The sequence below is a fragment of the Python bivittatus genome, unplaced genomic scaffold, assembly GCF_059951505.1.
Source record: "Python bivittatus isolate LINGU-HERP-01145 unplaced genomic scaffold, Pbiv_v1 ctg000310_np1212, whole genome shotgun sequence".
In the NCBI taxonomy this organism is placed as follows: domain Eukaryota; kingdom Metazoa; phylum Chordata; class Lepidosauria; order Squamata; family Pythonidae; genus Python; species Python bivittatus.
This window is the reverse complement of record NW_028277054.1, coordinates 3708286-3822187: the sequence shown is the minus strand read 5'-3', so window position 1 is coordinate 3822187 and position 113902 is coordinate 3708286. Positions and strand designations below refer to the sequence as shown.

General features: G+C 47.3%; 4 protein-coding genes across 12 annotated transcripts; 3 read left to right on the top strand and 1 right to left on the bottom strand.

The window, feature by feature from the left end:
- Positions 1-19817: 19817 nt before the first annotated feature.
- Positions 19818-77102, top strand: NECTIN2 (nectin cell adhesion molecule 2). Of its 3 annotated transcripts, none has more exons than XM_088139876.1 (9): positions 19818-20068; positions 49337-49690; positions 52471-52764; positions 54552-54669; positions 56282-56430; positions 72210-72354; positions 73092-73155; positions 73914-74018; positions 74953-77102. In XM_088139876.1, the coding sequence occupies exons 1-9, from the start codon at positions 20011-20013 to the stop codon at positions 75154-75156; spliced, it is 1491 nt and encodes a 496-aa protein (XP_087996002.1). In that variant the 5' UTR covers positions 19818-20010; the 3' UTR covers positions 75157-77102. The 3 variants fall into 3 exon arrangements, with proteins under 3 accessions (XP_087996002.1, XP_087996000.1, XP_087996001.1); XM_088139875.1 differs by lacking the exon at positions 19818-20068 and adding an exon at positions 42857-42986; XM_088139874.1 differs by lacking the exons at positions 72210-72354; positions 73092-73155; positions 73914-74018; positions 74953-77102 and adding an exon at positions 57082-58584 and having other exon boundaries at positions 19823-20068.
- A 1280-nt stretch (positions 77103-78382) lies between these two features.
- TOMM40 (translocase of outer mitochondrial membrane 40) lies at positions 78383-89252 on the top strand. Of its 2 annotated transcripts, none has more exons than XM_088139870.1 (10): positions 78383-78527; positions 80261-80473; positions 81927-81994; positions 82963-83055; positions 84071-84172; positions 84985-85090; positions 85238-85360; positions 85898-85974; positions 86687-86789; positions 87990-89252. In XM_088139870.1, the coding sequence occupies exons 2-10, from the start codon at positions 80269-80271 to the stop codon at positions 88127-88129; spliced, it is 1017 nt and encodes a 338-aa protein (XP_087995996.1). In that variant the 5' UTR covers positions 78383-78527; positions 80261-80268; the 3' UTR covers positions 88130-89252. The 2 variants fall into 2 exon arrangements, with proteins under 2 accessions (XP_087995996.1, XP_087995997.1); XM_088139871.1 differs by lacking the exon at positions 78383-78527 and adding an exon at positions 78820-79751.
- Positions 89253-89406: 154 nt separating this feature from the next.
- On the top strand, positions 89407-97083 carry LOC148216103 (uncharacterized). Of its 2 annotated transcripts, XM_088139873.1 has the most exons (3): positions 89407-93553; positions 95100-95223; positions 96517-97083. In XM_088139873.1, exons 1-3 carry the CDS (start codon positions 93511-93513, stop codon positions 96923-96925), a joined length of 576 nt encoding a protein of 191 aa, XP_087995999.1. In that variant the 5' UTR covers positions 89407-93510; the 3' UTR covers positions 96926-97083. The 2 variants fall into 2 exon arrangements, with proteins under 2 accessions (XP_087995999.1, XP_087995998.1); XM_088139872.1 differs by lacking the exon at positions 89407-93553 and having other exon boundaries at positions 94447-95223.
- A 2463-nt stretch (positions 97084-99546) lies between these two features.
- On the bottom strand, positions 99547-110556 carry LOC107326326 (uncharacterized). 5 transcript variants are annotated; one of them, XM_025172514.2, is made up of 6 exons: positions 110456-110556; positions 106894-106909; positions 103556-103705; positions 103176-103396; positions 101308-101455; positions 99547-100235 (listed from the first exon to the last, which is right to left on the bottom strand). In XM_025172514.2, exons 4-6 carry the CDS (start codon positions 103210-103212, stop codon positions 99629-99631), a joined length of 792 nt encoding a protein of 263 aa, XP_025028282.2. In that variant the 5' UTR covers positions 103213-103396; positions 103556-103705; positions 106894-106909; positions 110456-110556; the 3' UTR covers positions 99547-99628. The 5 variants fall into 5 exon arrangements, with proteins under 5 accessions (XP_025028282.2, XP_025028293.2, XP_025028277.2 ...); XM_025172525.2 differs by lacking the exon at positions 106894-106909 and having other exon boundaries at positions 99547-100014; positions 100108-100235; XM_025172509.2 differs by lacking the exon at positions 106894-106909.
- Between the last annotated feature and the right edge of the window lie 3346 nt (positions 110557-113902).

The following is a 113902-nucleotide window of genomic DNA, read 5'->3' as shown; positions in this document are numbered from 1 at the left end:
GGCCGCCGCCCCCTGCTTCCGCGGGGCTGCTTCCGAGTCGGCGGGAGGGCTTCTGAGCGGCTGCAGAGCGCTCTGCTCGTCTGTCTCTTGGATCGGCTGCCCCGGTACGCTTCTCCGTCTGGGGTTTTCCCCCTCTTTGCTGGGGAAAACCGCAAGAACAAAGTCGCGCCGCAAGGAAAGGGCGAGACCTCTGGATCGCTCTCCGGATCAGCGGGAACCAGAGCAGCGCGGAAGGAAGGACAAAGGCAGCGGGGAAGGCCCTGCTCAAGCCCCGGGACGCCCCAGGGGTCTGGCCGCCCAAGGGGAGGCTCCTGCCCTCCCTCCTCCTGCCGTGAAAGGCAGCTGATGGGCGAGGGGACGGGACCTCACCCCCTCCGCGGCCCAAGGGCCCGCCCGGAGTCCCCTCTGCAGCCTGGCGACTCCTCTGATCAGCCCCTGCTCCACAGTGAGGCCGTCGGGTCAGGCAAGACACGCGAAAGGGGGACCCCCGAGACCCCCCCCCCGGCTTAAAGGCTTTTAAAAGTGAAGAGCTTCCCCAACTCCTCCCCAAAACAAGGGGAGCTGACTCCTCCCACTTCGGATCATTGCTCCACGCCCTGAAGCCCCACTCAACACCCCCCCCCCCGACACACACACATTGAATGCAGTCCCTGGCCATCAAAAAGTTGCCCACTGGGGTTACGGAGTATCTGGCCACCTCCCGTATTTTGCCAAGAGGGCACTTTTCCAGCTTTCATCGCAGGTGACACTGTGTGGCCCGGCGGCCCAGCCCGCAGAATCAAGGTGCAGAGCCAGGGCTCTGGTGGGCCACAGATGGAGGGTGCGAACAACAGCGGGGGGGGGGGGACATTCTCCCACTGATCAACTATTCTCAAACTTAATGATGATCAAAGTTGTTGCTGTTGTTGTTACAGTATTTAGTGATCTTATAGTGATACTTTGACCTGATCTCGGAAAGAAATTAGCTGCTATCTCTATCACTTCCTTGAGAAAGAGGGAAGGGGGACGGGGGGAGGGAGGGGGGAGGGAGGAAGGAAGGAAGGAAAAAGAGAGGGAAGGAAGGAAAAAGAATGAAAGAGAGGGAGGGAGGAAGGAAGGAAGGGAAGGAGAATGAGAAGGAAGGAAGGAAGGAAGGAAGGAAGGAAGGAAGGAAGGAAGGAAGGAAGGAAGGAAGGAAGGAAGGAAGGAAGATTTCACAAATAAGGAGAGAGGTTTCTTTTGATGTTTTTTTGGCTGTCAACTTTTGCCTGGACCAAAATTCAGAAGTGCTTTGCAAAAGAAGGCTTATATCAGGGTTAGGGTTAGGGTATCTGCCTCCAGATACCATCAAGCTGTGTGCATGTGCCCAGATCCAGGGAAGGGTGCGGTGTCCCACAGACCAAAGCTGTATAATTTCACGCCTCGCCACGGCTGCCCCCCAAATCAAAGCAGGTCCAAGTGGACCCCAGACTCCACGTCCTTTAGTGCAGTGTTTCTCAAACTTGACAACTTTAAGATGGGTGGAGTTCAATTCCCAGAAGCCCCCAGCCAGCCATGCTGGCTGGGGGCTTCTGGGAATTGAAGTCCACCCATCTTAAAGTTGCCAAAGACTGCTTTAGTGGCTGTGCAAGGCCAACCAATCCGGCTGCCTGCCAACCCCAGCTTGGCTTTCCACAGCCCCACCCTCCCTTCTAGCTCCCTAGATTCTCCACTTCTGGCCTGCTTCCCGTCCATCACTGCACAATCGATGGGAATCTTGCATGCAGCCCTGCAAAAGTAACTGTCATGAGAGAGGCGAGAGTTTGGAATCAAAGGTGGACCGGGTGGGCTCCCGTTCTCCCACCTGTGTTGAACTCTGGCTCTTTCCCTGCTACCGCTGGAGGGTTGTTAAACGATGGATGAAATGTTGATCTGCTCTCCTCCCACCCTCAATGGGGCAGAAGATGCTCCCTTGCATAACATGCGCCACCCCCCTCACTGCTCCTATGTGGCCACTCCAGCCTCTGTCCCGGGCACTGCCCGTCGCTTGACTTCCCTCCAAGCTGGTGGGTGATAAAGCCTGCGAGATTGAAATTGCCCTTGGGTGCTGTTGGAAGAAGGAGAACAGAGTCCTTGAACTCACATACAGCTAAGGATGCGTTAAGCTGTCTCACCGCTGGGCTGGCCGGGGACGAGGGGAAAGCAACGTCATGTCGATCCACAAACCAAAGAAAAGGGTGCGGGGGGGGGCGTCCTGCCATGGTTAGGGGCACGTGGGGGAAGGCCTCCGTGAGCACACAACGTCTTCTGGAGCCCCTCCAGCTGTACTTTGTTGACTCAAAGGAAGGGGAAATATATGGAGTAATGTGATTAATTGGAGGTATGTCTGTTTGTTGGGGGAAACAGTTGGAATTAGAGATAAAAGTCTGCCATGTCAGCTTCTCAGCACTAGGAAAACACTGATCTTCCCAAAGGCAAGCCAACTGTATTTTCCTCAACATCTAAGGCAAGGTTTCTCAACCTTGGCCATTTGAAGATGGGTGGACTTCAACTCCCAAAATTCCCCAGCCAGCATGGCTGGCTGGGGAATTCTGGGAATTGAAGTCCACCCATCTTCAAGTTGCCAAGGTTGAGAAACACTGATATAGGGACTTATTCTAATCTCCACAGGATGCAATCAGCCCTCTGCATTTGCTCAGAGGCCCTCTGGGGCATCTCTCCTTTGATTCTGCAGAGCTCAGCTCTAGCTCAACAAAGCTCTCCGCTCTGAGTTCCTTCCAACAGCTTTATCTTTCCCTACCTGTGGGTCTTTTCACCATCAAGCCCGCAGCTGACCTCTTCCCTCTGTCCTTCAACATTATAGCTTTCAGATGCCGAAGCATTAAAACTCCTTCCTGGGAATGAATCAATGGTCCAGATGCCTGAGCATCTATTCCAACAGGAAATTGCTTCTTTTAAAAGGAATTGGGGGGGGGGTATTCTTTAGGCTACAAACTCAGCCCCTATGGTGTGGGCTGCTGCTTCAGAGGGAGATAACTGGGTTCTTTTTTCATAGAATGGATGAAAAGGACTGTGATGAAGCTTGGAACCACCTGGAAAGATCATTGCATCTTATCCTCTAAAGCAGTGTTTCTCAACCTTGGCAACTTTAAGCTGTGTGGACTTCAACTCCCAGAATTCCATGCTGGCTGGGGAATTCTGGGTGTTGAAGTCCACACAGCTTAAAGTTGCTAAGGTTGAGAGACACTGCTCTAAAGAGGAGGGGGGCTGCTGTAGGTTGATTAAGTTCAAAGTCTAAAATGACCGGCCCGCCGCCTGATTGCTAACAGGATGCGAGGAATACTCAGGAGCCCTTTCTTAGGGTGGGTCTTCAACTCATTTTCCCTTTGAAAAGCTGCCTGCAAGTTTTTAACTCTTCCAAAATGCAGCCTGCAAAGCTAAGACACCTGAACGTCAAACTGGGTGTGGTTCTGATCCACCTCTTCTTCACGTGTTATTCTCTGGGGTTTTTTTTTTTTTATCGGCTTCCACATTCTGTGGTGGAGTCAATGCTGTATTTATTTATTGACTAAGCAACAAGGGGTTCCCCCATTTCCCAAGATAGTCAAGTCCCCAGAACATTGGGAATATTCACCTTGGGCATCTCCTTTTGAAAACTGGGGGCCTTAGACTTGGTGGTGCATATCTTGGTCCAAAAGCTGATAAACTGTCAGCTACAAAATGCCCCAGCACATCCGCTGGGAGGACTGCATGTCCGTTATGGGGTATCTAATGAAAATTGTGATCCATTTCTAACATCAACATCAAGTATGTGAAAAGAAGGGAACCATTTCAACTGTAATAGCATATCTGACAGAGCCACTGCTCCCAGCCTGGTGCTCTCTGTGTGGAGTAGTGGGTAAGATGTGTGGACTTCAACTCCCAGAATTCCTGGCTGGCTGGGGGATTCTGGGAGTTGAAGTCCATGCATGCTGGCTGGGGAATTCTGGGAGTAGAAATCGAGGCATCTTAAAGTTGCCAAGGTTGAGAAATACCGGTCTAGTGGATTTAAGCCCCAGCATGTTTTAACCAAAGACAAGGGGCAGAACATTACTGAGAGTGATGGGGGTTGTAATCCAGCTTCCCTGGAGGGCACCAGGTTGAAGAAGGCTGGTCTTCTCCCTTACTTCCCTCTGCTTCTAGAAGAAACCAGGCCCTGGCAAATTCTCTCCCTTTCTGCAAGGCCTTCTTCCCCTGCCCCACCGTCCATTCTCGCCTCGGCATGCCTGCAATCTGTTTGGCTTCCCCACAAGGTCGGGAGCCTTTCGTAATGAAAACCTCTCTTCCTCCTGCAATGAATTCCCCCAGCAAATAGATAGCCCTGTTGTCCCCAACAGACAGAAATGGCTCGAGGTCAACCTGTCAAAACAGAAAGGGTAGGGCAGTGATCGAGATCAGTAAACAGAGCAGGTTGAGAATCTGGCCGTCGCTGGCAAATTCCGTACAGCATCTGCAATTTATTTACTGGCTGCGCAGAGAAGGAATGCAGCAGTTTGGGGGGGAGTTTTACCCCTGGGAAAAGGGACAGAGAAAAGGGTTTTTCATAACAACAACAGCATCGCTTCCAAATTACAACCGTTTTGGTCACAACTGGAGGACCGCTTCAAAGTTGAGAAGAAACGGGCAGGCAATCTGATTATGTCATCGGCTTCCCCCAGTTGAGTCCCAAGTCAGTTGAATTGGAAGCTGGAGATGCGAACTTTTGAGTCAAATGCCAGGCTTCTCACGTTACTCAAGGGGGCAAGGAAGGCCCACGGAGTTTGGCTGTCTTTCCGAAGGGAAGAACAAGCTAGCAACCCTTCCTGTTCCAACAACAGATCTGGCACTTGAATCGATGGTATCGCCCAACCTGGTGCTGCAACAACATCCCCAGATCCCCCCTCAAAGGTAACAGCTTAGTTTAGGAAGTTTGGGACATCATACAGTCCTTTCCTCTAACACAGTGTTTTTCAACCTTGGCAACTTTCAGGTGTGTGGACTTCAACTCCCAGAATTCCCCAGCCAGCATGCTGGGTAGGGAATTCTGGGAGTTGAAGTCCACCCATCTTAAAGTTGTTAAATTTGAGAAACACTTTGCTAATGCTTAGATGGTGGCCAAGGTGGCTAGTTTTATTTTGGGGGGTGTCATTTCTGTTTGGGCCACTCTGATCTGATAGCACTAAATGCTGAGGGTCGGAGTTGACCCACCTGGAGGACATTTAGCACGGAGAAGGCTGATCTAGGCCAAGCCCACCCATTCCTGAATACTTCCACCCTGGCATTTGCAGAGCAATGGGGAATTAGCCTTGGTGCCCACACACAGGGGGGCTTCTGTTTTTTCACAGGGTGAAAAAGGTTCAGAGGGTGGATCAATACTTTTCTTCTGAAGCTTGTGTGAAATTTGGCATCTTCTATCTCAGTGTTTCTCAACCTTAGCAACTTTAAGATATGCGGACTTCAACTCCCAGAATTCCCCAGCCAGCATGCTGGCTGGGGAATTCTGGGAGTTGAAGTCCACACGCCTGAAAGTTGCCAAGGTTGAGAAACCCTGCTCTATAGTAAAATATGTTCTCAGTACCAGTTCAGATGGGCCTATGTTGTCTGCTTCAAGCCAGGAGCATCGCCTCCGGAGAAGGGAAACATGTACAAGCAATCAATCAAATCTTTTCACAAATACTCTGCCATTTTCAGGGGAAGGGCCCCGATAAGAACAGAATTTGATTTGAGCCAAACAAGGTCAGACTTGTATGGGCAGGGGTGTTTGCAGGGTGCAGTCAAAAAAGTCAAGATGTCAGCCACGACAATGCGATCAAAGCTTGCGCTGCATCTAAACCTCTAAAATGGGAGATCCCCAGAAACTCTCAGGGCCCCCAACCAAACTGGGACATTACAGAAACATCCAGGAAGAAGGCAATGGCGGCCAACCACTTCTGTATGGTTGTCACAAAAACCACACACATAGGTCTAAGGAGACACCATGAGTTCAGCTTGATTTTCCTTCATGCACGTGGCTCTCTGTATATTTAATCATTTCCTCCTGTCCCTTTAAGAGGACCATTTGGTGACAACCTCTGGAGGGGTTTTCAGCATTCTTACCTAGGCAGAGGAAATGGGAACGGGTCTTCTGGACGCGGGAATGTCATTTCTTTCTGGATTTCCCACTCCAGAAGCATGGGGAGAATTCCATTTTCTCTGCAGACAACTCAGCCAAGGAGAAGAACTGCCAAAGGTAGAAATGTTGAGAACAGCTTATCTTGATGCAGGAGACAAGAGGCCTTCCTGGGACGCCACCAGCTAAGCCATGACCTCTCCTTGCCGTTTGCAGGTCAGTGCTTGCCCCTTCTCTTCCCAGCCGGCGCCTGCATTTTCCACATTCCAGTGAAGTTCCCTTGGGATAAGCCATGATACCCCCAAACCTGGGGGGAAGGTCATGCTCTCGGCAGAGGAGATGGAGGTCATGAAAAAAGCTTGGAAGGAGCAAGGCTAGTGCTTCAACAGCTGTCCAAAAATCTCCTTGGCCAGGGCATCCATGGCACGCAGGGTGGTGTCTCCAGGGGGGGTCAAAAAAGTTAAGATAGTGGCCATGATGGTGCCATCAAGGCTGCCTTCCTGTCTCTTTTGACCATATCCTGCAGACCCTCCACCATAACATTGAATTGCTTTGCTTATATATGGATGAACTCCTAGCTGAGCAGAGTTGGATCAGATTAGCATTTGGGTGGAAGACCACCAGGAAAGCAGTAGACCAGACTGGGGAGTGAAAGAGCTTTCCAGAAGACGACTGTGGAGAAGCTCTTCCAACTTGTTGCCAAGAAAACTGTGGTACTCATCTGTAGGAGACAAGCTCAACCCCAGTGACAATATAGATTCATTGGTTAACACTGAAGAACAATGATGTCTCTTGGACCATTCATTAGAGCAGTGTTTCTCAGCCTTGACCATTTGAAGATGCGTGGACTTCAACTCCCAGAATTCCCCAGCCAGCATGGCTGGCTGGGGAATTCTGGGAGTTGAAGTCCACGCATCTTCAAGTGGTCAAGGCTAAGAGACACTGCATTAGAACAACCTTTACATACAAAATGCAGGTTCAACCAAGGTTCACCAGGATAGCTGAACAGGCTGGTTCACATCTTGCATTAAGCCAGGACAGAGAAACCAGGATTGCTGAAAATCCCTGGGCTGGTTTTTTGCCATTTCAAGATGGGGAACCCGTGAATGCCGCAAGGTCAACCCTAAAGTAGGGATCAAAACAGTTTAGGAGGGAGGGAACAGAAAGGACACCCCAAGTTTCTCCACAAAGTACCCACATTGTTTTATTACCCCTCCCCCTTCCATCCTTAGTATTCCCCCAAAGTGACTTGCCTCGCCCCGAGCCAGAATGTGTTTTCTTTGTGATATCGTGCACTAAGTAAAATCACCCCTTGTGGTTTATAAACCATAATTTATGGCTTGCATTAGGAAAGACCAGAAACCTTATGCAACCAACTGGAATAGTTTAGCCTGATCTGTGAAGCCCACCATGACTAAACTTGCCCAGTCCTTAAGCTAAATCTTTTGCTAACATTTGAGTAACTAGAGACAATCTTCCTGCAATTGAGATTAGGGAGCAAAGCTTTCCGGTCAGAGGGCTGTGATTTGGGGAATATATTTGCTCTGCTACAGCATGCCCGCTTGCAATAAAACAAGCTTTATCTGGGCTAGATCACGGGTCAAAAGGGCCTTGAACTGGAGAAGGTTTCCTTCACAACAACCGTTCCTCCTACATGGGAAGTCGATCACATTCTAGCTTTTATAAAATTCTGCATAATCCCCTTTAGTGTCTCTGCCTAAAAAGTCCTAAATATTTAAAAATCTATGCAAGGAAATCTGGAAGTCTGGAGTTCAGTTCTCGCTGTCCACTATCCTACAGGCTGGCTTCAAGGGATATTGGCACGAGGATAACCGTAATCATGTTTAGTGGAAAGTTTTGAACATGTGAACTGTTCCATAGAAACACTACTGTATCACTGTCTGAGCATGTGTGTGTGAAAAAGAGAAGGATTTTCTCAGTTGGAGGCAAATGCATGTTGAAACACAGCAGAAGGAATCATCTGGTTGAAATTTAGAAGGGCCTGGTCGCAGCTTCTTAACATCCACACAGTATCTATTGTTTCTTCTTTATCTTCCCTTCCTATTACTTTATTAAAATATGTCTTTATTACAGTCATTCATAACCTGCCTTTGTACTTGCCAGAACAGCGCTCCAGGCAACCAACAACATCCCTACAATAATTCTCAGCCATTAAACATTAAAAAAAAAACCCAACCAAAAACATTCATTAATCATTGAAAAGTCAAAGTGGGGTTAAAATACCTTTTATTTGGTCCCTTCCCACCCAGCCCTCTTGGCAGCCTGAAATGTTTGCTTCTGGCGAGGGAAGAGGTAGGGCTTGGGTTGGGAGAGGACTTATTAAATCTTAATTTAGGTGCGATGCAGATAAAAAGCAGGTGGAATTTTGATTGCATTGCTGTTGCCACCCTCTTGACTTTTTTGACCACCCCCTGCAGTCACCCCTGGTATCAAAATAATTATTTCATTCTCCAGACTGGCTTTGAGGATTCAGAAGAAAAGAATTGATTCACATCTGAACTGGGACAAAAACGGAGGTCCCTGTGTGCGTGGGCACCAAGGCTAATACCCCATTGCCCTGCAAATGCCAGGGTGGAAACATTCAGGAATGGCTGGGCTTGGCCTAGATCAGCCTTCTCCATCCTAAATGTCCCACAGATGGGTCAGCTCCAACCCCCAGCATTGAGTGCTATCAGATCTGAGCTGCCCAAACAGAAATAACAGCCCCCCAAAATAAAACAAGCAACCTGTGCCACCATCTAAGCGTTCGCACAGTGTTTCTCAACCTTGGCAACTTTAAGATGGGTGGATGTCAACTCCCAGAATTCCCCAGCCAGCAATTTTGACCGCACGCTGGGGTTGGGTGGGCACGAGGAAGATTCAACAAGGGTCACCCCAAACCACAGGGCATGGGGTGCAACAGGAGAGAAGGTAGGAGGGCAGGGACAGAAGAGAGAGCCTGAAAGAGGACCGGTTCTGAGAAAGTGAAACCTGCAGTCGTGTTTGTGCAATAGGCCAGTTTGTGCAACCTGTAGATTCTACACTGTGTGTATGTGTGTGTGCAGGGCAAAGAAGACAGGATTCACGAAAAATAAAAGGAAGTACTTTCTTGATGCAACTGTCATCAGTTGGCACACAGGGTTCACCTTCTCTGACCCTGCCGCCTTCCTGATCTGTTGTGTGGAGGAGGATGGGAGTTGTAGTCTGATACATTCATAGGGCGCCCGGTCAGAACGGCCTGGGGCTGAGGTGATCGGCTGCTCCTTTGGAAGAAGGACCCAAGTTTGCAAGGTGGAGGCCCCAAAGGGGCTGCTAATCCATCTTCCCAAAAAGGCAAACCGCCGATAGGCTTCCTGGGGAAGGGACTGCAGAGGCCTGGCCTTCTTCCGCGGACCACCTCGCCGGCCCTAGAAAGCCACAGGGTGCGTCACTTGCGGCTTCTAATTGCGAGCCAGCCCTGGGCTTGTGGGTGGGTGACGATGCTTGCTAGCTTCTGATTGCCCTGAAGCCTGGGGAGTCTCGCGCATACCCACACACATTATCTCGCCCTGTCTGTGTGCAGATAACCAAACCTGGCCAGGAGGCGCGCAGGCTCTACGCGTGTGGGTTTTCCTTCCGAGCACAGCCTGATCTGTGCCCCACCCGAGGCGGATCTGCCTGGTATCCTACGTCTCCTCCAAGCCAGGCCTGTCAGCAGCTGCCGGCGTGCTCTGAGCAAGGCCAGGCTCCGGGTGTGATGGATGGAGGTTGGCGGCGCCTGTCAGCTCCTGCCCTTTCTGGCTCCCACCACATTCCACACCTTGAATGCGCCGGGTGCGCTGCAGCATGGGGACGTCAGGTGCTGGAACAAGACCTGCCGGGTTTCCCGTGGCAAGAGCATGGGTGCACGAGAAGGAGAAAGCACGTTTGTGTGTGTGTGTGTGTGTGTGTGTGTAAGAGAGAGAGAAAAATCACACGTGTTTGCGTCAAGTGTGGCTTCCTTCTGAGTCAAAGGAGTCAGAAGGGACTTTTTCTAGGTTTCTTTAGAAAGCTAAGGATAACTTTGTAAATATTTTTTAAAATAACAGCGGCCAACTCCACAGGAAAAAAGAGTGGGGTCGGAGACAGAGGCCCTTGGTTTGCTCATAAAAAGTCCACATTTAAATGCTGGCAGGAGATTCCAAAAATTCTGGGCTAAGGAATAACTTTGGGATGGTTCTTCCTTTGCAACCCTTTGAAAGCTTTCTGCTGAGGGTGTTTGAGTGTTTTTCAATAATAATAATAATAATAATAATAGTAATAGTAATAGTAATAGTAATAGTAATAGTTATTATTAGTAGTAGTAGTAGTAGTATTAGAATTAGTATTAGTATTAGTATTATTTAACACCATCAAACAACATCTGCCTATCCCAGGTCCTTGGGAAGGACTCGATAGGTGGATAAAAATGCTAAATCCAGTCTAAACATCTGGCTGACTGTGCAACGAACCATAATAATCCATTCATATCCCATCAGAGGGAACTCAAGACATCTATGAAAGATTGCAAGGAGACGGGGTGGGTGCCAGAAAAAACAGAACCCTTGCAAAACAGGTAAAACATAAAAAACTTCCCTGAAAACAGAGACAAAAGATCATCGATCCTATTTTGAGACAGACACCAAAACGGCAACAGAGACAATTTGCATTTCATACCCCTAATGGACGGATTTTCGTCAAACGCGGAGCTGCAAAACGGCAGTTATCTGAAACTCGATTCTCCGAAAGAGATTGTTGGGGCTGCATGTCTGTGGCTGACGTGCTCACGTCCAGACTTCTAAATCTGATGCATAATTTGTTTTCTGAGAAAATCTTTTCCTTCCTTCACCCCTCCTTTATGACTTAATTAGCTGTCCATAGGCTTGATCGTAGGAAACCAAGTGCTGTATTTTCTGACCAAGAGAGAAGCAGGGAGGGTTAATCTCCATGTTTCTCAACCTTGGCAACTTTAAGACGGGTGGACTTCAACTCCCAGAATTCCCCAGCCAGCCATGCTGGCTGGGGAATTCTGGGAGTTGAAGTCCACCCGTCTTAAAGTTGCCAAGGTTGAGAAACACTGGTCTATCTGATGTTGCAAAGCAGTTTCCATCTTGGGTTTCCAAAACGACTTGCAGAATCACAGCATGTTCGAAAACATTCTGAGTCCTGAGAAGCAGGACTCAGCTCCTGGATGGGGATGACCCAAAGCATTACAAATGGCAAAGAACATGCTTTCATCGCTTGCTTTTATTCTTCAACAGCATCCCCGATCAGGCAAAAATCATTCCATGGGAGGTTGGTGGCCCAGCTGTTGTCTTAACCTGTTTGCAGCTCAAGCTACAATAGGGTAGAAGCAATGGAGCAATTACATTTGGTCAACCCCAGTTCAGGCTGTTGTTTGAATCCAGTCCAAGGGCTGAAAGCAAAAAGGATCCCCATTTCTTGATGCTCTTAATTTTTTTGCTGTTGTTTTTGAGGTGAGGGAGTTCTTATGTCTTTTAAGATCAGGATGGTCGATGCTCCTAATGTTCTTGAGTTCTCTAGGATTCCTGTCTGGGAACAGTTCCCTGGTGAGTGGGGCAGTCTTCCCAGAACTGTTTGTGATCTGTGTTGATGGAGAAAAAGGTTGGGACTGTTTCTTCAGGGAGAGAAGCAAATCCCACTGGATTCATTTAGGCTTCACTCTCCAAAGTAACTCTCTGGATTCTGGCCACAGATGTTCGTCACATTTACACCTGCTGTTTGGAGGACCTATGCTCAGAAAACGTAGGGTTATAGATGGGAGGAAACTCACTCGCTCCTAAAAGATAACAAGAATTTGGGTTCGGGGTGGTGGAAAGACGGGGCAGGGCTGTGGAGCACCTGAAAGAAGAAGACTAGGCTTTGGAGACACTGTGCATAGTTAGTGGGACAATTCTGGGGAGATCGATCAGCATTGCTCAATCTTGGCCACTTTAAGATGTGTGGACTTCAACTCCCAGAGTTCCCCAGCCAGCATGGCTGGCTGGGGAACTCTGGGAGTTGAAGTCCACGTATTTTACAGTGGGCAAGATTGAGCAATGCGGAGACAGATGATGCCAAATTTCACATGGGGATCCGAAATATCTAGCTGCATATTTGCCATCAAGTCTCTAGTTTAGATTTCAGCCGCAAGGCATTAATGTTGAGTTCTCGCTCCTTTGCACAAGCAGCTGCTCCTTCAGGTGCGTGATAGGAACTGAGAAAGGGTTAGGTGGGTGTGTAGCTGTCTCGCCGATCTTGGGTTTTGCAGAACGGCAGTTTCCCACTAACGTTTGCTGTGGTTGGCAAAGGAAGATCTGAGGGAAAAAGGCAAAGTGGACAAGGTTGCTAAACTTCCTGCGATCAAAGAACTGTTTTCTTTTTTCTTTTCTTTCTCTCTCTCTCTTCCTTTCTTCTTTCTTTCTTTCTTTCTTTCTTTCTTTCTTTCTTTCTTTCTTCCTCTTTCTTTCTTTCTTTCTTCCTTTCTTTTTTTTTCTTTCTTTCTTTCTCTCTTTCTCCCTTTCTCTCTCTGTCTTTCCCTTCCTTCCTTCCTTCCTTCCCTCCCTCCCTCCCTCCCTCTTTTCTTTCTTTCTTTCTTTCTTTCTTTCTTTCTTTCTTTCTTTCTTTCTTTCTTTCTTTCCTCTCTCTCTCTTTCTTTTCCTTCCTTCCTTCCCTCCCCCTCCCTCCCTCCCTCCCTCCCTCTTTCTTTCTTTCTTTCTTTCTTTCTTTCTTTCTTTCTTTCTCTTTCTTTCCTCTCTCTCTCTTTCTTTTCCTTCCTTCCTTCCTTCCTTCCCTCCCCCCTCCCTCCCCCCTCCCTTTTTCTTTCTTTCTTTCTTTCTTTCTTTCTTTCTTTCTTTCTTTCTTTCTTTTTTCTTTCTTTCTTTCTCTTTCTTTCCTTTCTCTTCTTCCTTCCTTCCTTCCTTCCTTCCTTCCTTCCTTCCTTCCTTCCTTCCTTCCTTCCTTCCTTCCTTCCTTCCTTTCTTTCTTTCTCTTTCTTTCTTTTTCTTTCTTTCTTTCTTTCTTTCTTTCTTTCTTTCTTTCTTTCTTTCTTTTTCTTTCTTTCTTTCTTTCTTTCTTTCTTTCTTTCTTTCTTTCTTTCTTTCTTTCTCTTCCCCATCTCTCTTTCTTGAGATCTGATAGCTCATATTGGTATCCTATGTCCTTAACTCAGTATGGAAATAAACATTGGGCTCTTTTCAGGTTAAAGGACAGCAAATGTATAGCTTTTCTTGGGCCAAGGGATGCACAATAGATTTCTCGCACAGAGCTCTTCATCAGTGGGTGTGAACACAGTGTGTGTACCTTTGTTGACACATCTTACTCCACAGTGGTTTGTGAAGGAAGCCATGATTGGCAGGATTCCCACAATCTGTTAAACGCAAGCCTAGCAAAGCCCATGACAATTGTCATGTGTGAATCCAGGCTATTGATTAGGTTTGGGCATTGCCCAGAATTCTTCGGCAAGAGTGGAATATATTCGTTTAATTAATTCAATGCATACCTCACCCAACTCCCCATGACTCTGGGCAGTTCACAGGAAAAAAATTCTTTATTTATTATCAAATTTCTAAGGCTGCCCAGCTCCATAACTCTGGGTGACATGCTGTCTTAAAAACAGTTGAAAACTATATAATGGGTAGAAAAGAACAATAGACACCCAGGGAGAGAAAGCCATAAATCATAACCTTCAACACCAGATCTTCCCACAAGGGGCCTGGCACACTCCCTAACCCAGGGCCTGGGGAAGAGCCAGGTTTTCAAGGTTTCCCTAAACAAGGTCAGTTTGAATCTCAGAATGCTGGGACCGTGTCAGAGAGAAGGCCATAAACATTGAGCAAGCGATTGCACAGAATGGTGGAGGCGAGCATCAGAGCATTGCAATGTTCTTTTCAGGGTCCAAAGACTTAGCAAAGGAGGGGTGCTTGGAGGCAGTCAGGGCTGATCTACAGAGTGTCTCATTCAGCCTATCCCAGTGTTTCTCAACCTTAGCAACTTTAAGATATGTGGACTTCGACTCCCAGAATTCCCCAGCCAGCCATGCTGGCTGGGGAATTCTGGGAGTCGAAGTCCACATATCTTAAAGTTGCCAAGGTTGAGAAACACCAGCCTACCCTGTCTCACTGGGTTGCTGTGATTCCCACAGAGAACCGAGAAGACGGTCCCTTGAGAGCAGTTGTCTTTCTTAATTGGAAAATTATTTTTAAGTCACTCCCTGTAATCTAGCAAATATTAAGCACAACCCCTTCTAGGACTTTTTTTTTAGCAGCATTATATCAGCAGTGAAAAGGAGTCAATACATTCTTCTATGTCAGTTTGCTTTCCAGCGAGTGGGAAATTCATGTGAGATGGATGAGAGAATCCCAGACCAGGGTGTGTGTGTGTGTGGGGGTGTGTGTGCCAAAATTCCAAGGGGGGCATACAGATGTGAAATTGGTAGAAAGGTTATCGACACACACACAGTATTTTTCAAATGAAGATGTAATGAAGTGAGAAGAGGGACGTAAGTGGGCAAGCTAATGGGAAGATGGGCGTGGGGTGCCCGCAGGGTGTGGCAAAAACGTCAAAGTGGTGGCCTCGATAGTGCAATCAGAGCAGCCATCTTGACTTTTTTGACAGACACCTCTGGATAGGCACGAGGAAGATGTAGGGGCTGGAACTCCAGCGTGGCCTTCTGCCATGCACAAAATGGCCGGCACTCAGGTGAGAAAGCATGAGGATTTCCAAAATGTGGGCATTCTAGTGAGTGACACAATTGTGTGAACCCCTGACATTTGATAAAAGTCAACAATGAGGCGCTTGTTCAGAAATTTGTTCTAACTTGCATAGGTGTGCGTATATGTTGTGGAATCGCTATTAAATACAGGTAACAGCTTTATCTAACACATTTGATAAGTGCTACTTTATATATATATATACACTTTTATTTACTTATTACAGGACTAAAAGAAAAACAGTGCGAAAACAATTTCAACATTTATATATAGAACAACTGTGCCCTCGTGTGGCCAGAATATCTCCTTTTATTTACTTATTACAGTACTAAGGAGAAAAACAGTGCAAAACTGATCTCAGCATTTATATATAGAACAACCGTGCCCTCGTGTGGCCAGAGGGCAACCTGTCATGTCAATGAGCAATTCTGGAACTTCTATGTTCACCCAAGGTCTCTATTCCACCCTTTCCTGGAAAGATCTTCACAGCAGCTTCATACATGTCGAATGAAGTCATCCAGGGCCAATAATCAATGAGAAGCTGCGCCAGGTGAGCAAGGCCTTTACATGGCAAATTGCACAGATGATCGTTACCGTTTTCCTGGATCCAAACGACTTCCTGTGCAATACTGAATCCTTACCATTTGCAAATTAGGTTAGCTTCTTCCCCAATTTTGCAGAACGGATGTCTGAACCCTAAAACTACCTGGGAAGTTCAAGTGGGGGGGGGGATTTAATTTAGAAGTCAAGTCTCTTTAGTCCCTATTTTACCTTTGCTGCTTAGATGGAGAAATTCTTACATACATACAGGTTGCCATTCCTGTAATTCAGACTTTCTCAACCACGGCCACTTTAAGATGGGTGGATTTCAACTCGCAGAATTCCCCAGCAAGTTACATCACTGCTCCCTCTAATAGCAAACTCAGCTGATGGTGGCTACCAACTTGGTTGGCTTCCAAAAAGGCTTGGATGAATTCATGGGATCAGGGGCTCTTAGCCTTGATGGCAGTGGGAACTGAAGGCCATCTGCTGGGAGACCACTGGACTTCCTTGTGCAGTCAGTTGGCCACTGGGAGAGCAGGCAGCGGGACTAGATGGGCCCGGGGTCCAATTCAGCAGGACATGCCTGATGTTCTTCTGTTTTTATCTTCATTCTCTTGCCCCTCTAGCTCAGTGTTTCTCAACCTCAGCAACTTTAAGATATGTGGACTGCAACTCCCAGAATGCCCCAGCCAGCCATGCTGGTTGGGGCATTCTGGGAGTTGAAGTCCACACATCTTAAAGTTGCTGAGGTTGAGAAACACCACTTTAAAGAGACTGAATTAGCATTCTATATACTCATTTCCACAAGGTTATTGATGTGCTTCTTACAGAAAAGCTTTTTGATCCCCTTCTTCCAAGATATTCAAGTCGTGGGAATATACTTCGATACGTGAAATGACTTTGGACCTTAAATCTGACGTAGAATCTAATTCAAAGTGGAAACCATTCCTGGACTTTCACTCAAGATATGGATTTGTACCTCATCCAAAATGTGGGGTTGTTTTACGTTTTATGTATACAATCCACTTCTAAATTTTATGGCCTATTTAAAGCCGGAGATTCAATTCTCTCCAAAGCTAGGTTGGCTACACATATTCAAGGGCCAGAATAAGGCATTGTAAAGTAAATAACTCATTAAGTGGTTACTTCTAGCAGCCAAGTTAGTCATCTGGATGATATTTCAATGGCTCTTTCAGTGGATAGATGGAATGATAGGATCTGGTTTATAGCTATATTTGGGAAAGTCTCTGATAATATCCACTGTATGGTCAGGGACAGTAGAGAACCATTGTTTTTCAAAAAATAGGGGAATGTCCTTGTTTATGAAAGACATACTTTCTGGAAACAGCGGGTATCAAACATTATGGACATGCAAAAACATACCAGCGCTATGCAAATTGTTTGATATTCCAATTAAAAAGTTAATTTAAACCAACGATTCTCAGTTTTGATTCAATCTACCCTCGCTTATCCTTTTATGTGGGGACTATACTTTGTTGACCCTGTTTCTAGACATTTATCCTTGCTGAAAGCTTAATGAGAATTTTAGTCACTTAAAGCAACAGGTTGCATTCAATCATTCATAATCTACAAATGATATGCCAGAAAACCTCTTTGACATTTTCAGAACCCTTGTTTACTCATTCGTGCTTTATTCTTTTTATGTTTTCCAATTTCTGTTTGGCTCTGTTAATACACTTTATCTAAAGAGTTAAATTCAGGAAAAAAAAGTAAAAATACAAGTGGATATCTTTCTTTAACCTATAGCCCTGTTCTCCCCTGTAATTTTAGGGGTGTTTTTGGAGGGGGGGACACATGTTAAAGGACAAAATGGGTGATTTAAGCCTCATCGCTCCAAAAGGGGAAAAAAATGAGCCCATTTCAAGGAAGGGTTTGAATTGCACCTTTAATAGTGTCTGGAATAGAGACTTGTGCACAAAATGTGGAAGCAGAGTTTCCTCCTACATCAGTGTTGTCCAAACTTGGCCACTTTAAGATGAGTGGACGTCAACTCCCAGAATTCCCCAGCCAGCCATGCTGGCTGGGGAATTCTGGGAGTTGATGTCCACACATCTTAAAGTGGCCAAGGTTGACGAACACTGATGCAGGATGTAATTGTGTGTGTGTGTGTGTGTAGACAACAGCCACTAGGGGGCATGTGATGCTTGTAAAACCAGCAAGACGAGTCTCCCAGGAGTGATCAAAAAGAGGTGGAGTTGGAAAGTGAAAGATTTTATTCAGATTCAGGGGGGAAAAAATGAATAAGAATACATCTTTGCTCTGAGAAAATGACCTACAGGCCACTCCAGAGCACAGCTGGCCCCCACTAGCACTTCTGAATACTGCCCTGAGTTGAAAGTAACTCCTACGTGTAGAAATCTAGCTTATGAGGGAAAACCCTATCGTTCAGCCCGCTTCCCACTGTATTCATTTTCTACATGTGGGAAATTAAAACAGCAACTTGGGAACATTAGAAAATGCTACTCTCCATAACAGAACTAGTGAAACTCAGTTTATCACAGAGGAACATAGTCAGGTGACGCTGGCGAGTCTGTGAATCTTGGGAAATGTCCCTTGGTGCATTTTCCATGACCAGCAAGTTCTGCAATGGGTGCCTTCTGACCGTCACAACAGACACATCTGCAACATTGGGAACTTTTGAAAGAATCAGGGGGATCCATGGCTCTCCTGAGAATGACCAAATCTGGCCATTCCCATGGCTGTCACCCGAAATCTTCCCTTGGTGAAGCCACCCCATGAAATGGGGGAGTAAGAGAAGCTAAAAGTTCTGCACTCAGGCGGGCTTTCTTGCTTTCCCCCAAATCCCAGACGTGGGATGCAATCACGGAGCAGCAACCCCTCAAAAGACGTGTTCCCTGAGAATTGCCTACAAGTGAAAGTGAATCTCAGAGGGCTCCCCAAATAAACGTCTCACATGATATGCCAGGTGTGGAAAAGAAGAAATGGCTTTTTAAGGAGGGAAAAGCCCCATGGGAGTCAATCATTCTGGCCAGGCAGAGAGTTCACCTGCAAAGTTGTCCTGGTTCTGCACACCAGCGAAAAGGCCAGCAGTTGGTGTTTTAGGGAGGAATGCCTCTTCCAGACTAGCTAGCGTTGTAATAAATAGAAGAGAATGCCTCTTATTTCAGAACTATTTGTATTGAAGTGAACATTTAACCAGAGGTTCAGTCTACAATATATTAAAGTTAATTAGCCAGGTTGGGGTGGGGTGGGGTGGGGTGGGGTCGGGTCTCAACCAACCTAAGTCAGCATGCGAACATAAGGTGTGGAGGAGTGTGTTGTGTTTCAGGCAAAGAGCATCTGTTGTGAGCATTTTGTGGTGAAGGTGTTGGACTGGCATCGGGCAGAGACGGTTTCAAATCCTCTTCCAGCCATGGATGCTTCCTGAATGACTTTAACCACCAGTCTTTCTCAACCCAACAGCTGTCAAATGAGTCTGCAGAGACTATTCTACTCCATCCTCAGCTACAAAAACTCGCTTGGTTAACTGGCCTGCCTCACCCGGTTGCTGCGGTGGGAAAAATTAAGAGGAAGGCACCCTCTGTATACTGCCTTACGCTCCTGAACAAACAAGATGTAAATAAACATTGTGCTAAACAAGAGATTAGCTTTGGTGTATGGAATGGATGAGACTTGGATTGCATTCACAAAACCTCCTGCACTGGATTTACACAACAGCAAAGCCACACAATGGTGTTCACCAAACCTGAACAACCAGGACGCTACCAAACCTTGCAGCATTAACTCTTAAGGGTGGCTTAGAGTGTTGTGTCGGTTAGTTTCTGATTCAAGGTATTGCGTGAGCCCAGGCAATGTATTAAAATAGTACCCATGTTATGCATGTCGTGTGAATGCAGCCATGAGGGGATAAATCCCTTGCCTTAAGCCATAATGTGCTTTCGTTAATGATAGCTTAGTGCATTGTATGAACACAGCCCCTTGGCTTGTAAACCATGATTTATTGTGGATTGGCATGCAAACCCAGCCAGTTGTACTTTATTCAACAAACTATGGTTTAGTGCAACGGGAAGAACCCAGTCTGTGGTTCAGCCTGTGGTGTGAGCCAAACCCGTGTACGTGAGAAGGAGGGAAAGAAATCATGTCGGCCACTTCAACCAAGCTTGTGCGAGGACACCCCGAATGGCGGCCAGTTAGGGAAGCCTCGGGGGGGAAAGGACATTTAATCCGGGAGGCGCCCTCCTCTCCGCGGGCAGGTGATTTTACACGCGCACACACACCCGGGGAGGAAGGAGGGTCTGACAATGGAGCGTGCAACGGCCTCAGTTTCCCGCAACCTCGTCTACCTGCCCCGGATAAAGGCACGGTCGATCGCCGCGACTCACGAATGAACGAGCGACTGCCGCTCCCACGCGGGGAAGGGGGACTCGCGCTCTCCCGAGAGCGGGGAGAGGGTATATATACGCGGGGGGGCGGGTGGCACCGAATGGGCGTGGCCGCCCCTGCCCCGCCTCTCGCGGCGGTGCCAAAGGCGCCCTGGGCGGCCGAGTAGCTACTCGCCACGGGAGTAGCGCTGCAGCCCAGCTGGGAAGAGGCGACTCCGCAGGCTCCGAGGCAGAGTCGCGGCGCAGCCGAGCGTCGGGCACCAGCGCCAGCGGAGGACCCGCCACCGGTGCTCGCCCTCTCCACCGCCCCATGGGCGCGCCGTGGCGGCCGTGCGCTTGGGCTAGCCTCCTCTGGGGCTGTCTCTCTGGTAAGTCGGCGGGCGAGGGGCGGCCGCCCAGCCGGACTCTGCCAGGCCGGCCCGCCCCCTCCCTCAGCCCGCTCCGGCCGCGCTCGGGCTCCCGCTCCCCAGCTGCCCGCGGAGGCTCCCCGCTGGCCCCTCGCCGCCCGGCCCGGCGGTCGCCGCCTGCCCCTGCCCTGCCTCGCCCGCCCGGCTTCTCCCGCTGCCCGAAATGGCCGAGCGAAGTTTCCTCCCCCCCGCCAAGATGGCCGAGGGCCCAAGAACCTGTTTCCCTGGCTGGCCGCCCCGGGCTGGGCGAGGCGCGGCGGCGGGCGGAAGGCGGGCGGCCGGGCAGGCAGGCAGGCAGGCAGCGCCGGCCAGGAGACGCCCTTCGCGCGCTCTCACCTGGCCTGGCCGCGCTCCGCACCCGCCGGACCCCGGCAGGAATGTGGGGAATTTCAGTCGCAGCGGAGGGAGCGGAGCGGAGGGGCCGCCGGTGCCCGCCTCTCCCGGCTCACCGCGGGGCGCCCCCGCGCTCGCACGCCCAAGTTCTCGCTGGGGAGCAAACCCGGCTGAAAGCGCCGCAGGATTCTGGCTCTTGCTTGCCGATCTCTCCCGAGGGAGCTGAGAAAGTTCGGTCCCTCCCGGTCCCTGCCTTGCCAAGCGGCGCAGGAGGAGGAGAATCTGGCTTAATCATGGATAGCACCCTTAAACACGGATCCGTGGGACGCACAAGCCATGATCTCCGGATTGAGCGACTAAAAGCCATGCATTTCTAAGCCCCCCCCCCGTGAAGAGTTTGTCCTATATTTTTTCTCCCTCCCCAACTGAAAGTCTTAGGAGCTCCTATCTAGCATAGCTTCATTCCTCCCAAGCGGCATTTATTCCATGCCCGCGCATGCACCTCTCGTTCTGCTGGGTGGCATACGATTGCTCCGATGCTTGCTTGCGCACTCCTGCCATTCGGGGCTGGTGATGAAAAGACAGCCCAGGTTCCCTGTGGGCGCTTCCCAGCCCCTGGACTAAGTAGTTGCTAAGCGCCTGGCTCTTGCCGGCTGCCATCCTCCACCCGCCCAAGGATAGAAGATGCCATTGCAGAACCTGGGGATGGAAGACTTGCGGCTGGAGTGCTGCTGTGGCTCCAGCTTCTGAATGCAGACCTCCTGGGTCAAAACAGCCCTTGTGGCTCACCACCTGGGTCCCATCACATCACCTGCTAACCTCAGCTGAGGTGGGCTTGCGTAGATTGTGTATCAGCATTGTGGGGAATCGGGCATCCCATTCCACGTTAATGAACTCAGCAGTTGTCTTCTGTTAATCCAGGTTTCGCCGATGGTGCCAATGTAGCCATTGCCAGTTTTCTAAAACCAGGGTCCTTGGAAAGAGGCAGGAATTAGGAGGAATCTGGTTGCACCTTTTCAGACTAAGACATTTTATTAAAAGGCAGAAGCTTTTCTGAGCTGCAGCCTCCTTCTTCAGTGTATCTGATGCCCGATGAAAGCTGATGCTAAAATACCTTAGTTTGAAAAAGTGTTGTCAGACTCCTGGTTTTTGACAGCCATAGATTAACATGCCCCTCATCCTAGAGTGTTGAAAGAGACACTAGCTCTTGCAGAAAGTTTAGAGTTATGCCCCCATAATATCTTGGGGTTTGAAACAGATAGTGAAGATTGATGACGAGAAAGCTCTTTTCTCCACCTGATAACCTGTAGAGATTAAAGTGATGGGATATCTATAGGAGATCTATAGGAGATCCCATCACATGAATCTACCACATGACTGTACTGAGCTCCTCAGTTGGGCCTCATTAAGTCAAAGATGGCTAAGTGCACTGAGGCTTAGCAGCATGTGTGAATCCAGTTGGCTGGGTTCCCACGTTACACTGAACTACGTAGTGAGTTTCTTTGGGCTTAGCATGCTGTGTGAACCCAGCCAGTTTGTGGTTTGTTTAATATCTCATGATTGATTAATCCATGACTCAGGGCAGTGTGTAAACTATAGTGTACTCTCAACTTCTGATCTTCCTTCCTTCCTTCCTTCCTTCCTTCCTTCCTTCCTTCCTTCCTTCCTTCCTTCCTTCCTTCCTTCCTTCCTTCCTTCCTTCCTTCCTTCCTTCCTTCCTTCCTTCCTTCCTTCCTTCCTTCCCTGTATTCTGAAATAGTGGGTTGGACCAGATGATCTCAAGACCCCTTCCAGTGCTCTCATTCTTTGATCTAATACAGGTAGTCCTCAGTTTAAGAACGAGTTCCGTTCCCAAGGTCTGTCCTTAAGTCGAATTTGTATGTCAGCCAGAACAGTATTATTGTATAATACTGTGTAAGTAGCATTGTGTGCTGAACTATTGTGCATTTAACTCGAATCATTGTGTATTAAACTTGAATTTTGCTACAGTAGGCTCTGTTCTTAACTTTGGGTGGTACTGTCTTGTTTTCTGCAGCATCCTTGCACATCTCCCACAACACCCTAGCAGAGAATTCTGGGGTGTTTTCTCAGGAGTTGAAATGCAGTGCATCTGGAAGGTGCCAGGTTGGGATAGATATCTTCTTCACGGGGAAGTGGGATCATGGAAGCCAAATTACATCCCATAGGTGACCCTTGTGACAGAGGATGAGATTTAGTAGAATGGTATTTTCTCCAGGGCTGGGACAAAATGTCTAGGAACTCGTCTAAGAGGTCAATTTCTTAGGTTCTTGCTTAGTGTGGACCCTGAGAAGGGTTTGTTTATCTTCATTCATGGTTGAAGCGGGCTGCTGTTGTTTCTCAGGTCACATCCTTGCAGCATCTCCAAGGGGGTTAATCCTGGGAACGTGTTCTTCTCATATTGTTGCAAATTTACATAGTTTTGCTGCTGGTTTTTCTTAAAACCTGGCATTTGACAACAATTCTGTGTTAGGTATGGAATTTTCTTTTCTGGAAAGAAACTTATTTTGGCCTCATTCACACATCATGCTGAGTCCTATGTGTGTGGCTTCTCCTTAGCAAGAGCCCAAGTGTAGTGATCGATAAACCATGGTTTATGGTTTAGCATTCTGTGCCAACTGTGCCAGTTGGGGTGCAAAGTGTCGCTTCGCACTTTCTTTTGTGATTTCTGCTGTGGTCCGGTTGTATCAGTATGTTTTGCTAGAAGCGCCTTAGGCTGGTTGGAATTAATTCACTAAGGAAACTTGAAATTGCTAATTAAAACAAATGGTCATGCTAATCTGTTTGTTTTGCATTCCAACCCGTTGTAGTTCAGAAGCTGGATATATATTTAGGCGTGCGTGCTGCTTTATCAAAATCAGACTTAGAATTTTTAAACGCTATCTTCCTAAATAACGTTGGTCAATCTACTACCAAGTAAATTACACTGAATTGGAATCTCTGCTTTGTCAGGTAGTTAGATTTTCCGTGCTCTCCATTTTGGTTTATCTCTGCCCCCCCCTCAAAAAAAGTCACCTCCAGAAATTCAAACAGGTGACTTCAGAGTGTTTAGAGCAGTTCCTCCCAGAAGCAGCCTCTTCTTTTCCTAATGGCCACGCAAAGTGCCCACAGCAGCTGTGCAGATGGTTAACAACCTATGATTAGGCAATTCCCAACTTTTGGAAGCATGTGGGAGTTTTAGGCAGAGCAGATGCGATATGTTCCCTCAAGGTTAAGCCAAGGAATTCTCCCTTGCTTCACATCTGATAGCCAGTAACTTGAGTTGGCAGTGCCTTCTGTAAAATTTACCAGGCTTTTGAATTCTCCATCAAGACCTTGCAAACAGGAAGGAGGAGAGGCCATTTGAAATGCTCTTTTCTGGAAAGAAATAAATTGGGAGGGAATGCAGGTGAGATATACCTGTTTGGCATTTGGGCAGCGGTGTTATTATGGAAGATCCTGGGCATGTATCCATCTACGCCTTTCCTTTTTGCAGAGATAATTGTGGGGTTCTAGTCTGGCTCTCCAGAGAGAAAGGTGCTTTGTTTGGTCCACTCATCCGGTTTGAGGATTCCTGCAGGCACTTTCCTGTGTCAAGAAGGTTGCAGGATGCCCACAAACCCTGAAGGGCTGCCCACTTTTTTTCTTTCTCCTTTTTTTACCCGCTTAGTTATTTTGGAAATTTGGTAAGCTGCGGTTTATTTCCTGTTGCTCAGAAGTAATGATGATTATTCTTTCACTGGTCCAGCCCTTTGGGAGAACATTTACTTTGGCTGCATCTTGGTGTAAGTCATCATTGATGGATATTTGTATCTACTAATCCAAAACCTTCAGTGCCAGATTGCAATTCGGATCCTGGGCAGGACGTTTTGGAAGTGAACATTTTCGTACGCGGGTGTGCCATTTCTGCTTGGTCCACTTTTATTTCCTTCTTTTTTGTACTTTTACATATACCAAAGTCTATCTTGGGCTTTTCAGAGGATGGGCAATAGGGTGAAAATAAGTAGGAAAAGTCAAAACTAACTAACTAACTAACAGAGCAAAAACTAACGTTGATATTGGTTTAATTACATGAAATGCTGTTAAAATGATTCCACTGCCCAGAGTCACTGGGTGTCAGGTGGCATATACATTTAATAAATTATGCCTTCCCCTTCTGTCACATTTAAAATTTCTGATGTGTCGTCAGAATCTTCAGGGGGCACCCTCAAAGCCTGGGGGCTACCTGGGATCTTAGGGTGTGCAACTGGGGAAATACACAAATATTTCCCATTAATTGCACACTTGGTTGTGACAGAGCCAGCTCACCAATCCACTTTCTTGCCTTCTAAGTCCTGCAAGAAAGGAACTGATGGGTTTTTCTCTAAAAAGAAAATGGCTGTTAAAAAAATGATAGGCATTTTGAATTTGTTTTAAATCAATTGGAACACAAACGCTAAGCAGCTTTTAAAATCTTTTTTCTCTCCCTCCCTCCCCCCCCCCAAATAACTTTGGAGCAATCTTTGATATTCTCAAGATATGCAAGCGTTTAAGTTAAGCAGGCTGACTTTTCTTTTGGGAGAATATCACAACAGCATTTTTAGAACTTCCTTACAGCTTGTCCAAGGGGGGGGGGAGGGTTGGAAGTCATGTAAAACCCCGTAGGGGCATGACATAACATCTGTATCTCTCTGGTCTGAGAGATTAAAAGAAAGTAGGCTGCATAGACTAGTGTTTCTCAACCTTGGCAACTTTAAGATGTGTGGACTTCAACCCTAATCCCAAAGGAGGTGATCTTGATAACTAGTCTAGGTGCAAATAAGCAATTGGGTATCGGCAAAGGTGACAAGCAAGTACTGGAGCATCTAAAACCAGATATATGGGTGAAGGGCAAAATCACAAAATTCTGCCTTATTTCAGCCATGTCATGCAATCAAAATCACTGGAAAAGGCAGTTATGTTCAGAATGGTCAGCGGCAAAAGGAAACGAGGCCGCCAGAAAACATGGTGGCTGGACACCATCAAAGCCAACACCAACTAGACCATAAAACAACTAAAATAAGTTGTACAGGATGGGAAAATGTGGAGAGAGCTGGTCCATAGAACCACCAAGAATCGGACACGATTGAACCAATAGCAACATCATCCTTGTCGCCTTTACTCGGAAGGTCTTCTGCTGCTGAGAGCTGGGTCTGGCCGGTCATACTTCAGGCCTTTCCTTTCCAGTTTAAAATGCTTTTCAGGGTTAATTGTGTGGGTGTGGAGGCTTGCTGTGTCGTGCATTTTGTTCTTCTGAACTGGCAGGGAAGTATCCAAATTCAGGGCAGATAGTTTGTGAACTTCTCAAGGCTGTGCTGACAAGAATCTTTATTCTCCCTTCCATGAATAGCACTTTTGTAGAATAAAACACAAAGATAGCTTGGCGTTCCATGAGTAAACAACCTCTCGATTTGCTGTTGGTGAGTGCTCTTATTTGGATGAACTCAAATGCCACAAAAGTGTCTCTTGGGACTCATCGGCCGACTGGCTGAGATGGGGAGGAGAAGTGGGAAGCCCCAAACACCTGGAAGAAGGCCTTCCTGCTTCTTTTCTCCAGCCCTCGCACGCTGTCTGCCAGTTGTTCTCTTGCTCACTATCACAGTCCTCATCGAAAGACTGCCCAGACTCTACATTTCAGACTTGCTTTAAGGGTATCTCCGGAGCAGAACGCTTCTAGCCCCAGTAGATTAATCAGCAATAAGACAAACTGTTAAAACAGAAAGTTGAATTAATGAGAGTCACTGGCTGACAGCTGGCTCCTTTTGTACATTGTGAGGACGATTGTATTGTGTGTGCTTACTGCATAACTTGAGAAGGTCGCCAAGGTGCATAGATTATGTGCAAAGAAAACTCGGTGCTGGCTGTCTAGTAAGTTTTATAAGCTATTCACAGGGTTCTCCATTCCCAAGTCATAAAAGAAGTTTGTTAATAGCTTTTTTTTTTTTAAATCAGTTTCCCTGTAAATCCATTGTCCCTGGTGGCTTTTCAGCATCAGCTAACTTGAAACTCCACAGAACAAGTTGGTGACGGTTCTTGTTTGGGAATAGCATTCTTTCTCGAAGGAAAACCCTTACTTTCCAGCCAAACATCTTGAAAAGGATTCTGAACTGCAGACGTCATGACCAAAATAGCTTAGGACATCCTAGATGTTTGTGCTTCTTCCCCAGACCCTGCCATTTGCAATATCTCTCCAGGGGTATATACTGGTGCCTTCGCCAGCCAAGAGGACCCTAAATTTAAAACCAGTCTATACCCTCCCCCTGCAAAAACGAACATCAGACAGGACAGCCCCCTCCTAAACCTTCATTAACCATATTCTCAACATATTTAAGAAGACCCTCCCATTTTAAAAGTAAACTATTTGGGGGGGAGCTTAAATCTTCCTTTGAGGATAAATATAAACTTGTCTGGATTCCAGACTCAGACCTAATCTATTAATGGCGCATGCCTGCGCAGGGATGGAGAAGCAGCCTATATATACTTGGGTAGGACTGATAAATCCTCCTTGGCCCCTTCTCTTCCTGCATAGTCTTTCTCCCCCTCCTAGCAAATGTGTGGGTTATATTGCTTATTCCCCAAGCGGTCTGAATGCATCTCCCCCACCCCTCCCGCCCCTCTCTAGGAGCCAAGATTCATCATTAGCATGAGAAAAGCTGTCTGCAAGCCACAGTCAGGGTAGAGTTAACCCTCTCTGCCCCTGTTGCCCTGCGGCTGGTTAACCATCCTGGGCAAAGCTTTGGGAGTGGAGGTCTGTTGGGGGTTAGAATCGAAAAATACTCAGAAATTGTAGGTATGTATATATTTTTGCAGGCAGCCCCTCCAGACTTTCCCACCCTTGGTGTCTCTTCATTTTAGTTTTTTTTTAAAGAAACACTTTTTTTTTTCTTTCCTGGAACCACGGTATCCCAGTAAGGTTTTCTTTATCTTTAGACCCTGCTACGCCTTGGATGAATTCATACCACCTGCTGGAAAAAACTCAGGTTGATGGGGCAAAATGGCTAGGTTTGCTTTGTTGGGCTTCTGTGCCCAGAGGGGTCCACGGGGGGAGGGGTGGGCTTCAGGGGATGCTAAGAGGGGCTGGGTTCCTAGGAGATGGTGGACCACAAAGCCCTTGTTTGGCCTGCGGTGTTGCCTACTCACCAGCCACCCCCAAGCTGGCATCCTCTGGATGTGGGATGACCACTCCTATGATTTATGTGTTTAATCAGCTGGGGATTCAGTCTGCAGGATAACAACTAAATGTCATGCTAAACTATAGCTTGTTTATCACGATGGCTAGTTGTTTCATATATACTTGGTTGGGATTGCACAGCCATAGACTGGGTTAAGTCACCACAGTGGCTAGGTTTACAGATCACGCTGAAAACTAAGCAGGTGACATCATGGCTAAAGAGCGATGAGCGATTCCATCGGAAAGAGGAAATCTTGCTCATCCTTTTGGCCAACCCGGAGTTGTGTTCTGACAAGTGAGTTGCATCAATTTGTCCTGGGAACCAGGCCTGCTGCTTCCGGCTCTCCATTGCTATGGCAACCGGGAACCTCTTCTAGGCCTTTTCCTTCTCCACGTCTCTGTCATGTAGCTCTTTTTCTAGCGATTATGAGCTTTCTTGTGCATCCCACCAGGTGTGCAACTGTCTTGGTATTTTAAGGAATTCATGGAGGCGGGAAAAAAAAATACTCCAGAAACTCTCGATGTGGACATGGAAGTGTTCAGTTGTCTTTCATCTGTGTTAGGCTAATTAATCAGGCAACTGGAGACCATCCTGGCATCTCAAGATGTAATGGACACCAGCAGTGTTTCTCAACCGTGGCAGCTTTCAGACGTGTGGACTTCAACTCCCAGAATTCCCCAGTCCCCAGGGAATTCTGGGAGTTGAAGTCCACCCATCTGAAGGTTGTCAAGGTTGAGAAACACTGGACACCTGCATTCTGGACACTGTATTTCAATGCATCTAGAAGATGCAGAAGGGTGTGGAAGCCAGTTGGTGGCTGATGGACTCATTTGGCAGTCACATCAGTTGTGAGTGCCTTGGGTGCTCAGTCACACAGTGGATAACTAGACAGAAAGCAAAATCTTGGCCTACCTTCCAAAATCCAGGGTGGATATGTCTTAGGAGTGCTCAGAACTCCCCAGTCCTTTCATCATCGAACCCAAGAGAACATCGTTGATCTTGCATGTCATGACTTCACTGCACAAGTAATGTGGATTGTGATGATGACATAACGCGCACAACCTCAACATGCATTCCACCACGTGCCTGTGTTTGCAATCCTGGCTTCTAAAGGCTGGGAGTGTGTGTGTGTGTGGGGGGGGTTAGTACAGCACAGCCAAAGGGCACATAGTTGGAAAGGCTGCGCGATGTGACTTTCTCGCAGATGGATTTTCTTGTTTGCTTAACAGCTTCATTGGCATCTGGCAAGTGGAGCACTTTGGACTGTGGGGTTGGAGGGTGGGGTTTTTTTACATGGTGCATTCCGCAGGAGCCAAGAATGTACAGATTTTAGACTTCTAAGATCTACATTTTTAGTAGAATCCTGAGATCCATAAAGCCAGATCCTGTGTCGAAAATATGTATTTAGAGCAGTGTTTCTCAACCTTAGCCACTTTAAGATATGTGGACTTCAATTCCCAGAGTTCCCCAGCCAGCATGGCTGGCTGGGGAATTCTGAGAATTGAAGTCCACATATTTTATAGTGGCTAAGGTTGAGAAACATGGATTTAGAGTGAACAAATTTGTTTTGCATATTAGAGAACTGGATGGAGCTGATAGACTTTTGAGGACATACTCCAGAAAGTGGAAAGGGCGGGAGGTTTGATTTAATTCAATTGCTTCTGTCTGTTAACAGGGTTATGGTGTAGGGTATTTAAGAATTAAAAGTATAGTTGAGGGGCCTCTTCTGGAGGGGCCACACTGAAGTTTACTGATGACCACAGAAGGTCCTGGAACTTCTTTAGTCTTTCCCTAGAAAAACTGAACCTTGGTTACTGTAAACTCCCCCACCCCACCCCACCTCACCTCACCCCCATTGAATGGGAAGAAGAAGGGCTGTATCAGAGAGGCAATATTGGTATAACTCCATAAAGGAGATGCTAGATCTGGAATCACTTTATCTTCTCTTGTATGCCCGTGCACAAATATTGCCTCACTAATACTTAGTTGCCCCCGTGCAAGATGTCTTCCAAGTGCAATGTATTAAAGGTGGGAGTGAACTTAAAAGTAATATCCTTTTCCCCTCTGCAGCAGTTGCAATTGACCATCCTCCCTGCTCCCGTGAAGCTCAGCAGCCCCAGGAATGCAGCTGAACGATAATTTAAAACCGGCTTGTCCAGCTGGGCTGCCTGTTGTAAAAAGCTTGGGCTGACTATAAGCTCCCATAGCGTGTTCTCCCGAGGGATAGGTGGGAGCGTGTTTCCTACCCCCATGCCCTTCATATGTGCAGGGGGAGGGACAATTACACCACACTGTTTGCCTGGTGCACGAATGCAGATTAAGGTTTTCTTGAGCCATGGCGTTGAGTGTGTGTCTGCGATGGGAATGTGGGTGTGCTTTTGCTGTTCTTCGATTGTAGCAAACCCAAAAGGGCATCTCCTGTTCTGATTTTTGTCCGGTCTTTGAGGAAAATTTCTGGGAGGGAGTGGGCCTGGATCTGCCTCTCCCCTCTACGCCTCCCGTTCACCCCTCTTTGCTTTCCCACCAGCTAAACTTAATCTTCACCACTTTGTCTCCTTTGCAGATAACATTCCTCAGGGGGGGGGAATCCACCCACTCTTCCCCCTCTCCTCTTTTTCATTCTTCCTGATGAGTAAGGGGCCTGGCACTCGCCTTCCTGGGGGGGAGGAGGAGACTGGGTATGGGGATTCTGGTTGCATGTGAGCTGTGACTTTGGAGAGAGTCAAAAGCAGGCGGAGATGGGTTATGTCCGGAGAAACAGCTCTTGTTTGGGAAGCAGCGGAGACTTTGGGGTCTGACAGCAAGCACAGTCTGCAGGGGCGAGCCCCCCTCCCCATAGGGGTACAAAGGAGAAAGGTGGAGGTCTCTGGTTTAAGCTAAGAGCAGAGGGCATCATAAAAATCAAGTGTCTGCATCCTGAATGGAGGGAAGAAATTGTTTTGCAACTAATCTTCACAGGCTGACAGCCAAGAATTTGGTACGAGGGCAAAGGCCAGCAAAGGACGGGAAAAAGGTGCTTCTCTGTGGCAAACAGCAGCAGAGGCTCCCTCAGAATTTTCCCCCTCATGCAGCTATGCGCAAACAACGCATGTAGGGAAGTCTTTGGGGCTGGGCGTCAGAAGAGGGGCTGAGAAGAGTCTGGTGGCCTGCTGGACTGGGAGGGTGTAGGAGAAGTCAGAAGAAGGCTGGTGGAATTATGAATAGGGAGATAACCTGGAGATGTCCTTTAAGTAGCTTGACTTCCTAGGCCACCAGATGTGCACATAATACTGGATGGGTCAGAATCCCAGTCCTTGTGGGGTAAAACAAGGGTGAACAGGGAGAAGTCCTTCTCCATCTCCTGTAATAGTAGAACTAGAGGCTACCCAATGAAGGTGACTAGCAACAGGTTTAGGACTCATAAGAGGAAATACTTATTCACATGGTGTGTAATCAACCTGTAGAATATCCTTCCACAAGAAACTATGGGGCTGCTGGGTTAGATGGCTTGAAAAGAAGTCTAGAAAAGTTCCTGGAGGGCAGGGCGGGCAGCGGCTACCAGCTTTAATGGCTGGGTACTTCCTTCTGGCATGGGAGCAACCTACTCCTAGCTACTGAGAGCAACAAGGGTGGGGGGGCTGCCTTGACCTGGTGGGCCATCATATAAGACTGAATGCAGGCTAGATGGGCTCAGGGTTGACTCAAAAGGGTGGTTCTCATGAACTTCCCTCAGCCTTTTGGCACTTCCCTCCTGCAGGGATTGGGGAACCTGTTGCTTTCCATGTGTTTCTAAAACACGGCTCTCATGAGAGTTTAAATTCTGCAGCATTTGGAGTTGTGGCTTTCTCACTCTTTTGCTACAATAATGGCAATAATCTTTTCCACATGTGTGAAATTCTCATGTGCTGGAGTATATAAACATTTCTGTCAGTAGTTCTCATCCAGGATGCAGATTATCCAGAGGTGCCACAGAAATTTTACTTTAAGTCAGAGATGGGTCTTTTGCAGAAAATGTTGAATCTGTTTTTTTTCCCCAGAAAAGCAAATTAGTATGATTCCAGTTAGCATAGTCATCCTAATATTCATCAATTGCACAAGTATTTGGGTAATGTTACTTGATGTGAAAGAAAATAAATTTAGCCTCTTTTATGAGAGTTGAACAGTATGAAGAAATGAAGTATTTGGATGAGTAGAGGAGAAAGGTATTTGTGTTGGAATGTTGCAAGCAGCGTTGGCCAATTGGAAATAAAATAATATGCAATTGCAGTATATTTTCCTTCGCAGGTTTTTTAACAATCAGCTGAAAAGCCAACATGATAGGGCTTTGAAACTGCCAAACTTGCCTGGAAAATTTTGACCCTGGAAAATTGAGAGACCTGTCTGCTCCATCTGCTTCAAGATGCTGTCCATCTTTGGAAATTCACTGCTTCCCACTCAGATATGCTGTATCCTCAGTTACAGTGTTTGAAATGTTTTAGTTACTCTTGCTATTCTGCAGTTGTAATTATCTTTTTATATTCAGTTGAGTTGCTAATAGGATAATTAAAGGAGCTCCTCTTCCAATTGTTTCAAATAATGTTTGTGCAAAGGGCAGCTCCTCCCTAGATTAACAAAATTGTGATGATACCTAGAGTTGGAATATCTCCATTGTAAATGCAGAATTTCAGTAACAATCTCCCTGCCCTGCAGGTTGCAACTCCAACCCCAATTCTTCTGTTTTCTAAACAGAAGATTGTATTGTCTGTCTTGTCATTTTTTGTGTAACAAGATTTTGTTAATCATTGGTTTCTGGGGTGACTCCAACAGACTGAAGTTTATCACAGTGGTTTCTCACCTTTCATATCTGAAGTTCCACCAGATACTCTATCAAAGAACCTGGATCCCACCATGATAGAAGCAAACGGCCAGTTTTTCCAAGAAGGAAGGAAGTACATGTACACACACACACACACACACACATACACACACACACACACACACACACAGGAATTCTGCTATTACAATTATCATTTACTATATGATTTAAAGGTTTAATGAAGGTCCTGCCCGATCTTGCTGGCCTTTGGAAAGGCTTTAAAACATTGTTTTTCAAACTTGGCATGCTGGCTGGGGAATTCTGGGAGTTGAAGTCCACACATCTTAAACTTGCCAAGTTTAAAAAACACTGCTTTAAAACTAAACTATCCCCCCCCCCCCCCGGCATTGGGGCCGGGTAAAAACCCTTTGGTTTTTTAAAAAGTTTTTAAAAAGTTTTTTAAAGGTAAAAACCCTTTGGGAGGGGCTACAAGTGTGAGCCAGGGCTAGTATTATTAGCATTACTTGCTGTTTTTATCATGGTTTTCTAGAATGGTGGCCAATTTTTGTGCTACTGTGGTGAAAGCCAAAAGTTACAGGATCTTTTTTTTTTTTTTAATCTGTGGCCATACTGTAGATTTTAACCAATTGAAGTTTATTATGGTTTGTGTTCTGTTGTGAGCCATCCAGAGTTGCCTTGTTTGAGCTGGGCAGCCATATACATTTGTTAAACAAGTAAATAAACGCTTCCATGACTTGGCCCGTGTACCACTCATGGAGAACCACTGACCTTTCAACAGGCCAAGGCGTAAAACAGCTGGATGGCTGGGTTCGTGCTCATGTGGAGACATGGTTTACTGGTGGGTGTTTGGCAAACCCCACCTGTGCAGAAATGCTCAAAACACTGCCGTCTATCTTTGATGTGCTGCTCCCACCAGTTTTAGGTCTCCTCTTGATGGCAAGTAGAAGGGAGGAAGGCAAGGAGAACGCAAGAACAAGGCCAGGCAAACACACACTGCTGAATTTGAAGTTGAAAAGATGAACTGTGAAATACTGTCTCTGCTTGTCAAAATCTCCCCGTGGACTCTGCGGTGCCTTGGGCCCGTTGGGGCTAGGAGAAGAGTAATTTCTATGGACGTGGAGGAGCTAAACTTTATTCAGGCTACATAAGACCCTCTCACACTTCTCTCCCCATCAGTTCCCTGCATTGGATCCACATCTGTTCTTTCTGGAGACTCTGCTGGTTTAAGCTGCTGTCAGTGGCATGGATGAAAATCTGCGCTGCCTTGGGGCGGTGGGTGGGGGTGTATAGCACGAGAAGCTTAATTTGGAAGGTGTGGGATGTAGACGCAGCCAAGAAATTATGATGAACGCGTTCCTTAAGTATTCTTAGATGGGATGGGGGAATTCCGTGGGATTCACCTCCATAGGGAAAAGGGAGGAATGAGGTTGAAGAAACAAACCCTCTTCCTTTCCCTCTTCTCTTGCCCCTGCTTGATCAAAAACAAATATGACTGACCTGCTGAAAAGATGGAGGTGAAGATGAAGTCTGTGCTGCTAAGCCAGAAGGAGAAGAATCATAGGAATTGAGAAGTTTCTCACTTCTCAGAAGACCTTTTTGCGCTCAAGATAACTGACCAGCAAAGGGCCTTTCATCTCTCTTTGGCTAGACCACTTTCTCAGCCTCGGCCAGTTTAAGGTGTGTGGACTTCAACTCCCAGAATTCCCTAGACAGCATGTATGGACTTTGGAGGAATTCAGGGAGTTGAAGTCCACACACCTTGAAGGTTTTTGACTCTTGGGTCTCCAGAATAGCTGTGGAGGAGAAAAGACTGACTGGTCAATGCAGAAACCAGAGGTGTGCTGATAGAGGAAAGAAGGTGTTATCCGTTTGCCAGCAGCTTCATTCACCTAGCTTGAGAACCTGATTGCCTGTGGCAACAAGGGAAGTCATGAAATAGAAGATTGCCCTACAGCACTCTGTGTAGTAGACCTGCAAGGTTGTAAGGACTCTATCTGGGTATGTATGGCATCGATCTCCCAGCCTAAGCAGGGCTCTGGAGCAGCAATTCTTTGCTTATAATTTCTTCCTATGGATGGGGGACCAATTAGACCCTCACGGATGTTTCTAACTTTCATTCTGGGAGTTAAAAGTCCAATACAGGTTGTTGAAGGCAGCTCTTAAAATCTTGAGTGCCAACTGGATAGAAAAAATTGCACCTAGAAGTTGGGTGGCAAGGGAGAGATCTAAAGTGGTGTTTCCCAACTTTGCCAACTTTAAGATGTGTGGACTTCAACTCCCAGAACTCCCCAGCCAGCATGCTGGCTGGGGAATTCTGGGCATTGAAGTCCACACATCTTAAAGTGACCAAGGTTGAGAAACACTGCTGTAGAGGAAGGCAGAGATAATGTTGGTGGTGAAATGCAAGCGCCGTCAGCAGATCAGAGAGACAATAAACAACACCTCGGCCCTGGGAAAGGTGGGAGCATGAGAAAAAGAGACTCAAAACAATCCCAACTTGATTCTGTATACTATAAGAGGAGGTTCTGGGAGTTGAAGTCCACACATCTTAAAGTTGGCAAAGTTGGGAAACACTGATCTAGAGAGTTCTAACTCCTTTAAAGCTACAGGATTGTTAGTTCTGGCTGGCATCTTGAACTCCAGGTTGGTGGGCTTGGGTGGGGGTGTGAGTGCTGCAACATTTCCTCTCAAATCCCTCTCAATTTTTTTTCTTTTTTAAAGAGATGCTTTGGTACTTTGTATAGCATGAAAATGGTCCTAAATAAGACATAGCCAGGGTTATTGGGGTAAAAGCGAAGACACCCGTAGTGAAGCACAACCAACCCAAGTTCCTGGAATATAGCGTCAGCAATCACGTCCCATCGAATTGCAGAAAGATTGACTCAGCTCAGCCTCGTGAATCATCTTTTCATTTCCCTCCCCTCAAATCTGTCTGCTTCGTTTTTGAATCCTCCCCAACAAAATGAAGGTGCCCAGGAGGGGGAGTTGAAGCTAATACCGGAGAAATGCACAAAGATTTAGAAGGTCTTTCTAGCCCCTTTTGTCTTGCACCCACCCAGTTCTTTCAGATCTAAGGTGTCTCTTGTTCAGTTGGTTTTCCAACCTTCTTTCTTCCTCTTCTTCTTCCTCCTTGCCTGCAGCCTGAAAGCAGAGCTTTGTAGCTGCAGGGGTGTTTCTACCTCGCTCTCTCTAAATACCCATTTTCTCTGACAGCTTGCTCCATTTAGAGGCATTGTTTTCATTCTCCTGAACATCAGTCCCTTTTGCCCCTCCAGCCTGGGGTTTCGTTAGTTTCTTTCTTCAGCCTGTAAGGATAAGGGTGGTTGGGTGACCTACTTAATTCTCCCAGACAATTTGCATGTATATTAAGGGTGTGTAAAATTTGTCCCCTGCAGGGGTACTTGGATACTGATTAAATTTTATTGATTGTTTCTCAGCCCGGTAGTCTTTGTAACCACCCTCATCTTCCCTGACAAGTGTGCGATGCTGTCACTCACACATACTTCCTTTTGCTTCTGTCCTCCCTGCTCCTGGGTGAAAATCTTCAGTGGTTGGGCCTAAATGCTAGGTGGGTAGATACTAAGGTTTGCAAGTTTTGTTTTGTTTTTTAATTCCCGGGTTTTCAGGCAGGAGAAACATTTTTTAATCCAATGATAGAAGCTGGGAAATTTGGAAGCCAAAGATCTAAGTTGGGGCTGCCAGGAGAAAAACCAGGCCCTGGCTGATTTCAGAGAGGCACAATCAGACTTGGTTAATGCTTGGATAGGAGACCACCGGGGGAACCCAGAGCTGTAAGCTAGATTGGAAAGCTTTAAAAAATATATATCCCAGGGAAAGACAGTGGCCAGCCTCTTTCGTATTTTTGTCAAGCAAAGCTCATCTTGGGGGAATTTTCGTCTTTTAACCTTATGGCCCCAAAGGTTACAGAATTGTCAGGAAAAAGTTTGATACCAGTGTTTTTCTGCGTAGTGCCTCTTCTAATATGTCTCAGATGTATTAGGAGATGTTTCCTCCTTGATTCCTTTGCCCCTTTTTACTAGTTCCCCTTCCTTCCTTCCTTCCTTCCTGCCTTCCTGCCTTCCTGCCTTCCTTCCTTCCTTCCTTCCTTCCTTCCTTCCTTCCTTCCTTCCTTCCTTCCTTCCTTCCTTCTCCCTCCCTCTCTCCCCCCCTCTCCCTCCCTCTCTCCCTCCCTCTCCCTCTTTCTCTCCCTCCCTCTCTCCCTCTCCCTCCCTCTCCCTTTCCCTTCTTCCCTCTCTCCCTCCCTCTCTCCCTCTTTCTCTCTCTCCCTCCCTCTCTCTCTCTCCTGGTGCCAGGTAAGAGTATATTCTTGGTGTTGGGAAATTGTTGGCTCCCTTTTTGAGGTTTTTATGGCACGTCTGCCCGTAACACAGGAGTAGATGCCAGGGGTTTTGGAATTGGAAAGGCATTGTGCCCTGTTCTTGTTGGAAATGCGAATGGATGGCTCTTTTGGACCTGTTGTTACTATTTGAGGAAGCTGGGCATTGCTTTTTTTTTTTTTTTTATCTTATTAAAAAATTTTAGACAGATCATGAGAAATACACTCCAAGAAAAAAAGTAAAGTAAATGTGAGAAAGAGGGGAAGAAAAAGAAAAAAGACAAAGAGAAAAGATGGAAAAATAAAATAAAGGAACAGAAAACATGAATGTACATGTGGGGGAAGGGGTTGGCTTCCAATCTTCCTCTTGGCAGTTATATATATAATTCTAATCAAATCTCTAAGAGAAATCTCCAAGATTTCATCGTAATACCCTTCCTTCTATAACCTATTCTTCCTAATCGTCAAAACCATAAGTCACAAAACACACTGGTAAATGGAAAGAAAAAGGCAGAATTGCTTCATTGTGTGCGTACGTTCTTCTTCGAAACATGAGCAAAGGTTTGTCTGTGGAGTTCTGCCCTTGAAAAGAGGAATAACTTTTCCCAGCATGTCCTCTGGGTTGTTGACAAGATAAAGGAAGGATTAAAAATAGAATGAATCAGGCAATGAAGCTGGGAAATAGATGGGGGGGGGGATGTTGGGTCAAGTGAGAAGAAAATGAGGGATTGCGCGGCTGAGAAGACAGGTGGTTTTCATGCAGGCCAAGAGTGCCTTGGTTTTGCAATGGGGTTTTGGAGGATACAGAAAGGATTGGAGAAGTTTCCCTCAGTGTTTCTCATGGATGGACTTCAACTCCCAGAATTCCCCAGCCAGCATGGCTGGCTGGGGAATTCTGGGAGTTGGAGTCCACCCATCTTAAAGTTGCTGAGAAACACTGTTCTAAACACTGACTGCTTCAACCAAGCTAATATCTGTATTTATATCCATGAGTTATGATTTAGCTGTCATTAAACAGGAGCTCTTCCCCAGCCTGGTTGAGTTCCCAGTATTTTGTCTTTCTGAGGTCTGTCGCAAGTCACCTTTACATCTCCATCCTGGACTTCGTAGGCCGTTTCTCTCCAACCTACTCAAGGGTATGAAGACTTTGACGCCTGTGACTCTACCAAGCCACTCTCCTCCCCCGCCACTGTCCACAGCCCTCATGTGGCAACTGGCCCATGCCAGCTTTGGGCACAGACCCAACAGGGCACAACATATAAGTTGCTGCCTTGCTAAGGCGAGTTGGGTTTCCTCGCTTCTTCACGCCTTCAGTCAGCTCTGATAAGGCTGACCCAGAGAAGGGATCTAGGCAGCAGTGGTGAGGACGGACCTTGCTTTCTTATCTTACACTCCTCAACGTGCCTGGGGATTCTGGAAATACAACCTTGTGCCAGCAGCTTATTAGATGCATTAAAAGAAATGGGGAGAACGTCTCGTGATGTCTCTAACAAGGTTATGGACAAGGAAAGAATGTGCCGGCTGGGGAATTCTGGGAGCTGAAGTCCACAGGTCTTCAAGTGGCCGAGTTTGAGAAACGCTGCTCTGAATTAATCAACCTTGCTGCATTCATTCCTTGTTAAGAAAGGAGAGTTTTCTTTGAGGCATATTCTTCTTTTCTTATGCTGTTCTTGGTTATGGTGACATCACGCTGGGAAATATGTTCACAAGGTGAAAAAGCTGGTCTGCTTTGCTTGCAGGACTCCTCTCTGTCCTCCCCAGCATCATCCAGGAAGAGATTTGAAGCTGGACTTAGGGAGATCCACCATCAGCACATACTGCCTTTCTCAGCTCAGGGCCCTCCAAAGGTGTATTTGGCTGGGGAACTGCAGTCACAACTCCCACTGCTTGGAAGGAGGAGGCTGGAATGGGCGAGCTGTAGTGGAAAACTCTGGGCCGGTTGTCGCCTTCCTTACCACTCTTGAACACTGGGATTTCTAGTCGATCCACCTGTGGATTCTGGGAATCCGTCTTCCTTCGTATGATTCAAGACAAAAGGGGTGGAAGAGGTGAAGGGCGTGATTATGGTTCTTACTCATCCTCTAGATGAGTTAGCCCTTGAATCAAAGTCGGCATGGAAAGCCAAGGGTGGAAGCTAGACAAGGAAGTTGAATTCCCAGACAAAGGTGATAGCTAATTGCTTTGGTATTGTTGCCAGGAAAACTGGATGGACGTGTCCACAAATTCAGCAGAAGTGGAACTTCACCTCTTCCCCAAACGCTCTTAATTTGGTTCATCTGGATTCTATAGCATATGAGGGTCTAGACCAGTGTTTCTCAACCTTGGCCGCTTTAAGATATGTGGACTTCAACTTCCAGAATTCCCCAGCCAGCCATGCTGGCTGGGGAATTCTGGAAGTTGAAGCCCACATATCTTAAAGCGGCCAAGGTTGAGAAACACTAACCCAAACAATAATGTCCCCCAATGTTAGATTCCCAAGTTTCTGTAGTTCATCGTTCCTTCTCTACCCAGTCAGTAGTCTCCAGGGTGGTGCTCAACTTTTAGTCCTTGCAAGACAGCTTTAATTTAGGATGCGGTGGGAGTGGAGAAGAGGTGGGATAGGGAATACCTTGCTTAACTCTGCAATGTTACTACACTTGGGGGTAAATCAGTTGCTAGGTTTGGTTCTGCAGCTTGGAGAAATGTAGGCCCTTTTATTGAAGTGTTTCTGCCACTTCTTGGGGCACACTGCTTATTCTGGTTTGGTTCCTCCAAGGAACAATAAAATGCTGGGAGGAGTACTGAAGCAAGGTCTTGGGTAGCCAAGATGGAGGCAGGTGTTGCATAGCTAACAAATCTCGAGGGCTAGAAACTTGCAAATTCCCTTTTAATTAAAGTCGCATCCTGTGCCCTTCTGTAAACCTGCAGCATACACGCGAGGCTGCTCTCAGGTCCACATTAATGTAACTGTGCCTTAAAATATGGATTTTCTCCCCCAATATCCTGGTGGAAGGAGCGTGCTTGGATACACCAAATCCAAGAAGGTGAGTTGTTCCCACAGCTGCCCTTGTTTTAACTTGTCCCTTTAAAACAAACCCAACTTTCCATATACACATGCGTAAGCTGAATTCTTAATGCTTCCACTTCACACTCGATCTGTTTTCTTATCAAATTAAGCGGGCTTCATTCATGCTGTTCGAATTGCCGTGACTGAAACACAGGACTTAGGACGGGAATGTCACTTCCCATTAGGAACACTTGTGCGTGAGGCTCCCTGGAATAATGGACCTGGGTTGGGATGGGCTGCTTAAAACAAAACGAACCCACACGAACAAAACCCCATTCAGATCATAGAAACTGGCAGCCGGGAGGAGAGCTCAAGGTTTGGGGAGAGGGGGTGGACTTGGTGACTGTTTTTACAAAAAAAAACAACCCAAAGTGCAGCTTGTCTGCTTCCTTAGCAAAATCTTTCCTTCGGAGTGGAATTGTCTGGCAAAGCCTGCCTGAAGCTTTCTTCTGGTTTTCTCCTGGAATGCAGAATAACATAATTATAGTCTATTTTTAAAACTCTCCTTCCAGAAAGGAGATGCGGGAACTGCCGTGCTGGGGCAAAACAGTGAGTCTTTTTTGCTCTTTGGCTGCCAATTATGGTCTATCCTGGTTAAAGGAGGATGGGGGATATTGGTTAGTTGTGAGTCCTGGCTCCTAACTCAGGATTTTAGCAGGATGGGGATTTTATGTGTGAATGTGTCTCTTTCCAGTATTAACCTGCTGCAATGGCTACTTAATTTGCCTTTCAGAAATAATTTAGGCCAGGGTTTCTCAACCTTGGCAACTTTAAGACGCGTGGACTTCCACTCCCAGAATTCCCCAGCCAGCATGGCTGGCTGGGGAATTCTGGGAGTGGAAGTCCACGCGTCTTAAAGTTGCCAAGGTTGAGAAACCCTGATTTAGGCAATACCCTTGCTTAATAGAGGAATTCTTAGGGGCTACCCTGATTGGATTGGGTGGGCCTCAGGAGCCACATGGCTGCTTAAGGCACCTGTTTTGAACCTTAAAGCCCCCCAAAAGGGAACAATTGGCCCTACTTGGTTCAAAACTGCCCCCGCCAAGTCCCAGATGTAAAATATCTGCAACTCTTTGAGCAACGAGAAGCAGCAGCACGCAGTTGCTCCGAGTTTAACGCCTGATGTCCATCAGTCAGGTGCCATGTGGGTGACCTTGTGGCCTCCTTTCCTTTCTCCCTTTTCTCTTTCACAGCTTCCTTCCTTTCTGCTTAGCACACTTGGCTGGCCCAGCGGCTGTGGATGGATGAGAGGCCGAAGCGCAGCGGCCAGCATCCGGGGGAGTAACTCAAACTTAAAATCTCTGAGTTTGAGGTGGTGTTGCTCGAACAAAATGAACCCCCCGATGGCTTACCATTGTTTTATGCCACAGGCTGAAACAGTGGTGGGGTTCTCACAAGGCACTTAACCAAATACCACACAGCCTCAACTTGTCCCCGCTTCGTGTGTTGTGTGAATGCAGCCAAACTATAGCATAAGCCCTGTAATAAACATAATATTTTTTTAAAAAATTACTCCAAATGCCCAACAAAGAGAAAATCCTGCCCCACAACATTACCAGTTTATATTGGCTCCCTCCCAGGGGTAAGAATATGCCCGCAAATTGCCCATCCTGTGCTCCAAGAACTGCCCTCTCTCTAAACAGGTCGGGAAAAAGAACCGTCGTATCTTCAGGACGCTTTGCCTGTGGCTCTGGGTTCAGAAAGATTCGCAATGCCTTCGTTTCCGTCTTCTCCCTTTGCATCCATAGCTTCCATCATTGCACGCCCAGGAACCCGAAGGCATGTTGGAGAGGATCCAGGGTGCAACTCCATCCCCATCTCACTGCCCTCCGGGTCCTCTCATTAGCGCGGCCTTTCTGAACTCAGCAGACTTCACTCCTGTGTGAACGTGCCTGGCCTTCAGTTCTCGGCTCATGATGATGTCACACGAATAAACGGAAGGAAGGATGTTTGGGGGGAATAGGTGCTGCGCTTTCACACCCTTTCCCCTAAAAAGATCATCTCCAGAGCTGAGATGATGACACGGCGGTGACTCGGGGCTAGCCACTTGGGTTCTTTGTCCCCCCCCGAACATGGGGGAGGCTGATGCTACGCCAGATGTTCTGCCCTTGTTGTGTCTTTCGCACACTCTCCCTTAAAAACAAAACTCAGGCATCTATTCCCCCCCCCAATTGTTTCTGCATTGTTCTGTCTTCTTTTTTTTCCCTTTTGAAAAGCATCTTCCAAATCAAACAGGAAACCATCTGCTGGGGAGGGAGGGGGAGGAACAATAGAATCTCAATATGTGTAAAAACTGCTAAACGGGGCAGACTTTCCTAAAGGCTGTGAACACCTCAGCAGTTTAATCTTTGAGCTTCCCTATCCTGTAGCGCACAGGTGTTCTCAGACCCCAAGCTCGGTCTCTTTTTTCGTGCAGAGCGATGGGCTTCCTGTGTCTGTGCTTCGTAGTGCAAGGAAAACCATGTTCACCACTGGGCTTTGTATGCGCTCGGGGATTCTCTGCTGCTGCTATAGCAGTGTTTCTCGACCTTGGCAGCTTTCAGATGGGTGGACTCCAACTCCCAGAATTCCCCAGCCAGCATGTAGGGGAATTAGGCTGGGGAATTCTGGGAGTTGGAGTCCCAGTAGGCTGGGAGAGAAAACTCATAAGGGGCCAATCTTCAGGGGAGAAGGTTTGACCCTAAGAAAGTGATTTCATTCCAAAGCAGTGTTTCTCAACCTTGGGAACTTTAAGATGTGTGGACTTCAACTCCCAGATTTCCCCAGCTGGGAATTCTGAGAGTTGAGGTCCACACATCTTCAAGCTGCCAAGGTTGGGAAACACCAGTCTAGCCGATGGACTGGAGTTGATCTTGTAGAATGCGGAAGTGTGCGTGCACGTTGACCATTCCTGTTGGGAATTATGGAGGCTACAGGGTGGCGCATTATGGTTTTAATTGTATACTATGACTTTAAGGGGCTTGGAAGAATAAGCAGCAGGAAGGAGTAAGTCATCGAATGGGGGAGTGTTGGATTGGAATACATGCGCTATGCCATGAGGTATACACATCCTATTCCATGAGGAAGCTGCTTCTAAGTAAAGTGTTTTACAACCTTTTGTTAACTCTTTGGTGGATACAAGACGTTGGCAGTGAAGGCGTGTTTCTCAAGAAATCCTCCAGCTGCTTTTCTTCAGAGCCCGGGTGAGCACGGGTTGCGTGTTTGATTCGGAAGTTTGAAAACTATTTGCTAACAAGTGGTGCTAGGAATATGACTCTTCCCTGGCTTGGGAGCAGAAGGAGGGTGTTTCGTTCATACCTGGCTTTCCACAGATAACAAATAGGAGTTCAGAGGTTACCATTTAGGCTTAAAGAAGCAATACCAGAGGAATTTAGAGATTGCTGGCAAATAGAAACGGCTAAGTCATCAGAATGGGTTTCGTAGGAGTGACAAGGAAGGAAGGCGGGAGCATTTGTGTTTGTGGAGATTTAAGAGGGAGGTGTTTGATAAACACCTGCCTCTAGATATAGAGAAAGTGACTGCCGAATTAAGGGGGGCAAATATGTTTTCAACCCTTGACTTACATGAAGACAGCAGAAAGCTTAACAGCATTTATTATATGTGGTGGGCTCTTTTGTTTTAAACCTGTCTTCTGCGGCCTTGGATCAGCACCTGTGATTTTCAAAGGACAGTGTCCATTATCCTGAAGACTACAGTGTTCTTTGCAAGATATAATAATGCTTGGGAGAACAGCAGAAGGACATGAAAATAATTTGAGTTCAGAGTTGGATTGTTTTACGGCAGCAGGTTTGGGCAGCAATCAGGAAGCTGCTTGTAGTAAAGAGCTTGTGAATCTTTTACTCCTGTTTTGTAGATACAAGATACAAGATCTTCATGCATCTGGAGGGCACCCTCTTGAAGTTCACTGTCCAAGGTTTAAGATAGTTGCTGCAATATAACCAAAATATTTTTAATCTTCCCCCTTCCAGGATCCCTCTTTCCTTTTTGGTTCATCTGTTGATTCTGGGTGGATGACCAGTCTTCCTCCTAGCCCCATATTTTCTGATCTGTTCCTGACTTTGCAGTTGGTCTAGGAATTGTTCGGGTTTTTTCCTTGCTGCTTTGCAAGAAGCGGATCATTCAGAGGGTTGAAAATGTGGAGTCCGGATGAACAGCCAGTAGGTTTTGTCAACAGGAACTTTGGCCTTGTCCATCACCTGATAGAAGAAAACTGAATATAAGTCTCTTGACTTATTGGAGAATTGACTCTTTGTGGGTGTGTGTTGGAGGGTGAGGTAGGCTCTCATGGAGCCATTCTTGGAATTAAAATGACTTTCTAAATTGCCATGTGCAACATACAAGCAGTGGGGAATTACTAGGAGTTGTCTAAGCATCATCTCCATCTTGTTTCTGCTGGGCTATGAAGTGTGAAAACATTATTAGCCCAAACCTTCTTCACTTACAATCTTTTTCCTTCCTCTGGGCGAACGCCAGTTTTCTTTGTTGCTCCTCCAGCCTTCCTTGATCAGATGCTGGAGGTGTGCAGCTGGCTTTCCCCTGTTACTTGTAGAATCGGTCCCTCAAGATTAGAACTTGGACACGCACGTTCCTTTTAATGAATGGCGCCAATGAGTGTGCTGGTGCCGAGGAGGCTGACGTGCAGATTGCTTTTGACAAAGGGGAGGGCAGGAACAGGCTTGGCTACCTTGAGAGAGAGAAAGTGGGTTATAGTTCTTAAATTATATTTTCTCCCTTTCTCTCTCGGGTGGCAGTATTGGGCTCCCAGGGGGAGAGCATCCATTTTCACCATTTAGTCAGCCAGTGGTGCTAATGAAATGGGCATGGGGGTGTGTGTTAAATGGAGCACAGCTTGATCTGTTCCTGTAATCCAGCGAGCCCAAATAGTAGTGCTAAGAGGTCCTTCATTGTGTGGCTCCTACGTGTTTCATCCATGGCATAGTCCGGAGCAGTGTTTCTCAACCTTAGCAACTTTAAGATGGGTGGACTCCAACTCCCAGAATTCCCCAGCCAGCCATGCTGGCTGGGGAATTCTGGGAGTTGCAGTCCACCCATCTTAAAGTTGCTGAGGTTGAGAAACACTGGTTTGGAGAATGCTTCTCCTTCCTGGGGACAGAGCACACTCATCTTCTGCAAATAGCCGGTGCTTCTCCTTTGACTTGTTCAGAACCCAACTGCTGGAGGTGCAGCTGTGTTCCTCTTCCCTGAAAAGCCACCGCTACGTCCCAAACTCCCTGTCTCATCAGGCTGTTAGGAAAGTTTGCTTTGATTGATTGAGAAGTGGCCTGCTGCAAAGCAACGCCAGCTTCTAGCATCAAGGCAGGGGTGCCTTTAAGACCCACAGATGGGTATCAAGAAAAAATCCCTAGCACCTCAGCAGTGGAGGAAACTACCCTAGGATGTGGTGGGTTCTCTGCTGGAAGTGCTGAAAGAGAGACTGGATGGCCGCCTGTCAGGGATGTGATAGTAGTGGGTTCCTGTATTCCTCAAGGAGTTGGGCTAGATGATCTTCAAGAACCCTTCCAATCTTCCCTTCTGTGATTCTAGGTCTCCCTGGGATGGTGGAAACTGTGTCGCCAACTTGATAGTGGTGGCCATGTTCTCCCCATCATGAATCCCAGAGTAACGTAAACCTTCTTCCCCCATAGGCCCACTAGCTTACATTTCTGCTGCTTATCAGTGTTGGCAAGGCCCCTTTGCTAGCTTTCCACCTTCAGGAAGTTTGGAGAGCAAGCTGTTTTTCCATCACAGCTGAAAAACCCTCCCGCCAGATGTTTACTTTCATTATCCTAAAAACAATCAGATGGGTGTTCTGACTCCGCAGAGGCGGGCGGCATCCTGCCTGGACAATGCGTGGCATCGTTTGAATTGTTGCGCCACGCCACCACTCCTTTCTTGGGAATAGGAGCAGGTCTACTTAGCTGGCTAAGCTGCCTTTCCCTTGGCGATTTCACTCTTAAGAAACGACTGCTAATCTTACTGATTGTAGTGAAGGAAGTGCCTTGGCAGAGTCCAGAACTCTCTGGGAAAGGGGAAGTAGTTGTGAAACCTCTTTTATCCTGGGATCTCTCTCAAAAGCCAGAGCTGCCTGGCTGCTCTCTAATACAGGTAGTCTTCACTTAATGACCATTCGTTTAACAATGGTTCAAAGTTATGACGGCGTCGGGGAAAGTGCTTTACGACCTGTACTTGCACTTGTGACTGTCACAAACCATCACACTACCCCCCGCAGCCATGTGATTGCAATTTGTAACCTTATTACAATGGTTGTTAAGCAAATTCTGGCAAAAGTCCATTGGGGAAGGTAGATTTGCTTAACGACCACGTGATATGGTCGTAAAATGAGGTCCAGTTATGTGGTGACTCGCTTACTGACTGTCCCGTTTAACAACCAATGTTCTGGTCCCTATTGTGGTCGTTAAGCAAGGACTACCTGTACAATGTTTCTCAACCTTGGGTTAGGGTTAGGGTTGCCAAGGTTGAGAAAGACTGATCTAACTGATGAATGAATAGAAGCAGTGACATACCAGGCTGCCCTGTTGCAACACATAAAGAAGCTTGGCATTCATAAAGCGCCTTTGCAGAGAGCATGGCATAGCATCAGTCACGTAATTTCTGCCTGCAGCTGGAGAAACCAGATCTCAGTTTAGGCTGCAGTGCCTGAAGAAGAAGAAGAAGAAGAAAACAAAGAAGGTTCAGTAAAAGAATATGGTAGTAATTAAAGAGTTGGATTGAGAGATTCATATTAAAGTCCCTTCTCATCCATGGAAACTTGCTGAATGGCTTTGGGTCAGCCCAACCTATCTCACAGGGTGGTTATCGCTGAACAGCAGGTTACTTGATTGGCCAGGTGTGCTCTCCTGTGTGCATATTGCCCTGAACGCTTTTTAAATTTATATTTACAAGCAACAGTTGAGTCGCTGGGAGTCGGGCAGCATAACATTTCTAAGGACTCTGGGCATTGTAGGGAAGAATTTCAGCATAAAGCCATCTGCCAATATACATAAACTTTTAACTTTTAACAATACAGCAGTAAAAAAATCAGGTGACCATCTCCTCCTTCCTCAACTAGGGTATCAAAGGCCTGTTTAAAATGGAAAAATTGAGTCATTTCCTAAAACTCAGGAGAAGGGGCTCCATTTCCAAGAAGGCCTGACAGAGATGATTGGTTTAACGTTGCTTTTATACAGGTAGTGTCCAGTTTAAGAGCAAGTTCCATTCCCAAGGTCTGTCCTTAAGTCAAATTTGTATGTAAGCCGGAACAGTATTATTGTATAATACTGTCTAAGTAGGATTGTGTAATGAACTCAAACCATTGTGTATTTCACTCGAATCATTGTGTATTTCACTCAAATTTTGCTCCAGTAGGCTCCGTTCTTAACTATGGGTCATCTGTAAACCAGGTATTCTTAACCCGGGGACTACCTGTGTATGTTTAAATTAATATTGTACTTATTTTCATTGCTATACATAAAACAATATTTATAGCAATAGGAGAAAGAGGAAGAAAAGCTATAACTGAATACAAAATAATATATAAAGAAGCAGAAACCAAAGGTAAAAAGAGAGAGGAAAAGAGGAAATGTCTGTGCATGTTGCAGTAAATATAGAAAAACAATGACAAACGAAACCTTGATCACACAGCACGTATTGCTCCATCCTTTTTTTATGTCAATAAAGGAGTCACTTCAAAGGCAGAGACTGCTCCCATATCTTCAATCCAAGATTTTAGAACCTGTCTTTCCAACAAAATGGAACAATTTTTTAATTGCTCTCTATGCTTAAAATGTTCAGTGTTCTTCCTAATTCATTAGGGTTATTCAACATCACATCATCTCCAAAGCTCCTTTTTCTTCCCAAAAAGATATTAACGACAAGGTGAATATTAAGTGGAGTAATTGTAGAACAAGCCCAAATCATATGTGTCCAAGTAACATGGTTTTAAGGTATAGAGAAGTGTTTCTCAAACTTGGCAACTTTAAGATGTGTGGACTTCAACTCCCAGTATTCACCACTCCTTATTGAGAATAGGGACAGGTCTACTCAACTGGCTAAGCTGCCTTTCCCTTGGCGATTTCACTCTTAAGAAACAATCTTACTCACTGTTTGTAATGAAGGCAGAGTTCAGAACTATCCATGAATGGGGAGGTGGTTGTGAAACCTGTTTTATCCTGGGATCTCTCTCAAAAGCCAGAGCTGCCCAACTGCTTTCACTCTGAACAGACTAGTCCATCTGCTCAACAAAGAGAATTTTTATAAAATGATGTACCATTGGTATATGACTCCAGAAAAATTGCCTAGAATGTATAAAGGTACTTCAAATTTATATTGGAAAAGTGGACAACATGAAAGGTCATTTTATCATGCCTGGTGGACTTGTAAAAAAGCCAGAAGTTTTTGGGTTCAGATCCATATAATGATACACAAAGAATTTTAAAGATCAACATTCAGCTGAAGCCAGAACTTTTCTTGCTGGGCTTAATGGACAATCAATTAGATAAGAGCCATGGAAGGTTATTTTTATATATGATTCCTGCCGCGAGACTACTATATGTGCAAAAATGGAAAGATTCTGAAATACCCACAATGGAGGAATGGTTGGTGAAGATGACAGAACTAGCAGAGATGGCAAAATTAACTTGTTTAATTAGAGAAAGATCAACAACTACGTTTATCAGTGCCTGGAAACCCCTTATGGACTTTTTGCTGGAAAAAAAGAAAAACGAACCTGTGACTTTTGACGTTTGACGAGGGTAGCTTATGGAAAGAAGGATGATGTAACCTTATAGAGAGAGGGTAAAATATGAATGCATTTATAACCACTGACAAAAAGATTGGAAGCCACTTCTTTGTAATTTTTTTCTTTCCTTCTGTCTGTCTATTTCTATTTTCTTATTCACTATTCTTATTTTCTTTTCTAATATTTGCATTGTTTTTATCTTGTTAAAAAATTCACTAAAATTATATTTAAAAAAAAAAGCAATGTGAATTTTGCTACCACCCACTGGAGCGGTGCTTTTACACCTCCCATTCCAGTGTATAGGGTGTGCTTTGAATGCTAAATGCAGAGGGCTTACATGGAGTTTAGACCTTGCTTCAGCCTTATTTTCTTTTAAATATTTTTCTTATTGATAGGATGCCATTTCCCATTTCAATTTTTCAATGGCTTGGTTCATACTAGGCTAAAATGTTCAGGGTTCAGTGTGTTGTGGGAATGCAGCCGCTGTCATAGTCGGTGGTATGAACTGGACCACGACTTTAAGCCATTGTAAGTTTTATTTGTTTGGGCATGACTTGTTAGGTGGACTTAGCAATTGTTTGCTTCAGCCAGTTTTGGGTTTAGCATGCTGTATGAAGCCCATCAATGCCAAGATCTGGCAAGCCCAGTCAAATAATGGCTCATGTAAAAAATGAAGCAAAATTTTGCTGTAAAGCATCTCCTAGGTTGCCTTAAAAAGGGCTTCCTGGTGGCCAGAAAGTGACAAAGTGGAGGATCTGACCGATCACTCAGCTTCTTTGTGTTTTCCTTCTCTAGTTGTACTTGCCCAGCAAGTGACGGTCCGCAATGAGGTCACGGGGTACCTGGGGAAGAAGGTCGTCCTGCCGTGCAACATTGCATTAACCGAACCTGAGATCAAGATCAGCCAGGTGACCTGGGGGAAGGAGGTCGGAGGCAGGAAGCAGAATGTGGCCGTCTACCATCCACTCCATGGGCAGAGCTACCCAATGGAGAAGAACAGCAGGCGAATCCGTTTCCTCACACAGTCCTTGGCAGATGCCACGCTGGTCATCGAACACCTACTCATGACGGATGAGGGCACCTACACGTGCGAGTTTGCTACGTATCCCAACGGCAATGAAGTAGGCACCACCAACCTGGTCGTCCTGGGTAAGAACAAGCACTTGCCTTCAGCCCAAGGGTGAAAGGCCTCCAGCTCACAATTTGCTGGGTTCACACACCAGACTAAGTTACGATTTGCTGAACTGCGGTTTGTGGAAGAACTCGTAAGGCGCAGCTCCACACAAGCTGCAGATTGTAGAATTGCATTGACCCAGTCCGCACCACATGGGAGGGCAAAGCCAAGCAAACTGTGTTATGGCAATGTGTGAACCTGTAGGGGAACCCAGAGACAGCCTTGGAGAAGGTATGTAGCAACCATTAGTGAAACATGAGCTTAGCCCAGGACAACAGGAGAGCATGAGAAAGAAGCTCAAGATTGCCCAGCCTTGATTCTCTTTAGTATAAGAAGGAAGGAAGGAGAAACGCTATCAGGCTTTCAAGATCCCACTATTACAGCCTAGAGCAAGAAGATAGAATTCTAGTATTCCTTGTGGTGTCTGTTTCCTGACCTGGTCTACCTTGAAGGGCCGTCAGAACCTGACTTTTGGGTCCTAAAAAAGGTCAGGCTGAAAGAATTCTGTACTATCTGTTTTAGCCTCATGCTCCCAATAACAGTCATCCTGGGAGTTTTTAACTTTCTAAAGGCAACAGGAAAAAGAATGTGTTAAATTAATTGCTGTTTGCAAATGAATTGTAGAAGCACAGCCAAAGTAACACCCACCCCTCTGAAGATGCTAATCAGCTGCCCTAAAGTTGCTAAGCTATCCCAGCCTTGCCTGGGTCTTCTGATGTGTTGGCCTCCAGCCCCCATCACCCCCAACACGCAAAGCCAAACACGTGTGACGTCTGGTAATGAAGTGTTCCTGACTGTTTGGAATGACTTCCCAGGGGCTGTTCTCTGCTAAGCAGATTTGCTTGGTCATGCGTTCTAGTCCTGCTAGATAGCAGCGTGTTCCCATTCTTTCAATTAATTACGGGCCACTCATCATAGCATGGTGACAGTAGTAATAGGTTCTTTTGCGGAGCAAAATATCAACCCCATAGACTTGGACTTCCTGACAGTACTTCGGACTTAGTTCTCCAATGGTCCAATGAAAAGATATTGGGTAAGGGTACTGTTTCAAATTCCCAGGTCTTAAAAATTGGATCACCGATGGACCACAGGAAAAAAAAGGAGTTAGGGTCTTGTTAGATGCGGAGTTTTTTGGCAGGCCTTTTGCTCAGCGTCTGCCCACCCCATAAGGAAGCAGCTGATTTAAAAAGCAAGGGTTCTGTATTTGTTTCGATTTTGCAGGAGCACAGAATAGGGGACCAGGTGAAGTACTCCGCTTGTAGCGATTATTGGTTTCCTTATTTTAAAAACACCATTGTAATGTAGGGTTGCAGAGAAACCTAGGTGTGTTTCTTCTCAGCAATGCCTGCTGAAAACTCTGAGACCAAATGAGTGGCTTGCAAAATTTCCAGCAGTTCAGGGTTGAATCCCAGTGTCCTTCTTATCTCCCCCCTTGCTGAGGACCTGCAAAAGTAAGGTATCGCCTGAGAATGATTTCGCATAAGTTGTGATTACAAAAATTATGGTAATCGGGGATTTTGCCCTACGCTGAGTGCGTTCTACCCATAACTGGATTCTGCGTCCCCAGAATTTCTAGCCCTTAATGATTATGGAGGAGTCCGTGGGAAACTCTTCCAAATTTCTCTCCCTCCCTCCTTCCCTTTTATCTGGAAATTCCATTCATTTTAGTTCCAAGAATGGCAACACATCAGTCATTGTATGATTACAGAACTTTTTCTCCAAAATAATAAAGGTTGGCTTTGACTGCACCCCTGGGTGGGGAAGCCTGGCAAACAATGAGAAAGTTGTATAAGAGATTCTTGTCTGTTATAGGCCCTTTTTTCCCCAAAATGTCATGTTTACGCTGTGCAAATTAGTTTTAAACAAGGCTCCCCTGACGCTGGCTTTGGAATTAGCATTAGGGGCCCTTCCCCCACGCTCCCTCATGTTAGAAGTGGGGCAGGGCTCTTCAGAGAGGTTTGGTGATGCAAGGAAAAAAATTAGGCTCCAACAATAACCCATAACTCCCCAGGGGGCATTAAGTCCATAATTTAAATAGTCCTCTTTGGAGCTTGAGAAGAAGGCCAGATAGGGCTCCTCCCCAGCCATCTACTTCCCTGTGTGGGAGAGGAACCCCTTGCAAGTGTCAACAAAGGATCCAACCTAGTCTCTTTCCTGAAATGCTAGATCTTTATGATAGGGCTTCATCTGGGGGCACTTTGGGAACCTGTCCAGTCTCAGGAGAATCCCAGCAGACAGAGAATCCTTGCATTTGAAATCAACCGCTTCCAAGCCTTTAGCTGGGTTCACGTGAAATGTTAGGCTATGCTGAGAAGTGGGTGGATGGCTGGCTGGTGTTATGGGAATCTGACTGTCCCATTAAGGCTCTGTCGGATCTGTTTGCTTGGGCAGAGATAGGAGGTGGAGGCTGTAGTGCAATGCTTCTCAACCTTGGCAACTTTAAGAGATGTGGACCTCAGCTCCCAGAATTCCCTAGCCAGCATACGTGGACTTCAACTCCCAGAATTCTCCAGCCAGCATGCATGGACTCCAACTCCCAGAATTCTCCAGCCAACATGCATGGACTCCAACTCCCAGAATTCTCCAGCCAGCATGCATGGACTTCAACTCCCAGAATTCAGTGGAGTTGAAGTCCACAAACCTTAAAGTTGCCGAGGTTGAGAAATACTGCTCTAGTGTGGTGTCAGCCTGGTGTTAGGGTTAAGTGTGTTCTGCAAACGCAGCCTTTTCATCTGCACATCTGTTTCTCTTCCAGCCAAGCCCACGAGCAGCGTTAAGGCCGAGGAGGTGAAAGCCAGCAACACCGAGCAGCCCGTGGCCGTGTGCACTTCCGCGAACGGGAAGCCGCCGGCTCGCATCACCTGGCAGTCGAGGCTGAGCGGCAACTGGAGCACGACGCAGACAAACAACCCCAATGGCACCATCACCGTCACCAGCCGCTACAACATGACACCCACCAAGGAGGCCAACGAGCAACAAATCACCTGCGTTGTCGAACACGTGACCCTGCCCCAACCCGAGTCCTTCCCTGTCCGGCTTTCCATATTATGTGAGTGGAGCGCCGTGGCTTTAGGGACCAGGATGGCTTGGCCCCGGAGCTTATTTCTTGATTAGATCTTCAGGAGCTCAAGTGGGCGTATGTAATACTCCTGCCTTGCGTTTTTGCCCCTCAATGACAATCTGGGGTGGTAGGCTGGGCTGAGAGAGAGGGAGTGGCCCAAAGTCCCCCAGGCAGCTTCCATGGCTGAGAGGGGACTAGAACCTGTGTTTTCCCACTTCTGGCTCAGCACGTGAACCACGGCACCACCCTGGCTCTCTTGTCACCTGAAGTTACAACCCATAAGCCATCGTGTGTTTTGACTTCCAAGTGCCGAGAGAGAGGGACTGGCTCAAAGTCACCCAGCTGGCCTTGGTGTCTAAGGGGGGACTAGAACCTGGGTCTCCCCACTTCTTCACCACTACATCTGTAATGGTATGTGGGAAAGACCTTGGGAAATGGGGCGAAGAGATGCTGCCCAGGGAACGGTCAGATAAGAGGGGGCATAGCCCACAGCTGCATAATGGGAGGAGAAAGAGGGCCAGAAGGGACCCTCCCTAGTTTCTCGGGCTGTAAAGGAGATGGGGGGAGAATTGTACTTTCAGACTTGCAAGATTCAGTCAATGTAGCATTGCAGCAAAGTAGAATTAGTCCATCTGGTCGTGTTTCCTGTCTGGTCTACCTGGGAAGGCTGACAACACCACACTGCCTTTCAAGGAATTTAGCCTTCCTGGCTATGTATATCTAGATTTAGATATATTTAAACCCTGTATTTATGTAGATTTTCCCCATAACAGCAACCCTATATGACAGGCTGGGCAGAGAGGGAGGGACTGCCTCAGTCATCCGGGAAGCTTCCATGGCTAAACTGGGTTTCCCCATTCCTAGTCTAGCATCTTCTCCACTACATCACAGTGGTCCACCAGAGGTGGCTAAACTACAGCTCCCAACATCTCTTGCCATTGCTCAGGCTGGCTGGAATTGTGGGAGATGTAGTTCAGTAATCATTGCAGTGGCCACCAGCAGTCCACACCCCTGTCCTGGGGTGACTGTCTCTCTCATTTCTAATACACCTTGCAGGATTTTCCCAGTACATTAACGAGGTAAAGAATGTGAGCAGGGAATTCTGATGGTTGGGAATGATGGGACTTGATGTGCAACACTTTTGGAGGGCATGAAATTAGGCGGGACTAATTGACTGAGTTGTTTAGGCAAACAGTAAGACGATCCTAAAAAAAGCCCAGTCTTTCCTTAAGTAGCAAAGAACGGTTGAAGAAGATGCAAATTATCCTTTGAAAACCAGCCTTAAAGTAATGAATAAAAGAAAGTCCTAATGCTGGATTTATGTTTGTTCACACCCTGAGCATGACTTAATACTCGGTTAAAGGAGAGCCTCGCATTGCAAGAGGTAAAGGACGCCAATTCTCCAGCATAACGTTGCTAGCTTGGGCAAAGGGAAGTGGTGTCTGATGGTTCAAGGTTGGATCATGGTGGATGAGAAAGGGGAGAGGAGGGGTCTTTTGTTGCCCTTCTGTTAAGCAGTGCCATGGCGGAGGGGAGAGAAGATGGAGAAGAGGGCCAGGGGGAAAAGGAGATTTCTATTCCCAGCTTGGAGAACTGGGGTTAAGGACATGTAGTGTGAAGAAAAGCCAGACATTTGGCAGCAGCTGGACTGTTTGCCATAGCTCATGTTCAAGAAGATTGAGGCACGTAGAAAAGGAGAGTTGTGTGGGTGGGTGTATCTGTGCATGCACATGCCTTCAGCCAAGTGTGAGCTCTTCTGACTGTTCTCCCTGTAGATGCTCCTGAGGTTGCCATAGAGGGCTATGATGACAACTGGTATCTGACCCGCAATGAGGCCACACTCATCTGTACCGCGAAGGGGAATCCCACCCCAATAGACTTCTCTTGGACCACGTGAGTCCTAATCTTGCTATTTTCCTTCATTATCTCCACCCCAACACAACCCAGTTAAACGGACAGAGGACTCACACACTGCTGGCTGGTTAGGTCTTAACCACATCTGCAGCTGTGAGGTCACTTGAGTCCTTAAATTTATCCTTAAATGTGTTTTATTAATTACGTGCAAGGTTTATCGGCTGCTCAGGTCAACCTACTCTGAGGAGCCTTAAATCTTCCCAATTCTAAAAGCAAGAATCCGTACTGTGGCTTTCTTTTCGCTCTCCCGCCCTGCACTGCAAAATCTTTTGCTTGTTGATTTTCCCTCAATCTGGGCAGCTCCAGATTCCCAGAACTCTTAGCAGTGGCCATGCTGGCTGGGGAATTCTGGGAGTTGAAGTCTGCACATCTGGAAGGACATCACAGGCTGGGGAAGGTTGGGCCACAGCTATCCCTAAGGGGGTGGACAGCTTGTGCATGAGTTGTGTGGCCCAGCCCTGGTTATACATCAGCAGAACCAAACAGAGCAGGTTCCAGCATGGAAGAAGCTGTGCTGATGTGGGTGGCTTGTTCGGCTTTTGATAGGTCCACCTTTCCTGCTGGAAAGGATGGTGATCTCCACATGCCTCAGTTCCATTTTCTCAGACAAGGTGTTTTTCCTCAAACCCAAGGAAAACTCCTAGAATGAATACAGAACGAGGCCACAGCAGTTCTGCAGCCTCACCAAAACCACCTTCCTTTTTCTCACTTGATTTTCACTCAGGGCTTCCCATTTCTGCATAGACATTGGGACCCAGAGTCAATGTAGGGAAACATTGTGGGGTGCTTGCAGAATCCAGGCCCTATACTGAAAGGAGGCATCCTTTTATGCATTGTGTCAGTAGAAAGTTGGCATGGAGTAGTCCCATAAAGATCTCCAGGAGCATGAGAAGAACTTTTACTCACAAGCTATTCAGGGCCTAGGATCCACAGGAAGATCCTAACAGAAATCTAGGGGGAAAGGCATTCTGTGTTCAACAAAAAACCCTTGATTTAAACGGACCTCGTTTTAGTGGACTTCACATTTTACAGATAGACCCTGTTGAACCTGGTTTTTGTCTGATTTTTGAGCAATAACAAACTTTAAAGCACACACAAAGTCCGTTGGTGGGGGAATCAGTTCAAGCACTCCTTTCCTCAAAGTGGATATTCAGGATTATCAATAAAGTAAGGATTTTTTTGTACCCCGTTGTGTTGGGGGGCTTGAAATAAATCTGTTCATTCTTTAACTGACACCTCCTTCATTCTGTTAAACTGAAGGTTTAATTCGTAATTGATAAACTGTGTGGTAGTAGGCCTTTTTATCTATGAGACTTCCCCTCTCTTTTCCTCCCTTTTTTCTGTTCTGCACACCATATTTTGGGACTATCCGGGGCACCTCCAAACTGATTCCCACAGTGCCAGTTGTTTATATCTTTATTTCTATATTTTGTATTTTTTTGTGTTGGAAAAAATAGAAACCTCCTGGAGAGTTCACTTTGAATAAGAAGGCAGTGTCCGTCCATCCATCCATCCATCCATCCTTCCCCCCTCCCCCCCCCGGACTCCTAGATTTTCTTTATGGCTTAACTTGTCTTGCTCGATTGCGCAGGTCCAGCGGGTCACTCCCGAAGTCAGTGGAAGTCCAGGGTCAGCGACTAATAGTGAAGAACGTGGATTACTCTGTGAACACCACCTTTATCTGCCAAGCCACTAATCGCGTGGGTCAAGTTACGACACAGCAAGTCGTCCTTGTCCGGGGTAAGAGCTGTGGGCTTGCAACGTTTTCAATGTGTGGGGGCTCATGGAGTGCTGGGAGAGGATGCTCTGAGATCTTGGTGGCTCTTAGCTGCTTTGGGGGGCAGGCGTGTAAAGCAGGATCCAGCTTGGTGTGCGTCTGTTCTGGTTGTGGGAGAGATGAACCGAAGTATCGTACGGTGTGCAGTGGAATAACTGGTGCCCTTTCTTAACCTACTCTTGGGGACCGAAGGTTTGAGTTCTTCCTCTTCTTTCAGCTGTGCTTTGCACAAGAGGGCGGCGAGAAACGTTGTGAGGTTTAACTAGCACAAGGCATGGTGAAAAAGCACTGGGCTTGGATAGGCCAGGAGCCAGATGCATTGTGGGTGGGCAGAGTGGCTGGGGAGAGGGGAGGATAGCTGGGGCGCATTGTGTTTGGGACAAACTCTGCTTTCTGGACCCTCTGACACCCTAGTGTCTCTTTGGACGTTCAGGGGCCCCTTGGCCCCTTGCAAGGGATGGTGATAGCGATGGTGATGGAATGGCAGGGTCCCAAGGACCCCCCGGTCTCCTCTTTCATGGATCCACTTGAGGCTCTGCCCCTTCCCCAGTGCTGGTATGACTAACAACTCGCATTGCTTGGAGTGACTTCCTCGTCTTCCTTTTTTTACTCAGACCAGCCGGTGAAGAGTCAGAGCCGCAACGTTGGAGCCCTGGCCGGGGGTATCGTGGGGGGGATCCTGGCCGTGGCAGTTCTGGGGGCCATAGTCGTCTTCATCCTGCACCGCCGGCACTCCCGAGCTTCCAAAGGCTCCTTTGACCCCAAGACCCGAGTCTTTGGCAACGGGACCGCTCAGCCTCCGACCAGCGAATTCGCTGAACTCAACCAGCCGCTCAAGCCCCCCCAAGGGCGAAAGCAGGAGGAGGAGGAGTACCGGGAGGAGGAGCACGAAGAACGGCGGCACCCTCCCTATGGCTACGCCCCACGGCACCAGGAGGACGAGGAGGAACGCTTCGACCAGCTGGGCCCGATGCTGCGGCTCAGCCCTGACCCGCGCGGCTACGAGTACGATGACATGGAGTCCCAGCACGACGGATCCATCATCTCCAAAACGGCGGTCTACGTGTGAGCCATCTTGACCGGCGAGGGAACCGTGGTCCCTCCCAAAGACCTTCGGATGCTCTTTTGAGGGTTTTTAATGTTCTCTTTAACTTATGGACTCTGCGGAGAGAAAGCCTGCTGGAGAGAGGCGAGGCAGCTGCGCGGGCCGGTGGGAATCCGAGGAAAAACTAGCGGGGTGTTCCGGGGAAAGGGGAATCGAGGAGAAGAAAACGGACGAGGCCTCCGAAACGTCTCTTCTGGAGAACTCTGCAGCATCGCTGCCTCCGCGGGCTTTTTAAACCTTTGTTTTTAACGCTAGAGGAGATGCGAACCTGACGGGAATACAAGGACAATGCAGGAAAGGAATTAAATTTATCCAGCATCCCCATGAAACGGGAATCCACGCTGCCTCCCGCGTCAGGGACTGAGACTTCGGCACCCTCTCCAAAGTGGCACTGTGGGGATCGGTGCCCTCTACTTTGATTGCAAGGGACTCAGCTGCTCTTAAAACGCAGGGCTCCCCATCAGCACCCCTGGCGCCAGGGAACCAGGCCTGAGGTGCCCTGCTCTTGTGTCTGATAGCATCTTCTCCTCTTGGAGGAAGAGCAGGGCCGGGGAAAAGGAGCAGCCCCAAACAGCTGCACAGTGAGCCCCATGGTCTTTTGAAAACTCTTGGGTTGAGGAATTATCCAGGAATTGCCTGAGGTTGTCAGTCTGAGGATGCTGTAGTTTGGCCGTGTACCACTTCCTCCTTCCGTCTCTGGATCGGTCTCGCATGCGAGACAGAAAGGGACGGTTTGCCGTAGCGGGGACAGATAAAACCGTTCCTTTGTCTTCCTTGTTCATACACTTCCTTTATGCTGTGCTTTATATGTCCTCCCTCCATTTTCTGTAAATACCCCAGCTTTAAAAAAAAAGATAGAACCCCCCCCCAGCAAAGGCACAGAGTTATTTTCATACTAGGTTTTGCTGTCTGCCCCCCCCCCCCCCGCTCCCCATCAGCTCTGCCTTTGCTTCGTGTGTAATTAAATGCTGTCTCAAAACCTAAATCTTATCTGTCTGTTTTGGATTTAGCCAGCCAGAGCTGGACTGGTGCCTGGGATGGTGTAAATAAATGCCGGCGTGGCTGGAGGTGAAACGGTCTTGTCGCTGGACCACGTTAGGCTTGGCTGATGTGCTTGCATTTAGAAAGGCCTTACGTGACGCAGGATCGTTTGCAAACGAAATGAGATTAAGAAACGGCATTGTCCCCGTAAGGGAAGGTGATGTTTTGGTGAAAGGAAAACATCTAACATCTGTCCAAGTTCAGGGCAGCTAGGTATGGTTTGCAGACATGATCATGTCATTGATCGCTTTCCACCGATCTGGGAAAGGCATCAAAATGATTGATTTATGTTAATCTGGAAATATTTCTGTTTACAAAGAAGCTGCCGCCGGACTTACTTTCTTGCAGAAGGAAGCAGCATTCTGGGAACTAAATGTCAGGCTCGGGCTACATAAACTAGACTGCCACAGCTCCCAGATGCCTGGAGGACATTATTAAATACATGCAGAAAATGTCTATTCATGTCACATTAAGAATTACAAAATCTGCCGGCAACCTTTGAGAGGTTCAGGGAGCTGCATCCAAGACCTTTGGGAGCGTAAGCAGACCAGGTGGTTGGCGTGCCAAGTAATGAGGCTTAACTACGTGTCAGCAGTGTAATTTTGTTCAGTGAAATTTAAATGCGGGTTAAATCAAAGTTAGGTTTTCTCCTGCCTTGGTTGGCTTCTTTGTACCGGCCTTTCTGATTTGAGCGCAGCCCTAGTTTCTGTTCAAAGGCCCTTGGCCAGAAAAGGACGCATCCTTCTGGATCTGCATAGGCTGGGTGGCCCTGGTTTATCTGAGGCAGTTCTGCGTTTTTTGACTTCCCATCTCGAGTGTGACCTTGTACGTCTACAGCAGTGTTGTCCAAACTTGGCCACTTTAAGATGAGTGGACTTCAACTCCCAGAATTCCCCAGCCAGCCATGCTGGCTGGGGAATTCTGGGAGTTGAAGTCCACTCATCTTAAAGTGGCCAAGTTTGGACAACACTGGTCTACAGCAACTGACAGTTCTTTAGACAATTGTCCTGCTAGAGGGATTTTTCTCCCCTGGTTTCTTCCAAGTCTCTCAACATCCACTTGCTGAAACTGAAATGCAGGTTCCACATATTTATAGGATTCATGTACAGGAATATAAGGGCACCACCTGGTGGGTTTCGCTTCTGAGCAGTCAAAAAGGCACTTTTACTTGCAGTTGGATTTCTTTTTCCTACAGGTTTTAAGCCAGTGTTAGAAACCTCCTGATAATTTCCACAATGTGTATTCATTCAGCCTAGATTCTTTCTTCCCAGCATGATGCCCAGGGGTGCCAGTAAACCAGTATCATCTTCTTTGGCATTTGCCAGTTCTTGTGTCCCATCTGTTTTTCCCCCCTCTGGATTCCTGTAATTTAAACAACAAGAACTCCCCAAAAATGGGGGGACACCAGCATGCTGAGATGCCAGGGGTCAGCCTCTAGCATCATATTTATTTATTTATATTTCAAATTTGTCACTGCCCATCTCGCTGTAGAGCGACTCTGGGCGGTTTACAATAAAAAGGATAAATATGAATGAAAATAGAATAAATATTAATTAGATACATTAAAATACAACAAGATTCCTCTATAAAAATAAATAAATAGCTTCCAAGGAATTGGTTAAGCAGCTGGCCAGTAGTAAGGGATGACCCCTGCAGACACTCTCTGTGTTTATTGCTGCTTTGTCGGGGTGTCCTTCCCTCATTTTAAACTCCCCCCCCCCATTTTGACCTGTGAGATAGATTGGGTTGAGAGTGGCCAAGCCAAGTGAGAATTTGAATTTAATGCTCCCTGATTTAAGTCTGGTATTTTAATTCCTCCACTGACCTGAACACGGCTGCTTTCTTCTCTGTTCTTTGATAAAAGCTTGGTGCTCGGATCTTGGTCTCTCCCGATTTAAAATAACTTGAACATTTATCAGTAATAACTTTGCTTCGTTGGCTTCTGAAGCCCTTGTTACCTTCGTGCTGGGCCATTTTTCTGGATTTCGGGGCAGCGAGCCGCCCTCTAAACCATTACACAACAGCAGCGTCCAAGCAACCTTCAAAATACCTTCTGCTGCGGAGAGCAGGTGCCTGTGGCTTGGAGGCAGTCTGAGTTGTCGACTTTGGCATGTCTCCATGACCACCTGTCTACCCCAGGAAGGCGCTCGCGTTTCTTCAAACGCCATATCAGCAGGTGCAGCCAAGATGCTGTTTTGGAGAAACACTGAGCTGCTAGCTGTGGTGGCACCTCCTCGTGCTTACAGACAATAATAATAAGGATGCCCCTTCTTGGCCCCCTTCTTGCAGGGGGGATCTTATACTCTGCAGGGGGACAGTTGGGCTGGAAAACCTGCAGGGCTCCAGATGTTGAATCCTTACCCCCCGCCGGCCTCTCTCCCCGTGAGTGGTGCTGGCTGAGGTCGGGAGTTACAGGTCAGCAACAGCTGGAGAGACCCAGTTTTCCCAGAGCTGCCTGAAACGCAACAGACTTTTAGGGAATGGGGGTGGGTCGGTGGGGGCTCCAAGTGGAATCCCCAAACTGTCCAGCCAGGGTAGAAAATGGGCAGTAATGAACTGATGGAAGAAGAAACAGACAAGAGCAAGGGAAATACAGAATGGGATAAAGCAGGTGGAAGGGCGTGACTGGCTGAAATTCTGAATAAGGTTATTTGCTAGAGTATTTTGTGACAGCTCTGCCTGGGTGGATGGAAGCTGATGATGGGTGTGTGTGTATACACACACACAGGGAAATAGAGCAGAGAGGAGGCACATTTGACTGCTTCCCATCTCTTTATGAGACACAGTGCCTGTAATGCATCTCTGGTAGAGCGGTTGCATCTTTTCCACCCAGTAAATCTTAGCCAGTGGGCTTTTCAACAGCCTTCTGGTTAAACAAGTTGTTGACTTGCCTCTACTGCTCAGCCTGTTCTGTGACTGTCTGCCAGCTTCTTGGGTATTTTTTTTTCAATTTTGCTCAACTTTCCTGCTCAGCCAGGACCATGACTTCCTCTGCTAGCCTGGGGATCGTGGGAGCTGTCACGCAGTACATCTGGAGCGTGGCGATGACTGGGCTGAAACTGGTGACTGATCTCCTCCCCGTTCAAAAGCAAAAGGACTGTGTCTGTTCTGCATTTGAGAGAAAGAAAGGAAAGGGGTTGTGTTTAAAACGTGCGCGTTCCAATATGCGCCGCTGTTCTTTGACGTTCACGGAGATTGTGTACTTGGACTGAACCAGATAACTGGAGAGAGTAGTAGGGGATGGTTTCGGCGGTAGAGTGTGGGTTTGAGCACTGTGGTTGTGGGATCAGATGGGCAGGCAGAAATGCAACTTGAGTAGGCTGGAGCAGGGAAACCAATGTCCAGAATGTAGCTTTCTAAATCAGTGTTTCTCAACCTTCGCCACTTTAAGATGTCTGGACTTCAACTCCCAGAATTCCCCAGCCAGCCAATTCTGGGAGTTGAAGTCCAGACATCTTAAAGTGGTGAAGGTTGAGAAACACTGTTCTCGAGGTTGAGAAACACTGTTCTCAACACTGTTGGGAAACCCTGGCTCAAATGAAATTTAGTTTTCTTGAGAATTCACATACAAAAGAATACATTCTGGGACTATTAAGTTGAACAGTCCCCATCACGCTGATCTCTCTCTGGGGAAGCAGGGATGTGCTGTGAAATGCAGAAAAGGAGTAAGAAAATGTCCAGGCCAAAGAAGTTAAAAGCACAAGATAAGACAAAGAAAAGGAAGCACATCAGTGTTATTAAGGGTCGGCCACGGTTCTTGGCTGATGTGCTCCACATGTGGACAAGACACTCCCTTCTCGCCCAGCTGTTATAATCTATTTTCACATCAGGTCAGGGTCCCGCTAAGCCCTGCTGTGAATATGGAGTCCCTCCACAGATTTTGGGTTTGTTGTTGAAGCCCATAACCAATTATTTTCATCCTTCGCCCCATCCAGCCTGTGATCTGGGAAGACACGCTTAACAGCTGTTTCTACTTATGAGGCCATTAAAAGGGCTTAGAGTGGTAAATTTTGGAGAGAGGTTGAAACAAGGTCACGTTCCTTTTGGAATAAGGCCCACCCCTGTGGCTGACCCGAGTCTATAACCTTGTAAGACTCAAGTTCAAACATGACATCCATAACGCTCTCCTGAATTGGCTGTTCTGCTGGCCCGCAATCACCATAAACCATAGATCGAGTTTACACAGCAGGCTAGGCCAAAAATTGATTAACTAGTTTGTGGATTCATGTGTTCTGTCAACCAACACATATGGTTAGCGTCTGGTTCATGGTGTTGTGTGAATGCAAACCACTGAGTTGATTAAAGCAAGCCTGATTCAGCCTGGCATGGATAATACAACTCCTCTTGGTTTGCTTAGGTTTGGCTTAACCCAGTCTGTGAGCTCAGCCACTGTGATCTATAAAGCTTGGTGCATAGTTTCACATGTGCAAACCTAACCAATTGTGGTTCGCTCAATAAACCTGATAGACAAACTATAATTCGGTGTAAAGTATAAACCCGGTCAATTTTTCTTAATCTCCGCTATCGATTTTCCAAACACAGCTCTGCTAGGAACCTTGCCTCTTCCTAGTCTGACTTGAAAAACCTACCGATGGGTACGCGGATTACTGACACACATGGCTGAAAGCTGAGATGGTGATTTTGGGGTGGCTGGGTGTGCTCTTAAGATGGGCTGGGGGATGAGTCAGTGAGACAAAATGTGCAATCCTTGGTCATCCACCTTTTCTAGGAGTGTTTCACAATTCCTTTCCGGTTTCAGATTCTTGGTTTTGGGTTCAGGGCAGGGGAGGATAAAGGTGCTAAAGAAAACTGGGTGCCATTGCCAAGGTTCTCAGCCTTCTCTGTATGGGAAGGATCAATTGCTTCCCAGGATCTTGGAGAAGGAGAGAAAAACATTCACCTGTTGGACTTCCGCCTCCTGTGTCTTGCTGCCATCCGAAAGGAGTCTTAAAGGGCTGCATTCCTGTCATGCGCCGGCCCAGCGGCGTTGGCGCCCTGGTGACAAAGCGCATGTACCCAGCCGTTGCGATCTGTAAATTAGGGTTTATAAAAAAGTGTACCGTGCGAACTCAGCTAGGAATGGCTTCCACTAACCATGGCTGGGTGACGAACCAAACCTCACTGCACAGTGGCCTATATGTTATTATAAGGAATTGTCTCTCCTAAATCGTGGCATTTTCATTTAGTTATCCTCTTTGGGATAAGCACGGTGGTTACGTGCAGGGGAATATTTTGGTGGAGATTTGGAAAGGAAAAAACGAGATAGCCCAGAGTTCGTTTTTAATCACGTTCTTTGGAAATGAAGGCTCTGTGGACAGATGATTTGGGAAGGCGGGTTGCAAGGCGAAATGATGGGGATTTTTTAAAAAAATGACGCTAAAATGGAACCTGTTTTGGAGATGGAGCTTCATGGTGGGAACAAGGAAAGGGAAACCACACTGGAAAACTGACTGGAGTTCAGTGTTTGTCAACCTTGGCAGCTTGAAGAGGGGTGGACTTCAACTCCCAGAATTCCCCAGCCAGCCTTGCTGGCTGGGGAATTCTGGGAGTTGAAGTCCACCCCTCTTCAAGCTGCCAAGGTTGACAAACACAGCTGTAGTTTGTACCTAATGCTTAAAGATGCCAATAAAGGTTGGAAGATAATCTTTAAGAAACAGTCGCATTGCCAATTTTCTAAACAAATCAACCTTGGCTCCTGGGCTTTGTGGCCGCTTTGCGCACTGATTTTAACAGAAAGAACGTACTGCTTTTCTTTACGGACATCGGTTTTCTCTGAAAGGCGAAGAATGAGCCAAGCAAGGTATTTTTCCCCCCCGGCCCAAGGACCGTCAACGTATTTTTCTCCATGGACCATTTCCAAAGAGGCCTCCGCTCAGATACAGACCTCTCGACCCCACGGTGAGCTGAGTGCTGATTCCCGACGATTTGTGAACGCTGCATGCAGGTTAAGCAGGCGTGGGAAAAAATGGAAACGGAGCACGCTTCCCCCCCCACACCTTTTTTTAAATTTTTCTGCTTGTGGCTTAAGGTCTTGAAGAGAAAATTCTGCACCCAGTAACACCCCCCCCTTCCCCCAAAAAACGCAGGAAACGATGCAAGGCCCGTAACGTTACAGATCAACGAAAAATGGTCACGTATCCGGGTTGGCAGAATTTCTCATGGGGGGATAGAATAGGACAGGATTTCCCCCTGCAATGGCAAATAAATATACTCACGCACGCACAGACGTACACACACACACACACACAAAATCTGAGGTTGGGGGGAATGGCTTGGTTAAAGCCAGGCCACCCGCCCGCTTTCGATTCACGCTGCCAGGAGTTTGGAGGTTGGGCTGGTCTCCCGAGCGGTGCCAGCAAAGCCGGTGCTCCTGGGGGGGAGTCGCGTTGGCTCGTTTTCGAGGCCGAAAGTACAGCCCGTTTTTCTCTCTCGTCTAGTTTCGTGTAAACACGGGCAAAGGCCTTCCCGAGGGAGGGGCTGAAACTGAAGAAGCGCCTCCTGTTGAAGGAAAGGCAGCGGGGAGCGATTCTGTCTGGCAAACAGGATCTGCCGAAGCAGAGTGGGCTCCGCCAGAGCGGGCACCGCCAGAGCGGGCATCCCCGGGGGCTCCTCTTCTGGTTTCTCTCGCGTTTCCTTTGGGTGCAGCGGCTGAAAGGTCTTCCAAATGTATTGCAGAATGGGAGGGGGGTAGGTGAGGAACGGGGCATTGGGCACTTGGTGCCCCTTCCCTAACCTGCTCCCTTCCCAGTGCTTTAGACTGCAACTCCCATCATCCTCAAACAGCATCCTTGGTCGCGGAGGATGGGCGAGGAGCACTGCAAGACATCGGCGGGGGGGGGGTAGGCAGGCGGGCAGCAAGAAACACAAATGCACATTGCAATTTCAGCCAAGCTTCAATTCCCCTCCCTTCCTCCCCGCTCTCTGGTTAGTGACCAGTCTTTGGCGTGGGAGGGCGGGAGCATAACTTTCTGGCCCACGCATGCTGTCATCTTCGGGGAATTTGAGCCTGCCGCCTCCAGACCTGAACCTTGGACTCCTGTTTTTCTTTCTTTTCCCTCTCTCTGAAACTGCCCCCCCCCCGCTTCCCAGAACAGCGAGGTTTCACTCCCATCGATTCCCCTTCTCCTCCTCCCGACCCGCCCGTCTGACTCACCCATCTGTTGGCTTCTCGGTGCCCCACCTTCCCGCTGGCCCTGACTCCTTCTGGCTCTACCTCCCCAAAGCCTATTTCCTCATAGCCACCTGACAGAGTGGATTATCCCTGCAGATCAAGTGGATTACCCTCTCCGGTCTGCCCTGCTTGGCAAAGGCGGCCTTTCTTCCTCAGCCTGAGGCTTGCTTTGAATTGGAGCTCGCCAGCGGTCATCCCGGCAAGGAACCGGTTTGCCAAAGCCTGGGCCTGCACCGCAGGGAGGAATTACGGAGGATGGTGGCCCGCGGGACTCCCTCGCGGGGTTGGGCAAAGGCTTGGGGACAGGACGGAGCCCCGAATGTATAAACACCAATGCACACGGCTGAGGTTGCTGGGCTCACTAGCAGGAATAGGGGCCCAGAGCGTTTCTGGTGGTGCTCCCCAATGGTTAAGGCCGGGCTGGAGGGATAGGGGCCCATCCAAAGTTGTGGGTCCTGTCAGCCCCAGACTAGCCAGTGCCAGGAGTGGGGAGGAACTGTAATTCAGCAACAGGAGGCAGGTAAAATTAGTTTTTAGACTGTTGGGGAAACCGAAATGGATGCAAACAGGAATCCACAACAGATGAGGCCCGGGAATTACAAACCAAGCCACCTTGAGGTCCAGCGGCAGAAACATGGTGGCCAAAAATACTTGCTTCGTCACTGAGCCATTTCCCCAAGCCAGCGCCTTCCCTTTGAGCGTGGACGCCCACTCCCAGATTCCTCAGCCGTTGGCCTGCTAGATGGGGATTCTGGGAACGGCAGGCCGTGCTTCGCAGCTGGCGGCCTGGCGTGAGTGGTTTCAGAGGAAGAGTGATAGTCCTGTGTCCTCCAGCTGTTGGACTTGAACTGTCGCTCTCAGTTTGGCTGTGGCAAAGGAATTGATGCGTGGCCCAAAACATCTGGACGACACAAAGTTAGGGAGGAGCGCCCATTCCTTGCCTAGAGCAACATCTGGGGCTACAAGTCCTATCGGGCCCCACCCTTAGCCACATCTGGAGGTTCACCTGTCCTTGCAGATGCAAAAGAGTAGGAGACGCAACTCGTCACGTGGGGAGGAAGAAGAGCCATGCCAGGTGTTGCTCCTTTTGCTAGGTCCAGGTGCTTCATGCTCCTTTGCAACCGACCAGCCCCCCCCTCCCCTGGGTTGCACCCGGAAGCTAAATCACGGCACTCCTTTGCCTGGAACGCTTCCTCTGAAGGATATCGGAGGCTGACGCTTGGCCTCGTGTCCTCCCAGCTGGCCTTGGAGTTGCTTGAGTCACCTGCCTCAGCCCGCCACCCTTCCTCCCCACTGCCCGATCGTAAAGCCGCTTAGAAAGTGATGCCTGGATACCTGGGTGGAGAGTGGGCGGGGCAGGCTGAAAGGTGAGAGTTGATTCTTGTAGGACAAGGAAGGGTGGAAATGACATCACCGCAACTACAGGTGTGCGCACCTGCCTTCTTCCCTCTGGACCAGTTTGCTGGGGAGACACCGGAAGGGTTAGCTTTGCCACGCACAGTGGAACCGTCCCTCACCCATTGCCTCGTTGGCAGGGAAGAGGCGGCTTAAGGCTGCTCCTGACCTGGCAAGCTCAGTGCCGGGTGCCCTCTTAAGTGGTTTGTGTCTTCCTGGTTGGGCTGGGGGAGCATGCTCCCTCCCTAGCCCATTGGACGGCCCCCTTCTTTCAACACCCCCCGGTAGTGTTGCCCAAAATGGCCCTCCCTCTCCACACCCTTAGCTCACAACCAAGTCTAGAGATTTTCGTTTGCTCCTGATTGTTGAGGGGGCTCCGCCTAGCCGGGTCTCCCTGAGCTGTGGCTGGCTTCACAGAACACGATACACTGATGTGCCAACCCTTAGCGTCCCATAAAAGCCGTGATGATATTGTGGGCCTCATGAGGTCATCACACAAAATGATGGTGATAACGACATGGCATACATGACAGTAGTTTTCTAACCCATGGGGCTAATCTGTGGGGGTCTCAACGGATGCTGTTCTCCAGGCTTATGCAGCACGCTGAACGGGACACAAATCAGTCACATTTTAGCCTATAACTTGTGGAAGCCCCACTGTTGGGGGTTAGTTTAACATTCAGTGCGCTGTGTGTACTGGGCAACCAGATGAATTTAGTCAACTCTGATTCAGTCATGGTTTGCATGTTTGCTGTGGGGATATTTAAACAAGCTAAATGACCATTTGTAGGAGTGGATTTCTGCACTGGACAGGAAGTTGAATGAAATTATCTCCAAGGTAGCTTCCTTCTATCCTATGTTGTGCCCGCACACACACTCATTATTTGACGTACATTTTATTCTCTGCATTCACACAGCCTGTGTAACCTGGTTTTCTGGGTCTGCAATGACACATCGAAGTATAAACTAACTAAACAGATTGGATTTTCACAGTGCCCCCCCAAATTAGCCAGGGTTAACGCTAACAAACTTAGCATATTCTGTGACTACACGGACTAGGTCTTTAACTGGCCCAGTTAGGTTTGCTATATGAAGACACCATAGACAGAGTCAGGGTGGGGAAGTGAACCTCCTAAACCTGTAGGACAATTTCTCTGATCTTGCAGGTTCATACCCCGGTTGCTGGCCTGTCTGATTTTCTTCATTTCTTAACTTGAAAAAGGGCTAATCCCTCTCTTCCGAGGGAAACAGTTCCATCTCCTCCTGTCTTCCAACATTTATCTTCCCCCCAAATTTTCCTCCTCCTTTCCCTTGCCCTCTCCTCCAGATTCAGTATTCCTCATGGCCCAGCGTCTTGGCGACCGAGCTGGCGTCAAAAGAATTCCACCGGAAACCTTCCTCTCAACCTAAAAATAATAATTTTGAGCTGCTGCGAAAGAGGCCGCGAGCAGCCGCTCGCTCTGAGCTTGTCCATGCATAATGTATGGGGCTGTGTGTAATTATGGGTTTTCCCAGGAGGGCTGAAGGGGAGAATCTGTTGCTGGATGAACACGCCAAGCTGGCAGCGGTGGGATGGCACAGGCAAGGCTGTGTTTTAGCGTCTAGGTGTGCCATGCGGGAGTTTCTGATGCTGCTTCCACACAAGGGGAACTTTGGATGGGCCTTAGGGGAAAGGCGGGTTCTGACACTGTCCTTGCCCTGCGTGGAGCAAACGTTTGTTCTCTGGTGCCTAGACGGGCAACAGAAAATGGGGCATAAAAGAAGAGTCACTCTGTTATTTAGAGCTTAGGGTTGCCAACTTGTTTTGTGGGCATCTGCTCCTGCACCTGTTACATCAGCTTGCTCTGTAGGCATTTGCCATTGTGCATGAAGCTCTTTGGAAAAGCACAGGCGGGCAGTTCGGGTGTGAGGTCCTTTCTCCGACCTGGTGCCCTCCTTAAGAGTATCTGTGGGTTTCAACCGTTCCCACGGTCGCCCTTTAAGGCAGAGGAGCATCACGTTCCTGTTGCAAGTGGCAAGAATGGGGAAAGCAAGGCTGATTTTGTTTAAGGCAGCGCTCTCCAAGCTGGGTCCCTCCGGATTAGTCCTGCATCTCTAGAAGTCAACCAGATTGGAGGCAGCTGAGGTCAACCCGTGGCTCAATCGCCAGTCCAGTGTTTCTCAACCTCAACAATGTTAAGATATGTGGACTTCAACTCCCAGGATTCCCCAGCCAGCATGGCTGGCTGGGGAATCCTGGGAGTTGAAGTCCACACATCTTAACTGGATGAGGTTGAGAAACACCACATCAGACCCCACTGTTTTTCCTAGAGCAGGCTGGCAAGCCGCGAATCGTGATGTCTCTTCCCCCACAGCGCAAATAAGCTGTAGTCCCTAGGCTGTTACAGAGAGATAAGAAGGCAGAAGCCCAGCATTCGTTCTCAGACTTGCTGCACATTTACCCACTTCCCGCTTAGAAATTAAATCAGAGAAAAGCTGGCCATTCTAACCTGCATCAATTACACCGTTGTATATGCCTCTACTTTGCATAAGACCTTTCGCTCCTGCTGCCCTTAGAAAAAGGCAAAGAACGAAACTGGAAATCCCATGATCTGATTTCTGGGACGCGATCGGGGCTTTCCGCGTCGCTGTGCACCTTAAGAACTAGAAACTTGATTTCAGGAAAGAAAAAACCCACAATCGCTTGAAAAGCTTAGGGTTTTTCGCATGTTAACCCCGATGTCCAGCACCAACTCTGGCTTGTGCATGGTACTGTTGCTTAGAAACTAGGAAACCTGATTCCCTGAGTATACCCATAGTGCCTTGCCTGTTTATCCCATAACTAGGGGGTGGCACCACTTTTCGCTTTTGGGATTCCCCTCCTCACCAACCTCCTCACCCGGTCGCCCAGGTGTTCAAAAGCTGAAGTGGTGAGAGGAGGCAGCCCACACCCCCCCCCCACTTCCCCCTCTGCAAGGTGGAGAGTATCTGGCAACTGGAGATACTCAAGGCAGCAGCTGGCTGCATCCTCTGCAATGCAGGACTGAAGCGCCCTCTAGTGCCTAAAGCTGGAAAAGGCAGGCCAGCGACAAAGGGCTTCGATGAGCCTTGCTCGGCTACCCCAGCCTTGCTCCAGGAAGGCAGAAATGCTACATTTTCATAGGGAAAAAAAAAGCAAAAAAGCAGAGGACTGTGGCTCAGAAATGCTTTGTCTGCAATATGTGTGTTAATGTTTGAAGTGCCCCAAAGACTTTATTTATTTATTTATTTGCTTAAGCAATTTATACGGCCGCCCCCCTCACTCACGGACTTTGGGGGATCTTTGCTGCCACGGGCTAACGGTCTGGCTGCCTTTCTTGAAAGTGGCGAAGGAAGGATGACCTCCTCCCTCGCAAACCAGAGCTTGTGTCGTCAGTTGCCTAAAGCAGGGTTCCTCAGCCTTGGCACCTTTAAGACGGGTGGACTTCGACTCCCAGAATTCCCCAGCCGGCATGGTTCACTGAAACTTGCATAGGGGCAGGAAACGATCACCCTGATTTGGGCCCAAATCTGGCAGCGTAAACTTTTAAAGGCCCTGCAACCGTTCCTGCGATCATCTGGCGAACGCTGACCTTCTTCAGGGGCTCCCAGATGCTTTCTCCGTATTGTTGCGACGGACTTAAACGCGTCTGGAAACAGACTTGAGCTTTGTTATGAGCATTTGCTCATCTGCACCGTGCTTACGACTCCTTTGTAAGAGAACGGCCGTTTCCAAGCCTGCTGCAGAGACCCGGAGGCTGAAACGTTCTCCCCCTGGTTTCTGCAGGCTGTGTTACGGCTCCTCAGACCCAGCCCCGGGCGAGTCGGTTGTGACTGTTGTGGTTGCAAAGATACGCTCGGAAAGGCCCCAGTCACAGCTAGTCAAAGTCCCTGGAGTGGTAACAGCCGAACAAGATTTCCAATAATTGGAGGTCTGATTTTAGCATCTTTCACGATGTGTGTTTGTGCATGTGAAGAGGGAGGGAGAGAGGATGCCCTGGTTCATCTACTGCGCTAAGCCCTGGTTTGTTTAATTCATACCAGGCAGAAACCACAATGATCTGGGTCCACACAACGTGCTTAGCTGTACAATCAAACCCGCTCTGTTACGGCTTAGCCCGGTGCCAGCGAGGAGAGGGCAAGAAGTGTTATGCATGACGGCTCAAGAGCCGGGGAGGAAAGAATTAACTAATTGAATTAATAGAGCCGCCCAACCTAATGGGCTCTGGGTGGCTTACAATAAAACCAGCCCGTAAAAAATCCCCAGCGAGATGGCATGACTTGAGGAAACTAATATTCTGGGAAAAGAGCCAGGTATTCCAGACTCGCTTGACGGACAGCAGAGTCGGGGCAACCTCGGGCGGGAGGAAGCCGTTCCAGAGAGTAGGCACCGGGACCAAGAAGGCATGCTTCCTGGGACCCGTTCGACGGCATCGTTTCAAGGGTGGCACCCAGAGTATGCCTATTCTGCCAATCTAGTGGGGCAGGCAGAAACAATGGGAAAAAGATAACCAAGTCCTACGGCAGTGTTTCTCAACCTTGGCCCCTTTAAGACGGGTGGACTTCGACTCCCAGAATTCCCCAGCCAGCATGTCGAAGTCCACCCGTCTTAAAGGGGCCAAGGTTGAGAAACACTGTCCTACACCATGAAGAAGAGCTTTATAGATCACAACCAGGATCTGATCTTATGGGTTCTGGCCCCTCCACGGCCTGCACGTGGGCCCTGACTAAGTTCCCCCCTCCTGCGCAGGGACAACATTTATCTTGCCAAGTAAAAAAGAAACCGTGAAAACGTTAGCAGGCAATATATAGGTCCCTGATTCCATCTTGCAGCAAAGTTGGATTAACCGTGGAGCAGGATTTGGATTTCTTAAATCCTGGATAGACAGGCCCAAGATGGGGGGGGGGGTGGAGCCAGTGGCCACACGGCCATCACCCTTGCCCTCAGGTCTGCTTTGGGTGGGTGGGGGAGCACCCCTGCCAGCGTCGCCTGCCCGCCTCACTGAGCTTGCGCTTTCGTTCCCCTTGTCCAGAGAAGCCCAACCCGACCGGCGCAGCCACCACTGGGGGCATCATTGGAGGCCTCATAGCCACCATCGTGGCCTTGGCTGTGGTGGCCACCGGAATCCTGATCTGTCGGCAGCAGCAAAAGAACCGGATGGATCACGAGGAGGATGAGTAAGTGGTTCAGTTTGCTCTGGGAAGCCAGGCGGAGAGGGTGGGGGGGTTGGTAGGGGGAAGGGGGCATCCCGCCCACCCACCCACCCCTGAGTTTCCTGGCAGCAGGAACAGGCAGCCCTCGCTCAGTCAAGGGTTGCATCTCTGGGCATAAACCCCAGAGCTGCGTGGCATGAGTGGGTGGGGCTTCAGCAATAAACAGAAGTGGGTGGGGCCAGAAGGAGGCGGGGCAAGTCTTGCATCCTTCAGTCAAATACTCAGGAAGGGGGAGACCTGGGAACCCCCAGTTCTCACACCCCCTTTTTCAGGCATCCCTGACTCTGTGATGAAGGCATCAGTCTGCCACCAGGGAGACCCAGGTTCTCAGCCACAGAAGCCGCCTGGGTGATTTTGAGCCAGGCCCTTTCCCGTCTCATCCTACCTCACAGGGTTGTTGTGAAGAAAAATAGGAGGAAGGAGCTCTCAAATGAAGGGCAGCCTAGAAACCTAAAACCTGAATAAATGACGGAGAAGCTCGCCAGATGTTGCTTGATCTTCCGGGATCTCCATGCCTTCTGGAAGGACGTGGTGTTGGAATTTGGCAACATCTGGGAAGCCTCAGCGCCTCCCCCCCCCCAGTTCTGTTGTGTGAGAGCAAACAATCCAGCCTCAACTGTGCCACATCAGTCGCCATGTGCCTAAATGCAAAATAGATTGCTGAATGCCTTTATGTGGTCTGTTTCTTGCCATCTCTGCAGTTTGGAAGGACCCCCAGCGTACAAGCCGCCACCGCCTTGCCAACTGTCGGAAGAAACGGAACCGGTAAGTATCAGCCCTGCTTCCTGCAGGCATCTGCTTTCCCCAACCCAGTGCCCGCTGGGGCACTTCAGCATGGGCCAAAGAGTTGGCGAAGGCTGCGTTCAAAGGAGGCCCAGGCCGAAAGTGAAATCAGTGACTTAAGTCCAAAGCAAAACATTTTTTTTAAATATAAAGCAACCACTGGGGCTGTTGCTACTCTGCACTAGAGGGATATTTGGAACAAAATGAGCCCATGGTAAGGATTCCACACGTTTTCCCAACCCGTGTTTATAAGGTGCTTGTTTTTAGCCTATGGAACACGGCAAAGGGCACAGTGGGGCAGGGAGAGTCTGCTTCCAGTCACCGGAAACCTTATCCAAACGTTTTCTTTGGTTCCGAAATTTCAGGGTATGAAGTCTACCCCCTGATGAGGCCTTTTTTGGCATTCTTAAGGGCTAGGAACTTGTGTGTGTGTGTGTGCGTGTGTGTGTTTAGATGGAAAGTTGGGATTCTCAGGAGACCGAATCTTATTCCCAGCATTTCACATCTGCTAGGGCGGTGCAGTGGAATAACCACCCTTGAAAATGGAAAGACTAAAGAGAAGGCAGCCAAACCATAGCCGTGCTTTTCTTTTTATTCCTGCAACTGAGTGTGAGGGGTCTGGATGAACCCCCAAAAAACCCTCTCCTTGGAAAAGCCATGCAATGGGGTGCAAGAAGGTTTTCCACAGCCTGGCAGCGTAGGCGTGATCCTGTCTTCACCACCGCTCTGGTTTATTCCAGGTTCCTAACCCCACTGGGGCTGAAAGTATCCCACTCAAAGCTCCCTACTATGAACCCAGCGTCGCAGACAATCTCTTTGGAGGAGTCGGTGCCACTACAACAGAGGTGAGGGGCAGCTGGCGAGCCAATCTTCTGAAACGGGTTTAATGTGGACAGCTGGATTTGTCTTACAGTGGGAAGTTCCCCGGGTGACACGTGAGAACTCTTAGAAACACCAAACTCCCTACATCAAACCCTATGTAAGCAGAGCCCTCCTAGGTTTCATCTTGCACATCAGAAATCAGACTTCAAGGTGTGGCAGTCAGGAATGTGCGTGTAAGAATCCAGAGACTCCTGGCCTTCTTTTCCCTTAAATAACACAAATTGCTAGTCCTCATGACTGGGGGAAGAAATAACCTCTACCAAGTACATAGAGGTTGGAGAAAGCAGCTTGTGTGTTCTCCCAGTATGGATACAATACGGTTGGTGTCATAAATTTCATGCTACAGCCTTAACCAGCCACATCCTTAACTTAAATCCTGGGATTTCCTTGCCTGCGGTTCAGGCCTGGCCACTGTGGGGCTGGCTGGGTTCACACAACACGCTAAGCCAATGTTGTCCAAACTTGGCCACTTTAAGATGAGTGGACTTCAACTCCCAGAATTCCCCCGCCAGCATGGCTGGCTGGGGAATTCTGGGAGTTGAAGTCCACTCATCTTAAAGTGGCCAAGTTTGGACAACACTGCACTAGGCTATGCTAAAATGTGACAGGGCATCTGGAAGTTCAGTGTGATGTGGAACACCTCCGCCATTTCCTAGGAGGTTGTGCGAACCATGCCAAGTACAGTTGGCTTGGACATAGGGTGTTCTGGGAGCTAACAGTTGTGTTTCATAACCAAATTTAAGCTCAAATATGTTGTGTGAACACAGCCTGTGTGTGCTTCAGCTTCAGAGATCTACAAAAAGCAGTGCAACCCTGGTCCCCGTCATTAGTAGGACTGCATTAAATGCCCAGTTCATAAATGCCTCTCCCCTCCCCGTTGCCCTGCCCCTTCTGCAGGAGGTGCCGCGATACCATGAACTGCCAACGCTGGAGGAGCGAGAGACGGCAGGCGAGGCTGGCCCTAGTCTGGAAGATGAATATTTAGACCAGATCAACCCCATTTATGATGCCCTGTCCTTTGCGGCTACGGAGGAAGATGCAGCTTTGACACCCATGGCCACCGATAAGGCCTTTGTGATGTCCAGAGCTATGTATGTCTAAATTGACCGGCTAATCTTACAGCCACAGTCCAAAAAAGGGGATGCTGCTTAAAAGATATTTTGTGATGGTCCTGAAGAGAAGCTGCTCCTTTTCCACTACATCCTCTTTCGATACCCAGCTCCATTTCGTGGACATCCTAGCTTTCACAGGGGTCTTAGGTGGGCAAGACCATATCTTGCTCAGAAGGGTCTCGCAACTTTGTGCCTTCTGTCCCAATCAAGCCAGAACCAGTGTTTCTTCTTCAACCCTCAGCCTTACAGTACGGTATGCCAAATGTATGCTCTTAACTGCTCAGACTTTCAGTTCCAGATCCTTCAGCAGAGGGCTCCACTGCCATGATCTAGTAGATCCTCCAGCCAAGCCACGCTGCTTCTGAGCCCACAAGGATATTGCCGTCCAGGGAATGTGGTGGAATGCTTGTTAGTCTGTTTACAGTGAGGTGGAAGCTCTCTCAATACCCAGTCTTACTGCAGTGCTGCACGGTGCAAATATCTTGCACCTTCGCCTCCCTGGGCCGCCCATCTCCCCCAGAATTTATCTCCTGCCATGATGCTTTCAAGCTGTCTTGGGGAAAGATTCACATCAGCCAAGTCTAAACTGTTTCTGGACTGCAATGCTGTGAATTGCAGAGAGGAACAAAGTCATCTATAAAAGCTACAGTGATGTCATGGGCATCATCATGTCTTTTGCCCCCTACCTGGGTAAGAGATTGCCTGATTAATCCTAATTCCCGAACACCCCCCTTAAAAAAACATACACACACACACACACACACACTTTTTTTTTTTAAATAACATGCAGAAAACCCACCTGAGACCAGATATAAAGTTTGGGCTAAAAGTCGCCTTTCTAGCATCAAGCTGACCATGCATGGAGAATTTCCAGAAAGGGAAATGTGCATTGATGCAATTCTGAAATAGTGCAGTGCAGAAACAGTGTCATAACACTCCTTCTTTCTCCTGAATTCCAGGAGATTCCACTGTATTGCATGGAGAAGAACTTCTGGAGAAGGCTAAAGGCATGAGAATTATCTGCTAGGGCCCTATGTGTGGTTAGCCATAAGTTACTAAGGGAGAGGGGAGAACTTTACCACAAAGATGCAGCTTTCAAAGGTTTCCCTGGAGGCATCAGCTGATATACTCCAAAGTCTTTTCATGGCACACCTGCCGCTAGGTACTCACTTGACCCTTAGATGAATTTGGGAATTAACCACGTGGTAACATTGTCTGCATATTGCACAAAGGTGGCCAGAAATGATGGGATTTGTACTCCAATACTTATGGAGAGCATCAGAGGTGGGGAGTCTGACCTGGGTGCTCTCTCACTTAAGGATTGGCAGTTCCTGATCCATGGGGAGCCTTCCACATTTCTGAAAGAAGAGCTTGCCCTCGGAGGAGTAAAGTTGGTGTGCCAAACCTTCCTTTCCTCATCATTCTGGCACAGGCTCCGGTCATTACTTGAATTGTGATTCTGCATCCCCAGATCTTGGGCCCTGCTCCGTTCGGGTCGGTTAGGGCCCTCACCCTAACCCTTTGCGTCTTTGGGCTCCTGATCTGAAAATGTGAAAGGTTTTTGGATTGCTGTTTTAGCTGATATTTTTTAAACTATGTTACTAAATGAGTTGATTTACCATTCCGAGGCAAAGCCTCCTTACACTCTGCCACTGCTGCTGTTTTTCCTAGATGCGGGTACCAATTGGCACTGTGGGATTTTTAATCATTTTTATGATCCTTTTGTACTAGTTGTCACTCACCAATCCTACTAACAATACCTGGATCTCAGGGTCAGGGAATGATTGTCACACGCAAATACCGCATGCCTTTTTTTCCCTACTATCTTTTATGTGCCTTAGTCTGACACTCTTAAGCGGTTGAATTTCAGCAGGGACACAGAGGGGCATTTTTATATTCTGGATGGATGTTTCTTAAAAAAATAAATTTTTCCAAACCCACGTGGCTGCCCCAGTGTGTTCTGTTGGTGGGGAAAAGCAGCACAATTATCACTTTTTATGCATGTCAGTCTTTCCAAACTTGATGCCTTCCAGATGTGGGACCCAAATTCCTGTCCTGCTCAGCCAGCAGGCTCGTTGCATTTGTAGTCCAATACTTCAGGAGCATTTAGGAAGGAGGGTAGCTGAATCCTTGAGGGAAAAAACATTGCATTTTGCCTTAACTTCACGGAATGGAGAGCAGAATAAGTGTGGATCGGAAAGTGTGAGCCTGGGAAAATTACAATATTGCAAACCCGCAAAAGCAGTATCGCTTCAGAAGTCGGTGCGCATCTACTCTGCATCTTCTTGCAAGCCCATTGCGGTTTTCGTGGCCCGAGGGGCCAGAATATCCCAAATTGGGTTTTAGGAGTTAAGCCTTCTCCGTCCAGATGGTTTCCCACTGTGTTGGACGGCTACTCCTAACGGCCAGGCTGGCTGTGAGTGATGGGAGTTGTAGTCCATCGAGTGTACCAGGATGAGGATGGAATGCCTCTACTGTGGACCAGGCAGAGGGTGATGGCCTTGCCCTGAGGACAGGACGCATTAGAAATTGCCCCCCAATGGGGGACCTAGAAACCATCATTTTCTGGGGTGCAGTGAAAGTAGGATTGAAGGGCGCTGTGAAAGTCCCATATAGCGCGTGCGGTTGAAAATCTGAGAGCAGTTGCAACTGAATCAACGGGAGAGAAATTACTCCATAAGGAAAAGCGTATTTAGCCTGGATGCCCCTTCCTAAGAATTGCCTGGAGGAATACAGAAACAGCCTAATTGAGTTTCTATGGAAACCGCCGGAGGGGTGGGGTCAAAAGAATAATCAGCCCACTTCTCTATGGTTTCTGCGAGCTCCTCTGTACTAGAAACTCAATGGTGGCCGCGCTGCACTTTGGGATAGCCACCTGACCTTGCTCCTGATCTTCGCTGCTGACCTTGCTTCCTCAGCTCCGCCTTTTTCTGAGGGAAAGCTCCGAGTGGCGCCCTAATTCCCCTCCGTATGTAAAGCGACCAATGGAAGTGCAGCCCAAGCGCCTCCAGGAGGAAACAGGACGGCCAATCATCGAAGAGAAAACAGATTTATTCCACAATCTGCCCAATCAGAACAGCCTAGTGGGGTGTGACGTTCTAGAAGCCGGCCAATAGAAAGCTACCTTGGGGAAGGAAGCGGTGGGACATGGCGAGGCCTAAGGTCCATGAGGGCTGCATGGTCCCGGGGAAGGGGCGCGGCTGGACGGGACGCCAGCCAGTAGCGTCCACGCTAGGCTGAGCAGGGGCGGGGCTAAGCGCATCGCGGGCCAATGGCAGCGGCAAGGGGGCGGGGTCTCCGAGCAAGCGTGTTCGGGTGTCTCCCGGCTCCAGCCCTCGCTGCTGCTCCCGCCGCCGCCGCGTGAGTGGGGAGGAACCGGGAGGAGGGTCTGGGCGGGCGCCGCCGGATGGCTGGCGGGAGAGGCGGCGGGGAGGGCCCGGCCTGGATGGAGGGGTGCGGCCGAAGAGGGGAGAAGGGGAGGAGGTCAGGCAGGGGGTGACCGACCCCGCAGGACGGGGACAAGGACGAGGAATGGGGAGCGGAAGCCAAAATGGGCCCCGCGGGGGGGGGGGAGGAAGCGAGCCGGGAGGGCCGGGCGGGAAACTCTTAGCTCCTCCCGCTGAGCCCGCCCTGCCCGCCGGGGTCAGCAGCTGGCGGCCTTTGCGCGGAGTCAGGCCAGGCGGGCAGCTCTTCTTTTGCCCCACGGGGCAGCGGGCGCCGGCGTGTGCAGAGCCTCCCTTCGCGTGTCCCGCGCAGCTCTTCATTCGCAGACACGGAGGGTGCCTCTCCCTTTGCCCGCAGGGAGGAAGGCGGCCCTCGGTTGGAGCCGACGATCCCTTTTGGTGTCTTGGAGCTTTTCCCTGCCCTAAGGAGAGCCTTTGGAGGAAGTTCCGCCGCGAGGGCCTCTTCTCACCCCTCCCTTGCACAACCTGTGCAAGCAGAGCATTGACTGGCTTTACAGCTGCTTTTTTTTTAACGGGTCAGCAGCTGGCGGCCTTTGCACAGAGTCAGGCCACCGCGATAACCCTCCTTGCCAGGCAGGAGCTCCTATAATCAGCATAAACACAGCATTGGTTGGTTTCTTAGAGCTTTTGATGCCTCTGTTCAGAGCCAGGCTGCAAGGGATCTGCAGCAGGCACTCCCAGCTGATGCCTTCAGCTTTTTTTTCCTGGTCGGGGACTGGCAGCCTTCACAGGCAATCAGGCTGCTGGGCTTTTGCCTCACGCCTCCAATTCTGGGTTTTAATCTCTGTGTTTTATGGTGCGTTTCGATTCTTTTAAGATTGGTGATCTTAAGGTGATCACGGTCTGTGGGAAGCAAGTCTGGGAGACGCTGATTTTGAAGGGCCGCGGACGCATTTTAAAACTGAATAAATAACGAGCAGGCGGTCGGTTTGGTCTTTGGCCTTCATTTCAGGGCTGCTGCAACTTGCAGCCTTTTCAGAGTTCAAGTGCTTTGACTCATTGATACCACTCTGTACATGCACACGCACAGCACACACAGAGATATTTACCCAGAAACAAAGATGGATGTGAAGGAAACGACAACTCTGGCCTGAAGGACCTCAAATTCATAGCAAGATAAGTGAGTTGATTCAGAGCCCCACCTGGATCGGCAGCAACCATTTCTTCTGCACGTACAAATAGAAGCAACTCCTTTCTTTGCTGGGCTGGTGCAAAAATGAGGATAATGCAGCATCCTGTTCCTTGTGATGGCTTAGAAGGAGAGGAGCTTTGCAGGTGCAGTTTGCTTTGCACACAGGAGTGCAGAAAGCGACCCTCTTGGAAGGCCTTTGGTTCACCAGCCAGTCTGTGCCCCATTTTTCCTGCACAGTGTTATAACTGAAGAGGGGCAGGGACCACACTTGAGACACTCAGACCATTGTAGAAGGCACAGTCCAACAGGGAACAATGGTATTTGTGAAGAGATAAAGTGGTGTTTCCCAACCTTGGCAAGTTTAAGATGGGCGGACTTCCCATGCTGGCTGGGGAATTCTGGGAGTTGAAGTCCACCCATCTTAAACTTGCCAAGGTTGAGAAACACTGGGATAAAGCATCTGCCCCGTAATAAGCAGCTCTTTTCCTCCTGCCTAGTTTTCACCATGGGCAACGTCCTGGCTGCCAGCTCTCCAGCGCCCCCTCCTGTGGTGTCAGGGCCAGGCTCTGGCTTAGTATCAGTGCCACCGGGTTTCTCCATGCCTCCCGTCACTGGACTGGTTCCCCCCACGCAAGATCGCAGTGCAGAAGACAAGTGTGACCAGCTTCCTAACCCTGGCACCTTTGAGGAATGTCATCGTAAATGCAAAGGTAAATAGCTGCCCAACATCGTGCAGTGGAACCACTGCAGCCATCACAACTTTACCTGTCCTGGGTACTTTCCAGATGCATGGGCCTCCACTCCCAGAATCCTTGGCAGCGGCGAGTATGTTTGGGAATTCTGGGAGCGGAAGTCCACACATCTCAAGAGCGTCAAGGATTTGAAAGGGTGATCTGTTTTGTGAGGTTCCTGTGCTTCATACAAAGCTGGGGAAGAAAACCTGTATGTGTCAGTCCTTTGAGGTCACCCAGGTCCGGAAACAGATACCACAAGGACTACTGGACCCTACTTGATTATTGTAGAGTATAACAACAGAATCTTGAAAGCTTCCAGACCTTCCCTCAACCTCCTCATCTAGTATACAGAATCAAGTTGGGATTATTCTGAGTCTCTCTCTCTCAAGCTCCCAGGGCTGAGGTGTTGTTTATTGTCTCTCTAATCTGCTGACGGCTCTTGCATTCCTTCGCCAACATTATCTCTGCCTCCTTCTACAGCAGTGTTTCTCAACCTCAGCCACTTTAAGATGTGTGGACTTCAACACCCAGAATTCCCCAGCCAGCATTCTGCCTGGGGAATTCTGGACATTGAAGTCCGCACATCTTAAAGTGGCTGAGGTTGAGGTTGAGAAACACTGCTCCACAATATGCTTGTCTGATGTAGATAGATTTAGAAATTTCCAGATTGGTAATTCATCATGCAAGGTGCATTTTTTAGAGCATGCTTCTGGGATATTGGCAGGTGTTCTGTACATGTGCATGGACCGTAGGGTGCTTTCTTCAGTTATACAGCATATAGTTATCTCCTTTCTTGATTCCATCACGGAACTGAAAGCAGCACTAAGCGAATTCAGGCTCCTGGCATGCCTTCAAATTATGCCCCAGGACTGTGGGAGTAATATGGAAGGAAAAAAGCACTCTGAAGGTTCACACTTCTCCAGACTGTGAGAACCCCAGGTTATGTTTTGAAAGGTGAAGCTCCTGTGTTTGATTGCCATGCAGGACAACTTCAGAAAATCTTTCAGGTGTATGTAAGCAGAGGGAGGTCACCTGGTAGTTTTCTGCTGTTCTGGGCTTCAGCTCCCATTAGCCTCAGCCAGCATGACAAGAGATTGTGGAACTGGGTCTAAAATACCTGAAGAACTCTAGTTGGTTCACCTGGTCAGTTCAGCTAATGGTGAGATTTATGTAGGATAGGCATTTCAGCAAATGTAATTTTGTAATTTTAATTGATTTTAACTGTTTCGTAAACCACCCAGAGTCATTGAGCAAGATGGACAGTGACAAATTCGATATATAGAATAATTCAATATATCCGGTTTCCACTAACTCTTCTTTTATTCTTCTCTCTAGTCTTAACTAATATCTGTTTTTTGAAAGAAAGGTGCTCAGTAGGAGAAAAACAACCATTTATAGCAATCTCCCTCTTCATTTCTTGCTCTTGCAGAATTGTTCCCTATTCAAATGGAGGGGGTGAAATTGACAGTAAACAAAGGTCTCAGCAATCACTTCCAGGTAAGAGTGTGAATATGCCGGCTCTTTCGCTTGGCAAATCAGTGGTAGAGTTGGGCAACCAGTAGCCCTCCAGATGTTCGTTTCCATCTCCCAACAATCCAGTTGCTTGGCAGATGTATATGGTGCAATATCTGGAGGCCTATGGCTCCCAGCGCCTGGAGGAAGGATTAATTTATTTCTATATATTCATCCAGCTTTTGAATGGCTTGCTTTCCTTGAAATGGATTGCATGCAATAAATTATCCTCATAAACTCAGCAAAAATGCAGCAATCTTAAGTGTCTTCAAAACTCCCTGACTCCTTCCTCTCTCTTAATATTTCATTTCCATCTAGGCTTTTGACCATGGTCCTCCAACTTAACGAGCTCCATATCTCATCAGCTCTAGCCAGCACAACTAGGGGTGAGGGATGATAGGTTTTGTAGTCTACCTCTGGAGGGCCATGCATTGCCCATTTCTGCTTTCTGGGTTCTACCTTTTCACTCCACAACTGGGAATAACGTGGAGTGGGCTCCTGTGCACGTTTACTGGAAAACAAGTGAATTTAGGTTGGGTTACTCTCAAGTAAGTATTCACATGTCACCCATAAGTTCAAAACAGAGGTGATGGTCGTGTTGCAGAGAGGCCCCGTTTTTTTCCTAATTTTTCCTTATTTTACACTTCACCATTTTTTTGGAAACAAGTCACAAAGGAATTGGCAAACTCTGAGGTAGACTGGGGTGACACTGCTGTGAGAGAGTCGTATTTCCAGTAAGTTTGCTGGGGTCTTCTGTGCTGCTCCTTTTGGGTGCATCAGCTTAATTTATAAGCACGCTCAGCTTCAAGGACCTTGCTGTGTGGTCGCCTGGTGGTGTTTCTCACTCGCCACAGCTGCTCTGGCGCACGCCTGTTTAGAAGCCTGCTTCTAGATGTACGTTTTGTGACCTGGAGGGCCCCTGGTGCAATTCACACCCTTGTTTCCTTCCTCAGGTCAATCACACAGTGGCTCTCAGCACGGTTGGCGACTCCAATTACCGCTTCGGGGCGACGTACGTTGGGACAAAGCAGCTAAGCCCCACAGAGGTACATTTATATAAAACCTAGGCAGGACATGATTTATGCTACTTCGATACATCTTGAGCAGTTGAACTGTTGTGTCTTAGTTGGGTGTCTGTGTTCCCTTGTGCTAAGATCTGTTTTTTCCAGTGTTCACTGTTTATGTGCTAAGCCTTTGGAACAGTGTTTCTCAGCTGCTGTCCCTTGAAGATGTGTGGACTTCAACTCCCAGAATCTGGCTGGGGAATTCTGGGATTTGAAGTCCACACATCTTCAAGTGGCCAAGGTTGAGAAACATCGCTTTAGAGGCTGGGTGGGTGACTAGCAAAACAAGAAACAGCCTTAGCAGATCCTGCACGGAGCTGGCAGTTGGGCTAAATGTTCTCTGAGTTTCCTTCCAGCTCTGACATTCTGTGAAACTTTAGATGCAGCACCAGGTTGTATAGTAATCTTCCTCGGATCCTTCTGTATAAAAGAATAAATGGGTAAAGTACAAATAGTAAAATACAAACAAATATACAAGAGGTCTAAAATGTCACAGAGATTGTTTTCCAACCTCTTAATCAGTTATGAAATTATAAAACGCTTTAAAAACACACACAAATAATGATTATTAAGCTTTAAGCTAAGGTTACCTATTAGAAAGCACGGTTAATGCAGTATAAATCACTGACTAAAACGATCAGGTATAGTCAATGGAATCTGTACCAGGAACCTAATTTCTGACAAAGCTGGAAAACCCACACTTTGAATCAGGGTCAGAATTGGGCATATTTAACTCTGTGCTGAGTGATGATCCATCACAGTCTTACCCTCCTTTCACTGCTGTTTGTTGTTGTTTTCTTGCTCCTGTTAATTTGGCTTTCATAATTGTATTGCATTACGAGCATGGTAACTCAGGTGCTAGAGGGAGATGCCTTAGACCCCATCCTGGAGAAAGGTGGGTCATACTGATTGTAAATCACTCTGCAGTGAGATGGCCGGTGACAAATTTGAAACATAAATCAATGAAATGAATAAATATTCTGCTTCTTTTTCTCAGGCCTTCCCGGTGCTAGTGGGTGACATGGACAATAGCGGCAGTCTTAATGCACAGATTATCCACCAGCTCACAAATAAAATCCGGTCCAAAGTGGTCCTTCAGGTACATGTCCTTGGGGCTGACACGCGTCTCCTGTTCCCCGTAAAATCTAGCCACCGTCGTCTCTTCCAGAAACGCAGAGTTAACGTTGAATCTGTCCCTTCTAAGCCACAAGGAACATTCACTAGGATTGTGTGTTGCTTTGAGTTGTAGTCAGGTGTTACCTTCCATTTCCAAAACGCCTTTTGGGAATCGAATGCAAACATTGCACAGTTGTGAGATCCAGTGTTGAAATGTCTATGGCAAGACGCCTAATTGGCACCCCCTGCTGGTCAATGTTCAGTACCTGCCAAATAAGCATTTTTAACATTTATCAGAGGTTCGTGTACAAGGGCTTGATATCTGCATTCTCTTTGCCTTTTATTTTATGGTTGCATTTTAATGGCACGTTTTTGGAAAAACAAAACAAACAAGAAAAATCTTTTGATGTTTGCCGCCCTGAGTATCCCTGAATGCAAAGCAGACTGTAAATCCAACTAAAATCATTCATTTGCAAGATTGAGCTAAAGATATCAAAGGGTTCCTCTATAGCTGCAAACGTCCTTCTTCTGCATCTCCTCTTGAATGGGAGAGGGGCAGCCATTTTTTAGCAGGATTTTGGCCCAGGCCTGGACTATTTTTACTGAGGTTCTGCCAGCGGGGTTCTCCTTTCGAGTCCTTCTCTTCGGTTGGGTTCTCCTTCCTTAGCAAGGGGGCACCACTGCTTAGTACAGGGGAGCCGTTTTGCTAGAACTCTGATCGCAACTCGCTTCAAGGGGCTAGACAAGTATTAAAACGTAGATGAATGTTTGTTTATGCTCTCCTTTGTCTTCCAGACGCAGCAAGCCAAGTTTGTGAACTGGCAAGTGGACAGTGAATACCGGGGCACAGATTTCACTGCTGCTGTCACGCTAGGGAACCCCGATATTTTAGTAGGTTCAGGTGAGCAGATCCCCTCCCTCCCCAGATTCCTTTCTCTTGCTGGCGAGAAGACTTCCTGCTCAGCCTGGCCTTTGACTCCTGGCAGGGCTGTCGGGGGGGGGGGTTCCACATAAGTGGTGCTGATCAGCCCCCTGCTGTGTTCCGCAGGGATCCTGGTGGCACATTACCTACAGAGCGTCACGCCGTGCCTGGCGCTGGGCGCGGAGCTGGTGTACCATCGGCGTCCAGGTGAAGAGGGCACTGTCATGTCACTCGCTGGGAAGTACACAGGTACCAACAAAATTCTTTGGTCTTTGGATGAACCCAGCCAATTGTTTGGGGCTTTGGTGGTTCAGTCAACCCTGGATATATTTGTGGCTGAGTGGGATAGCAGAACCTGGCAGCTGGGTGGCAGATTGGATGTCTCTGAGAGGGTGGGGTGGGGTGGGGTGGTGGTGAAGATATTCAAGCCCCCCGGTAGCCAAGGGGACACTGTGAGTGATGTTGGGCCAGTCTCTCTCAATCTTAGCCCAATCTACCTGATAGGGTTGCTATTCCAGGGAGCAATATGTGCCCCACCCAGAGCTCCTGAACAAGAAGTTGGATGGACACCTAGCAAATAAATAAGCCCACAAGGAAACTGTGAAGACCACAGCTGGCCCTCTGACCTCAGTCGTCCCTCTGAGATGCAGATGTTGTTTTATGTCAATGCCATTCAGGATGAGTCCTGTGAGGACTGCGGGAGGGCTCTGTGTGGTGGGAGCAAGACAAGTCTTGGGGATTCTTGAGCCCACAAGGGAGACCTTCTTCTTTTTCTGGCCTTCACAGCACCAAACTGGATTGCGACTCTGACAGTAGGACAGGCTGGAGCACATGCCACGTATTACCACAAAGCTAGTGACCAGGTCAGTTTTTAGTTTTTATTTTATTCATTCATCAAATTTGCCACTGCCCGTCTCATTGAAATGACTCTGGGTGGTTCACAGCAAAGATAAAATTCATTAAAATACAACATAAAACAGTCCTAATAATAAATAAATAGCTTCCAAGAGAGTTGGGGAGTTGGCGGATAATTCAAGGGAGCGTCGTCAGGGTGCTAACCACTCCCAAGGATGGTTAGAGCCCATATCGCCCCATGCACATTGGCAGAGCCGGGTCTTTAAACCTTTTCGGAAAGCCAGGAGGGTAGGGGCCTGCCACACCTCTGGGGGGAGAATATTCCAAAGGGCGCGGGCAACAACAGAGAACTCTCCTCCTGGGCCCCGCCAGCCAGCATTCTCTCACTGATGGGGTCTGCAACATGCCCTCTCTGGCAGTTGCCTTTGGGAGACGACTTGTGGAACACGGTGGAAGCCACTGGGCGCCTTCTCTCCTTCTGCGATTCTCTCCCCTCCTCTCTTCCTGCCCCCATTTCTTTCAATCTTGTTTCCCCTTCCTCCATGGCTGGGGTAACCTGTAATTGAAATTCACCATGCCTGTTGGTCTGAAGCAATTGGTCTTGGGGCTGGCAAGGGTGTCTTTTTTAGCTGAAGGTACTGTGCAGTGGGGCAGGGCTGCAGTGGGGCCCAGGCGCCACCCACCTGGCTCTCATCTGTTCTCTCTGCTCCGGTTCTCCAGTTGCAGGTGGGGGTGGAATTTGAAGCCAGCACCCGCATGCAGGACACGAGTGCAACATTTGGGTACCAGCTGGATCTCCCCAAAGCCAACCTCCTTTTCAGAGGTATGGAACTCTTGAATTTATCTCTTGGTGTGTAGTTTCTTAAATAAGAGTTAAATGAAACGAAACAGTGATTACTTGCATTATTCCTTACATTGGTTCAAAAATTCAATAAATACAATGTTTTAAAAATGGAATCCATCTCCATTCCAGTTCAGGTGAGGTTTTAAAGCAGAGATCCACAAACTGAAGCTTCTGCAGCTACTCCCGATGTCACCAACTCATAACGTTTAGTATGACAGAAGCTGAGCGTTATTAAATACATGATTGGGGGGTAATGATATGAATTAATTAAGGAATTAAATTGAACTACACACGTATGGTAAAATGCCGGTTTTACAACAAATGTTGTCCGTTATACGGAAGAAGAATCCAAACTCAGGGGGATCCCCAATGGTGCGATCAAAGCTCCTGCTTTTTTATGCATGTTGCGTGTGTCAAGCACATAAAAACCAGGCAAAGCTTCGATCGCGCTGTTGCAGCCACCATCAAACAATCAAAATTCATTTATGGTCCAGATCCATACCCAATAGAAGACCAGCATATACCGTACAATATCTATAGAAGAAAATTTTAAAAATTGCAAGAAATTCCTAAAGTAGCTGACAGTTAAGAGCATGGAGGAGGAACCAGACAGTTTCTAACAGCCATAGCTGTTGATAAAAATTGTGCAACCTTCTTAGAGGTTTCTGAAGCGTGGTCACCCAGGAGAAGGGTAACAGCCTCCTGGTCAAAGAGAAATTAGAATTATTAACAATTGGGAGTATTAAAACTGATCGCCATTGGGTGTACAGTGGACATTTTAATAGTGAATGGGAGACAGATTCTACCTCTGAGTCTGAACAGTAAGAAATTCGGCTTTCATATGGGACGCTACTGGTTATATATCTACTGGTTCTTGCCCTAATAGGTAGCGCCCAAATTTGGGCCAAAGTAAATAGTCTCCTATATGGAGCCTATAAGATGTGTGCATCCACCATCTTGACTTTTTTGGCTGTACTCAGTAGACACCCCTGGGTTTAGGGCATGTTTGTTTAAGGGGAAGGGTGGGGAGAGACCAGCACCCTGAGAGTCAAGCTTGGCTTTTGAGGGCAGGGGGGCACTGCTCAAAGAAGATCCCCCATCAAACACACGTTCCTTCCTTTTTTGGGGGGCGCCCATCTCCCCGCATCTTTTTTTACTCTGATTCCTCTCCCTCTTCAGGCTCCATCGACAGCAACTGGATCGTGGGGGCTGCCTTGGAAAAGAAGCTGATTCCGCTGCCCCTTACGTTAGCTATGGGTGCCTTCCTGAATCACCGCAAGAACAAATTCCAGTGCGGCTTTGGCCTCACCATTGGTTAAATTGCCCTTCTTCTTCCTCCTCCTCCTCCTCCTCCTCCTTTTCCTCCTCCTCCACCACCACCATCTCCTCTCCACCACACTTCAGTGCAGCTTGTGGCCCCCTTCTCTCCTGCCTGTGTCCTTGTCTGGCCAGAGGTAGCCCTCGTGGGGCACCAAGGGAGCCCAGAGGACATCTGGAGGTGGGGAGCAGGAAGGATGCTTTCTCCCTCCCACCCACGAGGAGCGGCTGGTGGTTCTCAGGGAACCTGGAGGCAGGGCTCTGGGTGGGGTTGGGGGCTCCAGTCCTTTGGCCCAAGATACAGTTCGCAAGATCAAAACGGTAACCCTGGCTTAGGCAAGGCTACAGTCACTGCTCTGCTGCCTCTTGCCACCAGGGGGCGCTCCAGCATTGGGGACGGGAAAGGCGTTCTCTCCAAGGGGTGCGCTGCGAGAAAGAAGTCCATGGTCTGGGGCTGGGGGAGCTTAGCATCCCCTCCCCTTCCATTTTTGCTACTTGCTTCTACCAGCCACTTTGACGGTTTTCTAAAGAGAAAGTCCACAGGACTTGCATTTAAAAACCTCAGTTCCCATAGTACAGAACCTTCCCTTCCCTTCTTTGGTTTTTTTGGGGGGCGGAGGGGGGTGTTGGTTCTCATTTCCCTGTTGGGTTTGCAAGAGGTAAATCGCAATTGTGGTTTTCTTGGGCCTGCGTTGGGGGTCCCTGCTGCACCCTCTCTTCTTTCTTCCCTGTCATCAAGTTGTTCAGGAGCTGCCTTTGGGTCTCTGCATTTGCTGGATGTATGGTACAGTGTTCCCCCGCCCCCCCCATACACACACGCACCCCCCCCCCCTCCAGTGCATAAAAGAGCTTTACGGGACCATCCGGAGCAAAAGAGAGAGCGAGAGAGAGACGTCGCTGCCCTGCGTGCTGCCACTCCCAGGCCGTGCGGAGATCGTGGGGGAATCTCCGTGCGCATTCCTCCCCTCCCGCCACCAGAGACTGTGTGTAAATCATGTTTATAAGTTATGGGGAGAAAAAAGGATCTTTTACAAATGGAAACCAAAGCAACCTCACAAGGGGGGTCATCTCCTTCCTCTGCGAAGTTCAGAATGTCTGGTTTCAATAAAACCCACCTACAATCTTCGTGTCTTGTCCTCCTCTCGTTCGGATTTTTGGGAGCCTCCATGGCAGACGAGGGGCTAAGGAGAAGCCTTTCTGGAACCCCACGAGGACGGAATAGCACGCCAGCCCGTCTCTGATTCCTGTGCCGTGCACCAAAGTCCCTGTTCAAATTTTGCTGAGAGAGCAGTCGCGAGAAGCAAGGTTGTATGGCGGTGGGTAAGGGCCTACTCTGAGTTGACCTATATTCAGATCCCACTGAAAGCTGGAAGTAAAGCCTGGCTTAATTTCTGGCACAGATTCTGTCAAAGGTTGGGAGGGAACATTTGATCGAATCCAAATCTGGCCTCAGGGCCACTTTTCAAGTGGGTTGTCCATTTCTATTCCGGAAGTGATATTGATCTATTACAGGTAGTCCTCTCTTAACAACGGTTCATTTAGCGACTGTTTGAAGTTACAGTGGTGCTGAACTAAGGGACTTAAAACCAGTCCTCGCACTTACAACAGTCACAGCACCCCCACGGTCATGTGATCGTGATCCAGGTGCTTGGCAACCAGCCTGCATGACAATTGCAGTGTCCTGGGGTCACATGATCATCATTTGTGACCTTCCCTGCTGGCTTCTGGCAAGCAAAATCAATGGGGAACTGCATGATTTGTTTAATGGCTGTGGTGATTTGCTTAATGACCGCTGCAAAAAAGTCATAAAATCTGATGTGACTCGCTTAACAACTGCTCTGCTTAACAATGTTATGGTCCCTATTGTGGTGGTTAAGCAAGGACTACCTGTATTTCATTGTTCTCGGAAAGACTCACGAAATAATAGATATGAAGTACTTTTGAGCAGTTTAAAAGGCAATATAGAAAGTGCTTTAACATTGCAAGCCAGGTGAATCACATCCAGATTCCAAATCTTGGTTACATGGTACAAATTGCTGCTGGGACTGTGCAACTTTTGTATTTATATAATGGATTTTAATTAACATGTCTATCAATGCCTTTAATTTGCTTTGCAGAAAATGAAGCCTGTTTTTTCCAACTGTATTCTGCAAAAATAGGGGGGGGGTTCTTGACAAAGTGAAATTGCCATGGTTGTAGAGAATGAGTGCTTTGCACCCGTGAAGATGGGGTGTGGAATTCAGTGTTTCACGGTTTAAACTTCTGTTTCTAGAACCTCCCAACTCACCTAGAAGACACCAAATAGTGAAAAACTGCGTCATCCCTGCATAGTTGAAGGGTCAGTTCAAAACTCCTCTAGCGTTCATTCTGGAAGTTCTGCTTTTCCCGAGGCTGGCTGTAAACTCGACATTGTTGGAATCACCCATGCATTTCCTGCTTCTCAGATGGGCTGTTTTGCCCAAGTAGCAGAGTTAGCAAACACTGTAGGAGAAAGTCAGCCAGAGTTTGGCTGGTTCTGATGAATCTTTTAGTCATTCTCAAGTTAGGCTGGCACTGGAAAAAAACAGCCTTATGAAAAGAGGATGCTGCGCACCATTCCGCCACAGAGAGGAGGCGAAAACAAGAGAAACGCTTTCTGTGCATCTTTCCCTCTTGGTTTAGGCTTGTTGGCTCGGCCTCAAATCATTTTGTGGCAGCCCCTTGTCACCCAGGTGCCCCAAAGTGGGACTCGTCGGCAGGCCGCAGCTCTTGAACAAGCCCCTCCCTGCAGGCACTGAGGTGGCATGGTGGCCAACCTTGACTTGCAACAGAGGTCTTGTGGGCTTCACTGTGCACGCCCCTTGCTCGAAACCAAAGTGCTCTGGATAGCCAGCATGACTAGTGGGGAAGGAGGGGGGATTGTAGAGTCACAACATCTGGAGGGCAGCAATTTAGTGAAGTCTGGATTAGGAGCTTCCAAACGCTTGGACTGCCATGATTCCCAGTGACGGGAGTTCAAGGCCAACACTTCTGAAGAGCACCTGATTGTAGAAGGTTGCTGTAGAAGGAACTCTGCCACACTTCTAGAAAATTCCAGGATTTCCTTGAATGTCGGAATAAAACCCACTCAGCCACATTTCCTTGCTTGCAAGTCATCTCCAGGATGGGTTGCCACATTCCACCCTCTTCCCTTTGGCCAAAATGCCACCAACTGTGGAGCCAGTATGCACATCTATTAGGGTCCTGGGATCACATCTGGCCTTTGAATGATATGCCAGGAGCCACGCTCCAAATAATATTCAGGAAAAGATAATACCTAAATTGGATTTGATGTAAACGTAGGTAATACAGTTATGCTCTAGGTATCATTATTCCTCCAATCATATTCAAAATCCTAACTGGGATGGCAATGTCTGAAGAAGATGCAGAGAGAAAGCATTCAGTGTTGTGCAACATGGGGCTTCCAATGCAATGCACAAATCAGGTGGAGGGAGATGGGGCCTCCTAAGCTTGTCTCTGCCCAGTTGGGAACATCACAGCCATGGAAGGGAATCAAAATGTTCAACATGGTGGAAAGATGAACGCGGTCATATCTCATAGAGGCCCGTCTCTGCTCCAGGACTCCAAGCCAACAAAACTCTCTTCCTCATACTTTCTCCTGTTGGCCAAGAGCTTCTCTGCACAGAAGGTAAACCTCTAGCAGGGTCCTGATCCTGGGAGGTAGGGCTGGGTGGCAGAAATACGAAGAAATAAGAAGAGGAAAAACCCCAGGTCTTGACTTCTGCTGCTCCAGCTATTATCATCATTATCTTTATATTATCATCATGCAGGCTATTCAAAAGGAACTTGCAGGCTTAATGAGGGAGATGAAACAGTGGTGAGGATCAGCTCTTTTACCTGCCTCGGACAAGATCTCCTGGCCTTTGGATCCAAGTGTTCCTGTTTTGCACAAAGAACTTTCCATTTGTTCTGATTTTGTGTGCACCTGTAAAACATACAGGCAGTCCTCACTTAGCAACCATTCATTTAGTGACCGTTTACAGTTACAACAGTGCTGAACAAAGGGACTTGCAGCACTCCTGCGGTCACATGATCGCGATCCGGGCGCTTAGCAACCAGCTCGTACTTACGACGGTTGCAGCATCCTGGGGTCTCGTGGTCACCATTTATGACCTTCCCAGCCAGTTTCCAGCAAGCAAAATCAATGGGGAACCGCCTGATTCACTTAACAACCTCCCTGCTTAACAACAAATTTTCTGGTCCCTATTGTGGTCATTAAGCAAGGACTACCTGTAGTTCAATTTGCTCTTCCAGGTGAAAATAGCAAATGCAGAAAGGGGAAAGGGGAAAGGGGAAAGGGGAAAGGGGAAAGGAAAGGAAAGGAAAGGAAAGGAAAGGAAAGGAAAGGAAAGGAAAGGAAAGGATGGATAGGGGAAGGGAGGGGAAGGATGGATAGGGGAAGGGAAGGGAAGGGAAGGGAAAGGAAAGGAAAGGAAAGGAAAGGAAAGGAAAGGAAAGGAAAGGAAAGGAAAGGAAAGGAAAGGAAAGGAAAGGAAAGGAAAGGAGATAGTGCTTGATATGGAAGCTGTCCAGAAATTTTCCACTGTGTGTAATCTTGGCAAACAGTATCTTATCAGTCCTCCAGACATTTTCAGGAATGTAAATATAACCATGAAAATGGTTTTGTCCAAAGGTACAGTGCAATTCTACGCATGCATGCTTAGAAATAAAGTGGGATCAACTCTAAAAAAAGTACAGGTGCTGTAGTTTTGTTTGATCTTCAGATCATTCTTTGCTCACATTCCCATCTGATGGAGTTTCACAATGAAATGTGCTGGTTGTGATGACACATCACCCTTGACCCAGTTGCTGGGGTGGGGGAGACAGACTCCATCAAGGTTAAAGTCAGTTAAACTCAATATGTTGTGTGAATGTATCCTCTAGGTCAGTGTTTTTCAACCCTGGCAACTTTAAGATGCATGGACTTTAAGGCGTGTGGGCAAGTTATGCATTTAAGAGGACTTTCAAAAAGATTGGCACCAGACTCTTTGGCCATAGAGAAGTTCCCATGGCTGCTCTTTCCAAGACCCTACCAGAGATGCTGGCATGTGTGTTTATGCATCATGGGTTATGAAATGATTTGGCATGTAATAGATAGGAAAGAGGACCAAGAAGATCTCGTTGCCCAAATACTTTGGAGCCCAAGTTAATGAGTGATAGCACAGGATGGTCACCCTGCCCTGCACACCGATAAATTGATCTCTAATTCCCTGGCAGACGTTTATTATTTATTTATTTATCAAGTTTGTCACCGCCCATCTCATTAAAAAAGCATCTCTGGGTGGTTTACAGAGCATTCCCAATTCTTCTCTCATTCTTCACCAGAGCTTGGGTTGATACCACCATGAGCTCTATTGCGGTTTTCCTCATCCTGGCCTTCCTCACAGGTGAGTCTTCCAAGGTGGTTTTCCATCTTTTTCCATCTCTTCCTACCTGCAATCACTGCAGGAGGAGAGCATGTTAGTCTATGGTAGCTCAAGATTAGAAGGAAGTGCTACCAGACAGTTGTAGAAGGACTGTCTCCTAGAGCAGTGTTGTCCAAACTTGGCCACTTTAAGATGAGTGGACTTCAACTCCCAGAATTCCCCAGCCAGCTGGCTGGGGAATTCTGGGAGTTGAAGTCCACTCATCTTAAAGTGGCCAAGTTTGGACAACACTGTCCTAGAGGAATCATGATCAATCTCACTGAATCCTAGAGATCCGCCCTTCCAATTCTTTCCCAGTCCCTAAATCTTACAGAAACTCCAAGACTGTTAATAACCTCATAGAAGACTCAACCATTTTTCCAGGCACTGGGTTCAGGAAATCTCTGCACCTGTTGTATTTCAGCCAGCCACACAGATACCAAAGATTGGGCTGGGCTCACTCAGGGCTCTAATCGGTATGGTGTTTATTTAGCCTGTCATCTGGGCTTAGGCACTGAATTCAATAAAGCATGGCTTAATTAACAGAACTTTGCCCATAAAACTTGTTTTGACGCTGCTGTCAGCAGAGGAAAAAAAAGAGACAGAGCTACATGAAGCAAAATTTGCTTGCAAGGAGTCTAGGAAGCAAAAAAAACAACAAAAACCCTGGTTATCCCCCCCCCCCCTTTTGGGGATTGAGCTCAATTATTTATTGGGTATTTCCCAGGGGTTCATAGAATATTTGGCAGTTCTATTCCTACATAAGAAAGCTGCCAGGTAATCCAGTAGCTCCATTTACTAGCACTATTTAATCATGTTCTTTTCTTTTATTGCCATTTTGCAATAAAAAAGTAGTATTTTATGCTACTTGCACATAACCAGATCAGTTACAAATCTAGAGGCTGGATCAGAGTTTGGTTGGGTTTGAATGCTGTGTGAACTGATCCAGTTTGCTTCCTTTAGAATAGCGGTTCTTAACATGTGGTCTGGGGATCCCAGGGGGTCCCCGAGACCCTTTCAGGGGGTCTGGGAAGTCAAATAAATAAATAAATAAATAAATAAATGTTTTAAAATGTCTCAGTTTGAATTGCTAATACAATAAATATTGATCGATATAACCCACATAAACCAAAGCTCTTTGGGGGTCCTCCATCATTTTTTAAGAATGTACAGGGATCCTGAGACCAAAATAATGGTGGAACCATCAAGATCTGGCAGAGCTTAAATGTGACTTAAAAACAATGCAAGAAAAAAATGGCTTGCTGTGAGGATCATTTAAATGCCCAGGCGACTATAACTCAAGCCAATCATAGTATTTTGGATAAACAAATTACTTATCTGGAGCCACAACTGCGATGGAAGAAGGCAAGTTTGTTGAAAAGGAATCTTAGCTTTATGCAGTTAATGATTAAAACCTTCCAGAAGTAATACAAGCCATCGTCAGTTTCCATTCAAGGGATAGACAGAGCCCTGAACAGTAGCATGGACCACATTTTTGGCCTCATCCATGCTTCCTTTTCCTTCCTAGGTTTTCAGGCAGCGGTTCTCATTGATGAGCCTCCCAAATCAATCCTGGAGCAGGCCCAAGACCAGATTGAAAACGTTCCCACAATACTTGGAGAATATATAAATGTGGGCCTGGACAAGATCAAGTGAGTGAACAAAACTCACCAGACATGGTGCAAGATCTTTCCTCATATCTGTTCTCCTTTTGAAGTCACAGGTTGTTCTGACCCGGAGTGAACTTGGCATCACTGTGACCACCTGAAAGCCATGATAACCTTGATAACAATCTAATTCCTAGACATCCAAATGGGAGGGGGTTGTTGTTTCTCTCCCCTCTCCTGTCTCATGATCATCAAACTCATTTTCAAAATGTTTGGGACTCTTGGACACCACCTTGGCACATAAGTCACTTATGTGAGATGGGCAGCTATATAAATCATATCAATCAATCAATGTGAAACTTGAGATAGAAGCCAGCAATGTGATAAGCTAAGTAAATAAAATAAATATTGTCCAAAAGGCTCTAATGGTCAAAATCCTAGCTGCCCAGGATTATTGTACATCAGATCAGTAGCCGTGTATATCCTTTAAATGCGTACATACGTATCGTGGCTACATTCACATAGTATGCAAACCTTAGTTTACTTTAATCCTTGATTATCATGGGGCTTGTTTGTTTTTGCAGTTTAACATGTTGTATGAAGGCAACCCATCTGGTTAATTTATGGATCAGGAACCCAGAAAATGGGCTAATTCAGTTGCTAACTTAAGTGGGTTGGGGAAACCATCTAGTGAAGCAACTCATAAATTATATGATGTAGGAGCTCAGCACATTTCTAGATCGGTCCAAAGGCCTATCTAACCCAGCCCATTATTTGGCACAGCAGAAGGCCAGGTCCTTCTGAAAACCTACAGGCAGGGTTAGGGTTAGGGAAGGAGAATGGGGAAGGAGAACATAATTAGCAGATAGCATACAACCATCTCTTGGCCGACTGCCTCCAGTAGCCTTATTCTCCATGGATTGTGCTTACTTCAAGATAGCTGAGTTGTAGCCAATGGCTACATGATACTGTTTAAGCCTCCTACGTCAACCATGGCAATGTAAAGAAGAATTGATTAAGCCCCAGTGTGGCTCTCATGTACCCTTTGGAAGGGTAAGAGTACAATTCCCAGACCCCATTGACTGTAGACTTCTTCCAGGGAGTTCTATTGACTTCCCAGTCTAGCATACAACCCTGGCATTTCCTGGTGTACTTCCATCCTCCTACAAATCAGATCCAACGCTGCTTCATCCTTGAAGGTCAGCCAAGGTGGGAAATTCAGTTATTCTCTAACCTATTTGGGAGATGCTGGTTCTGCTGTAAGGAGCCGTTTTGGAAGGACCTGAGGCTGAGTTCTTGCCCTTTCTTCTCTGTTTATCCCTTCCTTCTCTTCCACAGAGACCTGTTTACTTCTGAGGGTTTGCAGAGGGCTTGGGACTTGGCGGCGGAAGTGCCGAAGAAGTTCTCAAACAAAAATACCTGGCTGCAGAACCGGAAGCTCCAACAGTTTGCCAAGACTGCAAAGCAGAAGCTGCAAGAAGGGGTCAGTCAGTTGCAGAACCTCGGGGGCTCCTGGGCCACGGAGCAGCTGAGCTTCGTTAAGCAGCAGCTCCAAGAGGTGGCCGAGAAAGTGAATAATAAGGTGCATGAGTTATATACCCAAGTGGAACAGATTGCTGGGGATCTGAAGGACCAAATACAGGAAGCAGCGAAGCCTTTGACCCAGATGGGAGAAGAGTTCCTCAACCAGCAAAGCCCCTCTGTCATTCAACCTACAAAGGGCCTGCTGAAGAAGGTGGTCTCCTGAAATTTCCCACTGATACCGGTAGCTCCCTGAGAGAGTGGGTGAAGGTCATGGTATAGTGGCAAGGGGGTAGGCTGGGGAAAAACCCTTGGCATGGGTCTGCTGATCGAGCCATGCAGCTCACTGTAACCATTATCCACTTCCGGGGACAATAAACATGGTCTAACATGAGCAGGGCTTGTCTCTGTGTCCTTGAGCGAAATTCCATTGCCCCTGAATTTCTACATGAGAGAAAATGGCCCATATCCAGAACAGGAAAATAGGGACATTTGAGCACAGGAGAGATGATCAATCTGGGACATGTTTGGTGTAAAAATCAGTTCATCCCAACAGTTTAAGCCAGTGTTTCTCAATCTTGGCAACGTTAAGATGTGTGGACTTCAATTCCCAAAATTCCCCAGCCAGCTTTGTTGCCAAGGTTGAGAAACACTGGTTTAAACTAAGCCCATTAACCAAAGATAAAAGAGTGATGTTTCATTCCTCAGAATCTTTTTGCCCATGAATACTTTTTTAACTGATGCTTGTACCCAATTCCCTACCATAATACAATTTTATCTTGGTCACTGTTGGTTTCGTGCTGTGCTGGTTGCAGATTCTGTCTTCCTGCATGGCAACTCTGCCAACAGACCAAGAGGTTTTATTTACTGCTGTGGTAAATTTTCCACGTCTCCTAATTAGCTGGAGTGGCAATTCCCAAATTTCCCAGTTCTCCCCTCTTCGGGCAACCCAAATGATTAAATCAGTATTTCTCAAACTCGGCAACACTAAGATGTGTGGACTTCCACTCCCAGAATTCCCCAGCCAACAGGATCCAGATGGAGTCAGAGAGAGCGAGAGAGACCAAGATAATCTGTCCAAAGCCATCGATTCAAAAAAAATCTCAACTGATGGTATCAGATGCTTTTCTTCAAACACGGGCAATGGGTATAGAGAGTGGGTTGAGAGCAGTTTAGGGTAATGGTTAAGATGCTGGACTAGAAAAAGGGAGACTGTGAGATCTTAGTTAGGCAGAAGCCAACTGGGTGACTTTGGGCCAGTCCTTCTGTCTCAGCCTTGGGAAGAAGAAGTCCAGGGCAAGCCACTTCTGAAAATGCCACCAAGAAAACGACAGGGACTGGTTCACTCCTCCACCTCACTTCAGCCTCCCATGTTCAGCAATGCACAGACAGCTATTTCAGAAATAATCCTCTTCTTCCATTCTGAGATCTGTACCCGTGGAGCTGTTTATAATTTCCTCTTTTTCCTAGTCATAATGGTATGTCCCCAGCACCTTATTTTCAGAGACACCCTCTTTCTGACTTACCATTAGCATAGTGTCCAGTTCTGGGGCCCATATTTCAGGAAGACTTAGTGGCTTAGCCAAGGGCCACAAGGATGATCAGAGGGCTGGAAACGGAGGCTACTTCCACTTAACCAGTCTTTCTGTTTCCCAATTGGGACCCAGCGGAACTGTTTGTATTCTATTAAAGTGTCAAGATGTTCTGGCAATGGGCATTTTGACATGGTTGTGAGTTTTCAGCCCATGAGATCTTGCCTTTCCAGGCCAAGAGATGAACACAGAGAAATATCAACTAATCAGTGCTTGACTGATGGCATGTCAAGGTCCTCAGTGAGCACTGATTAGCAATAGCTTGGCCCAGTGGGAAATGCACCTAGAGAGAATTAGGGAGTTAGGAATGGCATTTTTGCATATAGTTTTTGCAAGAAAATATTATTGAGGTTGGCGTTACGCAAAGACCAACTTATTTAAAAAATAATATTATGTACAGTTAGCTTATTGTATGCTCTTTTCCATTTGAGCGGCCCAACAGACGTTCATAAGAACCTGCTTGGTTGAAGGTAGGATGGACTCTGAGCTTGTGAAGGCTCCAAAAAAGATAAATTAGGGTCCCTTCCATGCCTACCTTCTGTCAATCATTAATGGAGGTTAATGTGGACAGCTTCCTTTAACATCTCCCAGGTTCACGGCCACATTGCCCCAGATGACCAACTCAGAAAAGTAGGAGGCACAGTTAGAGGCAGCTGAGCTCCAGTTTGCTAAGTTGAGTGACATTGCACTTGTCAACAATAATCCTTGGCTGTTCTGAAAAAAGATAGTGAATAATTCCAATGTTCATCAATATATGACTTATAATGATGAACATCTCTGTCATCTATCTGTAAAGCTCTCAATCATCTCTCTCTCTCTCTCTCTCTCTCTCTCTCTCTCATCTATCTATCTATCTATCTATCTATCTATCTATCTATCTATCTATCTATCTATCTATCATTTATCCATCTGCCTCTATGCATTTATTGGCAAAGTCCAAGAACCTTCTGTTAGAACTATATACAGCTGTCTGAAGAAGACAGAGTTAGCCTGTGTATTTTTGTGAGTAGTTCAGTATAGAACAATCTTTTCCAAGGCGATGTCCTTCAGAAGTATTTGGGTTACAACTAACTGAGAATTCTGGGAGTTGTGATCCTCACACAACTGGGAGGAGGCATCCGGTTGAGGAAAACTGCCCTGTTGTCTCTTGCTACTCTGGTTTGTTTAGGTGTCTCTTTCACTACTCAGTAGTAGTTGTCATCAGGGAATAAGAAACATGACTTATGTAACCCAAGCACCACCTTGTCATTGCTGGAAAGAATTCCTTTATTGTATGACCGGAAGAAGTGGGGAATTACAAACAGCCCTGATTGAAACGGTCATATGCACATGGTTTACTATTCATCGATCTCTTGGAAGGGTTCAGCCCAGTTTATACTCTCCTTTGCTTGCAGATTTGAGGAGTCAAGCCACCTGTTAAATATTTTGGCGTAGTTTTCAAGGCCGTAAAGAATTAGAGAAACGTATGGCGGCAACTGCTGGTTGGCCCTCTCTATGCTTTCCTTAAGCATCTCCTGGATATTGCCAGTACAAGGTTCTAAGGAAGTCTGGAATTCTTCCAGTTGATCCTGGAGGGTTTGGACTAACGGAGCCAACTCTTTGGCCACCTTTTCCAGTTGCTTCTTTAGCTTCTCAGTCACCCTGGGGTTCAGTCCTTTAGCTCCCATGGCAAGGACACGATGCAGGGCCTCTGTGCAGGGACCCACCTTTCCCAGGACCGAGTCTGCAAAGGGAGCCAGAATGGCGTACAGAGATTCAGCCACCTTGTCTGTGACTGGCATCATTTGTCTCTTCAAGCTGTTTAAGATATTAATACCTTTCTCCACCAAGCCCATAGACACCTCGACTGCCAGATCATATGTTTTTGTAACCTCGGGAGGCAATTTAGACTGCAGGTAATTCAAGTGCTGGCTTACTTTTAAGTAGGCGTTGTGAAGCTGGTCTCTGCAAGAGAGAGAAAAAGTGGTTTGAGAGACCCGGGTAAGATAGAAGGGCTACATTACAGAGCAGGACATTCCTGAAAAAGGGGTCTTCTCTTGCTGTTAAATTCAGGCTTTAAATCATTTCAGTAGATTTCTAAATGCCTTGCAAGGAGAGGCAATATGAAAATACTTTCAATAAATGAACATGACACTTAAAATGTGCTGAACGGACCTCACAATAAAAAAGAGGCAGGGCTTCATTCACACAGTTTGGGCCGCCACCTTGACTTTTTTTAAACACCCCCCCCCCAATACCTCTGATTAAACAAAAGAGAAAAGGAGAAAAAACCTACAGTCTTTAAAAATGTGCACATCTGTGTCTCCTGTGTACTTTCAAAATCAGGTCAGGAAGAAGGAAGGAAGGACGGAGGGAGGGAGGAAAAAAGGAGAAGAGGAAAAAAGAAAAAAAAGGAAAGGAAGGGAAGGGAAGGGAAGGGAAGGGGAGGGAGGGAGGAAGGAAAATGGAAGGAGAGAGGAGGAGGAGGGAGGGAGGGAGAAGGAAGGAAGGAGGGAAGGAGGGAAGATGGAAGGAAGGAAGGAAGGAAGGAAGGAAGGAAGGAAGGAAGGAAGGAAGGAAGGAAGGAAGGAAGGAAGGAAGGAAGGAAGTGTCTTTAATTATTCCTTTGCCAGCAAAAAACAGGTCAGCCATGGGCTGTACCCTGCCTGCCCCCAGCCAGTAGTTGGCCATTACCAGCAGAAAACCAACCGGCTGGCCTGTTTTTTGCTGGCAAGCCAGGGGCAAGGTGTGCTTTCCCAGAGCCTGAGCCTGTTGAGCGCTGCCACTATGCAAGTCCCCCCGCCCCCAGCAGCCTCACAGCGCAGGGAGGTAAAGAAGGGGCTTCTGCAACAACGCCCCTGTGAAGCAGGACATGCCTTAACCTGTTCTGCTTTGCTAAGGACCTCCCCCCCGAGAGCAAGCCCAGCTCTCCTATTCCCCCATGACTGCGTTTGGAGGAGCAGACGGGCGCGTGAGGGCAGCCTCACCCTTATTTCTGCCCCCCCACCCCACGGCCCGAGAAGGTTGGCTTTCTTACAGCAGGGACTGGCTAAAGTCCAGCCTTCGGATGTGGTCAATTTTTTCATTCACGATCATGGTGATATTGTTGAAGTAGTCCAGGATCTTCTGGTTTAACTGGGCTAGGTAAGGGTACTGCTCATCCCGGAGAACATACGCTTGGGATCCTGTGAGAGAAAAATCAATGATTTTGTTTCTATTGCAGAAAGTAGGAGGTTTGGGGGGAGGTATTACATCGCCATCTTATTTCTGTTTGTTGACATGAGATTGGATTACGTTTACAATTTTAATTTCAAGAAATTAAATGGGTTGCAATGTATACCACATCTCATTAGACTTTAGATCAGTGTTGTCCAAACTTGGCCACTTTAAGATGAGTGGACTTCAACTCCCAGAATTCCCCAGCCAGCATGGCTGGCTGGGGAATTCTGGGAGTTGAAGTCCACTCATCTTAAAGTGGCCAAGTTTGGACAACACTGCTTTAGATCGTTCACAACGTTATTCTTCTTAATATTATTGTCACTACTGCTACTACGATTAGATTTCCGCATACACACCGATTGCCCTCTGGAACACAGTACCCTCGGTACAACAATAATTGAAAAGAAAAGAGATTTTTATAGACGTGGCAGCAAAATCAAAGAGAAAGAACCAGAAGAAAGGATAAAGTACAGATATCTAACTCTCAAAATGGGTAGATCATACGAACGATCTTCGAAGTCCTCCCTATAGTTTTGGGTGCATTCGGGGGACGAAGAAAGGCTAAACACATTTTTACAAAAATGAAATATTTCAGCTATATTAACTGCAGATTTGCAAGAATAAAATCTCCTCTTCGTTGGGCCCTTATTATACCTTACAATATTACTCAGGAAAATTCCTAGGTTCCTGGCTGGAACTCAAATTTCCAAAGAACCTGCAGTCAAAGAGATGATCCTTTTTATTCGTTCTTTGTATTGTGTTATTCCTCGAGGAATAAAAGCAGCAACAATAATAATACATTCAATCTTAGCCAGATCTTCAAATCTTGCGCTCAAGTCTGAAGGGCACTGAACTCATTTGACCTGAATTGCGATCTCCTGACCTAATCTATGTTGTAGACCTGACGTAGATTGGAATAATATTGAATGCAATATCCCATCTGTGATGATGCAAAATTGGGTGGAATAGGAGAAGTCCTACCACCATCTCCCAGTGTGCTATGAAAGAGTATACTATGGGTCCATCCGCAGTATCAAGTCTCCCCAGTGGCCACGCCATCCATAACCACATCTGGCAGGCATGCTTCTTCTAAATGTGTGGAGGGCAAGCTGGAAGGGGCTCAGCTTGACTTTTGAGGTCAATGGTGGAGTCAGAACCTGTCCAGCTCTACGCTTGGACCCTGATGAATGGCATAATCCATTTCAATCTATCTCAAGGATGTAAGTGATAGAGGGGTTGGCTGTCAATGTGGTCTTTTTAGCCCCTGCACGTTCTTGGGACGCTTGGAAAAGATAATGGGACCTCCTCCCTCCACTTGGAGTAAAGGTTTCGTACAAACAAGCACTTATCTTAGATATAAGGTTGCCCTATATTGCCATCTCAGTTATCCTCCATTACACTGGAAGTTTAATGTTTGGAATGATTCCTTGAAGGAGGAAGTGTTCAGTCAGAAAATGGCTAACTTTCTTTACACTGGCCATCCAAGTAAAACTAACTCTGAACAATTTGGTACTATATCCAAATCTTTTGAGAAGCAATCAGCTAGAGTTTAGAAAGAAAGAACGGCTCTTCTTTGTTCTTTCAAGTGAACGTGGGTGAACTCCAAAGGGGAGGCCCAGGAGGGAGATTGCCAACCCAGCCAAAAGAAGTTGCAGAATTTCAGCCTCAGTTAAATCCTCCACTCACCTGTGAAGATGGTGACCATCAGAATGAGGAATTTCATGATGGCTTCTGGAACTTCTCAAGAACCTACCAAGATGCTAGCAGGGACTGTTTGAGTAGCAGGAGCACCAAGGGAGGGGGTTTAAATGAACACTTCCATCTCTACTTTCTGTCATTCATTAACACAGGGCAGGGATCTGATGAGTGGGGTTGGAGGTCCTTTTTTGCCATAGTTCCTAAAATAACTGGAATACAAAAGAGGATGCAGTAACAGGAAGAATCTTTGATAAGGAAAGTAAGTCTACATCACAGAAGGCAGATTTCATTGTCTCTGATTTATCTGTACCAAGTGATAACCTTGGAGATACTTAGCACCAGCTCTATGAGTCAATCATTGCACGTACCAGCACGGGCTGTGGGCATCCTTGTGCCTTAACTCTGGAATTCAACTCCACTGAACACGTCTTCCACATACCAACTAGCTTCACCACGACCATTCTTCTGAAAGCCATCTAATGCTGGCCAAGTGTCCTCACCGCTGTAAAATGGTCACCCTGTTCAACAGATAGGGATGGAGAAATTGGCGTAAGGCCTAGCAGTCCAAGGAAGGACCAGGAGAGATACCATGATGATCCAAGGAGCAGAAGGTGGGATGAGGGAAGAGTTCTTACCAAAGAGAAACTCTTCTATCTCCAATACATGGACGGATGTATTCTATGTATCTAATCCACTGTTTCTCAACCTTGGCAGCTTTAAGATGTGTGGACTTCATGGTGGCTGGGGAACTCTGGGAGTTGAAATCCACACATCTTAAAGTTGCCAAGATTGAGAAACACTGATCTAATCTATCTCTCATCTCTCTTTCTCTTTCTCTCTCTCGTTCTCCGTTTTATTTACTGTTATTTACTGTGGATGGTTTATTACTAAGAAAGTAGGGTGACACTTCCTTTGAGCTGTTTTCTCCAGAGGAGCAATAGAGCTACAAGGAGCTGCAGAAGCATTCCTAAAAACTGATGACATCATGGAGACATGGGCACAGGGTGGCAATCCCAGATCAGCATGGCAGGGGCGGGCAATGAATGAGGTCCTTGTTATTTTAGTGCCAACTATTTTCTATAGCACCCCTGGTGCTTCCTATGAGATCCCCCCCCCCCCCCCCCCATTGCACAGACTGCTGAACTCATTGGTTACTCGAAGGCAGCAGGAAAAAAAAATTGAGAACGGGAGAATTTCTTCTAAAAACTGTTTAAACCAATGTTTCTCAAACTTGGCCATTTTAAGATGGGTGGACTTCAACTCCCAGACTTTCCCAGGTGGCATATTTAAGGTGTGTGGACTTCAGCTCCCAGAATTCCCCAGCCAGAAGTCCACCCTTCTTAAAATGGCCAAGGCTGAGAAACACTAGTGTAAATAGCTTTAACCTTAAACTAAGCGAAGCCATCCACCACTAGAGGGCGATGGAGACTATGTAGCTTGAGGTCATCCTTCCTCAACACACCACATTGCCCACCATTCTTTATTAGCCTACCTAATTATTACAAAAATGTTTAAGCCCTCCAACCCTTAAAGTGGTTGTGACTGCACTGAAGACCCGTGGATGGACTATATGGTGCAAGAATTATTTCCATACCGCCCAGATGGACCCAGATCAGTCCAAGGAAAGAGATGTGGAAGTGCTATGACTTCTCTGCCCGGCTCCTTTGAGATGATCTCATTGCTGGGGCCCAAGAGTGACGATGGCTCCGCTACACCATTAAAACCAGATGCTAGCTGGGGAACTCTGGGAGTTGAAGTCCAAGTTGCCAAGGTTAAGAAACACAGCTCTAGGGGCCTGAATTCCATTGTTACCTATTTCTGATTCCAGAATGATGGTTGCAATCTGGACATCCCAACATCGTTTCTCCTTCTAGGAATGGGATCTCAACACATCTCCCTACCCCAACCGAGCTGGGCTTCCTCAGCTACGTAGAACGTGGCGCTGCCTCCAAATGGACTTTGTGGTTATGGCAGCCACTTCTCACTGATCATTAACTCTTTGACTAATTCTGATTAGTCCTCCTCTTCCCATCTCTTGCAAAACGCTTCACCCCATGGCACCAGCCTTACAGCCAGTGCATTTGGAGTTGTCTTGCATGGTCAACAGGGAGATCCTACGAAGAGCTTGGTCGCTTGGCATCTTAGTGCAAGCTGATTTACATTTCTCCTACTGATGGGCCAAAGGAAACTCTTACAGAATACAGTACTGCGATATTTGTGCTTTTTCAATATCTGGCAGGAGTTCTCCAGCAACAGTGCATCTGCTAAGGGAAAGGACACACACATGCCCAAAACTGCATGAGCCAAACTGATGGCAGAAATGTATGTATTAGGTACCACGGAATACCCAGAGGTGGAAACCTTCATGATCCTTTACAAAAGCTTTTGTCATGGTAAGAAATCTTGGGCTTCTTTCTAGACACCCAAAACATTTTTGCATCCATCTTTCAGTTCTGCTTTGGAAGATCCCTGATCACCCACCAACACCCGCTAGCTGAGTCTCAGAATGAGGCCATGAGACTTATTCACAACTGCAGTACAATATGATGAATTGTATTGACCACAACTGAAAATAATCTGTTTTGACCTAGTCATATCTTCTGGTTCCCCCCTCGCCCCGCCCTGTAGTCCCTGTTGGGAAGCAGAAACTGCCTAGTATGATTGCGCTGATGTTGTTAGTGGGGTTTCTTCTCTGTCTCAGTGTCACAATTCAGGAAAGATCTACCAGCTCTCAGCTCGTCCCTGATAAAAGTTAAAATCCTTTCAGGACCGCTGTGAATCACTCCTTTTATTGACTTGTTTACCAGAACTCTTATCTTCATGGGGGTTTTGCTTTCCAAACACTTTTTGTCCCTAGTATAGAAAATGCAGGTGCTGTGCCAGCAATCTGACCATCTGGGGACTCATCCAGAAGTGAGATTGCTAAGCAAAACAATGGATAATCTGCTGCCGTGTTTTTCAACCTTGGCAACTTTAAGATGGGTGGGCTTCGACTTCCAGAATTCCCCAGTCAGCATACAACCTTGGCAACTTTAAGATGGGTGGACTTTGACTCCCAGAATTCCCCAGTCAGCATACAACCTTGGCAACTTCAAGACGGGTGGACTTCAACTCCCAGAATTCCCCAGCCAGCATTCAACCTTGGCAACTTCAAGACGGGTGGACTTCAACTCCCAGAATTCCCCAGCCAGCTGGCTGGGGAATTCTGGGAGTTGAAGTCCACCCATAAAGTGGCCAAGGTTGAGAAACACTGCCCTAAACCCTGATTAGCAGGACTGAGTGTTGCCATTTCAGGGAACTGTGATGCATAAATGCAAGTCCTGGGACCAAATCTTCATGGTTTTCTCCCCCTAACACATCCTCTTCTATTGACCTCTCTCTTCCATTTCTCCCGAAGCTGCTCCTAGGTCCCCAAAGGATGAGCTGAATCCCGAAGTTCTTTGGACAAACCCTCTTCCCACCTGCCTTCATCTCGCATCTTTAACCCCTTCTCCCCAATGTGTTTCCCATTAAAAAAAATAAAATAAAATTATTCTGGTGCTTCCTTTTTCCCCCAAAGTCCAGCTGCTTCGGTAGTGAAGCCGATCCACAGGAAAGCAGGGGGTCAAACAAGATGAAGATAATCAGAGACACAGAGAATTCCTTTTTTCTTGCTGAACGGAAAGGACTTTGATCTGGCGGGCCGGGGGCTGGTCTGAAAACTCACAGATCTGGGAGAGTTACTGGAAGAACAAGACAACATTGTTTTCGACATTTCACTTATAGGAAATCAGGAGGGTGCAATGATTCGGTCAGGGTCATACAATGATTCAGAAATGTTCTAACCTCCCCACCCACTCACCCAAAACATAAACCCTGGAAACAGAAGTCAAACCAAGAGACTATTCACAGCAACGTCTTCATTTTTATTATGCACAGCCTTTCAGAACAGCCTCCCCATCTTGACTCCTTCCAGGGACCTTGGACTCTAACATCCATCCCTCTTTACCAAGATGGCCCCTAGTTGTGGATGTTCTAAAGGTTTCTTGGAGCACATTGTGATGTTGGGAGATTGGAGAAAGCTATTTTAGAAGGACCCAGAATGTTTTAAAGTTCTGGAGATGCATGTATGGTGTTGACTACCTTCAGAATGAGAACTTGGTGATCATTTTGGGAGGGTCTCTGGTGGGGCTACGCTCAAAGCTTCCAAAGGTCCCGTGACCTATAGAAGTGTGTGACCCCATGTAGATTCAGCCTTGGACTTCTTCTGTGCATTCTAGCTTGCTGAAATGCAACAGTTCACATCTATCTATCTATCTATCTATCTATCTATCTATCTATCTATCTATCTATCTATCTATCTATCTATCAACTATCAACTATCTCTCTCTCTCTCATCAACTCTATCTATCATTATCTATCTATCATCTATCTCTATCAACTATCATCTTTCTTTTATAAAAAAAATATAAACAAAACACCAAGATACGCTGAAAAGAAAAAAAAAACTTAACTTTTCACATCTAATCCTGTTCCTCTTTTTCATGCAGCGGGTCTGGGTTGCAGTGCCATCAAATGGCTGCCTAGGCAGGGTGACACTTCCCCAGACAACTAAATTTGGAAAGCAGAACCCTCGGGGACTTGTGACCGTCCACGTTAACCACAGGGGTTACAGCGTCTAACCGGAGGCCTTTGCCTTTGCTAGGTCGGCTCAATAAGCCGATAACAGCAGTCTTTATGTATGTCAAGAGTGAAAGGAAGGGGGGGGGTGGAGAAAATGAAATGCAGAGTCAGGTCTGTTAGTAATGCTGGACGGGGGCTGAGAGATCCCAGCACTGGAAAAGTTGGACCCCCCGAGGAAATCCACCGAAGGTCAGCCAGTGCCCTCTCCTCCACGCGAACTGAAAGCATTATCACGGCACCTTTCTAAGGTTTTCCAAGAGGGATGTGATTTCTAATACCAAGTTCTGCTCTGCTCAATCCATCCAAATTAAAATGTTTGAAAAAGCAAAACGTTTTAGCTGCCTTTCATGTGATTAATGCTTTCATGCCTCACAATGACCCCACCTAGTTGTCATCGACAAAGGCTGCGTTATTCGGTTTCTTTGTTCTTAGAGTTAAGGATTTGGGTCTAATACACAAACCGATTCAACTGTTTATAGAACAATGGTTCTGTTTTTAAAACAAAAATCAGTTGGGCAAAGAAAGAAAAGAGGTCTTTTGCGGAATGTCCATCTATAATCCCCCGTCTCTTTTTTAATGCAGGGCTGTTCCAAGAACCATCTGAAACCCCTCTTCCGATCAAATGGGATCTGCATTAAGCAAAACACAACGATCGTTTTTCAGAAGCCATGGCTCTTCTGAAAAATACTGCAATTTCTTATTAAAATCCATTTGGTTGTCCTTGGAAATCCTCTGACCTTTCCCAGGAGAAAACAAACTAAATTTAGTTCAGGTTACATATTGGTGACACCTCTAAAAGTTGGCTCAGGAATACTATCACATCCTGCTTTATGTGCTAATCGTGGTCTGTGTTCCAGATATAAAGGAAACCAGGGTCGTGTCTCTGTCTATCCCAGGGTTTCTCAACCTTGGCAACTTTAAGATGGGTGGATTTCAACTCCCAGAATTCCCATGCTGGCTGGGGCATTCTGGGAGTTGAAGTTTACACATCTTAAAATTGCCAAGGTTGAGAAACACTGGTCTATCCCAAAGAATCCCCAAATTTCCCTAGAGTTGTTTTGTTGTGTAAGTGCTCATGCACACAAACCATGGCTTGTTGGACAGAGCTACAATAGATCAGTGTTTCTCAACCTTGGCAACTTTAAGATGGGTGGACTTCAACTTCCAGGATTCCCCAGCCAGCTGGCTGGGGAATTCTGGGAGTTGAAGTCTACCCGTCTTGAAGTTGCCAAGGTTGAATGCTGGCTGGGGAATTCTGGGAGTTGAAGTCCACCCATCTTAAAGTGGCCAAGGTTGAGAAACACTGTGCCAGTGGTTCATTGAGGAGCCCGGTCTAACTCTCCCTTCCTCAACCCCAGCCAAGTCCTTGCTGAAGAGGATCCGAAGCAATTTGCACACCTCATCTGTCGCCGGCTGCAGCTGGCAAAGTCCCCGGGATCGCACCAGCCCCATGTCCAAGCTTGGCTCAAGCAAGCTGGCTGGGGAATTCTGGGAGTTGAAGTCCCCACATTTGAAATCACGCTTGTTCAAACACAGTCCTGGAAAAGGATGCAGCTACTTTAATGAGTCACAGGCAGATGTTGGGTTGACGCTCCTGCACGTTCCATAGTTTCTCTTCCCGGCAGACCATCAGGGCTTCTCAAGGGTGGGGCTCTGATTGCATGGTTGTGGCTGCCATCTTGACACACACACCCAGTAGACAGCCCTGGACAAGATAAATCTTGGCCTTTTGGACCCCCCTTGCAGACCTCTCTGTCCCATGTGTGCAAAAGTAACTCAGGGAAGTTCATTCCGATCAGGAAAAGGGCAGGAAGGGAAAGGATTAAGCAGCTGAGCCTTACACATTCTTCAGATTATACGTCCTTTTATTTAATGTCATAGCAAAGGGAAATCTCAAGAACCTTGAACGTTCATCCACGGTTGCTTGGGAGAAAGCCCCGTTCAACTCAGCGGGACCTACTTACGAATAATAATGAAGAATTTTGGGCTGAAGCCAAGGGTTTGAGGAACCTGTGACATTGCTTCAATGGTTTTGACCGTTGCAATCAGGGTAAAGACCCCCTCAAGCTGAACATGACTTTAGGGATACATCCGTGGCGTTTCCTTGGCAACCATACAAAAGCAGTTTGTCATCGGCTTCTTCCAGGATCTTTAGCCAGCTTTCCTGTTTACCCTTCAGCTGCAGCATTACCTGGTGGTCTCTCATCCCCAAATGAACCCTGCTTAGCTTTTTAAGATCTGTTAAACGTATCTAGGCCTTTTGAGTCCTAGGCAGGGGCTATACTCCAAGAAGTAGATGGGGGAGGCCAGAACAACAATTGGATTCTGTATGCCTTTGAACCAAATTAATTAAAGAAGTTGCTATAATTTATTTGTTAAATTTATATCCCATCTTTCCTTCAGGAGCTCAAGGTGGTGTACATTCTGCTCCCTCCTCCCACTTTTCCTCACAACAACAACCCTCTGAAGTAGGCCAGGCTAAGAGAGAACGGTGGGCCCAAAGACACCCAGTGAACTTGCATGGCTGAGGGTCTACCCAGTTCAAACCCAACAACAACTCTATGAGGTAGGCTGGACAGACATGATAGGGCAGTAAGAAAAAATACCTCTGTAAAAGGTGTGGGCCCCAACTAGGGCACTGGGAGCTGTGTTTGTGGGGCCCCGACGGATTAGGAATGTCCTCTGTTGCTCCTGCTGGTCCTGGTTTGATCTGATACGTGACTAGTTAAAAGTTGAACTGTAGGACCCTTTGCCTCATTATAATAGTAAAAACCACACCCCTGGGAGTAAACATGAGACGCTAATCGGCCCCCCTCAAGGCTTATTGTGGGGTGCATAGTTGTAGTACGCACGTGCATGATGTAATTCACCCACAGAGTTGTTTCAGCCGATAAGAATTGTGATGAATGTTACCTGCTTAGTGAAATGTATAAAAAACCTTTGGACAACAACGCCCCTTTGGGCACTCGGTTTGGATTTTGGTCCCGAGGGCGCCTCTTTGCTTCTGTCCAGAAATAAAGTGTGAAAGTCTCCCTCGACTCTGGGCGTACTTTGGCCCTCTCTCGCACCGGGTAGAAATGAGTCCCAAGCGGTTGGTCACCTCGTGGCCAGCAAGGGTATTCACTGAAAGCCCAGCAGTCTGTTCCAGCCCCGGGCACAGAGCTAACATCACAATCAGCTTTAGCAAGGAGGGCAAGGAGGGATGCGTGAAGAGAGAGGGAAGTGCGCAGCTGCAGCTGGCGAGCCGTGCGCAAAGGGTTAACAATGCACGTGAGCGAGGATCAGGGAGTCAAGGGTGGAAGGCAACTGAACGTGATAAGGATGGCACGTGCAGGAGTCTCTTTAGTATCCGTAAAAAGCCTGGGCATAGAGGAGAGGGCAACACAAGCGTAGCCGCGGACTCAGAGTCCCACACTCTGCGTAGCTTATCGCTTTATGGCGGAAAAATGTACAGTTTATGACTTTGTTTTTCACTTGTTGCAAGAATGGATAAAAATTCTGTTAACCTGAGAGCTTTTGGGCCTGCTCTGGAAATGATTCCCGGGCACCTTACTGGGTGCAGAATAAATACTTTATTATCTCCACCCTGGTGTGTGTATTGGGCAAAACGGCGTGCCAGGCTAGAGCCCCCCACCCACCCCCTGAGTTCCTGGGTCAACAGAGAGACAGACCTTCCATGGCTGATTGGGGAGGGGAACCTGGGTCTCCCCAGGGTTGGTCCAACCCTTCGCCACCACACCACGTCTTTAATAATGACCCCATCCTTCCTTCTCTGCAGGGTTCAAACTGTCATTAGAACAACTTTTGAAGATGTACCACTCCTTCTGCCCCACTCCCCATGTTCCTGGGCCACACATTATGGACCCCGGACCTCAAAATTGCTGAATGAGGGTTAAAATTGGTGAGATATCAGCCCGGGGTGATACGAGGTCACAAAGGGAGCTGCTGATGATCTGCCCTTTCTAGATCAGATCCAACCTCGCCTCCTGTTTTGTTAACCCCGCTGCCAGCCTTCCTCGTGGATTTGCCTACTATGGCACTTTCAAGCCACGCAGTTAATTCTTGGACTCTGTAGCCTTTTCCTGAGATAGCAAGAGAATGCCACGTCGGGGCCGGCCAGCTGATAACGCTTTATGGCTCCTTGGCATCAGTGCCTCAGAAGCAGCTCGCTGCTGGAGTTTTATATTCCTCGGCCCAATTTCTTGAAAACCAGTGAAAAAGTTCACCCCAACACAGTGACATCCTATATCAAAAGGAAGGAAGGGAGGGAGGAAGGATGGAAGGAGAAGGGAATGAGAAAAGGAAGGAAGGAAGGAAGGAAGGAAGGAAGGAAGGAAGGAAGGAAGGAAGGAAGGAAGGAAGGAAGGAAGGAAGGAAGGAAGGAGAAGGGAATGAGAAAAGGAAGGGAGGGAGGGAGGGAGGGAGGAAGGAAGGAAGGAAGGAAGGAAGGAAGGAAGGAAGGAAGGAAGGAAGGAAGGAAGGAAGGAAGGAAGGAAGGAAGGAAGGAAGGAAGGAAGGAAGGAAGGAACTTTTGAGGTGCATTTTACTGGTCAAAATGGCACATAAGACCTTAATGCAGAGTTTCTCAACCTTGGCAACTTGAAGAGGTGTGGACTTCAACTCCCAGAATTCCCCCACCAGCCATGCTGGGAATTGAAGTCCACACGTCTTCAAGTTGCCAAAGTTGAGAAACACTGCTTAGGCTGTAATAAAGATTGTTTTCATTTGATCTGATCTGATCTGATCTGATCTGATCTGATCTGATCTGATCTGATCTGATCTGATCTGATCTGGCTCGGCTCGGCTCGGCTCGGCTCGGCTCGGCTCGGCTCGGTTGGACTCGGCTCGGCTCGGCTCGGCTCGGCTCGACTTGATTATCTTAGTCCAGGTCAAGAAACATTAGTTTTCTAAGATACGGAGAACCCTGTAGAGTTCTGAATGAATCGGCCAACCCAGCCGTTCTCACAACATCCAAATCAGGGATTACTCAGAAGTGTGTGTTTCATATCTGATGTGTTTAAAAATAGGCTTGAACCATAAGAATTGGTCCAGGAAACTCCATCACCTAATGACGCAAATCTGGGCAAATTTTGGTTGAGAAGGAGACAACTGGTGTGGTTCCATGCAAAGCTTTACATTATTAAATATGGGCTTGGTAGTAGATTGACCAGCATGGTATACCCCAATTCTATATGTCTTTTTTAAAATAATTTTTTTTTTTTAAATGGGAGAATGGGATATTTAGAAATATCTTTTTAAGGAAAGGCTCTTAAACGGATGCAGTCACTCTTCCCCAATCTGAAGGGTCAGTCACAGTCTCGGCTGTTTTCTTGCTTTAATAGTTTTGGTACATGAAATGTAGTGCTTACCTTTTCACATTGTTTTCTGTGGCTTCCTAAAGTGCCATGTGGGGGCGCACCATTAATCCCCAGCAGCCTTTCCAGATGTCTTGGAACTACAGTTCCCAGAGTGCCCTTGGCCATGCTGCCTGGGGATTCTGGGAATTATCATCCCAACAAATCTGAGGGTGGGAGACCAGAAGACTAACCTAGCGGGTAAAACCGTGTAACAAATAAAAAGGCAGAAACGTCATTGTTGCATGGGAAGGATGGCAAAGGAACAGGATGACTTGTTTCATTTCTCCTTTCAAAGAAGTTTGCAATTATTTTTAACCCAGCCTGGAATGAGGGAGTTTATTACACAGGCTTGTTGTGGCGGAGTTGGTCAAACATCAGCCTACAGAGCAATTATTAAATGCAAGACATGTGAGGCCTCTGTAATGGCAAGGAACAGACCTCGTAGCTACAGGCAGTTTGCAGCCAAAAGCCAGCTGTTCGCTTATCTTCCAGAAAAATAAACCTTCCAGCTATTTTCCAGATGCCACTGTCAACCTCTGATTCAATCATCCTGAACTTTGATTTCAATGTTAGGGCAGGTTACTTTAGGGCACAGTTTGAAAGGGAAGGCAAAATGTTTTCAGGAAATCAAGTGGCTGGATGCAATGTTGTCTTTGGGGAGAACATTCCTGAAATGCCCTTCTGAATTAATTGCCA

Coding starts and splice junctions, on each gene's coding strand:
- LOC148216103 (XM_088139872.1), top strand. CDS start 95,054: ATGGACCACATTTTTGGCCTCATCCATGCTTCCTTTTCCTTCCTAGGT. Junction 95,224..96,516: donor GTGGGCCTGGACAAGATCAA/GTGAGTGAACAA, acceptor TCTCTTCCACAG/AGACCTGTTTACTTCTGAGG.
- TOMM40 (XM_088139870.1), top strand. CDS start 80,269: ATGGGCAACGTCCTGGCTGCCAGCTCTCCAGCGCCCCCTCCTGTGGTG. Junction 84,173..84,984: donor GGTCCAAAGTGGTCCTTCAG/GTACATGTCCTT, acceptor TTTGTCTTCCAG/ACGCAGCAAGCCAAGTTTGT. Junction 85,975..86,686: donor ACCACAAAGCTAGTGACCAG/GTCAGTTTTTAG, acceptor CCGGTTCTCCAG/TTGCAGGTGGGGGTGGAATT.
- NECTIN2 (XM_088139876.1), top strand. CDS start 20,011: ATGGGCGCGCCGTGGCGGCCGTGCGCTTGGGCTAGCCTCCTCTGGGGC. Junction 54,670..56,281: donor ATAGACTTCTCTTGGACCAC/GTGAGTCCTAAT, acceptor TCGATTGCGCAG/GTCCAGCGGGTCACTCCCGA. Junction 73,156..73,913: donor TGTCGGAAGAAACGGAACCG/GTAAGTATCAGC, acceptor GGTTTATTCCAG/GTTCCTAACCCCACTGGGGC.
- LOC107326326 (XM_025172514.2), bottom strand. CDS start 103,212: ATGAAATTCCTCATTCTGATGGTCACCATCTTCACAG. Junction 101,456..103,175: donor GATGGTCACCATCTTCACAG/GTGAGTGGAGGA, acceptor TTTCTCTCACAG/GATCCCAAGCGTATGTTCTC. Junction 100,236..101,307: donor GACTTTAGCCAGTCCCTGCT/GTAAGAAAGCCA, acceptor TCTCTCTTGCAG/AGACCAGCTTCACAACGCCT.